Here is a 140236-nt window from a genome sequence, read left to right on the forward strand (position 1 = left end):
GTTTACTGTTGAGCTTCACCTTAAAACAGCTCCAGTTCTCCTCAGTACACCTGGACCGGGTCAGAACCAGAACTCTGCTTTGCACTCCGTTTTGACTGGTGTTGGACTTTGTTTTTAGGGTTGGGTTTGGACTTGGATTTAGACTGGTTTTAAATTGGTTTTTAAACTGGTTTTAAACTGGTTTTGGACTGGTTTTGGACTGGTATTAACTGGTGTTTCCCCGTGCAGGTCCTTCCTGTGTCGAGGAGCGGTCACATGATCACCTTCATGCTTCAGAACGGCGTCGTGGCCACTCTGAGGACGAGCGGCACCGAACCAAAGATCAAGTATTACACCGAGTTCTGTGCCTCGCCGGGTAAAAGGTGAGCTCACCTAATATCAGAACCCATTTTGTGACATCATGGCGAGTGGGGCGTGGCCTCAGTGACAGCTTCACTCTGTCCCTGTGCTGCAGTGAGGTGTCCAGACTGGAGGAGGAGCTGCAGAAGATCACAGACGCTCTGCTAGCCCCGCCTCCTGGCACCTGCTTCCTGTCGATGTTTGTAGACAAATCAGAGCATCAGCTGCTTCACTCCATGGTAACGATCCTGTTAGTAAGACTGAGGAACAGGTTTGGACAGAAATCAAGATGATCAATTGATGGCTTATTAGTTTCAGTCTGAACTATGGACTTCCTGAATATTCACCACCAAACAGCAGAGAGCATGATGGGTAAACTGTGAAGTCCAACCAAAGACAGATTCTTCGTCCTTTCTTTCCTGTGATTGGTCGTCAGGACGGCGGCCACAGCAGCAGGTAACGCCAAAGAAAATAAATATTTACCAATGAAAAATACAGAAAACTCGTTAATCAGCCGTCAGACTGCAGAAAGTAAAAACGACAAAACAGAACGACAAAACAAAACGATAAAACGACAAAACAACAGAACGACAAAACAAAACGACAAAACGACAAAACAGAACGACAGAACGACAAAACAGAACGACAAAACAACAACAAAACAAAACGACAAAACAAAACGACAAAACAGAACGACAAAACGGAACGACAAAACAACAACAAAACAGAACAAAACGACAAAACAAAACGACAAGACAGAACGACAAAACGACAAAACAAAACAGAACGACAAAACAACAACAAAACAGAACAACAAAACGACAAAACAAAACGACAAGACAGAACGACAAAACGACAAAACAAAACGACAAAACAAAACGACAAAACAGAACGACAAAACGGAACGACAAAACAACAAAACAAAACGACAAAACAAAACGACAAAACAGAACGACAAAACGGAACGACAAAACAACAACAAAACAAAACGACAAAACAAAACGACAAGACGACAAAACAGAACGACAAAACAACAACAAAACAGAACGACAAAACAAAACGACAAGACAGAACGACAAAACGACAAAACAAAACAGAACGACAGAACGACAAAACAGAACGACAAAACAGAACGACAGAACGACAAAACGGAACGACAAAACAACAACAAAACAAAACGACAAAACGACAAAACAGAACGACAGAACGACAAAACGGAACGACAAAACAACAACAAAACGACAAGACAAAACGACAAAACAGAACGACAAAACAGAACGACAAAACAACAACAAAACAGAACGACAAAACGACAAAACGACAAGACAGAATGACAAAACGACAAAACAAAACGACAAAACGACAAAACAAAACGACAAAACAACAACAAAACAGAACGACAAAACAAAACGACAAAACAAAACGACAAAACAGAACGACAAAACAGACAACAGAACGACAAAACAAAACGACAAAACAAAACGAAGAACAGAACGACAAAACAACAAAACAGAACGACAGAACAAAACGACAAAACAAAACGACAGAACAGAACAAAAACGACAGAACAGAACGACAAAACAGAACGACAGAACAGAACGACAGAACGACAAAACAAAACGACAAAACAGAACGACAGAACAGAAGAACAAAACGACAAAACAAAACGACAAAACAGAACGACAGAACAAAACGACAAAACAGAACGACAACAACACGACAGAACAAACGACAAAACAAAACGACAAAACAGAACGACAGAACAGAACGACAGAACAACGACAGAACAACAAACGACAGACACGAACAGAACGACAAAACAGAACGACAGAACAGAACGACAAAACAAAACGACAGAAAAACGACAAACAGACAGAACAGAACAACAGAACGACAGAACAAAACGACAGAACAAAACGACAAAACAGAACACAGAACAGAACAACAAAACGACAGAACAGAACGACAAAACAAAACGACAAAACAAAACGACAAAACGACAAAACAGAAACGAACAGAACAACAAAGAACAGAACGACAAAACAAAACGACAAAACAAAACGACAAAACAAAACGACAAAACAGAACGACAGAACGACAAACAAAACGACAAAACAAAACGACAGAACAGAACGACAAAACGACAAAACAGAACGACAGAACAAAACGACAAAACAAAACGACAGAACAGAACAACAAAACGACAGAACAGAACGACAAAACAAAACGACAAAACAAAACGACAGAACAGAACGACAGAACAAAACGACAAAACAAAACGACAAAACAAAACGACAGAACGACAGAACAAAACGACAAAACAAAACGACAAAACAAAACGACAAAACAGAACGACAGAACAAAACGACAAAACAGAACGACAGAACAGAACAACAAAACGACAGAACAGAACGACAAAACAAAACGACAGAACAGAACGACAGAACAAAACGACAAAACAGAACGACAGAACAAAACGACAAAACAAAACGACAGAACAGAACAACAAAACGACAGAACAGAACGACAAAACAAAACGACAGAACAGAACGATAAAACAAAACGACAAAACGACAGAACAAAACGACAAAACGACAGAACAGAACGACAAAACAACAGAATGACAAAACGACAACAAAACGATAAAACAAAACGACAAAACGACAGAACAGAACGACAAAACAACAGAATGACAAAACGACAACAAAACGATAAAACAAAACGACAAAACGACAGAACAGAACGACAAAACGACAGAATGACAGAACGACAAAACAACAAAACAGAATGACAAAACAACAGAACGACAAAACGACAACAAAACGATAAAACAGAACAACAAAACAACAAAATGACAGAACGACAAAACAGAACGACAAAACAACAACAAAATGACAAAACAGAACGACAAAACGACAACAAAACAACGACATAACAAAACGACAAAACAAAACGACAGAAAATAACAAAACGGCAAAACGATAAAACAAAACGACAGAACAAAACGACAAAACGACAACAAAACAACGACAAAACAAAACGACAGAACAGAACGACAAAACGACAAAACAAAACGACAGAACAAAACGACAAAATGAAACGACAGAACAGAATGACAAAACAAAACGGCAAAACGATAAAAAACGACAGAATGACAGAACGACAAAACAAAACGACAAAACAGAACGACAAAGCGACAACAAAACAACGACAAAACAAAATGACAAAACAACAAAACAACGACAAAACGACACGACAAAATGACAAAACGACAAAACAAAATGACAGAATGACAGAACGACAAAACAAAACGACAAAACAGAACGACAAAGCGACAACAAAACAACGACAAAACAACGACAAAACAAAATGACACAACAACAAAACAACGACAAGACAGAATGACAAAACGACAAAACAAAACGACAAAACGACAAAACAAAACAAAACGACAAAACAAAACGACAAAACGACAAAACAAAACGACAAAACGACAAAACAGAACGACAGAACGACAAAACAGAACAACAGAACCACAAAACAGAACGACAAAACAAAACGACAAAACAGAACGACAAAACAACAACAAAACAGAACGACAAAACAAAACGACAGAACAAAACGACAAAACAGAATGACAGAACGACAAAACAAAACGACAAAACAGAACGACAGAACGACAAAACAGAACGACAGAATGACAAAACAGAACGACAGAACGACAAAACAAAACCACAGAACAGAACGACAAAACAAAACGACAAAACAGAACGACAGAACGATAAAACGACAAAACAAAACTACAGAACAGAACAGCAAAACGATAAAATGAAACGACAGAACAAAACGACAAAACGACAGAACAGAACGACAAAACAGAACGACAGAACAGAACGACAGAACAAAACGACAAAACAAAACGACAGAACAGAACGACAGAACAAAACGACAGAACAAAACGACAAAACAAAACGACAAAACAAAACGACAAAACAGAACGACAGAACAAAACGACAAAACAAAACGACAGAACAGAACGACAGAACAAAACGACAGAACAAAACGACAAAACAAAACGACAAAACAGAACGACAGAACAAAACGACAGAACAGAACAACAAAACGACAGAACAGAACGACAGAACAAAACGACAAAACAGAACGACAGAACAGAACAACAAAACGACAAAACAGAACGACAGAACAGAACAACAAAACAGAACGACAGAACAGAACAACAAAACGACAGAACAGAACGACAGAACAGAACAACAAAACGACAGAACAGAACGACAAAACAAAACGACAGAACAGAACGACAGAACAACAGAATGACAAAACGACAACAAAACGATAAAACAAAACGACAGAACAGAACGACAAAATGACAGAATGACAGAACGACAAAACAGAATGACAAAACAGAACGACAAAACGACAACAAAACGATAAAACAGAACGACAAAACAACAACAAAATGACAGAACGACAAAACAACAACAAAATGACAAAACAGAACGACAAAACGACAACAAAACAACGACAAAACAAAACGACAGAAAAGAACAAAACGGCAAAACGATAAAACAAAACGACAGAACAAAACGACAAAACAACGACAAAACAAAACGACAAAACAAAACGACAGAAAAGAACAAAACGGCAAAACGATAAAACAAAACGACAGAACAAAACGACAAAACGACAACAAAACAACGACAAAACAAAACGACAGAACAGAACGACAAAACAAAACAAAACGACAGAACAAAACGACAAAACAAAACGACAGAACAGAATGACAAAACAAAACGGCAAAACGATAAAACAAAACGACAGAATGACAGAACGACAAAACAAAACAACAACAAAACAACGACAAAACAAAACGACAAAACAACAACAAAACAACGACAAAACAGAACAACAAAACAACGACAAAACAGAACGACAACAAAACAACGACAAAACAAAACGACAAAACAGAACGACAAAACAACAACAAAACAACGACAAAACAGAACGACAGAACAACAACAAAACAACGACAAAACAAAACAACAACAAAACAACGACAAAACAGAACGACAAAACGATGGGTCGAATTAAAATAAAACAGTTTACATGTGGAAGTTCATGAATGACAAATCGATACCACAAAACAAATCTGAACTGATCAACTAGTTTCTGTAAATCAGGTTTAATCCTCTTCATCTTCATGTTCTTACAACAAACTTAATTGTTTAGCTTTTCTTTTTTATCTTTTTTTTGTTAAAAAAAGTATATTTAAAGCTGACGAATAGGTGAGATGAGATCACAAACAAAGGTGCAACAATCTTTTCACCTTGACAGAAAACTAATGATGAATAACATTTATAATTTTTAAAGATAAAACTGCGAAGCCATTGCTGGTTCAAGGCTCTCAGATGTGGAATTATTTTCTGTTGCTTGTTTTGTATTGATACAAACGTTGATTCCATGTTTTGGAGGTTTTAAGACATCTGCTCAAACTTCATGTTGTGACGCTATTTTTCATCAACAAAATAATTAAAGAAAAAAATAATCAGCAGGTTCATTGACAAAGAAAAATTACAATAAGTTGCAGCTCTAAACATAAAAACACGAGAAGTGAAAAAGAAGAAAACTTTTGTTATAACATCATATTTTTGCACAAAAACACATTCTGTTACAAGATGAAAATTTGGTTCGTTATTGAAAGATTTTTGTATTCTCAAATGTTAGAAGAGTAATTTGTGATATAAGTTATAAATACTGTGAACGGATCTCATTCACATCTGAAACTGACATCAGCTTTTTCAGATTTGCACTGAAGTAAAAATGTGTTTTTTTGGTGGACTCGTGTCTGAATTTATTTCAGTTCCTGTGTTAAGTGTACTGAAGTATTAAAAATAAAAGTTGATTACAACTATTCATGTTTTCTTTCATCAACCAAAAAAATGTAATAAATACAGTAAAGACGCAGCCAACGCATTTATAAATCCTGCAGCGAAGATCGAAGTCCAAGTAAACTGCAGAAGACCAGAAGCACATGAACGTAGAAGCACATGGAAACACTGCAGCATCGTCCACCCGTGGATTCAAGGTCTGAAAGATGGTTCTGATCCAGAAGTGCATGTTGGGTTAACTGGTGGTTCTGAATGGCCCGTTTGTGTGAATGGTTGTCTGTTTCTGTCTTTCTGTTTTGGACTGGTGACCAGGCAGCTGGGATCGTCTCCTGAATCTTAAAACCAACACATCTGGACCACAGACTGTTTATAAAACAGAAGTTGCAGAAGTGTCTTCAGCTGCAATACCAGCGAGTGCCACTAGAGGTCGGCTCCAAAAAGCCTCCGGCTCCATAGACTCCCATTCAACTTCTCTCATCAAATCCAAAGTGAATAAAATGTGTCTGTAACCCTCCTGCAGCTGTTGCTTTAGAGACGGTGCAGAATAGACAGAAAAGAGGGGAATTATCAAACCTCATCCAGGTTCGATGAGACCGGTTAATCTATCGCTCGTCTGACTGCTGCACAGACAAGAAATATCCACCTGAACTACACTCACAACAACAGGTTTAATTAGGACACAATAGAACAACGATACTACAACAAGTTGACAATTCCACACATCAAAAAGTGTCCAAGCAGGTAATATGAAAATCAAACACCTCTGAGAGCTCAGGAATACATGAAATTGAAAAAAAAGGTATAAAAGAAAGAGTTGAGTTCTCAGATGTCCTACCCCCCCCCCCACCACCACCACCACCACCTCAGTGCACAACAATGTCCAGCGAAATGGACTCCAGGTGAACTGTGATGTCCAGCTGAGATGAAGATTCTCTCAGGTGAAGGTAGACGGTAAGATGGATGAAGATGGGTGGAGATGGGTGAAGATGGGTGGAGATGGGTGAAGATGGATGGAGATGGATGAAGATGGATGAAGATGGGTGAAGATGGATGAAGATGGGTGAAGATGGGTGAAGATGAATGAAGATCGGTGAAGATGGATGGAGATGGGCGGAGATGGGTGAAGATGGGTGAAGATGGATGAAGATGGATGGAGATGGATGGAGATGGGTGAAGATGGATGAAGATGGATGGAGATGGGTGAAGATGGATGAAGATGGATGGAGATGGATGAAGATGGATGAAGATGGATGGAGATGGATGGAGATGGGTGAAGATGGATGAAGATGGATGGAGATGGATGGAGATGGGTGAAGATGGATGAAGATGGATGGAGATGGGTAAAGATGGGTGAAGATGGATGAAGATGGATGGAGATGGGGTGAGTGGTGGCAGGCAGGACGGTGGATGGACGGTACCTCTGGTTCCAACGAAGAAGCTATTAAATCAACCAGCCTCTGCGCATGTGCAGGACAACAGTTCATTACTAATTCAATTTACTCAACTGGACCTGCAACCCGCACGGCTGTAAACATCACACACAATATAACAACTAATCAGTGAACATACACAACTCAAGGTATTCAATTACAATCATTACATCTTCAGGGATGTTGTTTGTTCCCCTTCAGATTTATCCTGACTGGTTTTAGTCAAATACACAACTTACTTCTAAATACCGTCTTCCTGCTAACGAAGCTAACATGCAACAGGACAAGCATTGAACTTCAATAACCTCACCAGAATATCAAATGTTCAAAGTTGTAAGGATCTGTTGGAGAACCTGCAGCTCTTCAATGGCTCGTCGTTCAACATTCAATTTAAAGTTGTTCACTTTTCTTCAGCGGAATCTGATTCATCTTTTCCTGCTCACAACTCCTGCAGACGGAAAAACAAAGATCCTCTATGGAGACATGGATGATCACTTCTATCGATCTCTGTGCACGAAGGAACAAAGATGGTATATTAAGGAAAAGATTGACTCTCCGAGCACTTTTCTGTGTACAGAGGAGAACAGCTGTGACAACCTGTCGACCTTAAGGGGACAATAACATAGTTCAAAAACATAATAATTAAGATCCCAGATTAAATTATTCTGGTTACATGTCCATCAGTTATCGCGGTGTTGTTAGCTAAAGTCACTCCTTCTTCTTAGTTTTCTGGAGGTCCATCTGAAAATAATCCCTCATTCATTAGAAAATAAGATTCAAGAAGACCTGTTTTTGGGGGCGTGTCTGTTTGATTGACAGGTCTGTGGTGCAGTCAGGTTACAGCTATCGGTGGGCGGGACGTAGTATCGTCAGGTTTCCAATCAGATCGGTCAGATCCACCGCTGGCTCCTCCCCCAGCTCGTCCAAATATGGTCACTTCCTGCTTCCAAACCGCTCCGAACTAGCAAAGATGTTGATGGACAGAATCTGAACTGGAGGATTCATAATGCAATATTTCTTTGTTTTGGTTTATGTGCTATTCTTCAATTTACTTTAACCTTATTGTTTTTGGACAAAGACACAATACAGAGTTTTCTGTGTGTCACATCTGCAGTACTGACGCTGAACTGTAAGATGGACTGACGGTGTTTTTATGAATCATCGGCCGAGAAGTTCTTCAGGACGCTGAACTGTGAATAAAACTTGGCAATTTACTTCTCTATTTTACATGTCATCTGTTCTCGAGTGTTTTTCAGGCAGTAAACAAAACTCAAAAGAGTCCAAATCCTGTTTCAGTCTTTTTCTTGTTGTTCAGTTGAAATTGAAATTAGAGTTTTGTGTTCAGATATTTGTTATTTCTGGAATGTTTTCACTTTTTTTTTTATTGAAGTCAGTGGATTTCTTTCTTTGCTCGTCCAATCGTGTCGGTAGTTCCCGGTCAGCTCGCCCCGCCCCCTTCTTCCAAATATGGTCACTTACTGCTCCGTAGTAAAGATGGCGACGACAGAAACACTGAACTGAAGCTCTTTAGAAGGGAAGTTCACCAACAACATCTTCTCCATGATATTTCTTTGTTTTGGTTCATGTGCTATTCTTAAATTGACTTTAACTGTTTTTATTTAAATAACTGTAATAAAGCGTTTACTCTGTTTCCTCATCTAACCTTTTTAATGCAGAAGACTTTGAACAGAATTTGCGTCCTGCTTGATTTTTAGTTTTTCTAAACTAACTCCTATTTTTCTCCATTAAAAACAAACTTAAATCGTCCTAAAAAGCAGTCAGTTTCTCCTGTTTTTATAAATAAATATTCTCTTCAAAAAATAAATCATTTTATTTTTGACGATATCAGAAACGGTGAAAATGAAACTGTTTATAAAACATCGTTGAGCTCCGTAAACAAAACATTTAACATTTTCTGAAATGATTGAACTGATGTTCACTAATGTTGAAATATAATTAAAATATTAAAAATAATTCAATGTTCAAAACAGCATTATTCTGGAAATGATTTTGATAATGACGCCAAATGGTAAATTGTTGTGATTGTTAATTGCTATTAAATGTGTTTTAATCAGTTCCTTTAAGTTTAAACTGAATATTCTCAACCAGTTAATTTAAATTCTTAAAATGTAATATTTATTATTTTATGATTTATTTGATCTCCTGAACATAAACAAAGCAACATTGTGGTTTTTTTCAGATCACTTTCTGTTTCTGGTTAAAACAATGTTTTAGGAAACGTTTCATTTCACTGCGACCTCTGAGATTAACCAACTCCCTCGGTCCAGTCCGGTTCTGGTTCTGGTTCTGGTTCTGGTTCCGGTTCCGGTTCTGACAGAATCAGTCTTTCTGGAGCGTCACCTGGGGATCTCGGGTCGGACGCTGAACTTGTGGAGGATCCCGGAGCGGATCTGCTGCAGGTTCATGCCGTAGATGACGGGGTTGAAAAGGGGCGGGACCACCAGGAACTCGGCCGCCAGCGCGTTCTGCAGCGCCTGCGCGCCGCCGGCGGCGCCGTAGCGGGAGTACATGGAGTCGAACACTATAGAGAAGGTGAAGACGAGCAGCGTGACGAGGTGCGGCAGACACGTCTGGAAGAACTTCCTGCGGTCGGAGCGGGACCGCACGGCGGCCCGGACCAGGTGCACGTAGGACACCAGGATCAGTCCGGTCTGCGACACGTGCGAGAACATGAGCACGAAGCCGTAGATGTTGTTGAGCGTGGTGTCGACGCACGACAGCTTCACCACCTCCCAGTTGGTGCAGAACAACTTGCGGACGTGGCGTCCGCAGAGCGGCAGGCGGGCGGTCAAGGCCACGCCCACCGCCGCCTCCAGCAGCGAGAAGCTCCAGGTGAGCAGCAGCAGCTGAAGCACCTTCTGCTGCGTCATCAGCGCCCGGTAGCGCAGCGGCTGGCAGATGGCCACGTAGCGGTCGTACGCCATGACGGTCAGACCGGTGAACTCGCAGAAGCAGTAGCTGTAGGCGGCGAACATCTGCGTCAGGCAGCCGCCGTACGAGATGACGTGGCGGTCGGCCAGCAGGTCGCGGAGAAGCTTCGGGTAGAAACTGGAGGCGCCGCAGACGCCGTTGAAACACAGGTTGCACAGGAAGACGTAGATGGGAGCGTGCAGCGTCCGGTCCACGCACACGGTGGCGATGAGCGTCAGGTTGACGACGACGGTGAAGGCGTACGACGTCAGCGCGAAGGCGAAGGAGATCTGACGGTGAGTCAGAGACTCGTTCAGGCCGTGAAGCACGAAGACGATCTCCGAGTTGTTCTCCATCCCGTCGGACAGCCGGCGAACACTTCAACTCTTCTTCGTCTTCAGTCAGCGGGACAGAAACAGAAGGAAGCAAAGACGTCGGAAACAAACCTCAAACACAAGCAGCTGATTTCAGGACAAACTTTCATCTCATCAGGGAGAAAAAACAGAAACAGCGAATCTGTTTTTAACCTTTAAAAACCAAATAGATCAGAAACCTCCCGAGAAGAAAAACACAGCGACACAAAGAAAAGAGACTTTTACAGTCAGAAAGCTGCAGAAACAAGAATCAATGGACTGTTTCAGATACACACAATGGATCAGGGAATCAGTGGTAAGCAGCACATCATCATCACATCACAGGATTGAAAGCAGCTCCACAGGACACATGAAGGAGTTTGAGAAAAACAACAACAACAACAACAACAACAACAACGTGGACGGACGTGAACCTGCAGGAGAGATGACATCAGGCTCCGGCAGCTGCAGACAGTCAGCAGCAGCTCTTATACACCTGGAGGGCCACGTGGACAGGTGGGGGGGCCACGTCTGATGACATCACAGAGCAGGCTGAGGCCACGCCCCCTCTACAGGAACATGTCAAACATTACAAAAAAACTAAAATAACAAGGAAACTTCAAGGCCGGAACTGCTCCGAGGTACGAGGAAACTACGAGGAGTCGCCGTGACGACGACAGTATTTAGGTGTTGAAGAAGAAAATGAACAAACAGGACACAATAAAAACACGAGAGACACTGCTGTTGTTCTGCTGAAATAAACAAGACCTTCCCTGAAAGAGACGTTGTCTGGATGGCAGCACATGTTGCTCCAAAACCTGAATATATCATTCAGCATTAATGCTTCCTTCCAGATGTTCAAGCTACCCATGCCATGTGTACTAATGCATCCCTGTACCATCACAGATGCTGGCTTTAGAACTGAGCTGATAACAAGCTGGATGGTCCCTCTCCTGTTGATAAAGTTTGTAGTAGGAGCTGCTCAGAAGACCCTGAACCCTCCCACAGACCCAGAGACAACGTCTGGGACAAAATTACAGCTCGTCCAGAACTTTTTCTTTTAGACGTTCTTCATGTGATGATTCGTCCCGTCTGGTTTCATAGGAAGAGAGAACAGAGTTTCGTCTGCAGGACGATGAAGGTTACGAATTGTTTCCTGATGATATCCACTAATGGAAACACGTATAAAGTGAAAGGTATTGGATCGAGTCCAGAACCCTGTGGAGCTCCAGAACCGACCGGTTTCACTGGGAGAGCTATTGACGAACATAATAACATTTTTATTCGTACGGCGTCAATGATGTCGTTACAGCTGAGAGACGGAGGGACAGACGGACGTTTGTCCACCGTGCCGGACAGAAACCTGGACTTGTTATGAACGATGATAAATGGAAGATGATTCAGCAGAAAACTTGAGTGTTTGTTTACTTGTGATTTCACTCTGAGGAGACGGTCGGACAACATGTTGACGTCCCTCAGTGTCCATGTGGGTCTGAGGGGACGTCCTTACTGTGGACCGGTGAGACTAGCAGGCTGATTGGTCTCTCCGGCCAGCGGCTCGTTAGTCCGTTTCAGAGGGAATGAGAGGAAACTGTGGCTCAATGTGACGACCACAAACCTGTTGATGTGCTCAGGTGACCTTTGACCTCCAGGACCGGGTGATGCAACATCAGCAGCCTCAGTTTGTTTTTTCTGTCTGGCCTCCATCTTTGTTTATTCTTGTTTCATCAAATATAAACAGGGATTATTTTAGATAATAAAACTAACAAAAATGAATGTGACCCTGAATTCATTTTTAGTTCTACAGCCTTCAGCCAGTGTCTCTGTTTGATCACGTCACTAAGAACATTTGGTCTACTTGATTTTCACCTTTTCTATTATTTACAGTCCCGTTTCCAAAAAAGTTGGGACGCTGTGTAAAATATAAATAAAAACAGAATGCAACGAGTTTAAAATCACATCAACTCATATTTAATTTACAATACAGCAAAGACAACATCAAATGTTGAAACTGAGAAATTTTATTGTTTTATGTAAAATATCTGCTCATTGTGAATCTGATGTCAGCAACAGGTCTCTATAAAGTTGTTCCAGGATGATGTTCACCACTGAGCTGCATCAACTCTTCTTTTAACAACACTCTGGAAACGTTGGGGAACTGAGGAGACCAGTTTCTGGAGTTTTGAAAGTGAAATGTGGTCCCATTCTGGCCTGATAGAGGATTTCAGCTGCTCAACAGTTCAGGGTCTCCTTTGTTGTATTGTTCATGTCCTGATGCTCCAGATGTTTTCAATGATTGACAGGTCTGGACTGCAGGAGGCCAGTTTATCAGCGGACTCTTCTACTAGAGAACCATGCTGTTGGAATACGTGCAGAATGTGGTTGGACGTTGTTCTGCTGAAATAAACAAGACCTTCCCTGAAAGAGACGTTGTCTGGATGGCAGCATATGTTGCTCCAAAACCTGAATATCTCATTCAGCATTAATGCTTCCTTCCAGATGTTCAAGCTACCCATGCCATGTGCACTAATGCATCCCTGTACCATCACAGATGCTGGCTTTAGAACTGAGCTGATAACAAGCTGGATGGTCCCTCTCCTCTTTAACCTGGAGGATGCAGCGTCCATGATTTCCAAACAGAATCTCAGATTGTGATCCATCAGACCTCAGGACAGTTGTCCACTTCACCTCAGTCCATCTTCAATGATCTCGGTCCAGAGAAGGCGGCGGTGTTTCTGGATCATGTTTCTATCTGGTTTCTTCTTTGCAGAGTTTTAACATCATTTGTGGACGCAGCGATGAACTGTGTTCACAGACGATGGTTTTCACAAGTGTTCCTGAGCCCATGCAGTGATTTCCACTCCAGAATAGTGTGTTTTTAATGCAGTGCTGCCTGAGGGCCCGAAGATCACCACCATCCAATATTGGTTTCCAGCCTTGTCCCTTGTGTTCAGAGATTTCTCCAGATTCTCTGAATCTTTTAATGATATTATGAACCGTAGACGATGAAATCCACTAATTCTTTGTAGTTTTACGTTGAGGAACATTATTCTTAGATTGTTGAACTATTTTCCAACACAGTCTTTCAGAGTGGTGAACCTCTCCCCATCTTCACTGCTGAGAGACTCTGCCTCTCTGAAATCATCTTTTTATACCCAATCATGTCACTGATCTGTTGCCATGGTAACCTCATTAGTTGTCAGATGTTCTACCAGGTGTTATTTTTGATTTTGATTTACTCAATTTTTCCAATCTTTTGTTGATCCTGTCCCAACTTTTTAGAGACGTGTTGCTGCCATCAAATTCAAAATGAGCAGATATTTTTCATGAAACAATAACATTTCTTAGTTTCAACATATGAGTTTCCATGATTATGTGTTTTTATTTTCATTTTACACAGCGTCACTACTTTTTCAGAAAAAGATTCGTACAAACAAAATCATTTTGCAACTTTGGGTCTCTAGTGATGTAAACTGATCCTGTCAATCAATAAACAGACATCACCTTAGATCCTGTGAGGTGGGATGGGCCTTGAATTCATTGGTTCTAAAAAGGAATAAGAAGCTGCTGGTGTTGCTGCAGCAGTTGGAGGCGGCGGCAGGCTCAACTCCCATTTCCAGACATGCAGGTGAGATCGAGTCTGCGGAAGAGTTCGTTCACAGGTTCCATCGTTGTTTGAAACTCTGCTGACGCGGCGTCTCTTTCTAACATGTAAACTGAAATCTTTTTTTTTGCTGAGCAGACGATTTATTCTCATCGTTGAATTGTTGGATTCCTCTCAGTCATGTTGTAGTTTTAATGTGAAGACCATTTTAACTTTACTTGTTATTTCAGATTATAAATTAGAAAGAAACTGTTTCATCATTTTGGTTCATCACTTCAGCAGAAAACATGTTGAATTCAACATCATTCTCTTTTTCTTATTTCATTCTTCAAGCTTATATGAACGTTGGAAGTTTGAAATACATGTATTTTGTGATAACTGCTTTATTGTACGCTGTGATTGTTGCTGTGAACGTGTTCCTCCTGGTGGTGATCTGTGTGAACCGCAGCTTACATGAACCGATGTACCTGTTCCTGTGCAGCCTGTTAGTGAACGAGCTGTATGGTAGTTCAGGCTTGTTTCCCTTCCTGCTGCTTCAGATCCTGTCGGACGTTCACACCGTTCCTGCTGCGTTCTGCTTCCTGCAGGTTTTCTGTCTCTACACGTATGTAAATGTTGAGTTTTGTAACTTGGCCGTGATGTCGTACGACCGCTACGTCGCCATCTGCTGTCCGCTGCAGTACAACACACGCATGAGCTCCAACAAGGTGTTATGTCTGGTTGTTTGGATCTGGTTGTACAGTTTTGGGAAATTTCTAATAACTTTTTCCTTAAACATTCGTTTCACGCGGTGTGGAAACGTCCTGGACAGCACGCACTGCCGCAACTACCTGCTGGTGAAGTTGGCTTGTGGCGACACCAGAATCAATAACTTTTATGGGCTTTTTGCCATCGTCGTCTCCATCCTCATCCTTCTGATTCCGGTGCTTTTCTCTTACATAAAGATCCTGCAGGTTTGTTTCTCCGGCTCCAGACAGACGAGGCAGAAAGCCGTGAGCACCTGCTCGCCTCACCTGGCCTCGCTCATCAACTTTTCTTTCGGGTGCTTCTTTGAGGTCCTGCAGAGCCGCTTCGATATGAGCCGCCTGCCCAACATGCTGCGCATCCTGCTGTCTCTGTACTTCATCGTCCTGCAGCCGCTTCTCAACCCCATCATGTACGGCGTCCAAATGACCAAAATACGAAACGCATGTAAAGATATGTTCTGGAGGAAAATGTTCTCTGATCACAGACAGCACATGAAATAAAAGAGAGTCGGGAAATGTTTTATTTGTTCTGTGTCGTCTTTTGCTGATTTAAGAAAACACCAACACATTCTTGGAAAATGTTTCAGAAAATGATCTTGTGAAATAAAAAACATAGAAAAGGTTACCTGAGATATTATGAAACAGAATACAACATAGATGAAGGATTATTTTCAGATGGACCTCCAGAAAACTAATAAGAAGGAGTGACTTTAGCTAACAACACCGAGATAACTGATGGACACATTTTATTGACTTTGGATTTGATGAGAGAAGTTGAATGGGAGTCTATGGAGCCGGAGGCTTTTTGGAGCCGACCTCTAGTGGCACTCGCTGGTATTGCAGCTGAAGACACTTCTGCAACTTCTGTTTTATAAACAGTCTGTGGTCCAGACGCATTGGTTTTAAGACTAAAAAGTTTGATTCAGGAGACGATCCCAGCTGCCTGGTCACCAGTCCAAAACAGAAAGACAGAAACAGACAACCATTCACCCAAACGGGCCATTCAGAACCACCAGTTAACCCAACATGCACGTTGTGCGTTGGATGGTGGGAGGAAACCGGAGTACCCGGAGAGAACCCACGCAAGCCGAGGTTGGAACCCGGACCCTTCCTGATGTGCTGCCCCAAACTGAAAGTGAATCAGAGTCTCTTTGGACTGAGGTCGGAGACCCGGAAATGAACCGACACGGATTCAAACACTGTGAGTCTGTAACGGTGCAGCGGTACCGTGATTCTAACCAAAGATCTATAAAGTGAAATTTATTAATGTTCATAAAAACTTGAGTGAAAGTTGCTGCTCAGCTGAAGCTGGTTTGAACCCCTCAGAGACGGCTGATGTCACATCAACGTCTGTGGTCCCTGAGGTCAAAGGTTGTGTCAACATGTTGGTCTCCGAGGCGTCTTCACATCCAGACACAGTTTCGTCCAATTCCCTCTGAAACAAATTAGCGAGCTGTTAACCAGAGAGACCAATCAGCCTGCAGAGCTCGGCGCTAGTCGGCCGGTTCGACTGGACCGCAGAGGGCTGAGCGGGATGACGAACCTCCCCGTACACCTCAGGACGACTCTGAACGATGTCAACATGTTGTCCAGCTATGACCAAACCAGAAGCAAACTTTACACACAGCCTTTCCTCAACTTTCATCATTCTTATTGTAGTTATGAACACTTTATTCTTTAATCTGACAGCGTCTCCTCCAAACAAGCAGAAATCACTTTGGAAAACTTTACATTAAATGTGCACAAATGTCATTTTAAGCCGGGTTCAGACAACATGGATTCAACCAGCTGTTTTCCATCATTGAGCACCGATTACGAACGTCGGGAACATCAAACGCTGCTCGACACGTGTCATTGAAGAACCCACGAAGAAAATCATACAACAAGTGGTTCTGACCCAGAGATCTGATTGGTCAACAGAACATCTGGAACAAATTACCATGACAACACACCCTGCTCATCATTAGAAATATCCCTCCACCTCCTCAATGGGAAAATAGAATTACAATAGAATTTCAAATACTATGTAATATAATGTAGTTTGTACTTGTTATAGTTCTATTAAATGACCCATTTGGTGAACTTCCTGGAGTAGTAAACATTGCGTACATTACATATGAGTCTACTGATTGTTTTCCAGTTGGTAGTGATACCCCATGTGTCGCCATGGAAACGGAGATCACAGTAACATAAAGTTTTATATATTTTGAGAGTGAATTGCTCCACAATATGAGCACATTGAGATGACATGTTTTATCTAGTTGGTAACTTGTTGTATCATCTCAGTATTACGTGGGAGGTTGTGTTTTCAGGTGATTATTGGCGTGTTTGTCTGGGTCGTACTTGTAGAGTTGCCGATTTCCCAACAAACACTCAGACTTTATGCCACTTTCATGGCCTCGTGACACAGTTAGGATTGTGAAGAACATCGGATCCGTTCTCATGAACGTAAAATCCCAAGAAATATTTTTGTGCTGTTAAATACAGAGTAACACCAGTTCGTAAAACTAGTTGTGTGGACTATTAGTAATAATACCAACAGTGGATTTTTGATTCCTTTAATTTGGGTGGTCAGGGACCAGACGGCCTCTGCGGGGGGGGTGATGGGAGGTTTGAGTGACAGCTCCGGGTTGTCGTGGGTCAACTTTAAAAGAAGCCGAGTCGGCTGTCGGCTCGCTGGGATTCACTCCCTGAATCTCTGCATCGCTCACATCGCAGATCTGCATGGAGACCTTATTGTTTGTGCTGTTGATGAATCACTGTGTGAAAGTTAATGTTCGGTGATTTCATCGGCATCCCAGCTCAGATGAGGATGAAGATCAACTCCACGCAGGTTTCATACTTCACTCTGAGCGCCTACTTTGACTCGGGATTCTTCAAATACTTTTACGTTGCAGTTATTATGTGTTTATACGTTGTGATCGTGGTCTCCAACGTGTTCCTCCTGGTGGTGATCTGTGTGAACCGCAGCTTACATGAACCGATGTACCTGTTCCTGTGCAGCCTGTTAGTGAACGAGCTGTATGGTAGTTCAGGCTTGTTTCCCTTCCTGCTGCTTCAGATCCTGTCGGACGTTCACACCGTTCCTGCTGCGTTCTGCTTCCTGCAGATCGTCTGTTTGCACTCGTACGCTTGTGTTGAATTCTCCAGTTTGGCCGTGATGTCGTACGACCGCCACCTCGCCATCTGCTCTCCTCTGCAGTACAACGCCCGGATGACGTCTCGGAAGGTTTCCGTGCTCGTTGCTCTGACGTGGTTTTACCCGGTTATCGTCGCCGCCGTCACGACGGCTCTGAGTTCGTCTCTGCAGCTCTGTGGGAACGTCGTCGATCAGGTGTTCTGTGGGAACTACGCCATTGTTCAGCTGTCCTGCTCCGACACCACCGCTCACAACGTCTACGGACTGTTTACAATCGTTCTCACGTTGTTTGTTCCTGTGATTTTAATCCTTTTTTCCTACGTGAGGATCTTCAAAGTGTGTTTTTCTGGATCCAAACAGACCCGACAGAAAGCCGTCGGTACCTGCACACCTCACCTCGCTTCTCTGCTCAACTTCTCCTTCGGCTGTGCGTTCCAGATCTTTCAGGGCAGGTTGGATGTGAGCAGCGTTCCCAAAGCGCTGCTCATCGTCCTCTCTCTGTATGTTGGGATCCTTCAACCCATTTTAAATCCGATCATGTTCGGAATCCAAATGTCCAAAATACGAAACGCATGTAAAGATTTGTTGTGTAATAAGACGTTCTCTGGTCAGAGAGCTCGTGGAGAGAAACAGCTCAGCAGGTCTTTTATTGGTTCTGTTTCAGTCACAGAATGATGTTCTGAAACAGAGTTCGGGTGAATAATCCGAACACAACATGCGTTTCCACCAGATGTTTTATTTTCTGACATGTAAGCTACTGTAATGAAACGTTTTTATTATAAATGTTCTGTAATATTTCAGAACAACTTCTCCAAGAAAAGTTGGCCTGTTTGACCAAACTGAATGTTTGCTGCCTGAAATCCGACCCACAGCAGTGATTCCTGAACCAGCGCCTCGTCAGGGAAACATCGTGGGTTGGATTGAAATAATAATTTGAACCACGCTGAGTTAAAGTTACTACTTCCTTAAAGTTATTCAGCCTTTTCCTGTCATGGATGGAAACAGCAGGAGGTAACCAAGTCAGCTGTTCTTAACAACACATCCGTGATAGTGAATAACATAGTGAGTAACAATTTTATTAGTAAAGAGCTCAGAAACCTGAGGTTTTTCTTTTTTTCTTTTAGTAATGATTGATATGCAGTTCTGGCACTATATGTAAAATGTTATGTTATACTTAAATGTATAAAGCTAATAAATAATTGATGAGTTGAACCAGTTGATTTGAAAAACAAATGACCATAATGACCATTCTGAACCCTTCAGTGTCGCGCTCTCCAACCTTTTAGCTCTGAGAGCTCCTCATGTTCAGTAATATTTATTCACACAGCTGAGCTCCATCCAAACCGGCCCAATCAACTCCTTTATGTGAAGAATAACAAACTGATACTCAACACACATTTTGTATCAGAGCAGCTTCAATTCAAACAGCATGTGCATGTTTTTTTCTGTATGTATTCCTTTACGTTTTCTATTGAAGGTCAACTCCTGTGAGACCAAACTGGTTTGAAACGTGTCAAATAAGGCGTTTTAATATAAGATTTAACTTGGAAAATCCAGTGTATGTAGTTTATATACCGTGATATATATAGTTTAAAAACCGTGATCTGTACAGTTTATATACTGTGATATATAGTTTATATACCCTGAGATATACAATTTATATAACTTAATATATACAGTCTATGTACTGTGATATATACAGTTTATATAACATGGTATATAAACTAGTTTTGAGCAGAGGTAGATACTTACATTGTTAGAACACGTTTAATAATATCAGCATCATCGACTCCTAATTATCAGGGTTTCTCTGATCTATTCTATATCTATATCTGTATCTATTCTATATCTACATCTGTATCTATATCTATATCTGTATCTATATCTGTATCTATATCTGTATCTATATCTATATCTATATCTATATCTGTATCTATATCTATATCTGTATCTATATCTATAGAGAGCAGGTAGTCAGTTCGACCTTACAGCTGTTAAAATGACTTATTTACATTGAAATAATGGCGACGGTGTAAAACCACCTGAATGTTTCTTTCTAATATGTTGTGCCATTAACACACAACGTCTCAATACACAGAAAGGCACGAATGAACTGTTAGTTTGAAAAGCAGACGAACGTTTGTTAGTTTGTATCATTGTTTTAATCACCACAGACAGAATCAAAAAAGACATAATTGTTTGGTTTACAGACAGAAAATCAATCAAGTACAACTTTGATAGCTGATTAATTATTAATCATTATAATAACCTTCCACAATGAATTTTCTGTTTTATATTTGAATAAGAATAAATAAATAAACACTTCAAGTGTGCAAACATCTGACAGGAAAAGACCCAAAACATCCAAATGCTTCCAGCAGAGTTTACGAAGCAGACTGAAATTATAGTTTCATTAATGTCCTCGATGTCACATAATAAAAAAGCAGCGCAGGTGTTCGGCTGTCTGGAAGATCAACACACTTCAACAAAACCATCGCTCGAGTAAAAAAACACAGTTTCACCGAGTGCAGAAACATCTGAAACAAACTCTTCACATGAACGTGGAGACCTGATTTCAGGTGAAGAACTCACTGCTTCTTCACGTAGAGCCGTTCTGATCTGAAGCTACGCGTCAGCACGCAACAGCTGTTTGCACGCGGCGTGGATTCTGCTCATTTTCAGGCCGTAGAGCGCCGGAGTGAAGAGCGGCTGGCACGTCAGGAAGTACAGCGACAGGACGACGCCCCCCACGCCCGCCATGCTGCTCAGCTTAAAGCGGCTCTGCACGATCTGGAAGCAGCAGCCGAAGGAGAAGTTGAGCAGCGCGGCCAGGTGAGGCGTGCAGGTGCTCACGGCTTTCTGTCGGGTCGGTCGGGATCCCGAAAAACACACGGCGAGGATCTTCACGTAGGTGTAGAGGATGAAGACCGACGGGCCGATGACGGAGACGACGGTGTAGACGAGTCCGTACACGTTGTTGACTCGGGTGTCGGAGCACGCCAGCTTCACCACCGCGTAGTTTCCACAGTAAACTCTGTCGATGACGTTCCCGCACAGCCGCAGAGGAGCGCTCAGCGAGATCAGAACCGCCATGGCGACGAAAGAGAACAGCCAGGTCGCAGCGACGAGCACGCCGACCTTCGTAGAGGTCATCTGGGCGTTGTACTGCAGAGGGTGACAGATGGCGACGTAGCGGTCGTACGACATGACGGACAAGTTCAAAAACTCAACACACACGTAAGAATAAACACAATAAATCTGCAGGAAGCAGAACGCAGCAGGAACGGTGTGAACGTCCGACAGGATCTGAAGCAGCAGGAAGGGAAACAAGCCTGAACTACCATACAGCTCGTTCACTAACAGGCTGCACAGGAACAGGTACATCGGTTCATGTAAGCTGCGGTTCACACAGATCACCACCAGGAGGAACACGTTGGAGACCACGATCACAACGTACAAACACGCAACGACCAGGAAACAAAGGTATCTGAGGAGCCCGGTGTCGACATAGGAACTCAGAACAAAATAAGAAACCTGAGTGGAGTTCATCATCATCATCATCATCATCATCATCATTGCTGTCCTTCGAGTCGAGTTACATCTTCAAACAGAGAAAACAGCAGCTCTCCTCCGTCCTCCTCCATCCTCCACCTCCCTCTGGTCCTCCTTTGAGTTCTGACGGGTTCATATGAAGAAACCCCCCACCCGCCCGACATCAGGCGGCCAATCAGAGAGCCAAATGAAGATGCTTCCACGCTCCTGGGTCAGTGGCCGGAGGACCAGGAAGTGGTGACACAGCTTCTACACAACACACAGTTTGACGTGTCATTATAGGAAAACACAGGTGTTAGCATCACGATGCTACCTGAACTATGACATCATCAGTAGGTGTGTCTTATTCAAATGGAAAAAACAACTTTTCCAGGTCCCCAGGTTATGTTTTCTATTTTTGATCTTTTAACCTTCATTTCCTATTTCATTTTGTTACTCTCCTTGTGTCTCGTTTCAGTTGTCTTCACTTCCTGGTGTCGTCACTTCCTGCCCTAGTGTCTGATTGTCTCCACGTGTCCGGTTGTCCTCCGGCCCTCCTGCAGTCAGCGTTCTCCTGACGTCCACCTGCTCATCATTCAGCAGTCCTTCCTGAAATCGGTGAGTTTTCTACCGACCTGTGTTTGAATTCTTGTCTTTTCTCTCTGTGGTTTCTGTCTGTCCATTTTACACCTGATCCAAGTCCTGAATTTTGCAGGAGAGTTTTTGAGTCCTCCACCTGATTTGTTGCAGAAAAAGCACCAAACCGCCTCGTGTAACTCTGTTGGACTGAAGGAATTAGAACCAGGTCTTTTCTATCCAGGGGACTGTTGGGTTCTCGGTATCCTCCCTGATGAAGCCATTTAACGCTCAGCGGATTAGTGGAGTCGTATACATAAATATAGCTGCATAATGGTGGAAGTTCATGTAGTGTACTAATAATTTCACCAGTGAAGCATATATAACATGAAAAGATCCGGTCTGAACCACAGACTGTTTATAAAAGAGTTCGTAGCTTCAGGTCTGTAAAATGGTTCCGATCCAGAAGTGTCTTCAGCTGCAATACCAGCGAGTGCCACTAGAGGTCGGCTCCAAAAAGCCTCCGGCTCCATAGACTCCCATTCAACTTCTCTCATCAAATCCAAAGTGAATAAAATGTGTCCATCAGTTATCTCGGTATTGTTAGCTAAAGTCACTCCTTCTTCTTAGTTTTCTGGAGGTCCATCTGAAAATAATCCCTCATTCATTAGAAAAGAAGATTCAAGAAGACCTGTTTTTGGGGGCGTGTCTGTTTGATTGACAGGCCTGTGGTGCAGTCAGGTTACAGCTATCGGTGGGCGGGACGTAGTATCATCAGGTTTCTGATCAGATTGGTCAGATCCACCGCTGGCTCCTCCCCCAGCTCGTCCAAATATGGTCACTTCCTGCTCCAAACCGCTCCGAACTATCAAGATGGTGACGGACAGAATCTGAACTGGAGGATTCATAACGTTCACAAACCAACGATGACATCACTGCTGGTTGATGACATCACTGATGGTTGACGATTGGTTTACACACAGAGAACCGTGTGGAACTCCATCACCAACTTTTGTCATCGTTGACGTGAACATTTCTGAATTAAACCAGCTGAGTGCAATAAAACAATAAAATGTGATCGACAGCGTGTGAAAGTGAAGCGGTCTGAAAGTTTTCTGAAAAAAGTGTTTCTGTGCGTTAGGTTGAAATATATTTCATATTTAGTTACTGTGACATTAATTAAAATGGAAATGAAGTATGGGTGACATCATAACGTCCCTGCGGTCCCTCAGCTGGTGATGATGTTGCTCTGAAGGCGTCAGCTGACTGAAGGTTAAAAGAAGCTGCGGAGTGTTTGAGCTCAGAGGAGCGACGGGGAAACAGAACGATGAGCGTCTCCGCTGGATGTTTTTTTCTTCCACTTCATCCAAACCAACCTCGAGCTCACGGCCGGAAACCCAACGTGACGTGTGCGAGCTAGTTGCCGTGGTGATGGCTGTCGCATCACGATGAACTCCACGCAGCTCTCGTATTTCACTCTGTCGGCCTACTTCGACCTCGGCGTGTTCAGATACCTTTGTTTCCTGGTCGTTGCGTGTTTGTACGTCGTGATCGTGGTCTCCAACGTGTTCCTCCTGGTGGTGATCTGTGTGAACCGCAGCTTACATGAACCGATGTACCTGTTCCTGTGCAGCCTGGTAGTGAACGAGCTGTATGGTAGTTCAGGCTTGTTTCCCTTCCTGCTGCTTCAGATCCTGTCGGACGTTCACACCGTTCCTGCTGCGTTCTGCTTCCTGCAGAACTTCGTGTTGTACGGTTACGGAGGCGTTGAATATTTGACGCTGGCCGTCATGGCGTACGACCGCTACGTCGCCATCTGCTGTCCGCTGCGGTACGGCGCGCGGATGACGTCGGGTCACGTGGGCGTGCTGGTGGCGGCGGCGTGGCTCGGCCCCGTGCTGCTCTGCATCGTCATGACGGCGCTCAGTAAGTCGCTGCAGCTCTGCGGGAACGTCATCCAAAAGGTTTACTGCGACAACTACAGCGTCACCAAGCTGGCGTGCTCCGACACCGCCGCCAGCAACGTGTACGGACTCGTCGTGGTCTCGCTCAGCGTGTTCGTCCCTCTGGTTCTGATTCTTTACACCTACGTGAAGATCCTGCAGGTTTGTTTCTCCGGCTCCAGACAGACGAGGCAGAAAGCCGTGAGCACCTGCTCGCCTCACCTGGCCTCGCTCATCAACTTCTCCTGCGGAGGTTTCTTCGAGATCCTTCAGAGCCGCTTCGACATGAGCGACGCGCCCGACGTGCTGCGCGTCTTGCTGTCGTTGTACTGGCTCACCTGTCAGCCGCTCGTCAACCCGCTGCTCTACGGACTCAACGTGTCCAAGATCCGCCTCGTCTGCAGGAGTCTGCTGTTCGCCGGCGGGTCGATCACACGATGAACCGAAGCGTTTTCACCTCAACGCTTTTAAAGAAAATAACATTTTCTATTTATTGAACGCAAAGCTGTTTGTCTGTAAACACATCATTTCCATGGAAACCATTCATACCTGATGAAAACAATTATCTCTACGGTTTCTGTCGGATGTTATTTAAATGTTTTTAATCCTGCAGATCTCCGAATGTTGCAAACTTTCATCGTCATCATACGAACATCCGTCACATCTCAATGACTTCATGCTGTTCTGATCTTTTCTACGATCCTCAGATCGACTTCTGTGGTAAATGTGTTCAAGGAGAATCTGCAGAGTAGATCCTGAAAGGAAAATAATAATTACGTGTTTTGAAACTCGATCATCAGAACTAGTAAAACAAAGTGATTCAAATAAAAAAGTCTGATTATGTTCTGAAATGTAGAACTTTGATATCAGACATGTTTACAGTCAGAAACTGTTTTACAACCTGTTTTTCCCATAAAATTCAAAATGAGCTTCTTTTTTTGTTTTTTCATAAAACAATCGAATGTTGTCTTTGGTCTATTTTCAATTAAATATGTGTTTAATATGAATAATCATTGTCTTCTGTTGTCATTTACATTTTACACCTAAATACTTTTTACTAAAAACTACGTTGTAAATACAAGTTTTAAAAATACAGATTTCTCACTTAGTTGATTGAAAATAAGTTTGACTTTTTATTTGATTCATGAACAGTCTGACTTTTTCTATATTCAAGATAAATCTGCTGTTTTATTTGAGTCCAGATGAATTGATTTAATGAGTCTGTCTTTTGATCTCATCAGTCCGACCTTTGATTCCAGATCAGTCTAATTGTTTTATATGATTTGACATCAGTCTGCTTTTTATTCAATGTAATATAAATTCAACTCAATTGAATTCCATTTTATTTGATAGGTAAGGGAAGTTTATGTGTTGAGAACATTTCAACACATAAATTCAGTGTTTCACGTAAAACAAAAAGCATCAAAACATCTGGCAAAAGAAAAGGACATTTAAAAACATTCACATTAAAGTCCGCACAGCAACTTTACAGCATCTTAGAGAAAACCAACAATTCGACAATTCGACAATATGACAATTTGACAATTTGACAATTCGACAATTCAACAATTCGACATTACGACAATTCGACAATATGACAATTCGACAATACGACAATTCGACAATACGACAATTCTACGATACGACAATACGACAATACGACAATTCGACAATTTGACAATGACAATACGACAATTCGACAATTCGACAATACGACAAAATGACAATTCGACAATTCGACAATACGACAATTCGACAATTCGACAAAACGACAATTCGACAATACGACAATTCGACAATATGACAATTCGACAATTCGACAATACGACAATTCGACAATACGACAATTCTACGATACGACAATACGACAATTCGACAATTTGACAATACGACAATACGACAATTCGACAATTCGACAATACGACAAAATGACAATTCGACAATTCGACAATACGACAATTCGACAATTCGACAAAACGACAATTCGACAATACGACAATTCGACAATATGACAATTCTACGATACAACAATACGACAATTCGACAATTTGACAATACGACAATTCGACAATTCGACAATACGACAAAATGACAATTCGACAATTCGACAATACGACAATTCGACAATTCGACAATACGACAATTCGACAATTCGACAATTCGACAACACGACAATTCGACAATTTGACAATACGAAAATTCGACAATTCGACAATTCGACACAACGACAATTCGACAATACGACAATTCGACAATTCGACAAAACGACAATTCGACAAGTCGACAATACGACAATTCGACAATTCAACAATACGACAATTCGACAATTCGACAATACGACAATTCGACAATACGACAATTCGACAATACGACAATACGACAATTTGACAATACGAAAATTTGACAATTCGACAATACGACAATTCGACAATACGACAATACGACAATTCAACAATACGACAATTCAACAATACGACAATTCGACAAAACGACAATTCGACAATTCGACAATACGACAATTCGACAATACGACAATTCGACAATTTGACAATACGAAAATTCGACAATTCGACAATTCGACACAATGACAATTCGACAGTACGACAATTCGACAATTCGACAATACGACAATTCGACAATACGACAATTCGACAATTCGACAATACGACAATTCGACAATTTGACAATACGAAAATTTGACAATTCGATAATTCGACACAACGACAATTCGACAAGACGACAATACAACAATTCGACAATTCGACAAAACGACAATTCGACAATTCGACAATTTGACAATACGACAATTCGACAATACGACAATTCGACAATTTGACAATACGACAATACGACAATTCGACAATTCGACACAACGACAATTCGACAATACGACAATACGACAATTCGACAATTCGACAATTCGACAAAACGACAATTCGACAATTCGACAATACGACAATTCGACAATACGACAATACGACAATTCGACAATTCGACAATACGACAATTCGACAATTCGACAAAACGACAATTCGACAATTCGACAATTCGACAATACGACAATTCGACAATACGACAATACGACAATTCGACAATTCGACAATTCGACAAAACGACAATTCGACAATTCGACAAAACGACAAAACGACAATTCGACAATTCGACAATACGACAATTCGACAATACGACAATTCGACAATTCGACATTACGACAATTCGACACAATGACAATTCGACAATACGACAATTCGACAATTTGACAAAACGAAAATTCGACAATTCGACACGACAATTCGACAATACGACAATTCGACAATACAACAATACGACAATTCGACAATTCGACAATACGACAATTCGACAATTCGACAACACGACAACTCGACAATTCGACAACACGACAATTCAACAATTCGACAATTCGACAACACGACAATTCGACAATACGACAATTCGACAATACGACAAGTCGACAATTCGACAATACGACAATTCGACAATACGACAATTCGACAATTCGACAATACGACAATTCGACAATTCGACAAAACGACATTTCGACAATTCGACAATACGACAATACGACAATTCGACAATTCGACAATACAACAATTTGACAATACGACAATTCGACAATTCGAAATTACGACAACTCGACAATACGACAATTCGACAATTCGACAATACGACAATTCGACAATTTGACATTACGACAATTCGACAATACGACAATTCGACAATTTGAAAATTCGACAATTCGACAATACGAAAATTCGACAATTCGACAATACGACAATCACGCACAATTGTCACACACGCACAGGCACACACACACACGCACACACACAAACACACTCGCACACACACACTCACACACTCTCGCACACACACAGCCACTCACACACACTCACAGAAACGCACACGCACACACACACACACACACACACACACACACACACACACACACACACACACACACACACTGCAGCTGTTTCTGAATGTCTCACAAAAATATTATTTTTTTCACCAGACACATTCTGGGTAAAATAATTGTGGATATCAACATAAAACACAACCGTAACCTGAGCAACACCGTGAATATATTTGTTTTAAATGTAGAGAACCTGGATTTAAAAGTAAAAAAGTCTTAACTTTGATATGAATGTAAAATAGCATTAAGGGTGTTTAATAAAGTTTACTGTACTGAGTTAATTTTAAACAGTTTCTCTTCTACCTGCTGCTGGAACGTGTGATTAAAGACATTTAAAATAATAATTATTCTGATTGATTTTACTTTTGAAATGACAAAAGATGAAATTGAATTTCCACCAATCACAGCCTGAAGGTCGACATGTGTTTGTATTTTCCTCTCCTCCTGCACAGAGAGAGGGGCGGGGTCGGCAGGAAGAATGGGGCGGGGCCAACATAAAGCTGGGCGGGGCCATCTGTCTGGGCTGCTGAGTGCAGGTCAGATGGTGATCAGAAGTGTGAGGCAGACGGTCACAGTGTTGCTGTCTCTCGGGGATGGCCTGTCTCATGGCTGCCTGGTCCGTCCACAACCCCACCGTCACCAACTCTATCATCATGGTGAGTACAGAGGACACGTAGAGGACATAGTGGACACGCAGTGGACATAGTGGACACGTAGTGGACATAATGGACATAGTGGACATGTAGTGGACATAGTGAATATATTGGACAGGTAGTGGACATAGTGGACACGTAGTGGACACGTAGTGGACATAATGGACATAATGGACATATTGGACACATTGTGGACATAGTGGACATAATGGACATAGTGGACACGTAGTGAACACAATGGACATTGTGGATACGTAGTGGACATAGTTGACATAATGGACACATAGTGGACATGTAGTGGACATAATGGACACAGTGAATATATTGGACACGTAGTGGACATAGTGGACACGTAGTGGACATAATGGACATAGTGGGCACATTGTGGACATAGTGGACATAATGGACATAGTGGACACGTAGTGAACACAGTGAACATAGTGGATACGTAGTGGACATAGTGGACATAATGGACACGTAGTGAACATAGTGGACATGATGGACATAGTGGACATGTAGTGGACATAATGGACATAGTGAATATATTGGACACGTAGTGGACATAGTGTACACGTAGTGGACATAGTGGACATAATGGACATAGTGGAAACGTAGTGGACATATTGGACACGTAGTGAACATCGTTGACATAATGGACATAGTGGACATAATGGACATAGTGAATAAATTGGACACGTAATGGACATAGTGGACATGTAGTGGACATAATGGACATATTGTGGACATAGTGGACATGTAGTGAACATAGTGGATACATAGTGGACATAATGGACATAGTGAATATATTGGACACGTAGTGGACATAGTGAACACGTAGTGGACATAATGGACATATTGGACACATTGTAGACATAGTGGACACATTGTGGACATAATGGACATAGTGGACACATAGTGGACATAGTGGATACGTAGTGGACATAATGGACATAGTGGACCCGTAGTGCACATAGTGAACACGTAGTGGACACATAGTGGACATAGTGGACACGTAGTGGGAGGTCATAGAAAGAAGTAGAGACACAACCATAAGGGACATTGGAGACATATTGGACACATGCAGGGTTAGTAGATGTAGTCAGAGTGGAAAACCACCATGTTGGACACATACCAGGAGACAGACTGGAGACAGTTTGTCCTTCTAATATTTTAATGTTAAACTGGAATCTTCTTAAAAGGAAAACGCTGATAATCAGTTTGACACGACGTCTCTTCCATCAGGACGAATTCGTACGACTGAAGTCGGAGACATATATCGGTTTAATCGATGTTTACATACAGTTTTAATATTTTAATTGACTTTAAATCTCCTATAAAAGTCGTCCCCACCGACCTGCTAAGAAATACAGTCACAAAGAAACTGGATTCAAATCTTTTTAACAATCGATCGATTCTTCTGGAAATTAATCAGCAATAATAGTTTTTTGTAATCTTCAACAAAACTGAAATATTTGCCTTGATGAGGACGGTGTTGCTGGTTATGAAATATTCAGAGTTTGGACTGCTGGTGTGACAAACGAAGACGTGTTCGTGACCAAATGATTAATCGAGAAAATAACGGCCGATAATGATGGTCGGTTGATGACAACGTTCGGTCGGTTGATGACGACGGACGGTCGGTTGATGACAACATTCGGTCGGTTGATGACGACGGACGGTCGGTTGATCGGTTGCTAATGACGGTTGGTCATTGATGATGGTTGGTTGATGATGACGGTCAGTACAACACATGCTGCCGGTTTTTGGTCCGTCAAACTAAACTATGAGAGTGTAACCCATGACGACCTCCAAACGGCTAGTGTTCATAATGTTCGTAGTTTGAATGATGTATGCTAACCTTGGAGCTAGCTGATGCTAATGCTAAAACAGGACGAATGCTAACGTGAGCAGTTGCATATTCTTCTACAGTCTCAACTCTACCTCCAAAGTGTTGATGGCTCGCTGGAGACACAGGAAGTTACCGACAGTCCTGATTAAATAAAAATTAATTCAAACCAGAAATACAAATTAAACAAAACAACATCTAAACAAACAAACAAATGAATAATTTTCCGCTGTTAAAGACAGAAAAACACAAACCGCAGCTTTGTTCACGTTTTTTCAGTCGACGTCATTGTTCTGGACTTCTGTCAGGTTCTGGTTCTGGTCTGTTCTCGTTCGGTTACTTGGTGATGTAAGATCTGGAGGTCAGGGTCATCAGGTGAGCGGTAGGTCGGCCTGTGGGTCGGTGTGGTTCTGCTTACAGTGATGTGCTGAATCACAGCAGCCGGCTGGGCGGGATCCTGGCGCCGGATGTTCTTCGGGTCGGTGACTAAGCCGTCCGACAGATTAGAGCTGCTCAGATTGCGTCCCACGTACACAACAACAACAACACACGGCAGCAGCCGACGATAATCTCACAACAGACGCTGCTCTTCTACTGACTGACCGGACCAGGACCAGGACTGAGGCTACTCTGGACCAGGAACTTGAACTGAACCAGGAACTGGACCAGGAACTGAACCAGGAACTGGACCAGGAACAGGTAAAACCTGCTGCATCTCCAATTTCATTCTCCGCAGTGACTTCCACCTGCTTGTAGACAGAAGAGGGCGTGGCCTCCATTTATGGGTGGCGGCTCCCTTTCACTTTGTAGAACACGGTGGTGTTTGGTCGAGGTTCTTACTGTTCGGCTGTTCTTGATCCTGTTACGGCAGCTGCAGGTTTTAATGAGGGTTTAAATAAAGTTAATAATAACGGAAAACCGGAATCCGGTGCAGGTGCCAGACGTCTTCTTCGCACTGCTGTTTGATGCCACCCGCCTGTCACTCAAAGCAGCCCCGCCCCTTAATTCTGTGGAACTATAAAGCTTAATCCAATATAAATGGTGAGTTCTATAAAAATTCGTACAGTCATCGGTAACTACAGAGACGAAAACTGTTTTTTGTGTTTATTTGTGCTGTAAACGTGTTTATTTTGTGTTGTTTACATATTTACTTGTGCTGTAGACATGTTTATTTGTGCTGTAAATGTGTTTATTTGTGCTGTAAACGTGTTTATTTGTGCTGTAAACATGTTTATCTGCCCTGTGAATGTTTATTTTGTGCTGCAAACGTGTTTATTTGTGCTGTAAACATGTTTATATTGTGCTGTAAACATGTTTATTTGTGCTGTAAACATGTTTATCTGCCCTGTAAATGTTTATTTTGTGCTGCAAACGTGTTTATTTGTGCTGTAAACATGTTTATATTGTGCTGTAAACGTGTTTATTTGTACTGTAAACATGTTTATTTTGTGATGTAAACGTGTTTATTTGTGCTGTAAACATGTTTATTTTGTGATGTAAACGTGTTTATTTGTGCTGTAAACGTGTTTATTTTGTGATGTAAACGTGTTTATTTGTGCTGTAAACATGTTTATGTAAACGTGTTTATTTTGTGATGTAAACGTGTTTATTTGTGCTGTAAACATGTTTATTTGTGCTGTAAACGTGTTTATTTCTGCTGGAAAGTTTTTAACGTGGGGTTCTGATGGAGCCGCTAGTGGACATTTGTGGAACTGCTGGTTTTGGTACTTCTGATGAATCGACACGCCCACTTCACAGCACAACGACATATCTAACCCTAACAACACTTAACGCATCTTAACAAACCCTCAGCACCACCACGAGTTCTGGTTAGAAAAGGTTTGGTTTCTTATTATTGGTAATGGTTCGGTTGGTACAGGTTCGACGTTGAAGGTTCGGCCGGTGAAGGTTCGGTCGGTGAAGGTTCGGCCGGTGAAGGTTCGGCGTTGAAGGTTCGGCCGGTGAAGGTTCGGTCGGTGAAGGTTCGGCCGGTGAAGGTTTGGCCGGTGAAGGTTCGGTCGGTGAAAAGTTTGGTTAGTGAAGGTTTGGTCGGTGAAGGTTCGGTAGGTGAAGGTTCGGTTGGTGAAGGTTCGGCGTTGGAGGTTCGACCGGTGAAGGTTCGGTCGGTGAAAGGTTCGGTTAGTGAAGGTTCGGCCGGTGAAGGTTTGGCCGGTGAAGGTTTGGTCGGTGAAGGTTCGGTACGTGAAGGTTCGGTTGGTGAAGGTTCAGTTGGTGTAGGTTCAGTTGGTGAAGGTTCGGTTTCTTATTGTTAGTGAAGCTTTGGTTGGTGAAGGTTCAGTTGGTGAAGGTTCGGCCGGAGAAGGTTCGGTTGGTGAAGGCTCGGTTGGTGAAGGTTCAGTTGGTGAAGGTTCAGTTGGTGTAGGTTCAGTTGGTGAAGGTTCGGTTGGTGAAGGTTCGGTTGGTGAAGGTTCGGCCGGTGAAGGTTCGGTTGGTGTAGGTTCAGTTGGTGAAGGTTCGGTTTCTTATCGTTAGTGAAGCTTTGGTTGGTGAAGGTTCCGCCGGTGAAGGTTCGGTTTCCTATTGTTAGTGAAGCTTCGTTTGGTGAAGGTTCGGTTTCCTATTGTTAGTGAAGCTTCGTTTGGTGAAGGTTCGGTTGGTGAAGGCTCGGTTGGTGAAGGTTCGGTTGGTGATGGTTCGGTTGGTGAAGGTTCAGTTGGTGATGGTTCGGTTGGTGAAGGTTCGGTTGGTGATGGTTCGGTTGGTGAAGGTTCGGTTGGTGAAGGTTCGGTTGGTGAAGGCTCGGTTGGTGAACGTTCGGTTGGTGATGGTTCGGTTGGTGAAGGTTCGGTTGGTGAAGGCTCGGTTGGTGAAGGTTCGGTTGGTAAAGGTTCGTTTGGTGAAGGTTCGGTTTCTTATTGTTATTGAAGGTTTGGTTAGTGAAGGTTCAATTGGTGAAGGTTCGGTTTCTTATCGTTATCGAAGGTTTGGTTGGTGAAGGTTCGGTTGGTGAAGGTTCGGTTGGTAAAGGTTCGGTTGGTGAAGGTTCGGTTTCTTATCGTTATTGAAGGTTTGGTTAGTGAAGGTTCGGTTGGTAAAGGTTCGGCCGGTGAAGGTTCGGTCGGTGAAGGTTTGGTGGGTCAAGGTTCGGTTCCTGAATTCAGACCTCTATTGATCCACACCAGATTCTCACCTCAGTTTCTGATCCGACCCCCAGAACACCAACGGGCCCCCGGACTTGATGCTGGACCCCCGGACCGTGTGTGTTTGCATGGATGAGGTGGTGAACAGGCATCCGGTGGGTAGCCAGCAGACGCCGCTGCTGCAGGGACACTTGAAGAAGGTGGACAACAACCTGACCGAGGCCCAGAGGTTCTCCTCGTTACCTCGGAGACCGGCCGTCAACATCGAGTTCAAGGACGTCTCGTACTCCATCAGAGAGGGTCCCTGGTGGAGGAAGAAAGGTACTGCAACACACCTGGTCCGACTGATACTTTTTATTATTATATTATATCTGCTGACAGGTTCTGGATCAGAACATTTCTCTGTTGAGTCCAGAGGCTGGTGAGGAAGAGTCCGAATGACGATGTGTTCACAACAGAGTTTCTGTCAGTGTTTGTTCAGAGGATCAGCTGGTTGTTTCTGAGGGCTGTTTGGTTCTGACCCATCAGAGCATCGGAGGTGTTCTCCGGGTTACTGTCGGTCGGCGAACTGCAGTCACCGTAGATAAAAATAGACGAGTTAAAATATCTGCTGCATCTTTTCTGGTCATTGAGCTTCTATTTAAAAGACCTGAAGACCAGCTGCTCGGTCAGCGGCTTCATACATCCGTCATCTTCTCACACTTGGTTTAAAGGGTGAGAGCCACCGCTGGGATGAGTCTGTCTGATCAGGTCTCCGTACATCACAAATCATGTAAACCCATATTTAACTGAAAATAGACCAAAGACAACAAAACTGAGAAATGTTATTGTTTTATGTAAAATATCTTCTCATTGTGAATCTGATGTCAGCAATACGTCTCTATAAAGTTGTTCCAGGATGATGTTCACCATTGAGCTGCATCAACTCTTATTTTAACAAAACTCTGGAAACGTTGGGGAACCGAGGAGACCAGTTTCTGGAGTTTAGAAAGTGAAATGTGGTCCCATTCTGGCCTGATAGAGGATAGCTGCTCAACAGTTCAGGGTCTCCTTTGTTGTATTGTTCATGTCCTGATGCTCCAGATGTTTTCAATGATTGACAGGTCTGGACTGCAGGAGGCCAGTTTATCAGCAGACTCTTCTACTAGAGAACCATGCTGTTGGAATACGTGCAGAATGTGGTTGGACGTTGTTCTGCTGAAATAAACAAGACCTTCCCTGAAAGAGACGTTGTCTGGATGGCAGCATATGTTGCTCCAAAACCTGAATATATCATTCAGCATTAATGCTTCCTTCCAGATGTTCAAGCTACCCATGCCATGTGCACTAATGCATCCCTGTACCATCACAGATGCTGGCTTTAGAACTGAGCTGATAACAAGCTGGATGGTCCCTCTCCTTTTAACCTGGAGGATGCAGCGTCCATGATTTCCAAACAGAATCTCAGATTGTGATCCATCAGACCTCAGGACAGTTGTCCACTTCACCTCAGTCCATCTTCAATGATCTCGGTCCAGAGAAGGCGGCGGTGTTTCTGGATCATGTTTCTATCTGGTTTCTTCTTTGGAGAGTTTTAACAGCATTTGTGGACGCAGCGATGAACTGTGTTCACAGACGATGGTTTTCACAAGTGTTCCTGAGCCCATGCAGTGATGAACTGTGTTCTTTTGTTGATTCTGTCCCACAACATGTGTTGCTGCCATCAAATTCAAAAGAGGCACATATTTTTCTTCAAACAATAACAAATCTCAGTTTCAACATAAGGTTGTCTTTGGTCTATTTTCAATAAAATATGGGTTAACATGATTTGCAAATCATGACATTCAGTTTTTTTTAATATCTATTTATTTGATTTATTTAGTTCTGGTTACTGAAGTGAAAAAACCTCCGACAGTCGAGCAGCAAAACGACGGCATTTAACAGGATGGCAAAAGACGTTAATTTAGTCTTTGGTGTTTCCCTCAGTGAAACGACAAGCAACCGTGTGTGTGTGTGTGTGTGTGTGTGTGTGTGTGTGTGTGTGTGTGTGTGTGTGTGTGTGTGTGTGTGTGTGTGTGTGTGTGTGTGTGTGTGTGTGTGTGTGTGTGTGTGTGGATTATCGACCTGTAATCTGTTCATCTCAGTCAGGGTCTCCTGCTGTAAATAGTTGCAGGTCAGATTAGAAGAAGCCGTGTCGCCTTTCTGCTGATCGAAAATAAACCACAGAAGAAGAAAACGATCAACAAGCTGAACATTTATCTATATATATATATTTATTTATTAAATATATAGAGTTTATCTTCACATCCCACTGATTTGTTTTTATTCGTCTTAACAAACAGCAAACGACAGACTGAAGGAAAGAAAGTCAATGAAACCTCGAGGTTAATATCTGAACATGACAGAAGATTTGATGAGTCAGCGTCTTTCTGAGGGGAAAAAAAGCTGAATGAGGACAGAAAAGCTCGGATCGAGTTTCAGTTCGAAACAAAGACGAAGCGAGAGGAGACACCGAAAAGACACAGAGTCCCGATGTGTCCGCTGATAGTTCACATCTTTAAAGGACATGTTTAAATTACGTCTTTCTCTTTGCTGAATAACAAGAAATCAAATAGTTTGAATCAAGTCAGTTTTTATTCCATTAAGCAAAGCAAAGCTTCATAATCAGAATTATTTTGCTGACTCATCACTAACTTAAGCTAAAACTTTCTAAAAAAAAAATACATTTCCACACGCGTGTTATTTTCGTATGTACGTGCTTTTCTTTCTGAGGCGCTCAGTGGCAGGAAGAAGAAGGAATTAGCTGATTTCTCATTTCTGCTCACGAACTGGTGTCATCATCAAGTTCAGGTCTACACGCAACACTTCATTAACTTTTATCATAATGTGCACAGCAGGACATTCAGACCAGCAGGACATTCAGACCAGCAGGACATTTAGACCAGCAGGACATTTAGACCAGCAGGACATTTAGACCAGCAGGACATTTAGACCAGCAGGACATTCAGACCAGCAGGACATTCAGACCAGCAGGACATTTAGACCAGCAGGACATTTAGACCAGCAGGACATTCAGACCAGCAGGACATTCAGACCAGCAGGACATTTAGACCAGCAGGACATTTAGACCTGCAGGAAATTCAAACCGGCAGGACATTCAGACCAGCAGGACATTCAGACCAGCATGACATTCAGACCAGCAGGACATTCAGACCTGCAGGACATTCAGACCCGCAGGACATTTAGACCAGCAGGACATTCAGACCTGCAGTACATTCAGACCTGCAGTACATTCAGACCTGCAGTACATTCAGACTCGCAGGACATTCAGACCTGCAGGACATTCAGACCCGTGAACAGCAGCGTGAGTTCGGTTCTCCGTTCTCCGTTCTGAGCGATCAGCAGCTGTTATTTTGTCCCGAGCTGCTGTTCGTCGTATTCATCGTTAATTATCGGCTGTTGCTCTTCGACGGATCCGATTTCCTGGAAGCAGCAGTTAAACTCTTTGTTTGTGTTCGGATCATTAACCCAGTTTCACCGAGAACAGTTCACACCTGCTCAGGTGAGATTACCTGCTGCTTCCTCAGGCTGCACGCAAGCCAACGCGCCATTACTGCTTATTCAGCATGTTTCAGACACACGACTCTGTATGTTCTCTGACATCACTGGTTACCCATGATGCTGTTCTCAGGTCAACAGAAGTCTAAATGTGTGAACTGACTTGTCATGTAGGTTGATGAACCAGTGGTTGATCCGGATACATTGAAGGTTGAGTGTGATAAGAAAGAGGTGACTGCAGTCCTTCATCCCTAATCTGAGATCTGAGTCGTTATGAAAGGAGCTCAGCATGTGAGCTGCAGGTCGGCCAGCCTTCTACCTGACAGTCAGCGCTGAGGGCAGAGAACCTGACGGAGAACCTGACGGAGAACCCACAGAAAGTTTTAAAGTATATTCTCTGTCGATCGACTGGATGTTTCATGGGTGCTATAATATTAACCAGATAATATTCACCAGATAATATTAATCAGATAATATTCACCAGATAATATTAATCAGATAATATTCACCAGATAATATTAATCGGATAATATTCACCAGATAATATTAACCAGATAATATTAACCAGATAATATTAACCAGATAATATTAATCAGATAATATTCACCAGATAATATTAACCAGATAATATTAATCAGATAATATTCACCAGATAATACTAACCAGATAATATTAATCAGATAATATTAATCAGATAATATTAACCAGATAATATTAACCAGATAATATTAATCAGATAATATTCACCAGATAATACTAACCAGATAATATTAACCAGATAATATTAACCAGATAATATTAATCAGATAATATTAACCATATTACTAGTTACTCTGTTAAACATCTAATAAGTAATTTGAATGGATTCATCAAAGTAATACAACCTAAAACATTTGGTGGGAAAGAGATTGAATGTAATAAAAGTGATCAATAAAAGAAAACAAGCATAGTATCCGTTCAAGTGTTATGTGTGTTGCTGCAGTGTGTTGCTGCATTGTGTGTTGCTGCAGTGTGTTGCTGCATTGTGTGTTGCTGCAGTGTGTGTTGCTGCAGTGTGTGTTGCTGCATTGTGTGTTGCTGCATTGTGTGTTGCTGCAGTGTGTTGCTGCATTGTGTGTTGCTGCAGTGTGTTGCTGCATTGTGTGTTGCTGCAGTGTGTGTTGCTGCATTGTGTGTTGCTGCATTGTGTGTTGCTGCAGTGTGTGTTGCTGCATTGTGTGTTGCTGCAGTGTGTGTTGCTGCAGTGTGTTGCTGCATTGTGTGTTGCTGCAGTGTGTGTTGCTGCAGTGTGTTGCTGCATGTGTTGCTGCAGTGCGTGTTGCTGCATTGTGTGTTGCTGCAATGTGTGTTGCTGCGGTGTGTGTTGCAGCAGTGTGTGTTGCTGCATGTGTTGCTGCAGTGTGTGTGTTGCTGCATGTGTTGCTGCGGTGGAGGTTACTGTCGGTCAGATCAGACTTAATCCGATTCAGTCAGATTAAATTTGATAATCCCATTAAAGAGCGTTCAGTGTCCATCAGCAGATAAACACTGCAGCGGCTACTGGAGGCCATCTTCATCACTCTCATCTGGTTTCCATGGTAACCACATCTCCATAATTAATGTGTCCAGATTGATTTTAAACATGAATTTTTCAAAGAAGCAGAACACCCTGTCAAACACTGTCTGATCTGAAGGACTGTGACGGGGAACTGGACCTGGGTCAGTCAGAGCTGAATCCAGACCTGCGGACTGAGCGCTCATCGCATTAAGCGTGTTGCACCTGTCCTGGCTCCTGTCACATTTACCTGTTACATCATCTACCATCCAAACACCAGATCAACATTAAAACCTGATCTGAGGCCGGAAGCACAACAGATCCAGCATTTTTATATCCTGTCTGTGCAGGATGAAGCCTGATCAATAATATGTAACATCAGTCAGAATCTAAGCTGATGGACACAAATGTAAGACATGTAAAAGGTTTTTCCAGGTGAAGTCTGGTTTGAATTAAAATCCCACCATTCATAGCGGTCGGTCGGGTTTGTGTGAATCTCAGCAGACTGATGTGAAAGTGGAGCGAAAGAAAAGCCTCCACACTGATGTGAAACCCGAGCCGAGGACTCGAAGACAAAGAAACCCTCTCGGTCCGGCTGGGAACCTGCACACTGATTGTTTCTCTTCTATCTCAGGTTACAAAACTCTGCTCAAAGGGATCTCTGGGAAATTTACCAGCCGGGACCTGGTGGCCATCATGGGGCCTTCAGGAGCCGGGAAGTCCACCCTCATGAATATCCTGGCTGGGTACAGGTGAGTTTCATCTGTCTGCATTAATCTGTGCTTTATTTTTTATTTAAAGATTCAGCAGAGACCTGAAGTCTGAAGCCAGATGGATATTATAGGAGACAGTGTTGACCTGATGGTTGTAGTTCTCAGTCTGACCTGATGGCGGCGGTGTTGTAGTTCTCAGTCTGACCTGATGGCGGCGGTGTTGTAGTTCTCAGTCTGACCTGATGGCGGCGGTGTTGTAGTTCTCAGTCTGACCTGATGGCGGCGGTGTTGTAGTTCTCAGTCTGACCTGATGGCGGCGGTGTTGTAGTTCTCAGTCTGACCTGATGGCGGCGGTGTTGTAGTTCTCAGTCTGACCTGATGGCGGCGGTGTTGTAGTTCTCAGTCTGACCTGATGGCGGCGGTGTTGTAGTTCTCAGTCTGACCTGATGGCGGCGGTGTTGTAGTTCTCAGTCTGACCTGATGGCGGCGGTGTTGTAGTTCTCAGTCTGACCTGATGGGGGCGGTGTTGTAGTTCTCAGCGTGTCCTGATCGGGGCGGTGTTGTAGTGTTCAGTCTGACCTGATGGCGGCGGTGTTGTAGTTCTCAGTCTGACCTGATGGCGGCGGTGTTGTAGTTCTCAGTCTGTCCTGATGGGGGCGGTGTTGTAGTTCTCAGCTTAACCTGATGGGGGCGGTGTTGTAGTTCTCAACATGTCCTGATGGGGGCGGTGTTGTAGTTCTCAGTCTGACCTGATGGGGGCGGTGTTGTAGTTCTCAACGTGTCCTGATGGGGGCAATGTCTCTGTGAACAGGGAGACGGGGATGAAGGGGGAGATCCTGATCAACGGGCAGCCCAGAGACCTGCGCTCCTTCAGGAAGGTTTCCTGCTACATCATGCAGGACGACATGCTGCTGCCTCATCTCACCGTCCAGGAGGTCATGATGGTACCAAAACACCCCGAATCACACCGGATTCTGGTCCCTGCAGTTTGACCCGTTTCAGTGTTGTTAGCGGAACGTTGTTTTCTGTGCAGGTTTCAGCCAACCTGAAGCTGCAGGAGAAGGCGGAGGCTCGCAGAGAGATGGTGAGTCCGGACCCCCGACTACTTCCTGGTCCTTGAATGCACCCTTTAATCAGCAGGTCTGGTTCTGGTCTCTGTGTTCAGGTCCGGGAGATCCTGATGGCTCTGGGTTTGATGGACTGTGCTAAAACCAGGACATCGCACCTTTCTGGCGGTCAGAGGAAGAGACTGGCCATCGCTCTGGAGCTCGTCAATAATCCTCCGGTCATGTTCTTCGATGAACCCACGAGGTCAGAACCACAACATGGTTTAATTGGACCCGTTTTACCCCCCTGATATCGATATTGACCCCTGAAATCTATAAAAGTTAAGACGCTCAGTAAACTGTAAACAAAAACAGAATGGGATGATTTGTAAATCATGTCAACTCACATTTAATATAAAACCAAGACCAAAGACAACATATTAAAGACATTTTATTGTTTTATTAAAAATATATGAACATTTTGAATCTGATGCAGCAGCACGTCTCTAAAAGTTGTTCCATGATCATGTTCACCACTGAACTGCATCACCTCTTCTTTTAACAACACTCTGTAAATGTTGGAGAACTGAGGAGACCGGTTTCTGGAGTTTTGAAAGTTTAATGTTATCCCACGGGCAAATAGTTCAACAATCTAAGAATAATGTTCCTCAACGTAAAACTACAAAGAATTAGTGGATTTCATCGTCTACGGTTCATAATATCATTAAAAGATTCAGAGAATCTGGAGAAATCTCTGAACACAAGGGACAAGGCTGGAAACCAATACAGTGAACCCTCGTTTTTCGCGGGGGTTACGTTCCAAATAGAAACCGTGATAGGTGAAATCCGTGAAGTAGTAACCTTTATTTTTTTTACAATTATTATACAATGAAATACTCCATAATACATTGAAACCAAAGAACAAAACCTTTTTACAAGCCCAAGCATTTGTTTAACAAATAAAAGTACTGTATAAATGTTTTTTTTTTACAAATAACTACTGTACTGTAAAATAATAATTTTAATCATCAATACGAACTGAAGGCTTCAAATTGCTGAGATCAGCACCGCCCCACTGCGACCCGAGTCATTGGATTAGAACGGGAGGAAATGAAAAATGATTATGAAAACAAATACAAAGTACAGTAGGACAAATAGTGACTCGTGTATTTCACTGCTCTTCTGACTGAGCCGCTGCATCCTGACTCCGCTCTGCAGCGGTTCTTTCTTCTAAAGCCGGCGGTGCAGGTGTGGTTTTTCAAGAGAAGAACATAGTTATCGGTAGTTGTTGTCGCTCTTTTTTCTTCTGGGCAAAAAGATTCTTATAAACCGACATGCCACCATCGATTATTTTTAATTTGGCAAGCTGTTTTACGTACGTGTACATATTAAACCGCAACGTTATTGACAAACAGGTAGAGAAGAAGCGGAGAGACTGTTTAGCCAATCAGAATGCAGAACACAATGCACGATGCAAATCCGTGAAGCAGCGAGACCGTGAAAGGTGAACCGCGTTATAGCGAGGGGTCACTGTATTGGATGGTGGTGATCTTCGGGCCCTCAGGCAGCACTGCATTAAAAACCCACTATTCTGGAGTGGAAATCACTGCATGGGCTCAGGAACACTTGTGAAAACCATCGTCTGTGAACACAGTTCATCGCTGCGTCCACAAATGATGTTAAAACTCTCCAAAGAAGAAACCAGATAGAAACATGATCCAGAAACACCGCCGCCTTCTCTGGACCGAGATCATTGAAGATGGACTGAGGTGAAGTGGACAACTGTCCTGAGGTCTGATGGATCACAATCTGAGATTCTGTTTGGAAATCATGGACGCTGCAGCCTCCAGGTTAAAGAAGAGAGGGACCATCCAGCTTCTTATAGCATTAAACTGGCCTCCTGCAGTCCAGACCTGTCAATCATTGAAAACATTTAGCACATTAGGAAATGAAAAATACAACAAAGGAGACCCTGAAATGTTGAGCAGCTGAAATCCTGTATGAGGCAAGAATGGGACCACATTTCACTTTCAAAACTCCAGAAACTGGTCTCCTCAGTTCCCAAACGTTTACAGAGTGTTGTTAAAAGAAGAGGTGGTGAACATGACCCCCTCTGTTGTCTGAGGTGAATATTGGCAGACGTCCAGAGTGTTGTTAAAACTCTTTGTCTCTGCGTCTCAGTGGTCTGGACAGCTCGTCCTGCTTCCAGGTGGTGTCTCTGCTCAAAGCTCTGGCTCAAGGAGGACGGACCGTCATCTGCACCATCCACCAGCCCAGCGCCAAACTCTTCGAACTGTTCGACAAGGTGATCGAACCCAGCAGCTTCTCGACAGACTCACCTGAAATGGCGGTCACACCTGCACCTGCTTTCATTCCACAAACTCTCCAACCCGTGCGTGTGTGTGTGTGTGTGTGTGTGTGTGTGTGTGTGTGTGTGTGTGTGTGTGTGTGTGTGTGTGTGTGTGTGTGTGTGTGTGTGTGTGTGTGTGTGTTGCAGCTGTACGTGCTGAGTCAGGGTCAGTGCATCTACCGAGGGAAGGTGTCCAGTCTGGTTCCCTACCTGAGAGACCTCGGACTCAACTGCCCCACCTACCACAACCCCGCCGACTTCGGTAAGAGTCGCCGGACGTTCTCGTCTGGTTCTCTGTCCTCGTCTGACCCCGACTGTCCTCTGCCGCAGTGATGGAGGTGGCGTCTGGAGAGTACGGAGACCAGATGCTGCGACTGGTGAAGGCGGTCCAGGACAGGAAGTCAGAGAAGGACTACCAGACGGAGCTGAACGGAGACACGAACCTCCACTCGTTCCTGTGGCAGCGCGCAGAGGAGGTAGAAAACAAACGCACCCCATCCATCCATATGTCCATCATCCATCCATACATCCATCATTCATTCATCCATCCATCCATCCATCCATCATCCATCCATCCATCCATCCATCCATCCATCCATCCATCCATCCATCCATCCATCCATCCATCCATCCATCCATCCATCATCCATCCATCCATCCATCATCTATCCATCCATCATGATCCCAGCTGATGAATACTGTCATGTTATTTAACTCTGCTGTACCTGTATTTCCCATCATGCCTCTGTCTTTCTTCCAGGAGAGTTCTTCGTCTGAAGGCTGTCACAGTTTCTCAGCCAGCTGTATGACTCAGTTCTCCATTCTGTTCAGGAGAACCTTCCTCAGCATCCTCCGAGACTCGGTGAGTCCAACATGTGGAGGCTGTGGATGGGTGCTCCCACTGGGATCATTCATGCAACAATTAAGACATCTTTAAGACTAGTTTAAGCTTTAATGATAATTTGCTAGATTTCAGGAAGATATTTTTCTTTTAATTCTCTTGTAAAAACCAGCTGCTACTTAAATTACAGGATAATCACAAGAATTTATCAAAAAGTTTTGTATTTTACACTCAACAAAAATATAAACGCAACGCTTTTCTTTTTGCTCCCATTTTTTTTAAGTAGAAGAACTTCATCTTGGTTCAGCGATATTAGCGTGTAAAATTTTAATAAGAACTGCTCTCATTGGTCGAGCAGGTGCTGACTCACCTGAGGATCTCGTCTCACATCGGGATCGGCGTTCTGATTGGTCTGTTGTACCTGGGTATCGGGAACGAGGCCAAGAAGGTTCTGAGTAACTCCGGATTCCTCTTCTTCTCCATGTTGTTCCTCATGTTCGCTGCTCTGATGCCCACAGTGCTCACATGTGAGTCAGCATATTTAAACATAGACTGTGTGTGGATTCATGTCGACACAGGTGATGCTTATTTGCCTTAGTTTACCTAGTTTTTACTTTAACAGCAGGACATTAAACATGTCAGGACCACAGACTGTTTATAAAAGAGTTCGTAGCTTCAGGTCTGTAAAATGGTTCTGATCCAGAAATGTCTTCAGCTGCAATCCCAGCGAGTGCCACTAGAGGTCGGCTCCAAAAAGCCTCCGGCTCCATAGACTCCCATTCAACTTCTCTCATCAAATCCAAAGTGAATAAAATGTGTCCATCAGTTATCTCGGTGTTGTTAGCTAAAGTCACTCCTTCTTCTTAGTTTTCTGGAGGTCCATCTGAAAATAATCCCTCATTCATTAGAAAAGAAGATTCAAGAAGACCTGTTTTTGGGGGCGTGTCTGTTTGATTGACAGGCCTGTGGTGCAGTCAGGTTACAGCTAGATTACAGATTATGTATTGATGATGCTGAACTGTATCGGTCAGATCTCCGTTTAGATCATGGAAAGGAAACATCAATGATTAGTATTGTTCAGGACGGGATCACTGACCAACCAGGTGGTATCATCAACATAGATGATGTTAGAGAGCTGAGTGTGTGCGTGTGTGTGCGTGTGTGTGCGTGTGTGTGCGTGTGTGTGTGTGTGTGTGCGTGTGTGTGCGTGTGTGTGCGTGTGTGTGCGTGTGTGTGTGTGTGTGTGTGTGTGTGTGTTTCAGTTCCTCTGGAGATGGGAGTGTTTCTGAGGGAACACCTGAACTACTGGTACAGTCTGAAGGCGTACTACCTGGCTAAGACGATGGCTGACGTCCCCTTCCAGGTAACACGACACAGCTGGATGCATCGATTGATCAGAGCATCAACAGCAGGAAATTAATCAGAAACACTTTTAATAATGAAAAGATAGTTCACTGTTCGAGTCTGAAACGTCTGTTGATTCTAAATTTTGAAATTTTTTCTGTCAAACATGAAACTGAATCTGAGTATAATGTGTAGTACTGAGTATAATGTGCAGTACTGAGTATAATGTGTAGTACTGAGTATAATGTGCAGTACTGAGTATCCTGTGTAGTACTGAGTATAATGTGCAGTACTGAGTATCCTGTGTAGTACTGAGTACTTTGTGCTGTGCAGGTGGTCTTCCCGGTAGTGTACTGCAGTATCGTGTACTGGATGACGGCTCAGCCTCCGGACGCCGGGCGCTTCTTCCTCTTCCTGTCTCTGGGGGTGTTGACCTCGCTGGTGGCTCAGAGTCTGGGTCTGCTGATCGGAGCCGCCTCCACCTCGCTGCAGGTCGGTTCTCTCGTCCGCCGCCTCACCTGTGTGAGCTCACAGGTGTGTTGACCGGCCGACGTCACTCAGGTGCGTCTGTCTCCTGCAGGTGGCCACGTTCGTGGGTCCGGTCACGGCGATCCCGGTTCTGCTGTTCTCCGGGTTCTTCGTCAGTTTCGACACCATCCCCTGGTATCTGCAGTGGATGTCCTACATCTCCTACGTCAGGTGGGGGCAGTGCTCCACGACTGCAGGACCGAGCAGAGAGACGAGAGGCGTCCACCCAGCAGGGGGCGCTACAGCTCAGAAGGTCCTCAGCTGAACTGGTTGTGCTGTGTTTCAGGTACGGCTTCGAGGGCGTCATCCTGTCCATCTACGGTCTGGACCGGCAGGATCTTCACTGCGATGAAGACGACACGTGTCACTTCCAGAAGTCGGAGGCCATCCTGAAGGAGCTGGACATGCTGGATGCCAAACTCTACCTGGACTTCATTGTCCTCGCCATCTTCTTCTTCTCTCTGAGGCTCATCGCTTACTTCGTCCTCCGGTACAAGATCAGCTCGGAGAGGTAAACCGGGACCGGGACCGGAACCGGGAGGACGAGTCCCAGAGCGCCCAGCATTTACCTGTAGGCCAAAGGTAGCGTGTAGCCGTGTAGTCTGTCTACATGTGAATCTACTTTGGCTCGCTGTTGTCGAGGAGACAGGATGTAAGCGGACGTCTGAGGCCCGCTGACGTAGATCTGGTTCGGGGACCGGTCCCTCTCAGGTCCTGCAGGAGCCGGAGCTGGTCTCCGGGTTCCTGAAGGTCTCACTGTGCCACAACCTGAAGGACGGCAGGAAAACTCCCAGTTTTTACTCACGTTTCTCCACTCAGCTCATTAAAATGAGACTGATTCAGTTTTTAAAAAGTGTCATCAGGATGACATCATCTCTGTTACTGTAGGACATGTGGACTCAGAGACTGTATCTCAGACGCTCAATAAAAATGTAATTTCCTGAATAATCTTTGTGATTTATGTTTCCACTGCAGCTTCAGCCGAGATTTACATTCAAATCTGCTGATTGTTGTCACCTTGAACTCTAAGTAGAACGACGTCCTTATCAGCCACAGGTTTCAGAAAATAAAACGCTGCTGAGCATACGTGTACTTGACCAATCAGAGACACTCAGCCCTGCAAGCCCCGCCTCCAATTGTTCCTGAATCTGGCGACGCCCCGTTTGGGGACCAATGAGCTGAAACCTGCTGATCAATAACAGATGACGTGAATAATCTCGGTTGGCGATGAGGTTCGAAAATGTTCAGTGCTGAATAAATCAAATAAATCAAATTAAAGTTGACTGTGACATATGAGATAGATTATAATTCAACATATTATAGTTACGGTTCTGCACCCTGAACACCCTGAAGACAAAATCAAATTTTATTTCAGTATTTTTAAATAGTTAAAAAGTTATTCAGCTTTAATTAAATATTAAATCAGCTGCAGGAAGAACTTTATTTTAGTAATTAAATCAAATAATATTCTTATTAAATGAGTATAAACTGCAGCACATTCTGTTCCATACTTGAAGCCGGCGTTGAACCTGTTCATCAGGTGAAATCAGACGAAATCTGCAGCTGGTGACGTTTTGACTTCTGGCCTCATCAGAGAACATTTTCAGGTTCTCTCGAGTCTCGGATGTTTTTCTGAGGTTTGTCTGCTTGTGACAGAGGTTGAATCGACCGCACTAGAATTTAAACATAAACCGCGTTTTACTTCGTCGGTGGGAAGTTTAAGTGGAAGAAAACCTCCATCAGAGGACGATCCACAGAGCAACATGCTGATTAATCAGGAAATCCAATCAAACTCTGTGAGGGAGAACTAACTGCTGGTCGACCACCTGCACTGTGTCTCTGTGACCAGCAGGTGGAGCTGTGGGACATCAGTGTCAACTCTGTTGATTTAAAGTCTGTGCATCTGGAGGCACCTTCTACTTCCTGGAGGCACCTTCTTCTTCCTGGAGGCACATCCTACTTCCTGGAGGCACCTTCTACTTCCTGGAGGCACCTTCTACTTCCTGGAGGCACCTTCTTCTTCCTGGAGGCACCTTCTACTTCCTGGAGGCACCTTCTACTTCCTGGAGGCACCTTCTTCTTCCTGGAGGCACCTTCTACTTCCTGGAGGCACCTTCTACTTCCTGGAGGGACATTCTACTTCCTGGAGGGACATTCTACTTCCTGGAGCCGCCTCCCTGCAAGAAGTGTTGATGTTTGTAAACACAAACTCACACTTTATTCTGGCTTTTAATAGAATTATATTTATTTCTTCAAATTGTATATAAATGTATCCATTTAAGTCAGTTTCTTTCTACTTATATAGTGTTATATTTATCCTTTCATCTTTTCTCTGGTGTAACAGATCTACAACAAAGAATCAGGGCTGCAGTCAGAAAAAAATAACAGAAGGAATTATTTTGAGTTAATGTTGAAACATCAAGTCAAAAAGTCGAGAAGTTAAAATGAATCAGGGTTAATTAAAGTGATGCTGATGAATGAGAACGTTTGCATCATCTGCAGTGTGAACCTCTGAGACTGACCGAGAGGGAGATCGCTCGTTAATGAAGTCCCTCAGGTCAAAGGTCGTGTGAGGCATCCCAGAGGCGTCTTCACGTTCAGACACAGTTTCCACTAATTCCCTCTGAAAGAAATTACAGACGGAGCTGCTGACCGGAGGGACCAATCAGCTGCTGACCGGAGGGACCAATCAGCTGCAGTCCACGGAGGGCCGAGCGGGATAACGACCTCCTCGGGACCGTTGGTCTGGCGGTGAACCGACTGGACGTGAACTGTAAGTCCCTGAAAAATGTCATCATCTCGCTGCCACTCTGAAATCACATCATCGAACAAACAAACTTTTGGAATGAAAAAATTAAAAATCTTCCAGGAAGTTTTAAAAAAGCCTTAAAATGTGTGATTAAAAAAAAAAAAAGTGTCCAAACTGAAAGACATCGAAACGCGGTAGTTTAGTCTCAAGAAGAGACAAGGGTTTTATAGATGACAAGGTTTTGGAAGTCGGTACCAAGAGCCACGACTCTCCATCCCAACAAAGTCAACTTGAGTTCGTTTGTTTGCTCACCGATTGTAGGCGGCCTGTCGATATTCAGGAACGGAGCTCCGAACATAACTTCATTTGTTAAATGGGGACGGTAGCTGGAGAGGTCGACTCGTTTAGTTATACGTGCAGAATGTGGTTGGACGTTGTTCTGCTGAAATAAACAAGACCTTCCCTGAAAGAGACGTTGTCTGGATGGCAGCATATGTTGCTCCAAAACCTGAATATATCATTCAGCATTAATGCTTCCTTCCAGATGTTCAAGCTACCCATGCCATGTGCACTAATGCATCCTGTACCATCACAGATGCTGGCTTTAGAACTGAGCTGATAACAAGCTGGATGGTCCCTCTCCTCTTTAACCTGGAGGATGCAGCGTCCATGATTTCCAAACAGAATCTCAGATTGTGATCCATCAGACCTCAGGACAGTTGTCCACTTCACCTCAGTCCATCTTCAATGATCTCGGTTCAGAGAAGGCGGCGGTGTTTCTGGATCATGTTTCTATCTGGTTTCTTCTTTGGAGAGTTTTAACAGCATTTGTGGACGCAGCGATGAACTGTGTTCACAGACGATGGTTTCCACAAGTGTTCCTGAGCCCATGCAGTGATTTCCACTCCAGAATAGTGTGTTTTTAATGCAGTGCTGCCTGAGGGCCCGAAGATCACCACCATCCAATATTGGTTTCCAGCCTTGTCCCTTGTGTTCAGAGATTTCTTCAGATTCTCTGAATCTTTTAATGATATTATGAACCGTAGACGATGAAATCCACTAATTCTTTGTAGTTTTACGTTGAGGAACATTATTCTGAGATTGTTGAACTATTTTCCAACACAGTCTTTCAGAGTGGTGAACCTCTCCCCATCTTCACTGCTGAGAGACTCTGCCTCTCTGAAATCATCTTTTTATACCCAATCATGTTACTGATCTGTTGCCATGGTAACCTCATTACTGTTGAGATGTTCCACCAGGTGATTTTTGTATCTTTACACAACTGGAAAATTTTACATTTGGTCTATTTTCAATGAAATATGAGTTTACATGATTTACAAATCATCACATTGTGTTTTCATTATAATTTTTAGCATCCCAACTGTTTTTGGTTTTATTTGTTGTCTTCAAGTTTTTACTGAACATCTTGAATTAGTTCTGAACTGTTGGACACGACCTCATATTTGATGGTTTGGGTTGTTAGAACCATTAATGAGACACTGCATTTGTCAATAAAAGGAAGTTGTCCCGCGGGGCGAGGAGGCCGTTCAGAAGTCTGAGGGAGCCTTTAAAGTGAACGATGTCGCTGCAGCCCAGTTAGAAGCGACTGCAGCACCACAGGAGAATAATACTGAACACTGAATACTAATATTATGAATGTGTCTTTAACACGTTCAATGAAGAGGAAACAGTGACTTTATGCTGCTTGTGGGATTTTCTATCTTTTTTCCTGCGTTGATGAAATATGAAAAGATATGTTTGATGTAAACAACTGATTCACTATCAGGCTGAAAGAAATGAAGTGAAACTTTGCTTATTCAATGTTTTTAATGACTTCATCGTTTTAGAGGATGACGATGAATTCAACTTCAACTTTGTCTTATTTCATTCTGGAAGCTTATTTACAACTTGGAGCGTTGCGGTATTTTTATTTCGTTCTAACTGTGATGTTGTACGTTGTGATCGTGGTCTCCAACGTGTTCCTCCTGGTGGTGATCTGTGTGAACCGCAGCTTACATGAACCGATGTACCTGTTCCTGTGCAGCCTGTTAGTGAACGAGCTGTATGGTAGTTCAGGCTTGTTTCCCTTCCTGCTGCTTCAGATCCTGTCGGACGTTCACACCGTTCCTGCTGCGTTCTGCTTCCTGCAGATTTTCTGTTTGTACTCGTACGCTAACGTAGAGTTGTGTAACTTGGCCGTGATGTCGTACGACCGCTACGTCGCCATCTGCTGGCCGCTGCAGTACAACACACGCATGACGTTCAACACGGTGGTCATCTTCATCGTCGTGATCTGGTTGTACTCCTTCGTCAGGTGTGTGATCAACATATGTTTGAGCGTCCGTCTGACTTTGTGTGGAAACGGCATCAACAGTTTGTACTGTCAGAACTTCCTCATCGTCAGGCTGGCGTGTTCCGACACCAAAGTCAACAACATCCACGGACTGTTCGGGGTTTTTCTCTCCATCGTGGTTCCTCTGCTTGCAATCCTGTTCTCTTACACCAAAATCCTGAAGGTGTGTTTCTCTGGCTGCAGCCGGACGAGGCAGAAGGCCGTCAGCACCTGCACGCCTCACCTGGTGTCTCTGTTCAACTTCTCTTTCGGCTGCTGCTTTGAGATCCTGCAGAGTCGGTTCGATTTGAGCGATCTGTCCGCCGTGCTGCGACTCCTTCTGTCACTTTACTTCCTCCTCATTCAGCCTCTTCTGACTCCCGTCATCTACGGGATGCAAATGTCCAAAATCAGGAAAATATATCAGCACATGTTCTGTTATAAAATGTTGAGCTGTTACAAAGATCCTCTGCAGGTTCAGTGATTTACTTTAAATCTAAAATAATATTGTTATTTTTCATTGATTAATGTGTTGAATGGAAATGATTTCAGAATAGAATAGAAATGAGTCCAATGTGATGGAAGGAGTAACGTGGTGATCTGTCGCTGCTCTCCTCGCCTGTCCTCTTTCTTCTGACCGATGTCCTTCAGGATAAATTTGACGGGACTCATTCTGCCTCTTCGTGTTGTGAACCTCCACACTTTCAACCTGATCATCTACAGAATACAAAAATATATTTAAACACTTCTTTTGTGATATAATATTGACTTGAAGATATTGTGAATAATTTAGAATCAAATATTTGCTCGTTTTAGATGTAAATCTATGTAAATGTCATTTTTCCTGACATCTCACCATCACAGAGATACACGAGCCACTCACCAATATTTGTGCCAATATTTTCAAACGTGACTTCTTCCAGCTGACAATTTTGTCTGAGAAAATAAAAATATGCTGTATGATATTGATCTGACCGGCTGAATCCTAAAAGGCCGTTTTGTTTGTAACGATGGAAAACATGAAAGTGATCTGGTACTTTTAAAAGTGGAAAAAAAAGTCCCCAAGAAGAAATGTGAGGAGGTGTTGATCAGGGAATATAATACTTCAATACCACAGTAAAGCACAGAATTCAAAATCAGTATTGAAGTGAATATTCATAGAAAAGTTATTTGGTGACCTATTTTCCATCCCTGTTCTTTGTATTGTGTAATAAATTCAAAATTTAGGGCAAATTTATTGTTGGCAATGTCATAAACTGTCCACCAGAGGACCTATGAGGGTACTTGTGTGTCTTTTTTATACATACAGTGGAGGACCTCTGGTGAGTTTGTCCACTGACTAAGAAATGAACAGTCTATAATTGTAATGGAGGTTTATTTTAACAGAGACAGAATATAAAAAAGAATCCAGAAAATCAAATCATATAAAAGTTATGAATTGATTTGTATTTGATTGTGAAATAAGTATTTGATCTCCGACCAACCAGCAAGAATTCTGTCTCCTACAGACGGTTAGAATCGTCCTCTCGCTTTAAGAAAGGACTCAGAATCTCAACCTCTATAAAAGACACCCGTCTTAACTGGTTACCCGTATAAAAGACACCCGTCTCAACTGGTTACCCGTATAAAAGACACCCGTCTCAACTGGTTACCTGTATAAAAGACACCCGTCTCAACTGGTTACCTGTATAAAAGACACCTGTATAAAAGACACCCGTCTCAACACGTCACCTGTATAAAAGACACCCGTCTCAACTCATTACTTGTATATTGTTTTACTACAAATGTTGATTTCCTTTTTTTATTCCCTTTCACAAGGAACCCTAAAGACCTTTGCTGCAAGTTGAGCTTTGAACTGTTGACGTGACATGAATTATGTATGAGCGGCGCTCCGGTGGGAATCGTTATGCAAAGTATGGAGCAGCAGATATTACCGTGGCGACGCAGCAGTGTGCTGCACAGGCAGACAAATGTTCAACTATGTGGACGCTGTGATTCATTTTTGGCCTTCACACGTTGACATGTGAACGTTGGCGTGAGACTCGGAGGAAGTGATGTTCGTGTTGTTCAGAATAATGAGCTGAGGATAAGAAATGGGAAGCAAATATTTCTCCAACTTTCTGTGCTGTTGTTCTGTGAGCTAAAAGGAGAATGATGGTAAATTCCACTTTATCTTATTTTATTCTCAGCGCTTACATACATGTAGGAAGTTTGAAGTACTTGTATTTCCTGTTGACGGCTGCTTTGTACCTGGTGATCATCGTGGTGAACGCGTCGCTGCTGGTGGTGATCTGTGTGAACCGCAGCTTACATGAACCGATGTACCTGTTCCTGTGCAGCCTGTTAGTGAACGAGCTGTATGGTAGTTCAGGCTTGTTTCCCTTCCTGCTGCTTCAGATCCTGTCGGACGTTCACACCGTTCCTGCTCCGTTTTGCTTCCTGCAGATTTTCTGTTTGTTCACGTACGCTAACGTAGAGTTGTGTAACTTGGCCGTGATGTCGTACGACCGCTACGTCGCCATCTGCTGGCCGCTGCAGTACAACACACATATGACCTTTAAGAAGACGGTTATCTTCATTGGTGTCTTGTGGTTGTATTCCTTCCTGAAATTCTTAATAACTTTCTCCCTGAACGTGCGCCTGCCGCTGTGTGGGAACACCATCAGCTCTCTATACTGTCACAACTACCTGGTGGTGAAGCTGGCGTGTTCCGACACCAAAGTCAACAACATTTTTGGACTCTTCGGGACGGTGCTCACGGTTCTGGTTCCTCTGCTTCCCATTCTGTTCTCTTACACCAAAATCCTGAAGGTGTGTTTCTCTGGCTGCAGCCGGACGAGGCAGAAGGCCGTCAGCACCTGCACGCCTCACCTGGTGTCTCTGTTCAACTTCTCTTTCGGCTGCTGCTTTGAGATCCTGCAGAGTCGGTTCGATTTGAGCGATCTGTCCGCCGTGCTGCGACTCCTTCTGTCACTTTACTTCCTCCTCATTCAGCCTCTTCTGACTCCCGTCATCTACGGGATGCAAATGTCCAAAATACGAAATGGATATAAAAGTGTGTTCAGTTGTAAAACTTTGACTCGTTGCAGAGACGTGACGTAGAAGTGATTGTTTTAAAATAAGTTCTTTGACATGTTTGAGTTCACAATGAAATGTATTTTATTGTGTTATGAAACGATAGATTCTTTATAAACTTCATCATCTACCTTTTCTCCGTCACTGATTACTGTGAACTAACGTGATATTTTCTGGAAAGACTTTTAATAACATAATAACATGGTCAGAGCTGGTTTATTGTATTCATGTGTTAATAATAGAAAGAATTCCTTCGTATCGTTCTGAATATTGAAAGATGAAACTGACTGACAAAATCAAATGAAAAGCTCGATGGTGTTGTGTGTGTGTGTGTGTGTGTCAGTGTGTGCAGTGTTAGACCATGGGTCTAATGAACCTCCCCCCCCCCCCCACACACACACACACACACACACACACACACACATTCTGGTTAAGTGTTTGTGAAACCACTGAGTGCTGCTGATTCTTTTTATGCTGCAAAGCTTCTGTAAAACTCCGTCAGTTGCTCCTGCTAATGTCATCAACCATCAGTGATGTCATCAACCATCAGTGATGTCATCAACCATCAGTGATGTCATCAACCATCAGTGATGTCATCAACCATCAGTGATGTCATCGTTGGTTTGTGAACGTTCCGCTCCCTTCACTAGTTACCAGTAACCCTAACCCACATCCGTTTCCAAACATTGGTACGTGCGTACCGTGCTACGAACAGATCAGGTCCAGTCTACATCCAGGACATGGTCCAACCTTACACCCCACCCCGTTCACTCTGCTCCTCCTGCTCCTGCTCCTGCTCCTCCTCCTCCTCCTCCTCCTCCTCCTCTGTCCTGGCTCCTAAATGGTAGAATGAGCTCCACCGACATCAGGACAGCAGAAACTCTGAACATCTTCCACCACAAACTAAAAACACACCTCCACCTCCTCCTCCTCCTCCTCCTCTTCCTCTCCTCCTCTCCTCCTCCTCCTCCTTTACCTTGAACAGTAGAACTTTAGTATCTTAAAATAGAACTTACTGATAGAACTTTGTAGTTTGGCTTTCTTGAAGAAATTGTATTTTCTTGATTCTTGTTGTTCTGGTTTGAACCCTCATGGTTGAAATGAACTTATTGTAAGTCTTTGGATAAAAGAGTCAGATAAATGAAATGTAATGTGATGTACTGTAACGTTATGAATCCTCCAGTTCAAATTCTGTCCGTCACCATCTTGATAGTTCGGAGTGGTTTGGAGCAGGAAGTGACCATATTAGGTCTCCAATCAGATCAGTCAGATCCAGCGCTGGCTCCTCCCCCAGCTCGTCCAAATATGGTCACTTCCTGCTCCAAACCACTCCAAACTAACAAGATGGTGACGGACAGAATGTGAACTGGAGGATTCATAACGTTCACAAACCAACGATGACATCACTGATGGTTGATGACATCACTGATGGTTGATGGATGATGGTTGACTCTACGTCACAGATCAGAGCAGTGACACACTGACAAGAACATTTAAAAGAAACTGGCAGAATGCCTGTTGAGAATAATATCTGCAAAGTAACAACTACACTGACTGAGATGTTCAGACGGAGAAGTTTGGTCAAATAATCAGAGCAGAGATAAAGACTGAGATTATTTAAAAGACTTTAAACAACAGTTTATCAGATTTACTGCACAAATTTTAGACCTCTATTTGTCTTTTCCGACTTCAAAGTATCAGTTAATTATTTGACTTTTCTGCTTTGTGATAAAACTTGAATAAATATAAACTTTCATGTGTTCCAGATGGCAGACCACTCTATTGATATCACACACTTATACCCAACATGACATGACCAAGTTCAAACCATCATATAGACTTCAAACAATGAATTAAACAATAAAACAAAATTTAATCCATGAAGCTAAAACAACACACAAGGATAAACAGGAGCAGGAGTTAATACTCAAAAAAACATGGAACTGATGCGTTTCCATCTTAATAAACACTCACAACATCTTGAAATCTAAAAATCACTGCGTTTGGCTGTGATTTTGCCAGCGAGCAGCCTCCTGCAGATGAGCCTGACGTTGGTGAGGTTGAGTCCGTACACCAGCGGGTTGAACAGCGGCTGGCAGCAGATGAAGTACACGGACAGCAAGACGCGCAGCATGTGCGGCACGCTGCTCATATCAAACCGGCTCTGCAGGACCTCAAAGAAACATCCGAAGAAGAAGTTGATGAGCGAGGCCAGGTGAGGCGAGCAGGTGCTCACGGCTTTCTGCCTCGTCTGTCTGGAGCCGGAGAAACAAACTCTGAGGATCCTGGTGTACGAGTAGAGGATGAGTCCGGCGAGTCCGACCAGCACGGTGAAGGTGTAGACGAGTCCGTACACGTTGTTGACGGTGGTGTCGGAGCACGCCAGCTTCACCACCGCGTAGTTGTTGCAATACAAACCGTCAATGACGTTCCCACACAGACGCAGAGACGCGTTCGGGGAGATCATGACGACAATGAAGACGACGGGGAGGAACCACGAGAGGGCGACGAGCACCGACACCTTCTGGAGCGTCATGCGGGCGTTGTACTGCAGAGGGTGGCAGATGGCGACGTAGCGGTCGTACGACATCACAGCCAAGTTGTAAAACTCCACGTTAGCGTACATGTAGAGACAAAAAATCTGCAGGAAGCAGAACGCAGCAGGAACGGTGTGAACGTCCGACAGGATCTGAAGCAGCAGGAAGGGAAACAAGCCTGAACTACCATACAGCTCGTTCACTAACAGGCTGCACAGGAACAGGTACATCGGTTCATGTAAGCTGCGGTTCACACAGATCACCACCAGGAGGAACACGTTGGAGACCACGATCACGACGTACAAACACACAACGACCAGGAAACAAAGGTATCTGAGGAGCCCGGTGTCGACATAGGACCCCATGATGAAGAAGGAAACCTGCGTGTAGTTCATCATCATCATCTTCTATTTGATGCAGAGAAACAAGATGTTAATGAAATATTCTCACTGATGACAGACAGATCAAAAACAACGTTTCAAAGACAATGTTTCAAAAACAACGTTTCAAAGACAATGTTTCAAAAACAATGTTTCAAAGACGTTTCAAAAACAACGTTTCAAAAACGTTTCAAAGACGTTTCAAAAACAATGTTTCAAAAACCACGTTTCAAAAACGTTTCAAAGACGTTTCAAAAACAACGTTTCAAAGACGTTTCAAAAACAACGTTTCAAAAACAACGTTTCAAAAACAACGTTTCAAAAACGTTTCAAAGACGTTTCAAAAACAACGTTTCAAAGACGTTTCAAAAACAACGTTTCAAAAACATTTCAAAGACGTTTCAAAAACAACGTTTCAAAAACGTTTCAAAAATAACGTTTCAAAGACGTTTCAAAGACGTTTCAAAAACAACGTTTCAAAAACAATGTTTCAAAAACGTTTCAAAAACAACGTTTCAAAAACAACGTTTCAAAAACAATGTTTCAAAAACAACGTTTCAAAGACGTTTCAAAGACGTTTCAAAAACAACGTTTCAAAAACAACGTTTCAAAGACGTTTCAAAAACAACGTTTCAAAAACAACGTTTCAAAAACAACGTTTCAAAAACGTTTCAAAGACGTTTCAAAAACAATGTTTCAAAAACAGCGTTTCAAAGACGTTTCAAAAACAACGTTTCAAAAACATTTCAAAGACGTTTCAAAAACAACGTTTCAAAAACGTTTCAAAAATAACGTTTCAAAGACGTTTCAAAGACGTTTCAAAAACAACGTTTCAAAAACAATGTTTCAAAAACGTTTCAAAGACAATGTTTCTAAAACGTTTCAAAAACAACGTTTCAAAAACAACGTTTCAAAGACAACGTTTCAAAAACAATGTTTCAAAAACAACGTTTCAAAGACGTTTCAAAAACAATGTTTCAAAAACAACGTTTCAAGGACATTTCAAAAACAATGTTTCAAAAACGTTTCAAAAACAATGTTTCAAAAACAACGTTTCAAAGACGTTTCAAAAACAACGTTTCAGAAACAATGTTTCAAAAACGTTTCAAAGACAATGTTTTAAAAACGTTTCAAAAACAACTTTTCAAAGACAACGTTTCAAAAACAACATTTCAAAAACGTTTCAAAGACGTTTCAAAAACAACGTTTCAAAAACAATGTTTCTAAAACGTTTAAAAAACAACTTTTAAAAGACAACGTTTCAAAAACAATGTTTCAAAAACAACGTTTCAAAGACGTTTCAAAAACAATGTTTCAAAAACAATGTTTCAAAGACGTTTCAAAAACAACGTTTCAAAGACGTTTCAAAAACAACGTTTCAGAAACAATGTTTCAAAAACGTTTCAAAGACAATGTTTTAAAAACGTTTCAAAAACAACTTTTCAAAGACAACGTTTCAAAAACAACGTTTCAAAAACATTTCAAAAACGTTTCAAAGACGTTTCAAAAACGTTTCAAAAACAATGTTTCTAAAACGTTTAAAAAACAACTTTTAAAAGACAACGTTTCAAAAACAATGTTTCAAAAACAACGTTTCAAAGACGTTTCAAAAACAATGTTTCAAAAACAATGTTTCAAAGACGTTTCAAAAACAACGTTTCAAAGACGTTTCAAAAACAATGTTTCAAAAACAACGTTTCAAGGACATTTCAAAAACAATGTTTCAAAAACGTTTCAAAAACAACGTTTCAAAAACAACGTTTCAAAAACAATGTTTCAAAGACGTTTCAAAAACAACGTTTCAGAAACAATGTTTCAAAAACGTTTCAAAGACAATGTTTTAAAAACGTTTCAAAAACAACTTTTCAAAGACAACGTTTCAAAATCAACGTTTCAAAAACCTTTCAAAAACACTTCATAAAATCAACTGACCGTTCTTCTGAAGAGATTCAGTTACAGTAACATACGTGTTCACCTGAAGTCACAGTAACATACATGTGCGTGTGTTCACCTGCAGTCCTGATCCAGTTGGACTGAGTCTGGGATTCTGCCTCCGCTTCATTTATCCTCTCTGACAGCATGACGTCGTCACCAGAGGACAGACAGACGGACAGCCATTCTCCGAGCTCGTCCTGCTCGCTCACCTTTCTACTCCTTCTAGATTTTTTTTTATAGCAGATAATTTTCCCCAAAAACATTTTTGGAATTTGTTTTGCGGTAAAGCTGCAAAACTAAAATACATTTTTACTTTTTATAACTACCTGATCAACATTAAGATATAATATACGGAAAAAAAATTAAATCATGGCCTCGATTTAATATTTCGTGGCCTACATTTAGTATTTTACGGGCTTGATAAAGTAGTTTGAGTCCTTCATTTAATATTTCATGGCCTCTGTTTATTTTTTCGTGGCCTCCATTTATTATTTCTTGGCCTGTTTAGTATTTCGTGATCATATTTCCTTTTAATATTTGCTGGCCTCCGTTTAGTATTTCGTGACCTTGATTTAATATTTTGTGACCTGTTTATTATTTTGTGTTTACAAATAAAATATATGGGTGATGTCACTGCTGGTTGCCGCTTGGTGGTAAACAAAAGTTTTTTTTAATTTGATGTATTCCTCTGATCATTTGGCATCGGTGGGCGTTAACGAACTTGAAGAGGTTAAAAGCAGCAGAGCAGAGTTTCAGCTCAGTCAGGAGGGACTCAGTTCAACTGCAACATGTTTCTGTTGTTTTAAATCCAGAATGCCTTCATCTTCTGCAATGCTTTTCTTGGTGAACTCTTCTTTGGTGTCTGCAGGACGATGAGAAACTTCACACAGGTGTCATATTTCACACTTACTGCTTATTTTGACGTTGGGATTTTTAAATATCTGTGTTTTATTGTTGTCATACTGCTCTATATTCTAATCGTGGTCTCCAACGTGTTCCTCCTGGTGGTGATCTGTGTGAACCGCAGCTTACATGAACCGATGTACCTGTTCCTGTGCAGCCTGTTAGTGAACGAGCTGTATGGTAGTTCAGGCTTGTTTCCCTTCCTGCTGCTTCAGATCCTGTCGGACGTTCACACCGTTCCTGCTGCGTTCTGCTTCCTGCAGATTTTCTGTTTGTACTCGTACGCTATTGTTGAATTTTTAAACTTGTCCGTCATGTCGTATGACCGCTACTTCGCTATTTGTCATCCTCTGCAGTACAACGCATGGATGACCCACGGCAGGATTTCCCTCCTGGTTGCTCTGGTGTGGTTTTATGCTGCTGTCATATGTTTTGTTCCGATATCACTAAGTTTCCATCTGCAGCTGTGCGGGAACATCATTAACAAAGTGTACTGTGATAACTACCCCATCGTCAAACTGTCCTGCTCCGACACCACCGTCAACAACATCTACGGTCTCATCACCACCTCTGTGACCATCTTATGTCCTGTATCTCTGATCCTCTACACCTACATGAGGATCCTCAAAGTGTGTTTTTCTGGATCCAAACAGACCCGACAGAAAGCCGTCCGCACCTGCACACCTCACCTCGCCTCTCTGCTCAACTTCTCTCTTGGCTGCTTTTTTGAAATCTACCAGAGCAGGTTTAATATGAGCGGCGTACCGAACATGTTACGGATATTTTTATCCGTGTACTTTCTGACATGTCAGCCGCTTTTCAACCCTGTGATGTACGGCCTGAAACTGGCAAACATCCGAGCCATCTGCAAAAATCTGATTTTTGCTCAAATGCAAGAGATTATTTTATGAAAAGTTGTCTTTACATTCATAACCAGTGTATTTTGTTATATGATGGAGAATAATCTAACATATACTTTGTTGTGTGCCGTTGACACCGTTTTGCTGCCGTAACAACCGGTTACACCGTCAGCTGTAGAAATGGTCATAACTTACTGTAGATTTTTGAAAGCATTGTGTCAAATTGAGAAATCACTTGTGTTCGTTAGAAGAAGACAAAACAAAATATACATTGTAGTTGTTTGCATGATTTATCTTTGTCTTCAAATAATAAACCGTTCACCAACCGCCTAAGATTTAATGTCTTCTGGGCTTTTCAGGGACTGAAACAGGAGCTGGGATAACAAAGAAGTCTGAATATATGAGCCTTTCTTTAACACCACATCATCTGTTACCTGATATCCTGGACCTGACCGGCGGCTTTCTGAAACCTGTTCAATGATGTGAATAACGGCTCTTCGAATAGATTCACATCTTAAGCCGAGACATGACTAAATACGAAACACGACTTAATACGAAACACAACTTAATATACTGAAACACGATTTAATAGGAAACACGACAAAATACGAAACAAGACTTAAGACTGAAACACGACTAAATACAAAACAACTTAATATGAAACATGACTTAATACGAAACACAACTTAATACTGAAACACGACTAAATACAAAACACGACATAATACGAAACATGACTAAATACAAAACAACTTAATACTGAAACACGACTAAATACAAAACACGACTTAATACGAAACACGACTAAATACGAAACACAACTTAATACTGAAACACGATTTAATAGGAAACACGACAAAATACCAAACAAGACTTGATACTGAAACACGACTAAATACAAAACAACTTAATACTGAAACACGACTAAATACGAAACATGACTTAATACTGAAACACGACTAAATATGAAACACGACTTAAGACTGAAACACGACTTAAGACTGAAACACAAATAAATACAAAACAACTTAATACTGAAACACGACTAAATACGAAACAAGACTTAATACTGAAACACGACTAAATATGAAACACGACTTAAGACTGAAACACGACTAAATACAAAACAACTTAATACTGAAACACGACTAAATACGAAACACGACTTAATACGAAACACAACTTAATACTGAAACACGACTTAATAGGAAACACGACAAAATACGAAACAAGACTTAAGACTGAAACACGACAAAATAAGAAACAAGACTTAAGATTGAAACACGACTTAATACAAAACAACACTGAAACACGACTAAATACGAAACACTGCTTAATACTAAACACGACTAAATCTGAAACATGACTTAATGCTGAAACACAACAAAATATGAAACACGACTAAACACGACTGAAACACGATTTAATACTGAAACACTATTAAATACGAAACACAACCTAATACGAAACACAACTTAATACGAAACACAACTTAATACTGAAACACGACTAAATATAAAACACGACTTAAGACTTAAGACTGAAACACAAATAAATACAAAACAACTTAATACTGAAACACGACTAAATACAAAACATGACTTAATACTGAAACACGACTAAATATGAAACACAACTTAAGACTGAAACACAAATAAATACAAAACAACTTAATACTGAAACACGACTAAATACGAAACGACTTAATACTGAAACACGACTAAATATGAAACACGACTTAAGACTGAAACACGACTAAATACAAAACAACTTAATACTGAAACACGACTAAATTACGAAACACGACTTAATATGAAACACGACTTAATACGAAACACAACTTAATACTGGAACACGATTTAATAGGAAACACGACAAAATACGAAACAAGACTTAAGACTGAAACCCGACAAAATACGAAACAAGACTTAAGATTGAAACACGACTAAATACAAAACAACTTAATACTGAAACACAACTAAATACGAAACACTGCTTAATACTAAACACGACTAAATATGAAACATGACTTAATGCTGAAACACAACTAAATATGAAACACGACTTAATACGAAACACAACTTAATATGAAACACAACTTTATACTGAGACACGATTTAATAGGAAACACGACAAAATACGAAACAAGACTTGAGACTGAAACACGACTTAATATGAAACACAACTTTATACTGAGACACGATTTAATAGGAAACACGACAAAATACGAAACAACTTAATACTCAGACACGACTTAATATGAAACACGGCTTAATACTAAACACGACTTAATATGAAACAAGACTTAAGACTGAAGCACGACTAAATACAAAACAACTTAATACTGAAACACGACTAAATACGAAACACGGCTAAATACAAAACAAGACTTAAGACTGAAGCACGACTGAAACACGACTAAATACAAAACACGGCTTAATACTAAACACGACTAAATACGAAACACGATTTAATAGGAAACATGACTTAATACTAAACACGACTAAATACGAAACATGACTTAATACTGAAACACAACTAAATACGAAACACGACTAAATACGAAACACGGCTTAATACTAAACACGACTAAATACTAAACACGACTAAATACGAAGCACGATTTAATAGGAAACACAATTTAATAGGAAACACGACTTAATATGAAACACAACTTTATACTGAGACACGATTTAATACTGAAACACAACTTAATACGAAACACGACTTAATACTGAGACACAACTAAATACGAAGCACGACTTAATACGAAACATAACTTAATACTGAGACACGATTTAATACTGAAACACAACTAAACACGAAACACGACTAAATACTGAAACACGATTTAATACTGAAACACGACTAAATACAAAACACAACTTAATACTGAGACATGATTTAATACTGAGACACAACTAAATACTGAAACACGATTTAATACTGAAACACTACTAAATACGAAACACGATTTAATACGAAATATGATTTAATACTGAATCACGATTTAATACCGAAACATGATTTAATACTCCCTATTTCATTTTCCCCATTGTTTTTGTGAATATGTTTTTTAGTTGTACATTCGTCTATTTATGTTTTACATGTCTATTTATCTTTTTATTTGTTTGCAAGTTACAACCGGAGTCAAATTCCTTGTACAGTACTTGTAAACATACCTGGCCAATAAAGCTGATTCTGATTCACGAATAAATAGGAAAATATGACATGAATACAGAAACACAACTTAATACTGAAACATGATTAAGTGGTAGACCTCTACTAAATATTAAAACTCGACTAAATACTGAAAGTCTACTAAATATTGAAATAAAGCTAAATACCAAAACATGAATAAATTCAGAAACACGATTTACTATAACACGTGTAAAAAAATACTGAAACACAACTCAGTATTGTAACAGGACTTAAAACCTAATGAGAGAAAGGCTGGATAAAATCGTATTATTGCAACATCCATGTATTTTGCGTGACAGCAAGTAATAGAGTAGAATATTAGAATTCTTTATTCAAGCGTGATATGAAACGTTATTATCCTCTTATTATCTGTTCTCTTGACAAAAGAATAACAACTATAAACCTTCATGGAGACCGAGGCATACAAAAAATAAAGTCTTTAAAAACAAAATAATACTGTAAACATACTTTTTCTTTTCGTTCTTTCCTGACGTGGATGTTTAAAATGAACCAGCAGTATGAATGAGTGATGTCATCCGTGGTGACGCTGCTGCTTCTCCTGAAACCTTTAAAAGAGAAGCGCTGAGTTTCCGTTCAGTCCGGACGAAGTCGGAGACGACGGCAGCTGAATCCTACAAATCACACCGTCACCTCTTTGGTTTTTCTTCCTGTCGTTGACTCTCGAGACAGATTTGTGTTTCGTCGGCTGTGATGATGAATGTCTTCAGTGTTACTACGCTGAGGAATATTCCCGTGTGCTTCTTCGTGTGTGAGCCGCTGGACTTTAAACAAACTGCATTTTTACTTACATATAAAAAAAAGTCGACATCACTGTTTGTGTTCATGTTGTTGGTCTGAAGAAGCATCGTGATGAACGCCACGCAGGTTTCATATTTCACACTCGCTGCCTACTTTGACACCGGGGCTTTAAAATACTTATATTTCAGCGTTATTCTGACTGTGTACGTTGTGATCGTGGTCTCCAACGTGTTCCTCCTGGTGGTGATCTGTGTGAACCGCAGCTTACATGAACCGATGTACCTGTTCCTGTGCAGCCTGTTAGTGAACGAGCTGTATGGTAGTTCAGGCTTGTTTCCCTTCCTGCTGCTTCAGATCCTGTCGGACGTTCACAGCGTTCCTGCTGCGTTCTGCTTGCTGCAGGTTTTCTGCGTTCACTCCTACGGAGCTGTAGAATATTTGAACTTGGCCGTGATGTCGTACGATCGCTACGTCGCCATCTGCTGTCCGCTGCAGTACAACGCCCGGATGACGTCCAGGAGGATGGCGGCGCTGGTCGCTGTGTCGTGGTTGTTTCCCTGCTCGGCGATGCTCGTCTCCTTGTGTCTGACTTCCCGTCTGCAGCTGTGTGGCAGCGTCGTCCACAAAGTGTACTGCGACAGCTTCTCGGTGGTGAAGCTGTCCTGCTCCGACACCACCGCCGTCAACGTTTACGGACTCGTTGCCACGTTCAGCACCATCGTCGGCGCGTTGGTCATCATTCTTTACACGTACGTGAAGATTCTGGCGGTGTGTTTCTCCGGTTGTGAACGGACCCGACAGAAAGCCGTCAGCACCTGCTCGCCTCACCTCGCCTCCATCCTCAACTTCTCCTTCGGGGCGAGCTTTGAAATCCTCCAGAGCCGGTTTGACATGAGCAGCGTGCCCGACGGGGTACGAATCTTCTTATCGTTATATTTCCTCACGTGCCCGCCTCTTCTGAACCCCGTCATGTATGGCATGAAAATGTCCAAAATCCGTGTCGTATTTAAAAGTCTAATATCAAATGTTTAGTATTCATATCAGGTCGCCCTAAGAACTGTCTGTTGTTTTATAATGTGACAAATTCATGACATGAACTTCACTCTTCCACCTGTTTTTTTCCTCCTTGAATTGATGAATGTCCACATTAAAGATGACGAAGCTCCTGTTAGCCGGTCTGTAAAATAACAGCACGTTTTGTTTATTGTCAGAAGGAACAGAACCCATGTTCATTACACCTAAATGTAGGTAAGGAAGACGTGTGGACATTATATTTATCGTCTTATAAATTGTCTGCTATTGATTGAAATGTCTCAATTGTTTTTACATTCGATAATATGAATTCAACATTATTACAGATTAGTGGTGGGAATTGTTCTCTATGGTAATATAAAAGTTGTTTTTTACCAAAATACAGCAGTTGTCATATTTATGAATGTAGTTATTTATGAATTTACTGTTGCTGCTATCCAACCCTTGTATTCTCAAACAGCCACAGTCTCCACGGTAACATTTATTCCATCAAGATTTTTCAAATGTAAACAGTATTTCCAAGTTCAATAAGTCAACCTGTGTCCTGGCAGCGTTTATCCTCCCGGTCACAGGCCATCCTTCCACAGTTCCCATTCAAGCACCTCTTGCAGGTAAAGTTACATTAAAAAAACAAGACATGTAAACATAATATTATAAGTATAATTTCATTTTTACAACTCTCATCGTTGCAGAATAAATAAGCTAGTCCGCAGATCATATTGATAACAGCATGTAGCAACAGCTACACACATGGACTAAAGTGTTGGTACCCTTCCATTAAAGAAAGAAAAACCCACAATGGTCACTGAAATAACTTGAAACTGACAAAAGTCATAATAAATAAAAATTTACTGAAAATTAACTAATGAAAATCAGACACCTGTGATGCTAATTAGAGGACACCTTAGTCTAACATGTCCCTATGGCCAAATTATTTTCAATCTTTTCTAGGGGTACCATCATTTTTAGCCAGGCCATTTTCATTAGTTTGTTTTTTAAAATGTTTCTGTTGAACCACAATTCAAAAGCAATGTCTGATTTTCATTAGTTAACTTTCAGTAAATTTTTATTTATTATGATGTCATACTACAGCATGTCGTCTAAAATATGATTAAAAAAAAGTCATACTATAGTATGTCGTCTAAAATATGATAAAAAAGTCAAACATGTCGTCTATATGATAAAAAAGTCATACTATAGCATGTCGTCTAAAATATGATTAAAAAAAAGTCATACTATAGCATGTCGTCTAAAATATGATAAAAAAGTCATACTATAGCATGTCGTCTAAAATATGATAAAAAAGTCATACTATAGCATGTCGTCTAAAATATGATTAAAAAAAGTCATACTATAGCATGTCGTCTAAAATATGATAAAAAAGTCATACTATAGCATGTCGTCTAAAATATGATAAAAAAGTCATACTATAGCATGTCGTCTAAAATATGATAAAAAAAAAGTCATACTATAGCATGTCGTCTAAAATATGATAAAAAAGTCATACTATAGCATGTCGTCTAAAATATGATGAAAAAAAAGTCATACTATAGCATGTCGTCTAAAATATGAAAAAAAAAAAAGTCATACTATAGCATGTCGTCTAAAATATGATAAAAAAAAAGTCATACTATAGCATGTCGTCTAAAATATGATAAAAAAAGTCATACTATAGCATGTCGTCTAAAATATGATAAAAAAAAAAGTCATACTATAGCATGTCGTCTAAAATATGATAAAAAAGTCATACTATAGCATGTCGTCTAAAATATGATAAAAAAAAGTCATACTATAGCATGTCGTCTAAAATATGATAAAAAAGTCATACTATAGCATGTCATCTAAAATATGATAAAAAAAAGTCATACTATAGCATGTCGTCTAAAATATGATAAAAAAGTCATACTATAGCATGTCGTCTAAAATATGATAAAAAAAGTCACACTATAGCATGTCGTCTAAAATATGATAAAAAAGTCACACTATAGCATGTCATCTAAAATATGATAAAAAAAAGTCAAACTATAGCATGTCGTCTAAAATATGATAAAAAAAGTCAAACATGTTGTCTAAAATATGATAAAAAAAAGTCACACTATAGCATGTCATCTAAAATATGATAAAAAATTCAAACTATAGCATGTCATCTAAAATATGATAAAAAAAAAGTCAAACATGTCGTCTAAAATATAATAAAAAAGTCAAACTATAGCATGTCGTCTAAAATATGATAAAAAAATTCAAACTATAGCATGTCGTCTAAAATATGATAAAAAAAGTCATACTATAGCATGTCGTCTAAAATATGATAAAAAAGTCATACTATAGCATGTCATCTAAAATATGAAAAAAAAGTCATACTATAGCATGTCGTCTAAAATATGATAAAAAAGTCATACTATAGCATGTTGTCTAAAATATGATAAAAAAAAAGTCATACTATAGCATGTCATCTAAAATATGATAAAAAAAAGTCATACTATAGCATGTCGTCTAAAATATGATAAAAAAGTCATACTATAGCATGTTGTCTAAAATATGATAAAAAAGTCATACTATAGCATGTCGTCTAAAATATGATAAAAAAAAGTCATACTATAGCATGTCGTCTAAAATATGATAAAAAAGTCATACTATAGCATGTCGTCTAAAATATGATAAAAAAGTCATACTATAGCATGTCGTCTAAAATGATAAAAAAAATTCAAACTATAGCATGTTGTCTAAAATATGATAAAAAAAAAAGTCAAACTATAGCATGTCATCTAAAATATGATAAAAAAAAGTCACACTACAGTATGTCGTCTATATGATAAAAAAAAAGTCACACGAGAGCTTGTCGTCTAATATATAATAAATAAAAAGTCATACTATAGCATGTTGTCTAAAATATTATAAAAAAAAGTCGTCATTTTTTTCACATTTTGGACGATAGTATTACTTTTATTCATCTTTTGAATCATGAAATGAAAAATACAGCAAAGGAGACCCTGAATTGTTAAGTAACTGAAATCTTCTATCAGGTAAGAATGGGACCACATTTCACTTTCAAAACTCCAGAAACTGGTCTCCTCAGTTCCCCAACGTTTCCAGAGTGTTGTTAAAAGAAGAGTTGATGCAGCTCAGTGGTGAACATCATCCTGGAACAACTTCATAGAGATGTGCTGCTGCATCAGATTCACAATGAGAAGATCTTTTACATAAAACAATAAAATTTCTCAGTTTCAGCATTTGATGTTGTCTTTGGTCTATTTTTAATTAAATATGAGTTTACATTATTTCCAAATGATCATATTCTGTTTTATTTACATTTCACATGACGTCACTACTCTTGGAAACTGGATTTCACTTTATGTTTAACAATGCACAGTTAAAATGATACAAGGGTTCAGTGACATTAAAGAAAATCTTTACATCAGTTTGTAGGCTGCTAAAACTAATAAGATACATGTCTTATGAGAGTTTTACATGCAACACGGATCTTAGACAGTTTCAGGCCGTACATTACAGGGTTGAACAGCGGCGGACACGTAAGAAAGTAAACTGACATGAAAATCCGCAACACATTCAGTACATAGTTAATATTAAACCGGCTCTGTAAGATTTCAAAACAGGCTCCAAAAGAAAAGTTGAGCAGAGAAACGAGGTGAGGTGTGCAGGTACTGACAGCTTTCTGTCGGGTCTGTTTGGATCCAGAAAAACACACTTTAAAGATCCTCATGTAGGTGTAGAGGATTAAAATCAAAGGACCAAATACTGAGAAAGCACTAAGGAGGAGTCCATAAATGTTGATGACTGTGGTGTCATAGCAGGCCAGTTTAACTACAGAATGGAAATCACAGTACACTTTGTTAATGATGTTTCCACACAGCTTCAAAGGAACAATCAAAGGCAGTGTAAAAAAATTCACAAGGATCGGGGATAACCATATTAGAGCAATAAGAAAGGCAACTTTGTTGTAAGTCATGGATTTATTATATTGAAGAGGATAACAGATAGCGAGGTATCTGTCATAAGATATGATGGATAAGTTTAAAAATTCTATACTTCCATAAGAATAAACAAGGAAAATCTGCAGAAAGCAAAAAGGAGCAGGAACGGTGTGAACGTCCGACAGGATCTGAAGCAGCAGGAAGGGAAACAAGCCTGAACTACCATACAGCTCGTTCACTAACAGGCTGCACAGGAACAGGTACATCGGTTCATGTAAGCTGCGGTTCACACAGATCACCACCAGGAGGAACACGTTGGAGACCACGATCACAACATACAAACACATTATAATCATGAAATATAAATATTTCAACACTCCAGTGTCAAAATAGGCACCAAGATTGAAGAATGAAACTTGACTTGAGTTTATCATGAGTCTCCTTTTAGTTCTCAACACAAAGCAACGCCTCCTTTACATTCTGTTGTATATTGAAGTGCTAGTTATAATGCAACTGTTTTAAACGTCTTCTTGATTTGTACAATGTACAGCTGAAACATCAAGCACATATAAACAGAAGTCAACATCATGATATTAAACACATTCATCATCATCATTGATGGAGTATTAACAATCAAACCCTAACAGACCATTTGGTTTTCAAAGTCAATATAATGTTCAGGTTATAAATTAGAAAACAAACACGGTGACGCTAGATATGTTGAGTTTTCACCTGCTGCAGTCAGACTGAGTCCGTCTTCACTGAGCTGAAACTCTGCTTCATTCAAACCTTTAAAGACAGAAGACGCCCACAGCAGCAGAGAGACTTCATTATGAAAGGTCCCACCGGTTGAGACTACCTTCAGCCAAAAACAAACTTCGTAAACTTTTAGCCTTGTACGTTGCATGATTATCATGATGTCACCCTTTGTAATCTTTTTGGTGTGCAGACACCTGACAGACGATGTCTACTTTGGTTTTACAAGCAGTTGATTGTAATTTTCTTTCACTGACAGACCGTATTCCGAATCACATACCATTTCTTTTTAATTTTACTGCTGCTTCCCCTAAAAAGTATGTATGGTTTCATGTAGTGTGTATGGAATTGTGACATACTGCTTCATCATAATAACGTGCTTTGACCTTTGACCTTCCTTGTCATATCCGACTTTTGAAGTAAAAAGGAAAAAGATACGATTTGGAATGCTTCCTTTTAATGCTTCTTCTTTCTTTGGTGGGTGGAGCTTCAGCGCCACCAACTGTCGATGTGACGTATTTTCCGCTGCGCAAAGAATTGCGGGTCAGGACAGCCAGAGTAGCATGCTAGCCTGCAGACTGCAAAATGAGACCGGATGTAGTAGAACCTTCTGGTACTTTTGACGTACGGCGTACAAACTAAATAGTTTGATATGGATATTGGAACGTGGGGATAGTATGAAAACATACAGGCTCTTGAGTTTGACTGAACAAATCCATCCATTGTTTTTAACCTTAGTTTGATTTAACTGTTAAGCGCCCTCTAGTGGCTATAGTAAGCATGATGGGAAGTCTTGTGATGCCGTTATCGAGCTACAAGCTTGGACTTGGAAGGAGGTCCGGGTGGACGGAAGGGCGGACAAAACGTTAGGCTTCAACGCGGCAGTTCGTTAAACGAGAGTCAACATTCCTTGTTTTTCTATCCGCCATTACCGAAGTTCCAGCTGCCATGACCGTTCCACGACCTTCACCGTGCGTTCATTATTCAGACGACGACAGCGAAGGCTTTCGATTCAAACCTGTACGCTGTTCTTTAACCTCGACCAAACAGAGATGGCCAACTGTTGAGAAGGACGAGGCGTTCCAATCCCTCCAACATCAGCACTTTCTCTGTGGCGATCCTTGAGTGGGACTTATAGCTGGACCGTGACCACCAGAGGACGCCACTTCCATTGGCTCGCATCTTCAGCTCTGGACAAAACGCACCCTTAGCCGACGTAAGCCGAACGCAGCCTGATGAAGTAACGTAATTAAAAGGCCTTCCTCCGGCCTCTGACTCCCGCTTCCTTTAGGTGCCTCGCCATGGAGGTTGTTTTAAATCGGCCCTCTTTCCTTCCGCTGCAAGGTTGGAGTATCACAGCACCTTTTGTTTGAGTGTTTCATCCACGTCGTCCTCTCAATGTCATGCCTGTCGGTCTTGGAACAAACAACCTCTAATGGTCGTTCATGTCTGATCTGAACCTGAGTGGTGTTTTGTTGTTGGACTTCGGTGCTAGTCGTGGATTGGCCATAACAAACATCGTGTTTGAACGTAAGGTGGTTCATAAGTGTTCTGGTATCCGAACACGAGGCCAAACACTGACTTTGTGGTTTTATCATTCGATCTGCGGCTGTTAGCTCAGAATGTGCAGTCGAGGGATCTGTTTGTCCGAAACTCCAACCTGGAGAAGAACTTCTCATGGATGCCGGGGAACCTGGAGACATCCAAGAGAACCTCGTTGCCCGAAGTGTTGGGCATTTTTCTGTCGTTGTATTTCCTGACGTGTCCGCCGCTGTTCAACCCTGCGATGTACGGCCTGAAACTGTTTAAGATCCGTGTTGCATGTAAGAGTATGATGAGCGTTGCGTGATTTAGGACTCATTCTGACATGCAGGTGACTGTTGATGTAAATCCATATGAATCATACAAGAGTAATTAAAAAATAAATTATTTCAAATGACTTCGACTGTGTGGCTAATTTTTCAACCTTTGAGAAAAGTTTGTGTTGTTTCCTGTGGCCACCTCACAGAGCGTGTAAACACCACGAGTGAACTCCGGTAACCGTGGCGACAGCAGAGCGTCCTCCCTGTGCTGCAGAGCGTGCTAATTGGCCCGTTAGTGACGCAGGGCCGGAGCCTCCAGGGTGTCCGAGTGTCCGCGCGAACCGGGACTCAGGGACTCTGGAGGTCCGGGACTCTGGAGGTCCGGCCCGGTGTTTGTTATTGATGCTGAGGCAGGGAGGAGCTCTGCTGGGGCTCGTTACCATGACACCAGCAAACATGATGAAAGGACCTGAAACTGTCCCCGTTGTGACCCCCGACACAACAGCTTTAAACTTCTTTAAATGTTTTGTGTCTTTGAAATGACTATTAAAGAATGTCTTACCATAAAGTGCGGCCTGTTCAGGGAGATGTTCTGAAGACAGAAGAAATCAAACATAAAGCGTGTTTAAATCTATATTTCCATTTCTGCATTATGTCTCCGATATTTCGACATCTCAAGAACACTTTGAGGAAGTGACTTCAAATTTGTCTCAAACGTTAACTTGAACAGAACGGTGAACTGATTACATTTTGGGGGTCAAAGGTCACTGTGACTTCAGGTAACCGAGGAAAAGAAGGGTAGACTGTTACCATATTTAACATTTGGTGAGATACTGTATAGTTGAAGCTAATCTTGTGTGTCCACCACAGCTATAAAGTACAATACCACTGGTGGCCAGTAGGGGCTGGCTCCAATCAAGTGTCCACCAGCAGTGATGTCACCCTTTGGTTTAATAATAATAACAATAAACTTTATTTGTAGAGCCCCTTTCATACAAGAAATGCAGCTCAAAGTGCTTCACTGTAAGATAATTACAGATGTAAAGGAACAATTAAAAATATAGAAAAGAAATGAGATGCATAAAAAACATAAAATGCATCAAATTAAATGCAAATAGAGTTAAAATATAAAATAAGCAACATGCATTTTAAAGGCAATGTAGTTCAAGTACCAGAGAGAGCTTCAAGAGTAACTAGTTAAAGGCTAAAGTAAAAAGATATGTTTTGAACATTGGTTTGTGAACGTTATGAATCCTCCAGTTCAGATTCTGTCCGTCACCATCTTTGTTAGCTCGGAGCGGTTTGGAGCAGGAAGTGACCATATTTGGACGAGCTGGGGGAGGAGCCAGAGGTGGATCTGACCGATCTGATCGGAAACCTGACGATACTACGTCCCGCCCACCGATAGCTGTAACCTGACTGGACCACAGGCCTGTCAATCAAACAGACACGCCCCCAAAAACAGGTCTTCTTGAATCTTCTTTTCTAATGAATGAGGGATTATTTTCAGATGGACCTCCAGAAAACTAAGAAGAAGGAGTGACTTTAGCTAACAACACCGAGAGAACTGATGGACACATTTTATTCACTTTGGATTTGATGAGAGAAGTTGAATGGGAGTCTATGGAGCCGGAGGCTTTTTGGAGCCGACCTCTAGTGGCACTCGCTGGTATTGCAGCTGAAGACACTTCTGGATCAGAACCATTTTTCAGACCTACGAACACTTTTATAAACAGTTTGTCTCCCATTGAAAAAACACCAAGTACTCTCCTGAAATACAAAGTCAGTAAATGTTTCCATCAGTGTCATTAGATAAAGTCTTTCTGATCAGGGTTCTGGTTCTTCTGGAAATGATTCATATGGACGGAGGGAGGTATGCTATCAGGCAGGCGCGCCATCAGGTGGACAAGACTGATACTACAGCAGCCTAAGTCAAAATAGAAATAGGGGAGGTGGTTCTTTAAGGCTGGCAGGTTACTGCTGACAGTTCAGAGGTCGGTTCTGTCCCAGCAGGTACGAGGGTTTGACCGTGTAGCGCTGCACATGACCGGGTACAGCCCAGTGGACGAGGCGTGTCCGGCTGTCAGACGGGCAGTTAACAGACCATCATCTGCTCCAGAGGCTCCACTGCATGAAAGATACCAACACCCCAATACCACATGGCTCCCTGGTCCAAGGCAGGCAGCGAGGCTCGGTTCAGTAGATACGAGGATGGATCAGCAAGATCCAAGTCTGCTTATGTTGCGCGTGAAAAGCTTGCACATAATTTTGCATAAAAAAAACAAGCTAAACTTAAGTTATCAACCTGCAAACAAAGATAACAAACACATAATTTAGCAAATCGTTGCTTCATCGCCGTAGACCTTCTGAAACATTTCAGTTTGACACACATAAAACAGCCATGATTCTGTCATGGAAATCACTGCTTGGGCTGAGGAACACTCGGCTGTAAATGACAATAAACGTCCTGTTTTGCGTTCACGTGACTTCCTGGTCGGTACCGAGGGAATCCGCAGAGGTTCGGACTCACAGGAAACTTATTAAAGTGCTGAGTCAGAGGTTCAGCGGGGACAAATGGAGGATCGGCTGCAGACAAAGATGACGAAACTCTCCAGCAGCTGTTCGTGTTGAACTCCTGAGATCGGATCTTCTTGGACTTCTGGGTACCAGTTAAAATACGTCTCGGACCTGCTGATGTTTTCAGTGTTTCTGTGAAGTTTGATTACCGACATGTTTCCCGATGTTGGTTTATTTTTTTCTGCCTTTGCAGATATTTCATTTTAAATCCTGCAGATACAAGATTTCCTCCCTGTTGATTTATTTGCTGTTTTCGGTGCCTTTTTTCATTTCTCTCTTCCAGATTCTCGACTTCGGCTCTTTGTGGAAATGTGCTTATGAATCTGATTTGTTGCTTCTTCCTCTATTGATCTCGGCTGTTGAGCTTTTTCAAAGTTCCGGTGAAGCCGTAGTGACGAACCAACGCGTTAAACGTGTTTTCGGTCAGTGTGTTTTCTGAAGGAAACAGATGTGTGAAACATCGTCTGTTTCAGACGGGCAGACGGAGCTGAGGAGGAATTATCAGGACTCACAATGCGACTTATAACGAGACAGTTTCAGGCCGGTTGTTTCAATGAGACGACAGTACAGCAAATAAATTAAAGGAGGAAGATCTTTTGGGGGATATTTAGCATTTTGAAGATAAAGTAAAAATGTTGAGCATCGGCTGAAGCGTGTTCGGACCTGTCCTCTTTGTGTTGCTGCAGGTGTTACCATGGAAATGCTCACATCTGTCCATCTCCATCGGTTTCAGTCACTTCCTCCGAGTTTCTGTTTTTTCCTCCAGACGACATGAAATTTTTTTACCAAACTGTGTTTCTGTGATAAAAGAGAGCGAATTTACTTTATTTTATTTTTTTAATTAAAAATGATTCCGAAGAACAACAACACGAGTTCATCTTGTAAAATCAGATGCACAAAGGAAGTTTGATTTATCCTCGAAATTTAAAATCAACATGATTCTCCACATTTCAAATTTTTTTCTCAAGAGCAAAACTTTTCTTCAGTTAAATTAGTTGTTCAATTCAGTTCAAATAAATTAAAATTCACATATAAATGAAGAAAATGAATTCTATATGAAACTCTTTGTTGTCTTTGTTTCTCCGTATGTTTATAAATTGTTTCTACGTCTGCTTCTTCTTCAGTTTAATGTTCAGATCACCTCAAAGATGAGAAAAATGTGTTTCCTACTGAATATTAAAATCCTCTCAGAGATGAATTAGATGTAGTTGTTGGGTGGTTTACTTGAATAATTAACAATAATAATCAGCTCCAGTTGTTTGATTTGTTTTGATGTTTATAAGATAATTATTTCAATCCAAAAACGGGAATCTGAAAGAAAAGTAGTTTGTATTTGGCTGGAAGTTGATTTTATTTTGTCTGTTTTCAGGCTGACTTGAAGATAAAAGCGAGATGATGGAGAACGCCTCGTCACACGACCGCTTCATCCTGGACGGCTTCGCCGAGCTCGGCGCTCTCCGTCCTGTCCTCTTCCTCCCGTTCTCCGTCATGTTCTTCGTGTCTCTGTCGGCCAACTCGCTGCTGCTGTACGTGGTCGTCTCCCAGAGGAGCCTCCACTCGCCCATGTGCGTCCTTATCGCCGGCATGGCGTGCGTGGACCTGAGCCTGCCGCTGTTCTTCGTGCCCAACATGCTGCTGAGCTTCCTGTCGGGCTGGCGCGGGATCTCTCTGATTGGCTGCCTGCTCCAGATGTTCGTGGTTCACCTGCTGGGAGCGTTTCAGTCCACGCTGCTGGTCTGGATGGCTCTGGACCGATACTTCGCCATCTGCACGCCGCTCTACTACCATGAGAGCATGGCGCCGCCGGGGTTCCTGACGTTCGTGGTCCCTCTGCTGGTCAGGAACGTGCTGCTGGTCGCCGTGGTGACGGCGCTCGCAGGAAACCTGTCGTTCTGCGTCGGGAACGTGATCGAACACTGTTTCTGTGAGCACATGGCGCTGGTGGAGCTCGCCTGCGGGAGCACCGCCGTCAACAACCTGGCGGGGCTGCTGAGCGTCTTCCTCATCCCGGTCGCCGACTTCGTCTTCATCACGGTCTCGTACGTCGTCATCTTCAGCTCCGTGCTGCGTTCGGGGAAGTCGGGACTCCGAGCGCTTCACACCTGCGTCACCCACATCGTGGTGATGACGGTCAGCCTGACCATCGTACTCGTCACCTTCCTGTCGTATCGGATCAGAAACCGCCTCCCCGCCGCCGCCCGGGTCTTCTTCAGCACCATGTACCTGTTCTTCCCGAGCTGCTTCAACCCGATCATCTACGGCATCAGAACCACCGAGATCCGGCAGCACATCCTGAGGACGCTGACGGGCCGTCGCTCCGTCTGAACGCTGCACAGTTCTTCAGAAAAACACGTTTTGGGCCCTCGCACACCGCCGCCCGTCGGGGGGGCAGCGGGTCGGCCGCGTACGTTGATTTTTCAGCGTGCTAGTTTGTTGACGTTGTGTTGTAAGTGACGGCGGTCATGACATCACTTCCTGTGTCCAACAAGTGCCGCTGTGTGTGGCATCATTCAAGTCTTCAGGCTTTTTCTTGCTCAATTTGAGGCGCATCTCTTCAAGCTGCAACATGAAACATTTAACTTCCTGTTGCCAGTAGGTGGCGCCACGACCGCGACCAACAATTAAAATGTAAACACGTAAAGTTTGGGGAACATCGGAAGATGAACGTCAAAGTTACAGAAACTTAAAGTCACAGCGTGAGACGGAAACAAAATATTTTCTTAACTTATGTAACTTTTCGGAACAAATTCAAAGTCGTCTGATGGATGAGTTCTGTGGGAGGAGCTTGTTCAAATCACAATAAATGAACAGTAAAATCAAATATAGTTTTACCATTCACATTCAAACCTGTTAGAGCTGCATGTAAAGTTTATGTGTACATAAACACATTATATTTTTAAATGTATTTAGTTTTTTATTATTCACTGCTTGTTTGTGAAACCAGATATTGGACCACATTATTGATGTGTAGATGTTTTTCCATGAATATACATGTAAACACATGGAGGGAACAAAACGACTGTAAAAGGTCAATAAAGTACAAATAACGTGAATATTAAAGATAATTCGTTGGTTCAGCATTAAATCAGCATGTTGCTGCTCTGCCTGTTAAAAGATTTTCATTTCCACTCAAATAAAATCTTTTTAAGGATGTGTCATAACCGTTTGATTTAGTGTGTTTTTTTTTTTTTTTTTAAAGAAGTGGGTTATTGTCCAAACTAAATAAACAATAATCATAAATATATGTAACTGTGACATGAAAGGAGAAGAAACTGAACAAATATTCCTGCAAAACACTAAAACAATGTCAGCACAATAGTATTAAAATAAATTCTCCAATTTAAAATACATTTCTTCGTAATGAATCAAACAGTTTGTAGTTTCCAAGGCAACAGAAAGCTGCTCCTGTCTTTCATTTAAAAAACTAAAAGCATCATACAGGCATCTTATAACACCTGATAATTTAAACACTTAATATTATAAAGTGTTTTTGAAGCCTTCAGCAGACTGAAGGAGCATCAACGGCCGTGAACCAGCAGGTGTGTTTGTCCACCACCAGGTGGCAGTATGATGCTTTATATCTCCTCATAAACTCATGTAATAACAGGAGTTCTCAGAAGCATCTATCTTTATCTGTGATTTATCATCGAATATGTTCAGGTTTATTGTTATTCAGTTTCATCTGATTTAAACATAAAAAAAGAATAAATCTGTAAAAGAATAAGGAAATGAATGTGGAAATATAAAGGGGAATGAATACATTTAAAAATGTGGAAATATAAAGACAAATAATAAAGTTTAAAATTGTATTGATTTTGCTCATGTGTCGTTTCTTTTCTTTTCATGTCACTTATATTATATTTAATATTATTATTATAATATTTATATAAATATTATATATAAATATATCATATTTTATATATAAAATTATTTATATATATATTATATATAATATATTTATATATATTATTATATAATAACATATATATTATATATATTTATTATTATTATTATTACTTATTTAGTTTAAACAACGCAAACTGGAACTGCAGCAGAAACACATTAAATGTTTTTCATTTATCACCATGTTTGATGTTAAAGACGTTAAACTTTGGATTGAACTTACTAAAATATTAAATTATATATTATATTATTATATCATAAAATATAATATGTTGTCCGGGGCATCAGCCCCTGGTAGGGTTTCCAAAGGCAAACTGGTCCCAGGTGAGAGCCTAGACAAAGAGCGGCTCACAAAGACCCCGATGAACAGCAGCCCACAGACTGAAGCCACCTCACCTTGATTAGGGAAACTGGGGCACCCTCCCGGAGCCAGAGCCAGACCCAGGAGGGGAGCTCGCCGGCGAGCGTCTGGTGGCCGGGCCTTCGCCGATGGAGCCCGGTCGGGCCCAGCCCAAAGAAACATCATGGAGCAGCCACCCTGTGGACCCACCACCCGCAGGGACAAGCATCGGGGTCGGGTGCAATGCATACCGGGCGGCAGGCAGATCGCCGGCAGCATAGACTAGCTCTAAGGACGTGGAACGTCACCTCGCTAGCGGGGAAAGAGCCGGAGGTGGTGCAGGAGGTGGAGCGGTACCAGCTAGATATAGTTGGGCTCACCTCCACGCACAGAACTGGTTCTGCAACCAAGCTCCTGGAGAACGGCTGGACTCTATCCTTTTCTGGAGTTGCCCAAGGTGAGAGGCGCCAGGCGGGAGGGGATACTCACGAGCCCCCGGCTGAGCGCCGACGTGTTGGAGTTCTCCCCGGAGAACGAGAGGGTCACCTCCATGCGCCTGCAGGTTGCAGGGAGGAAGACTCTGACTATTGTTAGAACCTGTCCGGGAGGTCTTCAACTCTCACCTCCGTAAGAGCTTCTCACGCACCCCGAGGGAGGTTGGGGGCATTGAGTCCGAGCGGACCGTGTTCAAAGTCTCTATTGTGGACGCGGCCGCTAAGAGTTGTGGTCGGAAGGTCATCGGTGCCTGTCGCGGCGGCAACCCGAAAACCTGGTGGTGGACACCGGGGTGAGGGAAGCTGTCAAGCTGAAAAAGGAGGCCTTTCGGGCCTGGTTGGCTCAGGGGTCTCCGGAAGCAGCTGACAGGTACCGGCAGGCCAGAAGGGCTGCAGCTACGGTGGTCGCGGATGCTTAAACTTGGGCATGGGAGGAGTTTGGGGAGGCCATGGAGAAGGACTTTTGGTTGGCCTCAAGGAAGTTCTGGCAAACCATCCGACGACTCAGGAAGTGAAAGCAGGGACTGCCCCAAGCTGTTCTCAGCGGAGGGTGGGGGTGGGGGAGGGGAGGTGGAAAGAGCACCTTGAGGAACTCCTAAACCTGACCAGCATGCCCTCTGGAGAGGAGGCAGCGTCTGAAGGTTTGGGAGGGGTCGCACCCATATCCCTAGCAGAGGCCTCTGCCGGAGGTGGATGAGATCCGCCCTGAGATGCTGAAGGCGCTGGACATTGCTGGGCTGTTTTGGCTGACACGCCTCTTCAATGTCGCACGGGGGTCGGGATCAGTACCGTTGGATTGGCAGACCAGGGTGGTGGTTCTCATTTTCAAAAAGTGGGACCGGAGAGTTGCTCCAACTATCGGGGTATCACACTACTCAGCCTCCCAGGCAAAGCTTATGCCAGGGTCCTGGAAAAAACTCCGACCATTTGTCGAACCTCAGATTCAAGAGGAGCAGTGCGGATTCCGTCCTCGTCGTGGAACAGTGGACCAGATCTTTACCCTCGCAGGACTACTGGAGGGTCCTGGGAGTTTAACCATCCAGTCTACATGTGCTTTGTGGACTTGGAGAAGGCTTTCGACCGGGTCCCCCGGGGTTTTTGTGGGGGGTGCTGCGGGAGTATGGGGTGCCGGACCCGTTGCAAAGGGACATCCGGGCTCTGTACAACTGCAGTAGGAGCTGTGTTTGCATTCTCGGCAAGTCAGACTCGTTTCCGGTGGGCGTGGCCTCTGGTGGGTGTTGGCCTCCGCCAGGGCTGTCCTTTGTCACCGATCCTGTTTGTGACCTTCATGGACAGGATATCTAGGCACAGTCAGGGGGAGGAGCACATCAGGTTCGGGGGTCTCCGGATCACATCTCTGCTGTTTGCAGATGATGTCGTCCTGTTGGCCTCTTCGGACCTCCAGCACTCACTGGGGCGGTTTGCAGCCGAGTGTGAAGCGGCGGGGATGAGGGTTAGTACCTCCAAACCTGAGGCCACGGTTCTCTGCAGGAAACCGGTGGATTGATCCCTCCAGGTGGGGACGGAGCTCCTGCCTCAAGTGAAGGAGTTTAAGTATCTCGGGGTCTTGTTAATGAGTGAGGAGAGGATGGAGGATGGAGCGGGAGATCGACTGCCGGATTGGTGCGGCTGCAGCAGTACAACAGGCGCTGCACCGGACCGTGTTGGTGAAGAAGAACCGGGGCGGAAGGCGAAGCTCTCAGTTTACCGGGCGATCTATGTTCCGACCCTCACCGATGGTTAGAGCTCTGGGTCGTGACCAAAAGAACGAGGTCGTGGCTACAAGCGGCCGAAATGAGTTTCCTCCGTAGGAGGCCGGGCTCAGCCTTAGAGATCGGGGGAGGAGCTCGGACATCAGGAGGGAACTTGGAGTTGAGGCGTTACTCCTTCACCTCGAAAGGAGTCAGCTGAGGTGGTTCAGCATCTGATCAGGATCCTCCTGGACACCTCCTACTGGAGGTTTTCCGGGCACGGCCAACTGGCAGGAGACCTCTGGGAAGACCCAGAACATCTGGAGGATCATATCTCCCGCTGGCCTGGGAACGCCTTGGGATCCTCCAGGATGAGCTTGCGGGGGAGAGGGAAGTCTGGGTCAACTTGCTTGGCCTGCTGCCACCGCGACCCGACCTGGATAAGTGGAAGATGATGGATGGATAATATATTTCATAAAACTCTTGTCATGCCTGTTCAGACGCATATGATCAATTACAACAAAACAGCCACAGTTACAACAAAAAAATTATTTAACAAGTAACTCTGAACATCTATTTGTTTGATGTTTTTTTTTAAGTTTTACCAACCGTAGCTAAAATGTGATGATGTCACAGACACGGAGACAGAAATGTAAAATCTGATCGGCCTTCGACCGACTGACCGACAACATCCTGGATCCTCTTAAGAACATCAACTCACCTGGAAGATTCTCTGTAATGCACATCGAGAGGACGTAGACTTCATCAGAGATAATCTAAAGTTCATAAAAAAACAGAAACGCAGTTTAAAGTGTCCACAGCATCATCAGTGGAACCTGCTGTGGTCCAGAACAGACCGGCTGGCTGCCACGGCTGTTCAATGTTTGTCTAGAAGCCTGAAACTGGGTTCCTAACAGTCCAAAACCGGGTCAAAACCAGGTCAAAACTAGTCCAAAACCAGGTCCAAAATGACACAACTAGAACCCCCCAGCCGTCCCCCTCCATGTCTGTTCAGACTCATAGAATACATGTAGTGAAGAAGCTGATGTTCAGGACCGGTCGACAGTTAGCGGAAATATTTAGTTGCAGTTATTTCTGCACGAGGAGGTCAAAGCAGATGTTCATAGCAAAGGTTCACATACAGCTGGTAGATATCCATCCATCCATTATCTACACCCACTTTATCCTGAACAGGGTCACGGGGGGCGGAGCCTATCCCAGCTCACTTTGGGCAAAGGTGGGGTTCACCTGGACAGATCACCAGTCCATCACAGGACATAGAGACAGACGGAAACAAAGACCGTTTACACTCTCCTTTACACCTCAGGGACATTTGTAGAACCACCAGTTAACCTGAGGTTCATGTTTCTGGATGGTGGGAGGAAGCTGGAGAACCGAGAGAACCCACGCAGGCACACGGAGAACCTGCAGACTCACACAGGAAGGCCCGGATTCAAACCCAGAACCTTTTTGCTGTGAGGCGACAATGCTAACCACTGCACCGCTGTGCAATCATTTAATTTTAAGTCTTGTTTGTTCAGTTGGATTTTCTTTATCGACTTTTAGGACTCGTGTGAAAATCTGATAAAGTTTAAGGTCAGATTAATGTAGAAATGTAGAAAACACTGAAGAGTTCACAAACTTTCACATTTCGAACAGACGGCATCCAAAAACATGACATATTATAAAATACTTAGAGACTAAAGCTGCTGCAGGAGTTAAGAAACAATGTTAGAAAGCTGAGTCGAAGGGGATTAAAACCAAACAAATAGAAGTCTCTCCATGAGGACAGGAAGACGAGCTGATCTGCTGCTTCTGACGTCACGACGAGTGACTGAAGCTTCCAGCGAGTTCATTTAGTCAAAAATCTCATTACAACTGCAGCGCCGAGAGTCTGACGGAGGAGACTGATTAAACACAGCAGATAATTAATCCCACGTTCTTCTAAGAGGAAACGAAGCGCCGCCGTCGTGACCTCGGGGCCAATTAGCTTCAAGGAGACAACAACAAACGGCCGGAGAGATTCCTGAAGCAACGAGCAGCCCGCAAATTAGATTTTAAACCTCGAAGGAAACATGTTGCATCTTCTGATTTCCAGGTTTAATATTGAAGCTGGAGACGATATCCGGCTACAACGTTCATCTGAACGCAGTTTGTATTTTAACAGGAATTTTCACATTTTCATTTTGTGGAACATCAGTAAACAACAGCAACAAATGAGAAAGACAACAACAATAAACAAGAAATATTCATCAAACATGAAGTCTTCTCAGGACTTGGTGTAATAATGAGACAATGTGATATAAAAAGATACAGTTTTCCCACGGGACATTTGGACTTCAGCTATAAGATGACCCGAGAGAAGACCGAGTGTTTCCCGACGAGCAGCCGAAGAACCGGCGAAGAACCGGCAAAGAACTGGCAAAGAACCGGCGAACACTCTGCAGGTCGGAGAGTCCACTTTGTTACTGAAGTGTTTTTAAGGAAATATTTTATGAATTGTTTGGTCATCATCTGAAAAGCGGTTTTAGAACATTTATTCCAAATCTAAACTGAGGTGGACACACGAGTACCTGGCTAGAATTGATTAAAACCATTGAGAATATTTAGTCATGTTTTCAATGGGACGTTTTTTGTTTGTTTCCAGAATGTTCTTCTTAAAAGTTCTGAAAACACTCTGAAAATACTTCGTAACAAGTTTTAAATGGTTTTTAACAAGTCGAATGTCGATATTTCAGAGTCGGATGACGTGCTTTAGAAACGTTATGCTGATGTTTTGTGGAACTTTGAAGGAGAAACTTAACTGGGAAGAAGAAAAAAAACATCCAGCTGAAAACATTTTAAGAACATTGTGGGGTAAGTGCAGAAATGTAAAATTTTATTTTAAGCTCTCGTGTTAATTTTCTTGTGTTGACAGTTTAAACACTAAATGATGACTTAGCTCATAAACATTATTTTACTCTGTTACGAGACTTTTAATTTTAAATTAAAACAACTGCCATTTTATATTCACTGCTGTATTTCTAACAATAACTAGTTTCATTCAGTAATTTGCTCCATTTCTTCTACTTTTCATCCTTTTTTTCACGGCTGAGCTGCTGTAAATGAAACTTGGTCATTTCTGTAAAGATGTTTTGCATTAACAAATTTCCCAGCATGCCTTTAATGTATGTATATATGTATGTGATGATATATATATTTTTAAATAACTAATATTTCATTCGTTGTTATTACATTTTGATTTGCCTTTTTGAAACAGACAAACAGCAGAATATTTAAGTTGGACTACATTTCTCGACAAAAGGTCTGATATTTAATGCACATTTCCAAATCATAAATATTGTCTGGTGTGTTTTCTGCTTGGTGCCACAGCAACATAAAACCAATTGTAGCTGGATGGCTGGAAACCAGCAGAGGTCAGTGACAAGATGTATTTCCTTCATGATTTGCTCATCAGTAAATCAGAATTCTTCATGAAAAACTGTGAGAACTGATTGTCCTGATTTATAGATAACGTCTTCATTATTTGATAAGTGCATAAAAACCTGAATGAGTCGTAGATCGGGAAAGACTTTATTACAGTTTATAATTTGTTGAAATGTAAACTGTGTTTGCACAGTAAACAGAGGCTTGAATAAAACTCATAACTCATGAATACAAATATGATTATAATGAGTTTTTTCACAGCTGTAATGTTGAGCATTTTGAAATATGAATGAAGCTTGAGATACATATAAGATTAATGTCTCCACTGGTGTCTTTAAAACTTAATAACCATCAATTATTAATGGCACAATTTGTCACGTGAATTTTTTGGTGGCAATAAAGCTTTGAGAGATGTGACGTCTATTTAAAGATTGTTATTCAGGGACTAATATTTGAATTATATATATGTACTTCATACTTCTGCTTCAGGTCTATTTCACCGAACTTTATTCCATTTAATGCTCATTAAATTCTCTCGTAAACGGGATTAATGGTTTCAATGGAAAAAAAAACGCTCTAAACTGTAGAAACATAATTTATCTAAAAGACCTGTGTAGGATTCAGGAGAATCTATTGGTGGAAATATAATAAAATATCAATAATTTCCGTGGGTTTTCGTCAAAGGGCATTGCCATGGCGATGTGGCAAAGTTGGATGTTTAGCCGTGACACAGGAATTTGATGTTTAAGGTCAAGGGATGCTCCAAACCAACCGCGGCACCCGGATCAGGCGTGGTTAACTCGGCGGCAGGTTGGAGGTTCAGCAGATCACTGCTTGTTGTAACAGTTGGACTTTTAGCTGAGAAATGTCTGCAATTTGTTTTTAAGTTCCTGAGAACTGAATTTGTTTAATAGTTTTGGTGAATGCACAACTTGTTCCACACGTAAACAACTGGTGGACGCTGGCGTCCGTCCGTCCTGCTGCAGATGTTAAATAACAGCTTCCGTTCTTCTTCGTTTCATTGATCTTGGTCGTTGAACATTTCTGTTTGGCCGCAGTTGAAACCGGCGCCATGTTGGAGTCTTCTCTGGACAGGAACTTCTCCCACAGCACCTTCGTGTTCAGAGGTTTCCCCGAGCTGCAGAAACACCGGCGGCTGCTGGCGCTGCCGTTCTCCGCCTCCTACTTGCTGGTGTTGCTTGGAAACTCCCTGCTGGTGCAGGTGGTGCGCCGGGTGGAGAGCCTGCACAGCCCCATGTACCTCCTCGTCTGCGCGCTCTGCGTCGTCGACATCCTCGTGGTGACGGCCATCGTCCCCAACGTGCTGCTCGGCCTCCTGCTCGACCGGAACGAGATCTCGTTGGCCGGCTGCCTGACTCAGATGTTCTTCGCTCACTTCCTGTCCTCGCTGGAGTCGACGCTGCTGCTGGCGATGGCGTTGGACCGCTACGTGGCCATCTGCAGGCCGCTGCGTTACACGGAAATCATGGACTCCTCCATGCTGGCGAAGGTGCTGCTCTTCACGTCGGTGCGCAGCGTCTCCATCATGGCGACGCTGGTGGGTTTGGCGGGTTCGCTGCGGTTCTGCGGGTCCAACTCCATCCAGCATTGCTACTGCGACCACATGGCGCTGGTCAGCCTGGCGTGTGGCAGCACCGGTCAGAGCAGCGCGGCCGGCCTCGCTGTGATCATCTGCTTCGTCGGCGTGGACATTCCCGTCATCTTCCTCTCCTACACGAAGATCCTGAGCGTCGTCCTGCGAGCGGCAGGCGAAGACCGCAGGAAAGCTTTTCACACCTGCGGCACGCACCTGATCGTCATGATGTGTTTCTACCTGGTGGGCAGCGTGACCTTCCTGTCCCACAACCTGAACATCCCCATCCCGACCGACGTCAACACCTTCATGGGGCTGATGTACATTCTGCTCCCGGCCACGGTCAACCCCATCGTCTACGGCTTACGCACCAAAGAAATTCGTAACGGCTTTCTGAGGATTTTTAAATTCAGAGCAAAGACAATAATCGGCGTGAAAGTTTCTCCAGCTACGTAACGAACGGTCTCATCTTTTACTGCAGATTAACGATCGGTTAGAAATTCTTCGAAGGCTCCTCAGTTGGTGCCCCCCTTCCTTCGGCCCCCCGACCACCATAGCAACCAGTGACTCAGCAGGTACACGGGATCGGGGTCCTTCTTTCCCTGTAGAATATTCATCACTCATTTATAATGTTGTGTCCTTTCTTAGCAGCTGCATTGGCAATCTCAATCATTTAGTTTTTCCATTTTCAGGCTATGAGCTGTTTCAAACTAAATATTTGGATCAACATTAATGTCAAAATAGTGTATTGTGTTTTTTACGGGTTTACATTTCGAAACCTACATCAGCCTTAAAAAAACACGAGCCGAGAAGTCACGACTGTTTCAACAGTTTTGTTCCATTTCCGTCAAAAGGTTCATGAAGCCAGAACACACCGAGGATGCCACAAACGTCCTTTTTAATAAAGATGCACTGGAAAATACAAGCTTCCTTCTGGCCCTGTCAAAATAAAAGGAAACTGGAATAATAGATATTTTGGGGTGTTTTTGATCTTTATCTTGTTAATGTCACATTACAATGAAAAAACATACAACAGTTCATTCAGTGTTTTAGGTACAGGTGTACACACACACACACACACACACACACACACACACACACACACACACACACACACACACACACACACACACACACACGCGGTACTGATAACACATCCATCTGCACAATGACTCTGTTCACCAGTTTTACTTTGAATTTCATAATTAATTTGATAAAATAAAAGTTCATGAATTAAACGTTGTATTTATCGTGTCATGTGTCCTGAAACTGAACATTAATGTTTGATCATTCAGAACAGAACTGGTGATTTTTTTTTTTTTTAGCTTTTTCTTTGTCTGTTAATTATTAACATCCTCTTTACATCCCTGCTGATCATTTAACAAATCATCTATTATATTAGACACAGACACAAGTTCTACTTTATTTCAATGGGAATTGTCCAACAGGTATAAAATCCACCCTTGAAGTTTATTACATGTCACCATCATGTGAGAACGTGTTGAGTGAACACAGTGACTCTCCCTGGTGGTGTGTTTAAGGACACATCAAACACGCGAGAGTTGTCAGTGAAAATGCAACAATAGGGCTCAAACGTGTTGATGTTTTAAACAACTCTTAATTCCTTTGTACCAAATAATACTGCAAATAAATCAGTTAACAGTTTGTTTCAGCATCTGAACAAGACACATTTAGTGTCGTTCTTTTTAAACTGGCTGATAGAATAATGTTTGAAAAGTTTCAGTAGTGCCGATACAACGCCAAGTTTTCGATGCTAACACATCGATCTATCCATTATTTATTCACACTATATCCTGTGAAGACTGACAGGTGGGCGGAGCCTAACCTAGCCCATATCTTCTTCATTTGACTTCAAGGTACAACCTGGACATGTCGCTAGTCCATCCCAGAGTTGCAAAGACAAAATTTGTAATACAATAAAAAAAATGTCGGTAAATAAAATCGTCAAATATTTCATTATCTAAACACAAGCAGCTGGACAAGAGCTCGGTCTAATTAAATAAGGAACTATCTGAACAAAGAATAGATCAATAACAGTGAACTTGATCAGACATTAGACGTCGGTTGTTAGCGTTCGTCAGTTTTGCTACCGACACCTGTCAGTCGTTTATGAAAAAAAAGAAAAGCAGAAACAGCGGGGCTTCAACGAAAGCTCGATTCAATTATTAATCCGGTTTTTTTCATTAATTTATTAACGTTTCTTTGACAAAACATCTACAGTTAAAATTTCCCAAATTGTTTTTAAAGTTCTTGTGTTGTCCAACAATATTCAGTTTATAGTCACAGGACAGAAACCAGGAAGGGCTTTTTTCTTTTTTTTCTCTCAGAAATTCCCAAAGATTAATCGAGTAATAATTCAACTGATTAATTGTTTCAACTCAATAATTACAGTAGATGTCTATCCGATAGTACTGTAACCAAATTCAAGGACCTGTTTCCATTATTATCTACCTCAGTATATCACCACAGCTTAACTCCCACACAAGTGAATCCTGTTGATGGTGCTGCAGCCTCTCTGAGAACGTCATGTTGTTTAAGTTAAGAAAATTCCACCATGCTGCTTTAAATCTTATTTATCAGATAGATCCCAGTTTGTTGATGTCAGATGACTCTTCTCTCCTGTGGAACCGACTCACAGGTCGAGTTTGACTTGTAAAACTCTGAAGGCCGAGTCGTTCTCTTTGATTTTCACAGAAATGAAGTAAAACCAGCAGCAGGACGGAAACCAACGATGATTTGAAAAACGACCAACATCACAAACACTAACATGTTGTAAAATCAGGGCTCATCTTCTGTAAAGGTTGATAATTCGTGACATTAATAAATCATATAAAGTATTGATGGATTTCATGCAAAGGAGGCCAGCGGTTCCTCCCGGCTGACTGGCGGCTCTCTGACAGTTTAATATCTTCTCGGTGGCTCGGGACGTCCCGCTCTTCGCTTCTGCAGCTTCTTCCTACAAACTGACGTCAGGAAACAAAAACCTCCGTCAGCAGACGTCCACGTCGAAGCTCGGGCGGTTCCAGATCAACCAAAGTTGGCAGTGTTGTTGTTTACGAGGACCCTCTGATACGAAAACATCGAAACTAATCTCAACACAACGGTACTCCTGTTCGGTCCCTAAACGGAAACACGAAGAACGAAGAGGCATGCTAGCAGCTGTCGCACGACGAGTCCGAGTTGTGACGAAGGAGCTGCTCCGTCGGAAACCTCAGCTGATGTTCTCGGTGTTTGAACCCCGGCGGGACGCGGAGAGAGGACAAACATGGATGAGCACACGAACACGGTACCGAGTGTTTGAAGGGTGTCCAGACTGTGGTTTGACCTAAAGGTGACCTCCGTGAGCTCCAGACTACAAACAGCAGCGAGGCGACGACAGCGGCGGCGATGACGCTCGTCGCCTTTATCTGTCGTCGAGTTTGGGCGAGTCCACCGGCTCCTCCTCCTCGTCCTTATCGTTCGCCCCGATCAGCCGCTGCCGGGCGAAGTCTTCGAAGATGATGTCATCGTCGCTGAGAGAGGGAGGGTTTGGAGAGTTAATTTTGTAGGTAGGAACTCTGCTTCAACCAAACAACCTCCATTAACATCAGTTTTAAAGGACTAAAATATGAAATGTAATTCGGTCATTTAAATTAAAATGGCAGTGAATGTGTCTTAAAGTCACTCCAGGGAGTTTTTTTGTGATTGTTGCGATCAAAGTTTTGATTTTGTGGTAGATTTTCAGAAAAATGACGATGTAATGTGAGTTTTAAGTGAGTTTTTTGCCTAGAATTGTGGGCAATCAGTAAAATTTGCGAGTTGAGAAAGAAAAATGCAGCACTACCTGATAAAGTAATAAATATGACATCAGGTCTTTGTCCCGCCCCTCCTTTCTTGTGATTGGACAGCTGGCTAAAAATTGCAGCTTTTTATCCAAAGTGGAACCTGTTTTCAACTCTGAGCGACTTGTAAAAAACGGCGAACGTTCGGTGCTCAACAGAAAAAAAGAAAAAAAGGCGAAATACTCCTCACGCTGCTGGACGCTCCCGTTAACAACCGTTTAAAAAAATGAACTGCACTCAGAGAAAAAGCATCAATTATCAGCAGCACTGAAATACAACACCAGCTGGAAATAGTCCTGCTTTATTACTTCATCTCTCTGGATATAATACAACAAAAATAAATGTCTCTAAATCTCGCTCTGTTTCTTAATAAATTCCTCTTTGTTTTCCGAAGCCTGGACTGATAATCAGTAAAATGCAGAGTTGCGGTTTGTCGACTGACAGCGTTCGTTCTCTGCTGACGGCACAATGAGCTTCCAGTTTACAGCCCATTTCCTGCAGCGGGCATTAAGACGCATTAAGGCCGAAGCTCAGGAGACGAGTCCATCACGGCTAATGTTTCAGAGGAAACCCGCTCTGCTGTCAGGGGTATCGACGAGGCCGTAAACCGCAGCACAGCCAATCAGAGCGCGGGGAAGAGGCAGCGGCGAGGTGGTTCGATGAGGAGGGAGGGACAGGAAGACAGACAAGAGGACGGCTGCTTACTGCGTGTCAAACTCGATGAGGTTTGTGTCGATCGGAGCTTCATCTGGAGCTGAGAGAGACGGAGAGGCCGGTTAGACAGCGAACGCATCACGGACAGACAACAACAACAGGCACAAACAATCAGAGAAAAATGACCTGATTACAACCTGCGTTTCTAGGAACAGGACCACATTTCACTTTCAAAACTCCCAACAACTGGTCTCCTCAGTTGCCAAACGTTTACAGAGTTTTGTTAAAAGAATAAGTGATGTAACTGGTGAACATGATCCTGTAACAACTTCATAGAGACGTGTTGCTGACATCAAATTCAACATGGGGATATAATATACAGTGGGTACGGAAAGTATTCAGACCCCTTTAAATGTTTCACTCTTTGTTTCATTGCAGCCATTTGCTAAAATCAAAAAAGTTCATTGTATTTCTCATTAATGTACACTCAGCACCCCATCTTGACAGAAAAAAACAGAAATGTAGAAATTTGTGCAAATTTATTAAAAAAGAAAAACTGAAAAATCACATGGTCATAAGTATTCAGACCCTTTGCTCAGTATTGAGTAGAAGCACCCTTTTGAGCTCGTACAGCCATGAGTCTTCTTGGGAATGATGCAACAAGCTTTTCACACCTGGATTTGGGGATCTTCTGCCATTCTTCCTTGCAGATCCTCTCCAGTTCCATCAGGTTGGATGGTGAACGTTGGTGGACAGACATTTTCAGGTCTCTCCAGAGATGCTCCATTGGGTTTAGGTCAGGGCTCTGGCTGGGCCAGTCAAGAATGGTCACAGAGTTGTTCCGAAGCCACTCCTTTGTTATTTTAGCTGTGTGCTTAGGGTCATTGTCTTGTTGGAAGGTGAACCTTCGGCCCAGTCTGAGGTCCAGAGCACTCTGGAAGAGGTTTTCTTCCAGGATATCTCTGTACTTGGCCGCATTCATCTTTCCTTCAATTGCAACCAGTCGTCCTGTCCCTGCAGCTGAAAAACACCCCCATAGCATGATGCTGCCACCACCATGTTTCACTGTTGGGATTGTATTGGGCAGGTGATGAGCAGTGCCTGGTTTTCTTCACACATACCGCTTAGAATTAACGCCAAAAAGTTCAATCTTGGTGTCATCAGACCAGAGAATCTTATTTCTCATAGTCTGGGAGTCCTTCATGTGTTTTTTGGCAAACTCTATGCGGGCTTTCATAAGTCTTGCACTGAGGAGAGGCTTCCGTCGGGCCACTCTGCCATAAAGCCCCGACTGGTGGAGGGCTGCAGTGATAGTTGACTTTGTGGAACTTTCTCCCATCTCCCTACTGCATCTCTGGAGCTCAGCCACAGTGATCTTTGGGTTCTTCTTTACCTCTCTCACCAAGGCTCTTCTCCCACGATGGCTCAGTTTGGCTGGACGGCCAGGTCTAGGAAGAGTTCTGGTCGTCCCAAACTTCTTCCATTTAAGGATTATGGAGGCCACTGTGCTCTTAGGAACCTTGAGTGCTGCAGAAATGATTTTGTAACCTTGGCCAGATCTGTGCCTTGCCACAACTCTGTCTCTGAGCTCCTTGGACAGTTCCTTCGACCTCATGATTCTCATTTGCTCTGACATGCACTGTGAGCTGTAAGGTCTTATATAGACAGGTGTGTGCCTTTCCTAATCAAGTCCAATCAGTTTAATTAAACACAGCTGGACTCCAATGAAGGAGTAGAACCATCTCAAGGAGGATCAGAAGAAATGGACAGCATGTGAGTTAAATATGAGTGTCACAGCAAAGGGTCTGAATACTTATGACCATGTGATATTTCAGTTTTTCTTTTTTAATAAATTTGCACAAATTTCTACATTTCTGTTTTTTTCTGTCAAGATGGGGTGCTGAGTGTACATTAATGAGAAATACAATGAACTTGTTTTATTTTAGCAAATGGCTGCAATGAAACAAAGAGTGAAACATTTAAAGGGGTCTGAATACTTTCCGTACCCACTGTATATGTCAGTTAAATATGTACAATCTCTGTTACCATGGCAACACATGGGGTATGACTAACAACTGGAAAACAATCAGTGGGCTCTTATGTAACGTATGCAATGTTTACTACTCCAGGAAGTAGTCCGACCCTTAACAACCACCTAGCAACCAAGAGGATTTCTAGTCTCCAACTGAATAAATACAGAACATAGAAACACTAAACTGATCAGCTAGCTCAGTCTGGTTGGAACAAAGATATCTGAGGAACAAAGATATCTGATGAACAAAGATATCTGATGATCAAAGATATCTGATGAACAAAGATATGTAATGAACAAAGATATCAGATGAACAAAGAAAGATATCTGATGAACAAAGATATCTGATGAACAAAGATATCTGAAGAACAAAGATATCTGAAGAACAAAGATATCCATGTTCTCATGTGTTTTTAACATTTTAGCTCCGTGTCATGTGTTCAAACCAAACCGGTCCAGCTAGCCTCCTCTAGGATTGTAAGTGCGTGACTATCCGTGGTGTTACGGTACGGGTGCTCGGAGCGACCAAAAAGGACCAAAAGAGACCCGACTTCACCAAATGGGTCATTTAATAGAACTAGAACAAGTAGAAACTACATTATATTACATATTAGATGAAATTCTATTCTAATTCTATATTTACATTGAGAAGGTTTCTGTGGTGCTTTTATAAAGCTGCATTCTTTCTGTCCAATCAGGCGTGTGAACATAAACTAGAGTGAAGACGTTACATTAGACTGAGAGTTTCCCATTAAGAGAAACAGGAAGTAAACATGTTGTCAACACGACTCACCGTCTCTGTAGATGGATTCTTCCAACGGCTTCGGGTGCATTAACGTGAAGGGCAGCTCCACGGAGACGTCACTGAAAAACAAATCACTGCGGTGTATCACGGCTCGTAAAAGAAACACCCACAATCCCCAGCTTCATTAAATGGTGAGATGTTCGGGTGACCTTTGTGAATCTCAGCGTTGTATCAGTGTTTTCATCAATGACAGACATGAAAGGTTACCTCGCCGCCAGATCTCCGAGGAGCCTGAAATCAAAGAACATTAAACAGCTTCAGTGTCGCGGCGTTCCCGCTCATTTCTGCTGATGTCATCATTAACTGTCACAGCGCCTGCAAGACCTCAGTCATCGTTCAAAGAGCTTCACTTTCATTAGGAGAACGTTTCATAATCATCACTGCAGAGGAGCAACTGGAGCTGCAACACTTCAGAAGTAAAACTATCACATCATTTATGTTTATTTCTAGAAACTGTTTGTCACTTTTTCACTTGAAGGAAATTATAATTTATACATATAAATCATTCTGTTTCAGAATATTTATTCTAGAGATGAAGAAAAGCAACAAATGTCGGATTAAAAGTTGATCTGCAGCGATGATCAGCAGGAACAGAAACATTAATACTAAAACTGAGCTTTAAAGTCCAACTGAAACTTCAATCCTTCTGAATGTTTGTGTAAGAAAATATATTCTGTGATGATTCTGCAGGTTTTCATCTTTTCATAAGATGAAGTATTTTTTTGGTCGTGATTTGAATAACAAAGTAACATGTGAGTGTCGATCATTAGTTCAGAGTGTTCCTGAACGCATCACAGTGCTGCACACGGAGGATCGACAACCTTCATCAGAACGTATTCAGAGTTATTGATCAACATCAATGTTAACGTGACCGCTGGTCATGATGTCACCATGGAAACCTGAAACTGGAGCAGAAACATCAGATTTGATGTCAAACTCTGTAAACGGTCAACAGAGACCGTTGAAATGTTCAGAAAGTCTACGGCCATGAAGCGGCGAGATGTTCTGATGACATCACGTTTCAAGAGGGGCGGAGCTTCACTGTCTGAGACCGAAGAAAGCGTCAGGTTAGGAGACACCAGCTGGGTTTCAGAGTCCGACTGTCAACACCGAGTTCTACTGGGACCTCCTGAGGTTCTGTTCTGGTTTTCTGCTTTGAAATTACTCGTTTCACTTCCTGTCCTCTGTATAATTGTTGGCCCCGCCCCCTGATTAGTTTCACCTGTCCCTCGCTGTCCTTCCCTCCCTGCTGTATTTAGTCATTCTGCTCTTCTTCTTCCCTCTTTGTCACTTTGTTTCAGTTTCCTGTCTGTTGCTGCGTCTGTTGAAACCCAGAGAACACAAACCACCTGAACTGTGGCGCCATGGCAACGGGCTTCTCCAACATGATGAGGCTGGAAACCAATATTGGATGGTGGTGATCTTCGGGCCCTCAGGCAGCACTGCATTCAAAACACACTATTCTGGGGTGGAAATCACTGCATGGGCTCAGGAACACTCGGCTGGAGGCGAGCGAGTTGAAGATTTCTCTGCTCCAGTTTCAGGTCCTCTGTGACATCACAAACGTTCACGTACCTTCGGTCACGCTAACGTGTTGATCAAAAGACTTCATGAAGGTTGTTGCTTCATGAAGGTCGTTGCTTCTTGCTGCTCTGCTTTATTTTCTTTGAGTCTTTAATCTACGAAGTCAGAGAGTAACGTGTGAAGTCCCAACGCGATAAAGGAAGTCACGGATAACGTACGAAAATCGAGGACCAACATCGTCCATCTGTCCCAAAAGTTCACAATAAAGTCCTCGTAAATATAAAGCTGAACGTCAGTTGGACTTTAGAGCTGAAGAGGTTTTGAGGTGAAGACGGAGCACCGACCCGCCTCGCGACACCACCAGCTTCACTTTGACTTTGTAGGACACGATGATGCCGAGGATCTCCCGGTTGGCTCCGTCTCTCAACCTGCTCGGGACAGAAAACACCCCGTCAGATGTGACGTGAGTTGGTCCCACGCTCCCAGCGGGCAGTGAAGGCGTCAACGGACTCACAGCGTGCTGGAGGCCAGGTTGGTGTCCTCGTGCTTCAGCTTCCCGTCCAGCGCCAGGCCGCGCTTCTCTCGGTTGTTGGCCAGGAACGGCGTCAGCGTGAAGACTTTGCAGAAAGTGGAGCTGGGAGCCACGACGTCGCTGAAGACAGGAAAACATTTACAGCAGGAACACAAACCTCATCGTTTTCTTTCTTTCATTTGAAATCCAACTGTTTAAAAATGACAGAACTGCTCCTGAAACATGCTCCAAACTCTTCGTCCTCCGTTTGTTGAAACTCACTCCGACTCTTCGGTGGCGACGGGACATTTGTACTGAGCCGTGTTGAACAGGCAGATGTCGGCATACTGTCGCACTGCGGAAACACGAGTCGGCGTTGAATGACACGAAGCAGCGGCCGCACAAACACAACAGGCGGGAGGAGGCGGAGCTCCGGAGTACCTGAGATCTTCATCTTCTTCACCGTCTTGTTGGTGTTGTTGGTGACGTGGACGTTGACGCTGATGGGTTCTCCATGGTAATAAATCTGAGACGGAGACAGAGAACCTTACAGACATCCAGAGGTCACATGACCAGGAGGTTAAGACACGCACTGTAAAATGGTTCTGATCCAGAAGTGTCTTCAGCTGCAATACCAGCGAGTGCCACTAGAGGTCGGCTCCAAAAAGCCTCCGGCTCCATAGACTCCCATTCAACTTCTCTCATCAAATCCAAAGTGAATCAAATGTGTCCATCAGTTATCTCGGTGTTGAAGAAGGAAACTTCTGCATCGGAACCATTTTTCAGACCTGAAGCTACGAACTCTTAAAAACAGTCTTTGGTTGAAACTGAACACAAACAGAAATCCTCCATCTTGTTTTTTAAATGTTGAATCCAACTTTGTTGAGAAAAGTCTCACAGGAGTGAAGTTTGCTGTCAGTTACTGTGTTCAGGTGTGTGTGTGTGTGTGTGTGTGTGTGTGTGTGTGTGTGTGTGTGTGTGTGTGTGTGTGTGTGTGTGTGTGTGTGTGTGTGTGTGTGTGTTACCTCCTTGTCCAGAGAGGCCTCCAGGTGCAGAGGTTTGTCCGACATCAGGAACTGTCTGGTGGTCTCTGCGGTCGGCTGAGGACCTGGTTTCTCCGGAGCGTACTGGACCTTCCTGATGACGAGCCGCACCGAATTCCTGCAACAACAACAACAACAACAGCAACAACAGTAATTCACTGTTCAACACTCGTACACCCCCTGCTGAGCTCTCTGCAGGGTGTGTGCGAGTGTACAGGAGGTGTTGGCGTCGCTCTGGATCGGTCTGCGGTTGTTGAGCTGCGTCTCTGCAGGAAGCTGTTAATGCACCGCTGGTTGAACCTGCATTCATAATTCATCTGTTCATTCTGCAGCCGACTCACTTTTACCTTTTGTGGATCTTTTCTTCAACGTTTTCTGCACAGAAAGCTTTCACCTCAAAGTCGACTCCGCAGGCCTGCAGACACACGACAGCAGGACGTGACGTCCACGTCTCGCGGTACATTTCATCTGAGAGCGTTTGTTACCGATGCGGTCGAGGAAGCGAACGTTTGTCTACCTTGCCGGTGTCTTCGGGTCCCGGCTGCAGGGTGACGGAGCACGGCAGGTTCAGAGGAATCTGAAAACACAGGAAGGAAACGTTCAGACAAACTGCTGAGTCCTCCGGTCGGTCGCAGGACTCTAAAACAAGAAATAATGAGCCATGAAGAAGTTCTGGTTAAAACCGTGACGGATGGATCCGCCGCCGGCCTCGGTACCTCGAAGGTGAACGGGTGGGCGTGCTCTCCCAGTTTTTTAATGAGGCGTTCCTGAAGACGAGTCAGACTCTTCTTCTCTTCGGGCAGCGGAGGAAACGCCTGCACGTTGGCCACGAACAGGTCCTTCCGAAACGTCAACCCGAGGACGTCCAGATCCTCGCGGCCGTAACGGAACGCACACGTCAGCGTCACGAACACTGAGGAGCAGAAAACAGGACGCCATCTTTAAATCCAGATCTTTATTAGGTTTGATGGGAAGAAGCGAGACTCCGGGACGCTTCCCTGAGGGACGCCTGATTTTTACAACAAATGTTGCAGTGACGTTTTAACAAAACCATCCGTTAGATGGCGGCTGAAATTCCTGAGATTAATCTGAGTTGTTCTGAGATGATTAATGAGGTACGAGAGCTAAAAAAAAATACATTTCTATGTGACTGAATGTCAGATTTACTTCTTTTTCAATGTTTGCTTTGGCAACTTAATTCCTAGATAACTTTCTTCAGACACCAAAACAGCGAGCAGTTTTTTCGTATTTTGAAAGGATACTGCACGAAAACATTGATCTCTAGATAAAAAAATGTAACAGTCAATAAAACAACTATCTGTCATTATTTTTGTTGTTGTTGATATTGTTGTTTAGTTCTGGCTTTTTTATGATTTATTTCCATGAAGCTGAACAGGTGTCTCACCTTTCCTCTCCTTCAGGTACTCCGGGTCGATCAGAACGACACCGTCTGCAAGAAGAAAGAAAACGAAGTCAACGCAGCCAGAAACCAACGAAACTGAACTAAACTCAGCCTGAAGATCTGCAGATCTGAAGATATGAAGACGTGAAGATCTGAAGATATGAAGATCTGAAGATCTGCAGTGACGTCCTGCAGCGATGAAGATGAACGTGGAAAGATGTTCCTGAATTGGAGAACGTGATCTCACCGACGGGCTCGACGAGGTCCACGTGGTCCACGAAGTCTCTCTTCCCCAGATAGACGGTGAGCTGAGGAGGAAACACATGAATTCATGTTCATAACAAATGTTGCAGCAGAAATGACTTCATCGCCACAAGTAGGACGTTGAATACACACGTTTCTTTGAAAACAAAGATTGACATTTTGACAGATTTGAACACTTCCTGTTTCATGTTGGTATTTAAACTTCTGAGGATCCAACGTCGAATTGAAAAAGAAAACTACCAGATATTTTTATTAATTATCAAACAAGATCAGCTCTGATAAACTTTAGCTGCATTCGTTTGATACGGAGTTTAGTTTTGGTTCATTAACAACTTGTTTCCATGGAAACGGACTGGAGACGCCGGCGTCCACACAGCTGAGCGCTCTTAAATTTGAGTGCAGATTTGTTTGTTTGCTTCCTGTCTTGTAGATTTTCACATTAGTTCACGCTAACACTTTTCTTCAGAGGCAGATGTTGAGCAGGCCAAACACGAAGAGGAAGAGGAGGAGGAGGAGGACTCACCTTTCCATTGGGACTGGCTTTCTTGAACACTCTGAAACAGACAGAAGCAGGTCAGATCCATTTTAAAGCTCTAAAGTTCCTGGAACTAAAACTTTCAGCAACTTTTGGTGGAAACAAGACTTCACTTCAAGTTTCAGAAGTTTTTCACTCTAAAACCTACAAACAGGAAACAACAAATCACATGCTGACAGTCATCATCTTCATCATCATCATCATCATCTGCAGCTTCCTCCCTGGATCTCTAATGCTGCCTGACATGAGTAGCCCCGCCCTCCTCTGTGTGTTAATGTTGTCATAAATTAGCTGCCTCGGCTCCATTAGCTTTCAGCTTCCTCCTGAACGGACGCCATTGTTACCGGAACCGCCGGGGCTCCCGGGAGCTCGCTCTCTGCTCGCCATCATCTCTGCAATTAGTCCAATTAAAGTTTGAACACGCAGCAGCTCTGCAATCTCAGATCACAAATCAAACCGAGCTGCTGGAAACAAAACGGCAGATTAACGAGGTTTTATTTGATTTATTTTTAATGCACATGGAGAAACAAGACCTCCCCTGGACAGAAACAGCTTTTATCCACACCGATGTTCTCCTTCCACACATCTAAAATTCCACGTTTTTTACATGGACTTCTGTTGGCACGAGCAGTTGGCTGTGAGCTGCTCCGTTCATCGGATCGATCCGCTCTGACACAACAACGATCAATACCTGACTGATGTGTCAGCGACTGAAGACTCCCCGGATACCGAGACTGCAGCACAGAGACTCCCACCGACACCTGAACGCCTCACCAGAGCCGACACCTTCAGAACAGACACCTGAACGCCTCACCAGAACCGACACCTTCAGAACAGACACCTGAACGCCTCACCAGAACCGACACCTTCAGAACAGGCACCTTCAGAACAGACACCTGAACGCCTCACCAGAGCCGACACCATTAGAACAGACACCTGAACGCCTCACCAGAACCGACACTTTCAGAACAGACACCTGAACGCCTCACCAGAACCGACAACATCAGAACAGACACCTGAACGCCTCACCAGAGCCGACACCATTAGAACAGACACCTGAACGCCTCACCAGAACCGACACCTTCAGAACAGACACCTTCAGAACAGACACCTGAACACCTCACCAGAACCGACACTTTCAGAACAGACACCTGAACGCCTCACCAGAACCGACAACATCAGAACAGACACCTGAACGCCTCACCAGAGCCGACACCATCAGAACAGACACCTGAACGCCTCATCAGAGCCGACACCATCAGAACAGACACCTGAACGCCTCATCAGAGCCGACACCATCAGAACAGACACCTGAACGCCTCATCAGAGCCGACACCATATCTGGATAAAAAAAACAAAAAACGTGTCTTTGGGCCTGAAATGTTTTTCTCTGGCAAACTGCCACATTCAGGTTTAAAATCGCTCCACTTAGTTTGATGTTCAGAGTCCGACGTTCATCAGAGCTGCTGATCTCACGTCCTGCTGACAGCTTCACTACAGCAGCTTTAAATCAGGTTTATAGGAGACGTAGAGACATTCAGAAAACAAACGGCAGGCGATAAAAGCCCAAATCTGTTCTTGGCTGGTTTTCCATTCCTGTTATAATTTATTTTCCTGTACTGTATGTTTATATCGTATATACGGATTGTTTCATAGAATATATTTCATTTTGTCAATTTATTTTTTTAATGACAATTATGGAGTACCAAACCTGCCAAAATCAAAAACAAGCAATTCAAAATAAATGTACATTAATTAATTCATCAAATGGTACTTTGATATTTTTATTTGTTTCTGTATTATTATATATTTTACAGGCAGTAAATCAAAGTGTGTCATGGAGTCAACTTTAAAACAGAAATATAAATTTAGGTACATTTGATCAATTCATTAACATTTTTTTAAAATCATTTTTTGGTGAATTTATTGAAACATAAATTGTTGTTGTTTTTGTTCCTCCATACATTTAAATAGATACATAAATAGATAAACTGTGAGCATGTTAGTATGCTGATGTTGGCCTCCCAGAGATGCTCACAGACTTTCAGACTCCTCTCTGATGATTTTACGCTTTTATTATGAAAAGAGATGACAGGAAGCGGAGGGAGAAAAGATCTGTCCTGTGACGGATGTCCAAATCTTTCATCCCTCTTCATCCTTAAAATGAAACAGCTGCGCTCATTAACAGTGAATCAGGAAGCAGAGTTCTTTGTGTTCGCGGGTAAAAGTGAAGCTTTTACTTTTTATATACCAGTTGATGTGTGAAATGAGGAAAGACAAAAATTGTACATAAAGAAACAGCCGCTTCACCTCAGGAAAACAATAATTAGAAATGAATCACAGAGGAAATAAAGAACTAATCAGAAACCAAACGACAGCTGCTGTAATGATGTTGGGAATCATAAAATAAATCTAATAAAGTTGAAGCATTAAAGGAGCTGGTAGCTGGAGATGAGGCTGGATGTGTTTGTAGAGGAGCTGCTCTGTATGTCTGACTGATCCCTCTAACTCATTAATATTCTCCTGACACAACACACTCAGATCATTGAGCCCGAACACAGACACACACACACACACACACACACACACACACACACACACACACACACACACACACACACACACACACACACAGAAACATACAGAAACACAGCAGAAATAGAACTGTACAGGGGTCTAAGATTGCCTCGATATACAGCGCACAGAGTTTACTACATCTCTGTGTTTCACTGCATCTCCGTGTTTCACTGCATCTCTGCGTTTCACGTCATCTCAGTGTTTCACTGCATCTCCGCGTTTCACTGCATCTCCGCGTTTCACTGCATCTCCGCGTTCCACTGCATCTCCGTGTTTCACTGCATCTCCGTGTTCCACTGCATCTCCGCGTTTCACTGCATCTCCGCGTTCCACTGCATCTCCGTGTTTCACTGCATCTCCGTGTTCCACTGCATCTCCGCGTTTCACTGCATCTCCGCGTTCCACTGCATCTCCGTGTTTCACTGCATCTCCGTGTTCCACTGCATCTCCGTGTTTCACTGCATCTCCGCGTTCCACTGCATCTCCGCGTTTCACTGCATCTCCGCGTTTCACTGCATCTCCGTGTTTCACTGCATCTCCGTGTTTCACTGCATCCCAATAAGAACCAAATCCTTCATGTGGAGTCTAACGGTTCTAAAATGATTCAGGACCAGAACAGAACTGGTTCTGTGTCGGTGGACAAAAGGTTCTGGGATCTAAATGCCGTCTGACAGCCGGACTGTTGGATTTCCTTTGAACATATTTGAACATTAGTTGCATACTAAACATAATTTCCTGAAGACGTGAAAAATAAAACCTCAGATTTCAGTCTGAGATCCTCTGAGAGTGAAGAGAAAACAGAATAAATTCAGAGCATGAATTATTCATTCTGTTGTTTCCTCCTCTCAGAACGTCTTCGAGGCCTCGTGGCTTCGTTCAGCTTTATCCAGAGGAAACCTGGAGGTCTGATCCTGGACTCACAGACCTGAGACGGTCCGAGAGGAAGAGGACGGTCCGAGAGGAAGAGGACGTTCCGAGAGGAAGGGGACGGTCCGATAGGAAGAGGACGGTCCGAGAGAAAGAGGACGGTCCGAGAGGAAGAGGACAGTCCAGGAGGAAGAGGACAGTCTGAGAGGAAGAGGACGTTCCGAGAGGAAGGGGACGGTCCGAGAGGAAGAGGAAGGGACGGTCCGAGAGGAAGAGGACGGTCCAGGAGGAAGAGAACGGCCCAGGAGGAAGAGGACGGTCTGAGAGGAAGAGGACGTTCCGAGAGGAAGAGGAAGGGACGGTCCGAGAGGAAGAGGACGGTCCAGGAGGAAGAGAACGGTCCAGGAGGAAGAGGACGGTCTGAGAGGAAGAGGACGTTCTGAGAGGAAGAAGACGGTCCGAGAGGAAGAGGAAGGGGACAGTCCGAGAGGAAGAGGACGGTCCAGGAGGAAGAGGACGTTCCGGACGCTCAGAGACACACGACACTGAAACGTTTTATAAACCTGCTGATTTAATTCGTTTTCTTATGATTCATTGTTAGTGCAGCAGCTCAGCCTCTTATTGTGAAGCGCCCTCTAGTGGCTGCAAAGAGGAAGTCATGTGACAGCAGGAAGTCGGGCGGTCCGATTTGATTGTAAAATTAATATTTTAGTTTTTTGGTCAAAACATAATATTTGACGACATCGTCTTTAGTTTTATAGACTAAAGGATTAATCAGATCAATAATCAGGAGTTCTAACATCTGAATATCACAGCTGTTTTATTTTGACTGATTCTGACTTTAATAAACTAAAGAATAAAGAATCAAGACGCTTTAAAAAATGAACTTGTCAGTTCAACACCGGTTTTTTTTTTCATTTTCTGATGGAGGAGCTGAAAGCCGATTAATAAAAGATAAATAAAATATTTGTTATGCTTCTTCTGCAGCACATTTCATATTTAATTAATTATTGTACCTTTTTACTCTCTGTGTGTCCGAATCAAGAAAAATCATTTTTCAGATAAAAACTTTTCTGGTATCAGATCAGAAAAATCTGAGGACTCCAGAAAATCAGCAGATGAACTGATTATCAAAACAACGAGGAGACTTTATAAAATATGAATCTGAACAGAAAATAAAATAAATGTTTCCAGTTTGACTTTATGACGCTGGTGTTTGAATTTGATCTCATCTTCATCAACAACATCGATGTGAATTAAATTATCTAAAAATAATAATGTATATTATAATATCATCTGACAACAACAACACGTCACACAATGCAGGAAGCCAGCGAAGCGCTTCCTCAAACTCTCACAAGTAATCGGATTACTTTTCGAGAGAGTAACTGATTACATTTTTCACCCCCCTTCTCCCGCCACGCTTCCTGTCAGTCATGACTGTCAAAATAAAAGTCAGAGATGCACAAAAGTAACGTTCAAAAACAAAAAGAGTCATGTCGCAGAGACGTCACACGGCTGGAGGTTCTGACACGGTGTTATGTAATGTTACCCCACACACACACACACACACACACACACACACACACACACACACACACACACACACACACACACACACACACACACACACACACACACACACACACACACACACACACACACACACACACACACACACACACACACACACACACACACACACACACACACACACACACACACACACACACACACACAGACAGACACACACACACACACACACACACACACACACACACACACACACACACACACACACACACACAGACACACACACACACACACACAGACACACACACACACACACACACACACACACACACACAGACACACACACACACACACACACACACACACACACACACAGACACAGACACACTTCCTCTAAACGGTTCTGTGAGGAACCGACATGAACGAACCACGAACACATTTATCAGGGTGTTACTGCCCCCCCCCCCCCCCCCCACACACACACACAGTCAATCTTACCTGGTTCCTTTATCTCCCATCCTGACGATGCCGACGAGCCGACAGCAGCCAGACGGAGAGATGATGATGAAGATGAAAGAGGAGGAGGAGGATGGAGGGATGCCGTCACCGTGGAAACTGAGGGGAGGATGTGTCTCTCTCTCTCTCTCTCTCTCTCTCTCTCTGTATCTCTCTCTCTCAGGAGGCCGTCGTCATGCCGTCAGATTCTCCTCAGCGGGAGGAAAAACCTCCGTCTGAGCTGCGAGCGTACGACGGAGCGACTGAGCCCAGCACTCTGCTCCTCCTCTTCCTCCTCCTCTTTAACTCTCCCTCCCCCTCGCTGCCTGCCGATGTCTCTCCCTCCTGTCAGACTCATTAGCAGTGAGATGTGTTAAAACATGAGACACCCGGAGGACACGTTGTCTTTGTGTCCAGCTGGACTCTGACCTCCGCCGTCCACCCGTCTGTCCTTCAGGAGACAAACAAACTCTGAACTGCTCAAATTCTAACGACTCGTGTTCAGAGAAACATCTGTGAAATATCACGGCAATAAAACGGATTTTTAAAATTCATTTCTGATCATTATTATTATTATAATTGTAAATATAATAATAATAATAATAATAATAATAATATAAATAATGAAGCTCTCAGCTGTTTATCTGTAACGATGCTCTGGTGCCAAACTTTTTTGTTCGAGACTTGAGTCGTTTAGTTTTGACACGTTTGAATCTGCAGCTCCTTGTTGTGGTGTTCCTCAGAGCTGCATGTTTGGTCCTCTAATGTTTACATCGGATTCGCTTCCATGAGGTCAAATTATGAACAAATATAAAGCGGCAATCCAACCCAGTTTCACAGCAAAGCGTGTAATAGACACGCCCGTCCACTACACGACAGCCCCTAGTGGTCCTGAGACAGCCCCTAGTGGTCCTCAGAGGTACTACAGATGGAGTCTATGGAGACAGCCCCTAGTGGTCCTCAGAGGTACTACTACAGATGGAGTCTATGGAGACAGTCCCCAGTTATTATGTTTTATATACAGTCAATGATTTTGCACGATGACATTCAGCTGTACGTTTCCTGTGGAACGTTCTTCCTGACGATGTTCGATCTGCGGTTTCTGTTCACGCTTATAACAAACAGTCGTTTAGTCAAACTAACCTCTACGTCGCCCCCTGCTGTCTGGTTTTAGTACCTGTTGTTTTTTATGTTTTATTTGTTTGTTTTACAACATCTTTCTCTACTGTTGGAATGAATGTGAATGTCCGTTTGTTTGCAGATGAAACTCTGATGTCTGTTTTCTACTGAAACATTATAAACTCCACATGAAGCTCCTGCAAGCAGTTCTCACAACATCTGACACTGTTCTGGAGAACCTTCATCATCATCATCACCATCACCACCATCATCATCATCACCGTCATTATCATCATCACCACCATCATCACCGTCATCATCATCACCACCATCATCATCATCACCGTCATTATCATCATCACCATCACCACCATCATCATCCTCACCACCATCATCATCATCACCGTCATTATCATCACCGTCATCATCATCATCACCACCACCATCATCATCACCATCCTCACCACCATCATCATCATCATCACCACCATCACGATCATCCTCATCATCACCATCCTCACCATCATCATCATCATCACCACTATCACCATCCTCATCATCATCACCATCCTCATCATCATCATCATCACCACCATCCTCATCATCATCACCATCCTCATCATCATCATCATCATCATCATCATCACCATCCATCATCATCATCATCAGGCCTGACAGGAACCTCCAGCAGCTGATGGTCCAGACTCAGAACCTCTTCATGTGTGTTGTTGGTTCTGGTCTGTGAAGTTCTCCCGGTGGTTCGTCAGTCTCCGGTTCCGGCTCGGTGATCCGTGTCTGCAGGTCAGAGGTCGGTCGGTTCGGAGGCAGCAGCTGCTTCTCGTTTCCTCATTAATGACCTCAGTGTGAAGCCGCCTGCAGCGCCGAAGCTTCTCGTCATCGCCACCTCGTATTTAAAAAATCTGACAGTTTGACGTGAAGCCTCGGAGCAGTGAGGACGACAGGATGAAGGACATTAGAAGGAGTTTATTAGAGACTGGGACAGTTACAGCAGAGTGTAAACATTAGAAACATTAACAACACTTTTCATCCTCCGCTGACACAAAACACACCGTTAGAGGAGCAGAGAGGAGGAGGAGGAGGAGGAGGAGGAGCTCGAACACAGAAAACCACCTGAAGTTACCCGACCGGGGGTTCGAGGCTCGGAGACGTTCGAGGCTCGGAGATGTTGGAGTCGAGGGAAACAAAGATAAATACGTCCACCAGGGGGCGCTGATGGTTTTACGGTGTAAAATGTGACACTCAGTTTATATCGAGGTCTTGATCATGAAAAATATATTAAAACATTTTTTAAAACCCGAATCGAATGTTAATTCGACTAAAAACATCGTAAATCTGTCGATCGGCTGTTTGTCTCCGTATATATTTCAACGTTTCTTCAGATAAACTCCCTTTTAAAATCCCCAGAAGCAACGAGCGACACAAATTCACCAAATAAATAAGATGAGAATCAAAAAACAAAAACAAACAAACAGTTGGTTTTCTTGCAATAAAACAAAGCTCTCAGATCTCAGAGTATAAAACTCACTGAATGTCATCAAGTCACCAATCAAACAGCAAATCATCAGAAATATTCAGAGAATCAGAGCGAAGAAAACATGTTTACAAAAAGATCAAGAAAACAACAAATTAGCTTTTTTATTTCTAAAGTAAGCGCTCATCTACGGATATCAGGGAGTCCTGGATTCCTCGGACCCGGTTGGACCAGAACCAGGACCCAGTTCAGAATCAGTTCACTTTGGTGACATCAGAGCAGAAAGTTCACCATCGCAGCTCATTCACTGCGTGTCGCCATCAAATGTAATAAAAAACAAAACAACAACCAGCCAGATGTTTGTGGATAAAAATCACACCAACATCTGGGAAATATTTTCATTTCTATCATCGTCATGTTTCTGTCGTTAAAGGTTTTCAGGGCTGAAACATGAAGCTGCAGTTCCTCGAATGTCCACTAGAGGCTCCAGCAGAGAGTCAGTCTCCAAAGATCAGAAATAAACACATCAGACTTTACGATTAGTTCATTTATAGGAGTAGAGGAATGCTTTTATTAAACATATGAGATTAGTAATAATTGTGTTTATTAGGTCCAGACTTTTGTTTTGGTTCATGAGCAACTCCACCCAGCAGGGGGCGCTGCAGCACAGAGAGTTTAAATGAATAAACATGACAGGTTTATCTATAGAAAGTGTTTCAGTCTGTTTAAACTGGCGCCGCTTCGACCCGTTCGGACATCTGGGTTTGATATAAAGAGAGAATCTGATCCCTGATATTCTAGTATTTAAAGGCCTCATTTAACCCTTCCGACGGCCTCCTGCGGTGACCATTCAGAACCATTCAGAATCATTCAGAACCATTCAGAACCAATCAGAATCATTCAGAACCATTCAGAACCAATCAGAATCATTCAGAATCATTCAGAACCATTCAGAACCAATCAGAATCATTCAGAACCAATCAGAATCATTCAGAACTCTCTCTGAGCTGGCAGCAATTCTCTTTGAAGCTGCTGACCTCCCTCTTCAAAGCCAAAAGGCCAAACAGAGGATTAATGGAGACGCCTTTTAAATGTAAATCCAGCGTTGAGAGCTCGAAGCGGTCCGACAGGACCAGAAGAAGACTGACCCAAACACAACCGAGTCAAACGTCTGATCTACACGGCTGGATTTCATCCTTCGAACAGTTCAGAGCGAAACACTGAAGTCCAGGTTTCCTCAAGTGTTCACCGAGCAGGGACCATCAGTGATGTCATCGACCATCAGTGATGTCAGTGACCATATTTGGACAAGCTGGGGGAGGAGCCAGCGGTGGATCTGACCGATCTGATTGGAAACCTGACGATACTACGTCCCGCCCACCGATCGCTGTAACCTGACTGCACCACAGGCCTGTCAATCAAACAGACACGCCCCCAAAAACAGGTCTTCTTGAATCTTCTTTTCTAATGAATGAGGGATTATTTTCAGATGGACCTCCAGAAAACTAAGAAGAAGGAGTGACTTTAGCTAACAACACCGAGATAACTGATGGACACATTTTATTCACTTTGGATTTGATGAGAGAAGTTGAATGGGAGTCTATGGAGCCGGAGGCTTTTTGGAGCCGACCTCTAGTGGCACTCGCTGGGATTGCAGCTGAAGACACTTCTGCAGCTCTCCGTCCACTTTAACATCCAGTCTGTGGTGTTTAGGAAGATGACGTAATAAAACACGTTACTTATTGAAACATCAGCTGAGTGATGACAAAGGTTGAAGGAACTTTTAGTTCTTTAGAAAGTTTCCAGACTTTAGTCCCCAAAAAAGTTTCAGGACTCTGTCGTTTTTCTGTAATTTAAAACAAATTTAAAAAACAAAAAGACAATCTGTGAGTGAGTTGAGAAATGAACACGTGGGCTGATATGATTTATGTATATAAATCTTAACCTTTTATGCAGTTTTTTTAAAGCTTTGTATCTGATTTAAGTCGACCACGTCTGTGTCGTGATGCTGTTTTTAATAAAATACGTGTCAAACTCGGATGTTTGTTTGCAGGTTTCCTTTCTTTTCTCTTTTACATTTAAAAGCTTAAAAAAACATTTCTTTTGTTAACGTTTCTATTAAAGCAGAAATTTCACGTCCCTTTTATTCCCGTCAATAAATAGCTTAAAAAAAAGGACGCGTGTTCCTTCAGCAGCTCTCAGATCAGTTCCCTTTATGAACCCGAAGTGTGTTGTGCAGGTGTTGCCGTGACAACGTGACCTCGTCGTGGACCTCGTCAGATGTCGCTCCAGAGGACGGCCCGCCTGCTCTTGTCCACGCTGACGACGTATTCCCCGGACAGAGACCAGGACACGGCGCTGATGGACAAACTGAGAGGGGACAGAGACACGTTTAGTTCTGCGCGGTCCCTCCAGGGGGCGTCGTGGGGCCCCGAGTCTTCTGTTCAACCTCAGAGATCTACAGAAACACTCAAACAGTGAAACATGATTTATTCTGCAGTCCGTCAGTCGATCGCTGACGACACAGAGCTGCTTTAGTCATATTTGATTTATGCTTTTCATTTATACTTTATGTTTTATTAATGATTTTTATTTATAGTTTGTTTTGTTTATTTTTATATTTTCTGTAATTTTTCATTTATATTTTGTTTAAAATTCATATTCTGTCATTCATGTTTATTTCAAAATTTGATGTGTGGTTTTAGTCACGTTTTTTATTTTATGTTCTATTAATGTTTACTTTTTATATTTTATGATATATTTGATGTAGAGTTCTGATCTTTTAATTTCATTAAAATAAAATTCAGAAATATTTAGTAAACATTATTCAAAGTAAAAACAAAGTAAATATTCTTATTTAACTCCTGGAGTTCATCTGGAAATTTTATTATCCCATTAAACCAAACAAAGACATTAAAATACACTTTTAATTGAAAGTTATGATCTGGCGTCCCTCAGGGAAACGTCGCGCAGCCTTTCATCTTTCTATCGAACCTTACAGTGAACTGAATGTTTTTGTTGATCCAGTGATCTTCAGGCTGTTACCTGTGTTTGTCTGGTAGGCGGGTCTCCAGGTTGCCGGTGGAGACGTTCCAGATGTAAACGGCGCCGTCCGCTGATCCGGCAGCGAGGTAGCAGCCGTCCGGACTGCAGAGAGAGAACGTCTGGTCAGAACATGTGGAGGATTTTATAGAAACTCTGCGTTACAAACGGAGAGTTGATGGGTTTTAAAATGAAATAACTCCTAAATTGCCGTATTTTCAGGTTAACACACATCCTGACTGTTGTGACATTAAAACAGGAGATCAGAAGGTTCCTGTAAGCGTGAACGTCCTCCAGAGACCATCTGCCAGCTGCTCATCACAGGTTCTGTGTGGAACCAGCAGGGAACCGACTGAAACACATTTATATATTCAGTGTTTCACTCAGAGAGCTGAACACACACAAAGCTTCCCGGTCCTGCTGTCGTCATGGAAACTGCAGAAAATGAACCACACAGTATCTTGTCCCCCCCCCCTCTCTATTTTTATCTCGCTCAGTGTTTTGATTGGACGTGTCAGCGGGAGCTCTGCCAACATTGTTATTTCACCCAGAGGAGTCGCTGAGACGACAGCAGTCCTACGGGCTCAAGTCAGCGTGGTCAGCCTCGGTTACTGTCTGGTTCTGACTCTTTGTAGTCAGTTACTAACAGGATAGTCCAAAACAGGCCTAAAACAGGCCTAAAACAGGTCTAAAACAGGCCTAAAACAGGCCTAAAACAGGCCAAAAACAGGTCTAAAACGGGCCTAAAACAGGCCTAAAACAGGTCTAAACAGGTCTAAAACAGGTCTAAAACGGGTCTAAAACAGGTCTAAAACGGGCCTAAAACGGGCCTAAAACAGGTCTAAAACAGGCCTAAAACAGGTCTTAAACGGGCCTAAAACAGGCCTAAAACCGGCCAAAAACAGGTCTAAAACGGGCCTAAAACGGGCCTAAAACAGGTCTAAAACAGGCCTAAAACAGGTCTAAAACGGGTCCTAAAAAGGTCTAAAACAGGTCTCCAAAACAGGCCAAAAGGCTTAAAACAGGCCTAAAACAGGCCTAAAACAGGGTCTAAAACAGGCCAAAAAAACGGGCCTAAAACAGGCCTAAAACAGGTCTAAACAGGTCTAAAACAGGTCTAAAACGGGTCTAAAACAGGTCTAAAACGGGCCTAAAACGGGCCTAAAACAGGTCTAAAACAGGCCTAAAACAGGTCTTAAACGGGCCTAAAACAGGCCTAAAACCGGCCAAAAACAGGTCTAAAACGGGCCTAAAACGGGCCTAAAACAGGTCTAAAACAGGCCTAAAACAGGTCTAAAACAGGTCTAAAACAGGTCTAAAACGGGCCTAAAACAGGTCTAAAACAGGCCTAAAACAGGTCTAAAACGGGTCTAAAACAGGTCTAAAACGGGCCTAAAACAGGCCAAAAACAGGTCTAAAACGGGTCTAAAACGGGCCTAAAACGGGCCTCAAACAGGTCTAAAACGGGCCTAAAACAGGTCTAAAACGGGCCTAAAACGGGCCTAAAACAGGTCTAAAACAGGCCTAGAACAGGTCTAAAACAGGTCTAAAACGGGTCTAAAACAGGTCTAAAACAGGCCTAAAACAGGTCTAAAACGGGCCAAAACAGGTCTAAAACGGGTCTAAAACGGGCCTAAAACAGATCTAAAACAGGCCTAAAACAGGTCTAAAACAGGTCTAAAACAGGCCTAAAACAGGTCTAAAACAGGCCTAAAACAGGTCTAAAACGGGTCTAAAACAGGTCTAAAACGGGTCTAAAACAGGTCTAAAACGGGCCTAAAACAGGCCTAAAACTGGCCAAAAACGGGTCTAAAACGGGCCTAAAACGGGTCTAAAACAGGCCTAAAACGGGCCTAAAACGGGTCTAAAACAGGTCTAAAACAGGCCTAAAACGGGCCTAAAACAGGTCTAAAACAGGCCTAAAACGGGTCTAAAACAGGTCTAAAACAGGCCTAAAACGGGCCTAAAACAGGTCTAAAACAGGCCTAAAACAGGTCTAAAACGGGCCTAAAACAGGTCTAAAACCGGTCTAAAACGGGTCTAAAACAGGTCTTAAACGGGCCTAAAACGGGCCTAAAACCGGCCAAAAACAGGTCTAAAACGGGCCTAAAACAGGTCTAAAACAGGCCTAAAACAGGTCTAAAACGGGCCTAAAACAGGTCTAAAACAGGCCTAAAACAGGTCTAAAACGGGTCTAAAACAGGTCTAAAACGGGTCTAAAACAGGTCTAAAACGGGCCTAAAACAGGCCTAAAACCGGCCAAAAACAGTTCTAAAACGGGCCTAAAACGGGTCTAAAACAGGTCTAAAACGGGCCTAAAACAGGCCTCAAACAGGTCTAAAACGGGCCTAAAACAGGTCTAAAACGGGCCTAAAACGGGCCTAAAACAGGTCTAAAACAGGTCTAAAACGGGTCTAAAACAGGTCTAAAACAGGCCTAAAACAGGTCTAAAACAGGCCTAAAACAGGTCTAAAACGGGCCAAAACAGGTCTAAAACGGGTCTAAAACAGGTCTTAAACGGGCCTAAAACAGGCCTAAAACCGGCCAAAAACAGGTCTAAAACGGGCCTAAAACAGGCCTAAAACAGGTCTAAAACGGGCCTAAAACACGTCTAAAACAGGTCTAAAACGGGCCTAAAACAGGTCTAAAACAGGCCTAAAACAGGTCTAAAACGGGTCTAAAACAGGTTTAAAACGGGTCTAAAACAGGTCTAAAACGGGCCTAAAACAGGCCTAAAACCGGCCAAAAACAGTTCTAAAACGGGTCTAAAACGGGTCTAAAACGGGCCTAAAACAGGCCTCAAACAGGTCTAAAACGGGCCTAAAACAGGTCTAAAACGGGCCTAAAACGGGCCTAAAACAGGTCTAAAACAGGCCTAGAACAGGTCTAAAACAGGTCTAAAACGGGTCTAAAACAGGTCTAAAACAGGCCTAAAACAGGCCTAAAACAGGTCTAAAACGGGCCAAAACAGGTCTAAAACGGGTCTAAAACGGGCCTAAAACATCTAAAACAGGCCTAAAACAGGTCTAAAACAGGTCTAAAACAGGCCTAAAACAGGTCTAAAACAGGTCTAAAACGGGTCTAAAACAGGCCTAAAACTGGCCAAAAACAGGTCTAAAACGGGCCTAAAACGGGTCTAAAACAGGCCTAAAACGGGCCTAAAACGGGTCTAAAACAGGTCTAAAACAGGTCTAAAACAGGCCTAAAACGGGCCTAAAACAGGTCTAAAACAGGCCTAAAACAGGCCTAAAACGGGTCTAAAACGGGTCTAAAACAGGTCTAAAACAGGTCTAAAACGGGTCTAAAACGGGTCTAAAACGGGTCTAAAACAGGCCTAAAACGGGTCTAAAACAGGCCTAAAACAGGCCTAAAACGGGTCTAAAACGGGTCTAAAACGGGTCTAAAACAGGTCTAAAACAGGTCTAAAACAGGCCTAAAACGGGTCTAAAACAGGCCTAAAAAACGTACTGTTGTTCAGTCGACACATTTTATGGAATGAATACTAAATAATCAATAATGAAATAAGTGTTTACTTTAGAAGATATCATTGATGTTCAGACTCACCTGATCACAGCTTTGGTGCTGTCGCTGCCACATTTAAACCCGTCAGCTCTGAGACAAACACAATCAATACATCTGTCAATCAACACATCCATCAATCAATACATCTGTCAATCAATACATCCATCAATCAATACACCTGTCAATCAATACATCCATTAATCAATACATCCGTCAATCAATATATCCATCAATCAACCAATCGATACATCCGTCAATCAATATATCCATCAATCAACCAATCGATACATCGATCAACCAATCAATACATTGATTAATCAATACGTCGATCAATAACAAACAGTCTATCCGTTCTACCTGAAGCACATGCGGTCGTTGCTCCACCTCCTCAGGTCAACCAGCTGGAGGCAGTCGTCACGGCAACAGCTGAGCAGCTGGCGGTGGTCCGAGCTGAGGTCCAGCGAGGTGACTTTCCCCCGAGCAGGAAGTTCCTGAACGCAGCTCACCGCTCTGAACACCAGGAGACCACCTGATCAACTTTATTGACCCGACACATTCCATTGTTTAGGTTCGGTTCTTACTTTATTTTAAATTCCTGATGTGTTTTTCTCAGTGGATAAAAAAAAAAAAAAATCTTTTCTGTTTTAACTTAAACGTTTTTTTTTTAAACATTTGATGGTAAAATGAAACATCCAAAACTTTCAGGAGTGTGCCGACCAATCAGAGAACAGGATGATCATGATGTCACTCACTAACAGATATTTAAACTCTGAGTTTGATCTAAAGTCAATCTGTTTGATTTACTTTGTACTGTTTGGAGGACAGAGCTGTCAATCATCTGGTGGTTCAGACTCTGCGTCCTGTGAGCTGAGCTGCTGCTAGGTAACAAGGAGATGGGGAGTCGCCGTGGAAACAAATGAGAAGCTTCATAGGCTCTAGATTACAGCCAGAGGAGATTCTACTGAGTGACAGGAAGGAAGTGAAGTGGTGAAAGAGTGAAGAAGTGAGGCTGTGATGTGGTGAAGGAGGGACACGGTTTGCTTAGAAGGTAAATGAAGTGGTAAATGAAGTGAAGGTAAATGAAGTGATGAATGAAGTGAAGGTAAATGAAGTGATGAATGAAGTGAAGGTAAATGAAGTGAAGGTAAATGAAGTGATGAATGAAGTGAAGGGAAATGAGGTGATGAATGAAGTGATGAATGAAGTGAAGGGAAATGAAGTGGAGGTAAATTAAGTGATGAATGAAGTGATGAATGAAGTGAACGTAAATGAAGTGATGAATGAAGTGAAGGTAAATGAAGTGATGAATGAAGTGATGAATGAAATGAAGGTAAATGAAGTGATGAATGAAGTGAAGGTAAATGAAGTGATGAATGAAGTGAAGGTAAATGAAGTGGTAAATGAAGTGAAGGTAAATGAAGTGAAGGTAAATGAAGTGATGAATGAAGTGAAGGGAAATGAAGTGATGAATGAAGTGAAGGTAAATGAAGTGAAGGTAAATGAAGTGATGAATGAAATGAAGGTAAATGAAGTGATGAATGAAGTGAAGGTAAATGAAGTGATGAATGAAGTGAAGGTAAATGAAGTGGTAAATGAAGTGAAGGTAAATGAAGTGATGAATGAATTGAACGTAAATGAAGTGATGTGAAGGTTCACCTGGAGTCCCAGACCCTGATCTTGCAGTCGTAGTGTCCGCTGATGATGCAGTTCTCTGAACAGACCAGGTCACTGACGTACGACGCCACTTCAGCTAACTGCACACCTGCAGGGACAGAGTCTGCTTTAAATACACGCTCCACGTTAACCAACGCCTGCTCAGCCAATCAGCAGCAAGTATGGACTGTGACTCACAGGCAGCTCTGTGCAGGTCCCACAGTCGCACGGTTCGGTCCGCACTTCCTGTCACCACCTGGTGGAGGAAACTGCTGAACCTCGCTGCTGTTACCTTCCTCCTGTGACCTGTGAGAGTCACCTGAGAGACAGACAGACAGACAGAGAGACAGACAGACAGACAGAGAGAGAGACAGGGGGACAGACGGACAGAGAGACAGACAGAGACAGACAGACAGACGGACGGACAGATTTAATATCATTTAACTGAAGATATTTAGCTGCTGGTGTCAGTGGGTTGACGTGGTTACCTTGGGAACGGAGTCATCTAGCCGCCACAACAATGCCGACTTATCGTACGACGCTGCGAGGATCCTCGAACCCTGAAAGCCGAACGTCGCCGTACAAAAAGTAAAACATTACACTGTAAAACATTCATCTGTCAAACACACTTCAACACATCGTACCGTAACACATCGTACCGTAACACATCGCACCGTAAAACATCGTACCGTAAAACATCGCACCGTAAAACATCGCACCGTAAAACATCGTACCGTAACACATCGTACCGTAAAACATCGCACCGTAAAACATCGCACCGTAAAACATCGTACCGTAAAACATCGCACCGTAAAACATCGCACCGTAAAACATCGCACCGTAAAACATCGTACCGTAAAACATCGTACCGTAAAACATCGCACCGTAAAACATCGCACCGTAAAACATCGCACCGTAAAACATCGTACCGTAACACATCGCACCGTAAAACATCGTACCGTAAAACATCGTACCGTAACACATCGCACCGTAACACATCGTACCGTAACACATCGTACCGTAAAACATCGCAGTGTTACTTTAACCTGTGTATTTTAGGTTTCTACTCACCATGGGGTCGAACTCGATGCAGGTGATGCCCTCCGTGCTGCCGTCCAGAGTCGCTCTGTGAGTCAGCGAGCCTGATGACATCATCAGTGAGGTCACAACACATCAACAAACAACATTGAACGATAGAGATGCCGATCTGAGGTCGTTTACCTGCTCGGACTTCCCACAGTTTGATGACTCGGTCGGTTCCTCCGGTTGCCAGCAGGTCGGAGCTGGAGCTGAACCGCACCGCGTTAATGCCCTGCTCGTGGGCCTCCTGGGGGTGGGGAGGGGGAGGTGGGTTTAAGTCCTGCAGTGTCTCTGTGGTTAAACGCTGGATGATTTAACTGTGTGTGTGTTACCAGGACTTGCAGAGCCCTAGCAGGGACTCTGGCCGAGACACAGATCCTGACAGGAAGAACCAGATTCTCCTCCAGACTGCACACCGAGTGGCCCCGCCTCTTCCTGCTGACATCATACACACATTCATCCATTCACTCTCTGGAACGTCTCCACAAACAAACGTTCTCCGGCTGCGAGACGTTGTCCAGAGAACCCGCCCGGAGACTCACTCGAACAGCTCCTTGAAGGAGGAGAAGATCCGCGGTGACGTCACCGACGCTGACCGGAACAGCCGAGCACGCCGCCGCTCTGTCGACGCGTCCTCGTTCTCCTTCTTCGGAGACGTCGACCTGGAGGTTGGAGCGCTGGAGCTACAACAAACAGCTTCTTCATCATCATCATCACCAGCATCATCATCATCATCATCAGCATCATCATAATCACATCATCATCATCATCAGCATCATCACCAGCATCATCATCATCATCATCATCATCATCACATCATCATCATCATCAGCATCATCAGCATCATCATCATCATCATCATCATCACCAGCATCATCATCACATCATCAGCATCATCATCATCATCATCACATCATCATCATCATCATCATCATCATCATCATCATCATCATCATCACCAGCATCATCATCACATCATCATCATCATCAGCAGCATCATCGTCATCTTTAAAGGAGGTAATTAAGAGTGCGATGACATCATCAGAATCTCACCTGTCTAAAGTGACCTTTGACCTGGCAGCAGTCTGCAGCTCCTTCTGCAGGTTCGCTGCTCGAGCTCTGAAAAAAACATTAACATCACAAACTGTGAAACATTTACCTGCTTCAGGGTCCTGAACAGGTGTGTGTGTGTGAGGGACAGGTGTGTGTGAGTGTGTGTGTGTGTGTGTGTGTGTGTGTGTGTGTGTGTGTGTGTGTGTGTGTGTGTGTGTGTGTGTGTGTGTGTGTGTGTTGTGTGTGTGTGTGTGTGTGTGTGTGTGTGTGTGACAGGTGTGTGTGTGAGGGACAGTGTGTGTGTGTGTGTGTGTGTGTGTGTGTGTGTGTGTGTGTGTGTGTGTGTGTGTGTGTGTGTGTGTGTGTGTGTGTGTGTGAGGGACAGGTGTGTGTGAGGGACAGGTGTGTGTGTGTGTGTGTGTGTGTGTGTGGGACAGGTGTGTGTGTGTGTGTGTGTGTGTGTGTGTGTGTGTGTGTGTGTGTGTGTGTGTGTGTGTGTGTGTGTGTGTGTGTGTGTGTGTGTGTGTGTGTGTGTGTGTGAGAGGGACAGGTGTGAGGTGTGTTCAGGTACCTGGAGCGCCGCTCGTTGCGGGTGTTCATGCGGGCGGCGGCCTGCTGCTTCAGGTGTATCATGTCCTCCAGCAGGTGTCCCTCTCTCAACTTCTCCTCGCGGAGTCTCGTCTCCGCCCGTCTCCGCCGCTCCAGCAGGACGTCGTACTCGTTCTTCAGCGCCCCGTTCTGCTCCTGCCGCTGCTCCACCTGCTTCTGCAGCTCCTGACGGGAATCCAACGCACCCGCCAGCCGCTGCTCGTCCTCCGTCAGTCTGAGGAGACGACAGTTCAAACGGTCTCAGAGACGAACCTCCGACAAACACTTCAGCTTTTATCGAAAATCATAACCAGAATATCAGGAGTGAAAAAAAAAATGTATATCTTAAAACAATTTGGGAAAATGTCTGAAACATTTTTGGGTAAAAATCTAAATATGAGTTTCACATTAATCTGATTTTTTTCTCAAATAGTTTTTCAGAGAATTCTGACTGATTAATACCGAATATTTCTAGGAAATAAATAATAATGTCCTCGGACGTGTCCTCAGACGCGTCCTGAGACGTGTCCTGAGACGTGTCCTCGTCGCTCAGCGTCTCCCAGCTGAGCGGACCGGTTCTAGTTCTGGTTCTAGTTCAGGTGTGTCTCTCACCTGGAATGCTGCTTGTCCAAAACACATTCTTTGATCTTAATCTGCTGCTGCAGCTCCACCACCTGATAGGCCAGCTGGAACGACACACAGAGGGGGGCGGGGCCTGAATGTCAAGTGGTCATGTGATTGTGACTGACAGTTTATCTACAGATTTAATGTTCCTGTTTCGAGGTTCCACCACAGAAACACGGAACAGAGAACCGTCCTCTCAGAGAACCTGTCCTGCCGTGGCTCCGCCCCTCACTGCTCTGCTGCTGAGTCAGCGCCACCTGCAGGTCAACAGGAGAACAGCGGCGTGTCCTCACCTCTCCGGTCCTCGTCTTCAGCTGCTCGTTCTGCTGCAGCAGAGACGAGAGCGACCTGCTGCCGTCGGCGGAGGGACGTCTGGACACACAAAACAAACACACCTCAGCATTCTCACACACCCAAACGCCTCCAGGTCAGAGGTCAGAGGTCAGCTGGTGGAGCTCAGGTGAGCTCAGGTGAGTCACCTGGCGGAGCAGCTCAGCAGTCCTTTGGTCAGACTGGTCTTCTCCAGCAGTCGAGTGTCTGAGAACAGAAACGGGAGTCAGAGGAACCAGAACCAGTCTGGATTTCAAAATAAAGTCTTAAATAAAATAAAGAATTAACTGTTAACAACTATGACGTATAAAAATGTGCAGACTTTATTCTGAAAGAACACAAACGCAAATAAAAAATCATTGAATTCAATTAAAAACTGACTAGAGATCTTTGATCTAAATCAAGATGCTAACGTTAGCTTCAAGGTCAAAGTCCCACCAAACTCCATTCAAAATCTGACAGATTCAAATCTTAATCCTCATGTTACATTTCTAATTTAATTTAGTGTCTTTCTGGATTTATTGGCTTTATTTCATAGAAACGTAAATTATTTAGACATGATCTTTGAGTAGGCCGACATTACTCCACCAAACTCCACTCAAAATTTGACCTATTAAAGAGTCACACTTTATTCTTTGTCTTTGGGGTAAAACTGGTTTGAATTTTGAGCAGGAAAATGATTTGCGTGATGTCTGAGATGTTAAACCATCATCCGTCCCACATGAGTCACTCTTCAGAGGAAGTGGAGCAAAGTGTGGTTCAGCTTTCTGACAACTTCCTGCTAAAGAATGTCAACAACATGAAGGAAGTCGCTGTTCACCGATCGTCAGATTTCAAACACTTACTTCATGTGAGGAGTTACCAGCCAGACTCCATTAAAAAAACACGTCATTTTCCTGTAGGTGCTGTGATTTCAGGCTCACAGTTTACAGCAAACTGTTAATTTAAACTTGTAGATTTTAAAATGGAGTTTGGCTCACCACCATCTGAAACATACTTTACAGTCTCTACCGCAATAACACTTTGAATTGCGGTGATTTCAGGTGTGACACCAGGCGACGTTGCTCTGAACCAAACTCTCCGTTTTTCAGATTTTATTTTGAGTTTTGGATCATTTAAAAAAAATCGGACTTCACAGGAATCTTAACAATAAACTTCTGTTTTGTTTTTAGATTGATGTATTTATTGCATATGAAGAAGGGCAGGATTTCTCCCAACCAAACCTCCCTCAGAAAACCTTTGATTGTTTTTGGAGTTTTTATTTCAGGGATGAAAACATTAAACTGAGAAGTTGAATGGTTTGGTTGAACTGTGTTTATTTTGTGTGTGCATTTCTAGTAGGACGGATTTCTCTGAACCAAACTCCATTGAAAAGATATTAGTTTGTGCTGGTTGAGATTCATATCTGAATACTAGAACAAGTTTTAGTTATGACATAAAGATGTTGAAATAAGCAGATTTTCAAACGGAGTCTGGTTGATATAATGTATGTGGTATTTGGTTGTGACTTGTTGAACGAGTCTTGACTTGACATTTTCTCATTCTTTCTTTGGTTTTGAATGGAGAGTTTGACATCATTGTGATCACGGTCAGAAAGCGGAGGTTTAGTCAGCGGAGTTCGGCTCCTTCAATCCATCAGGAGTCCAGACTGAACGCGTGTTTGCATGCTAGCTTGGTTTGTGCACGTGTTTCTAACGACAACAAAAAGTCCGGATTTCAATGCACCAAACTCCATTCAAAAAATGTCCTATTATTGTTTCTGTTCGTGATTCAAGAGACCAGTGAAACGACGCCCAGCCTTTTGTTTGGTAAACTCTTAAATTGACAGATCTTTGAATGGAGTTTGGCTCGGCGTTGACTTGTGGCTTCAAAAGGGAAAAACTTGCACTCGGTCGTCGTACAGACGCGGATCAGGTCCTGGAACATCACGTGCTGGCTCACGTCTCGGTGCTTCAGCTGACGGACGATGTGTCCCTTCCAGGTCTCCGCCGACCTGCCGCCGCCTCCCGGGGCCAGGAGCCGGCCGCTCCGCTGCGACACTCCGGCTGGATCCGTCATGACTCTGCGGGCGTCGGCTTCATGCTGCTCCCCGCTGACAGACGCTCACAGACCGGCCTGATGTCACAGAGAGCTCCGTGCCGGAGCTCCGGTTCTTCCGGCCGCCGCCATCACGCCTGTTTGTGAAGTTGGTTTCTTCTTCTGTGGTGTTTGTCTGTTTTGCCGTTTAAAAAAAAAAAAAACTTTTTTGTTTTCACGTTCGTCACTGACGGTGGGCGGGGCTGACGCAGCCAGCTGCCGGGGCTCTCCGCCAATCACAGCCCGCTCTGAGCTCTCCCTCCTATGAGTCGAGGAGCAAAAACCAGCACACCGTGCAGGACACGCCCCCAAAGGCTCACCTGAAGACGTCAACATTTATTCTGGAAGAAAAAGCACTTTTAGGCTTTTAGTGATTTTTTTTTTTTAAATTGACAGCTTCATCAAAAATCGGCCATTTTCTGAACGGACTTTGGTTCAGAGTATATTTTTCAGCCTCACAGCAGCTCAGTCAAACCAAACTTTTACTTTTGATTTAAAAATGTTTTGGAGGCAGATAGTTTTCAGAAAAGTCCATTAACTTTTAAAGACTTTTAAATTGCATCTGAAACATAAAGGAACATTTATTCTTTTCTATAAATAATCATTGGCAGCTTCCGAGGTTCTGATTTCATGTTTAATTATTTATAAAAGACATTTTTACAAGAAAATAAATATAAAATTCAATAAGAATATAAACAAGAAATCGGAGACTCATTGAACATTTATTAAGACACATAAAACTACAGTTTCTGTACAAACAGTGAAGGTGATTTAAAATTCAAATAAAACACGTTGCTGTCATAAAAACAAACATAAGGTGCATCGAGTTTAACACTGATGTTTTAATATCTGCTGGATGAAGCTTCAGTTTCTGTTTCAGACAGAAGTTTGTCCTCTTTCAGCCTCCGTACGGCGACCTGCTTCACATCCGGTTCAGTTTGTTCTGGGTCATCTGGACCAGCAGCTCCGAGTACCTCTCCAGCAGCGACATCGTCCCGTCGTCCTCCGGCTGACCAGAGGGGGCGCCGCCGCTGCGTCCGCCCGCCCCACCGAGCACCGCCCCCCCCAGCACCGCCTGCAGCTCAGACTGAACGACACCAAACGCCTCCTGCAGGACGGACGACATCTGGAGACGGCGTCCAGAACCGCCGAGCTGCATCAGAGACGCAAAACGGGTTTAACGACACCGGCGGAGAAAACGTACGAGAAAAAAGACATTCTGACAATAGAAGCAAAATATAAACATCTTCCATAACGTCAGAAAACTGAGAAAAGTTCACAAAATTACAGAAAGTAGAAAATTAGAAGTTTTAAAAAAGAGAAAAAGTATCAGAAGGCCAAAAAAGTAAAAAAATAAATTTAAAAAAAGCCACATTATGAGAGTAACATTAAAATGTGAGAAAGAAAAATTCACAACATAAAGTAAAAAACTATCATAATGTCACGTCACCAGAAAATGTTTGATACTGCAAAAATATATATGAAAAAAAAACCCATCAAAGAAGTATTTTCAAAAAAATTCAAAAATTAATTTTATCTAATTAAAAACAGTTAAAGTCATATTTTAGGGGGAAAATATAAACATTTCATAATATATAATATATTAATACATAAAGTGGAAATCCTAAATGAAAAAGTTGTAAAGTTCTTTTAAAAGTAAAAATATTTTGATGAAGAATATGAAGAGAAAAGTTCAGTTATACTTTGAGCAGAAAAACAGTTTCTGACGTGAACAGAAACAGGAAGTCGGTATCGAACCTGCTGGTAGAAACGCACGGCTCGCCTCGCCGTCTGTCTCAGCTCGTTGGCGACCTGCTGACACTCCTGCAGACTAACCGACTCTTCATCCTCATCCTCACCTCCACCTGAACCTGCAGAATAATAACTGTTCTTACAGTCTATCCTGAGGGGGGCGCTACAGCAACGATCTGTCCAATGTGACCAGGAGTCCGAACACCTGACGGTGTCACAGGAACTGTACAGGAAGTTACCTGTCTGGGGGGGGTGGAGTCTTTCTGATAGAGGGGAGGAGCAAGAGGTGGGCGGGGCGGTGACGAAGGAATCAGCTCCAGAAGACACGTCTGATACCAAAACCAGAAAAAGAAAAATGACGAAGGGATCAGAGCAGAAGTCGGAAAATCAAACGAATATTTCTGGGAAAAAAACAAAAATATTTTTGAAAAGTGAAATTTCTCAAAATATTGTGAGAAAAAGTATAAAAGATTTTAGGGAAAAAGTCCAAATGTATAAAAAAGAAAAAAAAAGTTAGCTATAATATTTAAAGACATTAAAAAAAAAAAAAAAAAAAAAAATCTTCATATTTTTAAATACTTTTGAGAAAATATCTGAAATATTAATCAAAGAAATTTGTTTAATTTTTTTTTAACATTTTAAAAGTTGGAGAAAGTTTTAGGAGAAAAACAAGTGCGACATGAAAAAGTTCAAAGATATATTCTAATATATTCTTAGAGTATAAACATGATATCAGAGGTTCTCGGGGACGACGGCCGCCGTTACCTGGATCCGTCCTCGACCGTCCTCGACTGTCCGCTGACGTAGTGGCGGAGCAGGTGCTGACCTCAGACGTGGTGGGCGGGGTCGAGGGGGCGGGGCTCTGGATGAGTGTTTGGTTTTCATTGCTTGGCGTCTCTTCGACGCTGCCGACGCTCAACCTGCCGACTCCGCCCTGTGACGTCACCTGAGAGGGCGTGGCCAACACCTGCTGGCTGACAAGATGAAATAAAATGCAAATCAGGTGAAATTGATTGATTGATTTAATTACGACAATTTTCTCAACTGTCGATTTAGGTTTTTTTTTACAGACTATTACAACTTCCTGAAAGTATAACGACTTAATACATTAAATATTATATATATATATATATATATATATATATATATATATATATATATATATATGTGTGTGTGTTTTGTTTGCGGCCCATCGTGGGACCAGGTGTTACCTGCTGATCCGGTCCAGATGGGCTTCGGCTTCGGTGCTGTGCAGTTCCAGACCAGCGGACAGCGGGGGGGTGGCTGCAGACGTGGGGTCTGAGGAGGGGCAGAGGTCCTCCTTGTTCTCCACCTGGGTGGAGGTGGAGGTGAGGGTGGGGGTGTCCAGGCTCAGTTTGGCCCTGGAGCTGGCTGTGGTTCCCAGGTATCCCAGCCGAGACGTCCCCTGCTGGACTGAAGACACTGCACTGCTGTTGTGGGCCGTCACAGTGTTGGAGGTGACATCTGATTGGTTAAAGAAGAAGAATGATGTCAGAGCTGAAGAGGGGCGGGACTTCAAAGAGATTCAAGGAGAAAATTAAGTTTTGAAAAAGTTCCCACAGCGACACGAGGTGACCTCTGACCAGATGGGATTCTGTTTCAGGACGATGACATTACATAACAATAGTTCGAGAGTAATCCCACCTAAACAGACCAGAATATTCAAAACAACCTCAGTGACCTTTAACCTCGAGAAGAGAAACACCTAAACACCCGGTGTGTGTACGACAACCCACGCAGACACACCTCCCAGCAACTTCCTGCACTGGACGAAACACATGGTGTGTAGTCGGCGTGGTGGGCGACGCCACGGCTGATGGGAAATTGAACAGGAAGCTCGTCTGGGTTGGTCTGAGTGGTGGCGCCTCACTGTGGTCGCACACATACACACACACACTGCTGTTGTTGTTGCACCGGCGGTGGTCCAGCAGGAGTTTAGAGGAGCAGGTGGGCGGCGTCCCTCAGGGAAGCATCATGGAGCCTCTGAGGAACTCTGGTTCAACTGGTCTGACTGTGTGTGTGTGTGTGTGTGTGTGTGTGTGTGTGTGTGTGTGTGTGTGTGTGTGTGTGTGTGTGTGTGTGTGTGTGTGTGTGAGACAGACAGCTGGAGGGATGCTGTCAGCTGTTTCTGTAATTATGAACGTTTTGTATTTAAGATGTCTCAGAGGAACCAAAAAAACAAATCAAACATGTAACACTTTCGTTTCTGAGGGACTTTTAACAGGAGGCGCTTCACGTGAGTCAAACCAGTTTCAGGTTTATCTTATCAACACTGACTTCCTGTTTGGAGGTTACATTTATTTCTGCGAGTCATTTAAAAAGCAGCCGATAAAAAAACAAGAAACTGCCGACTCACCGCCGTCACAGCTCCCGTTTCCTCTCTGAGTCGACATGGAGACGACGTCGCTGCTCGACTCCGACATCACCTGAAGACAAACAGACTTACACTCAGGCGTGTTTAGTGTGTTTCAGGCGTGTTTAGTGTGTTTCAGGCGTGTTCAGTGTGTTTCAGGTGTGTTTAGTGTGTTTCAGGTGTGTTTCAGGTGTGTTTAGTGTGTTTCAGGCGTGTTTATTGTGCTTCAGGCGTGTTTATTGTGTTTCAGGTGTGTTTGTGTTTCAGGTGTGTTTAGTGTGTTTCAGGTGTGTTTCAGGCGTGTTTATTGTGTTTCAGGCGTGTTTATTGTGTTTCAGGTGTGTTTAGTGTGTTTCAGGTGTGTTTATTGTGTTTCAGGTGTGTTTAGTGTGTTTCAGGTGTGTTTAGTGTGTTTCAGGCGTGTTTATTGTGTTTCAGGTGTGTTTAGTGTGTTTCAGGTGTGTTTAGTGTGTTTCAGGCGTGTTTATTGTGTTTCAGGTGTGTTTATTGTGTTTCAGGTGTGTTTAGTGTGTTTCAGGTGTGTTTATTGTGTTTCAGGTGTGTTTATTGTGTTTCAGGTGTGTTTCAGGCGTGTTTAGTGTGTTTCAGGTGTGTTTAGTGTGTTTCAGGTGTGTTTATTGTGTTTCAGGTGTGTTTAGTGTGTTTCAGGTGTGTTTATTGTGTTTCAGGCGTGTTTATTGTGTTTCAGGTGTGTTTATTGTGTTTCAGGTGTGTTTGTGATTCAGGCGTGTTTATTGTGTTTCAGGTGTGTTTGTGTTTCAGGCGTGTTTATTGTGTTTCAGGTGTGTTTATTGTGTTTCAGGCGTGTTTATTGTGTTTCAGGTGTGTTTGTGTTTCAGGTGTGTTTAGTGTGTTTCAGGTGTGTTTATTGTGTTTCAGGTGTGTTTGTGTTTCAGGTGTGTTTAGTGTGTTTCAGGCGTGTTTATTGTGTTTCAGGTGTGTTTGTGTTTCAGGTGTGTTTAGTGTGTTTCAGGCGTGTTTATTGTGTTTCAGGTGTGTTTGTGTTTCAGGCGTGTTCATTGTGTTTCAGGTGTGTTTATTGTGTTTCAGGTGTGTTTGTGTTTCAGGCGTGTTTATTGTGTTTCAGGTGTGTTTGTGTTTCAGGCGTGTTTATTGTGTTTCAGGTGTGTTTGTGTTTCAGGTGTGTTTAGTGTGTTTCAGGTGTGTTTGTGTTTCAGGTGTGTTTAGTGTGTTTCAGGTGTGTTTAGTGTGTTTCAGGTGTGTTTATTGTGTTTCAGGTGTGTTTAGTGTGTTTCAGGTGTGTTTATTGTGTTTCAGGCGTGTTTATTGTGTTTCAGGTGTGTTTATTGTGTTTCAGGCGTGTTTATTGTGTTTCAGGCGTGTTTATTGTGTTTCAGGTGTGTTTATTGTGTTTCAGGCGTGTTTATTGTGTTTCAGGTGTGTTTGTGTTTCAGGTGTGTTTAGTGTGTTTCAGGTGTGTTTAGTGTGTTTCAGGTGTGTTTATTGTGTTTCAGGTGTGTTTCAGGCGTGTTTAGTGTGTTTCAGGTGTGTTTAGTGTGTTTCAGGTGTGTTTAGTGTGTTTCAGGCGTGTTTATTGTGTTTCAGGTGTGTTTATTGTGTTTCAGGCGTGTTTATTGTGTTTCAGGTGTGTTTAGTGTGTTTCAGGTGTGTTTGTGTTTCAGGCGTGTTTATTGTGTTTCAGGCGTGTTTGTGTTTCAGGCGTGTTTATTGTGTTTCAGGTGTGTTTATTGTGTTTCAGGCGTGTTTATTGTGTTTCAGGTGTGTTTGTGTTTCAGGTGTGTTTAGTGTGTTTCAGGTGTGTTTAGTGTGTTTCAGGTGTGTTTATTGTGTTTCAGGCGTGTTTAGTGTGTTTCAGGCGTGTTTATTGTGTTTCAGGTGTGTTTGTGTTTCAGGTGTGTTTAGTGTGTTTCAGGTGTGTTTCAGGCGTGTTTATTGTGTTTCAGGCGTGTTTATTGTGTTTCAGGTGTGTTTAGTGTGTTTCAGGTGTGTTTATTGTGTTTCAGGTGTGTTTAGTGTGTTTCAGGTGTGTTTAGTGTGTTTCAGGCGTGTTTATTGTGTTTCAGGCGTGTTTATTGTGTTTCAGGTGTGTTTATTGTGTTTCAGGTGTGTTTATTGTGTTTCAGGTGTGTTTAGTGTGTTTCAGGTGTGTTTAGTGTGTTTCAGGTGTGTTTATTGTGTTTCAGGCGTGTTTATTGTGTTTCAGGTGTGTTTAGTGTGTTTCAGGCGTGTTTATTGTGTTTCAGGCGTGTTTATTGTGTTTCAGGTGTGTTTAGTGTGTTTCAGGTGTGTTTAGTGTGTTTCAGGTGTGTTTAGTGTGTTTCAGGTGTGTTTAGTGTGTTTCAGGCGTGTTTATTGTGTTTCAGGCGTGTTTAGTGTGTTTCAGGTGTGTTTATTGTGTTTGTGTTTATTGTGTTTCAGGTGTGTTTAGTGTGTTTCAGGTGTGTTTATTGTGTTTCAGGTGTGTTTAGTGTGTTTCAGGTGTGTTTAGTGTGTTTCAGGCGTGTTTATTGTGTTTCAGTGTGCGTGTTTATTGTGTTTCAGGTGTGTTTAGTGTGTTTCAGTTTATTGTGTTTGTTTATTGTGTTTCAGGTGTGTTTAGTGTGTTTCAGGTGTGTTTGTGTTTCAGGTGTGTTTAGTGTGTTTCAGGTGTGTTTATTGTGTTTCAGGTGTGTTTAGTGTGTTTCAGGTGTGTTTATTGTGTTTCAGGTGTGTTTATTGTGTTTCAGGTGTGTTTATTGTGTTTCAGGTGTGTTTATTGTGTTTCAGGTGTGTTTGTGTACCGATGTGTTGCTTATGTTGCTCTCCTCAGAGATCCTGGTCGGGATGGAGGCAGGAGGCGGAGCTCTGTTCAGACACGCCCTACAACAGCAGAAATCATCCATTATTGCCATGACAACTACCACCAGACTCACTCAGTCACCTGCGGTCATAATGGGGACCCATACAGTTGCCTTGAGGTCACAGCTTCATTCCTGTCCCTCACAGCTGCCGAGGATTGTGGGTAAGTGGACCTGATTCTGTCCTGGAAGCGGGACAGGAAGCGGGTGGAGATGCTGAGTCGGGGATTCAGGAAGTGTTTCTCCTCTGGAGGCTGCAAAGTCCTCAGGTCTGTGTCGAACTTCTCTGGAAGGTCAAAGGTCAGACAGCAGTCAGAGCCAGGAGACGGCAGAGTTACGATTGAAGATGAAGAGCGATGAAGAGCGCCCCACCGTCGGTCCCACTGCAGGACAGAGTGTCGAAGTGGTTCCTCAGAGAGATGCGGTCCTCGTCGTCCTCCAGACCCAAACTACCCGAAGAACTGCCCTGACTCAGAGAGTCTGTGTCTGAGGATGAGGAGGAATATATTAATAGGTAATAGAAAATGAAAAGAATGAAATAATCATTTGCAGAAGCATTAATAATGATTCATGTTGTGTAACTTTTATTTTCATTGTGTTCATTTTGATAATTTCAACCTGTAAATCAGCCTCATACTCATAAATAAAATCTATTAATATTATTGTTGTTATTATTAAGAGGAATGTAAGGAGCACCTTAAAACACGTTGTATCCAAACTGTGATACAAATTATCAAATGATTAATTTAAGAATTAAATTCAAGAAGAACTTTTCTTGAATTTGTTTTCCAAGAATAACAAATCTGGGAATTTTGACAAAAACAAAACTCAGTAAATTTCATTTTAGGAGGATCCTGACAGAAAATGTTTCAACCCTGAATTTAAAGGACTCAACTACTTCAGGATCTTCAGAATTGAGACGTTGAAACAGTTGTTCTGTGACTGATGTTTTGTTTCTGACCTGCGTCATGCTGCTGCTCCAGACTTCCTGCCGACCCGTCGGAGCAGGCGGAGTCTGGACTCAGCTGGGTGCTCCACACAGGCTCCGCCCCCTGACCCTTGACCTCCAGCTGGGTGAGAGCCAGCTGAGGTTCTGTCACTCCCTCCACATCAAACTCCCTGAAAAACAAACCGTCAGAGAGGAGCTGAGACCTCTGAGCTCTGCACACAGAGGACTTTTATTTTGAAGGGCAGGAAGGTGAGCCTCACCTGTCGGAGGTGCTGCAGGTGATGTTGGGGTAAAGGATGAAGGTGCTCTGGTCCTCACCTGCCGTCTGCCGCACCTGAACGTCACACTCAGTCAGACTAGATCCATGTTAAACTGATGGAAGTGTTCTGAACACTAACCTCTTCCTCCTCCTCTTCCTCCTCGTCTCCCAGGACATTTTCCAGACTCTGAGGGTGGAAGTCCTCCTCTTCCTCTCCCTCCTCCCCTTCGTCCTCCTCTTCCCTCTTGGTGGGACTGGGGGAGAAGCTGGAGCAGATGGTCAGTGGGTTCAGCTGCTCCGTCCACCGGCTCCGCACCTGACGAGGCTCAGCGTCTGATTGGACGGCTGAAGAGGCCCCGCCCTCACCCTGCTTAAACAGGAAGAAAATCAATCCACAAACTCATCGATCAGTCATGGAGTGAAATAAAGAGCACGGAGGACCGACCAGCTTTCTGAACCACATGGGCAGTTTTCCGTTGGTCTGAAGCAGTTGAGCGTCTGAAACAACAACAACAACAACAAGATTAAAACACAAACTATCTGCTGCCAAAACAACTAAATGTTGAGTCTTCAGCATCACTGCTTCTTTAAATGGAGGTAAAGTCAATGAGGTAACCTTTGACTCGACCCCAGACCTCCTCCTCACCAGGAGCCGAGTCTAGTCGGGCTGGAGTCCCGTGGTCGACCTCCTCCTCCTCCTCCTCCATCATCTGAGGCAGCTGAGAGGAGGGAGCGGTGATGAAGGTCTCCCTCCTGAAACGACACCATGAAGCTCAGACAGACACGACATCAGCTGCCCACTCGGCATTTCAGCACCTCACCCACCTGATGTTCAGCTGTTTGCTGGGTTCAGGTGCTGCAGGTGCTCTGAGGCTCCGCCTCTTCCTCATGGTGCCGGTCATCTGGGAGTCCAACCGCCACACAAACACACAACTACACACAAGATACACAAAGTCAACCAAGAGAGCAGAGTTCACCCGTGTCCTGACTTCTGACATCACCAACGCTCACCTGTCAGTGAAGCTCACCTGTCAGTGAAGCTCACCTGTCAGTGAAGCTCACCTGTCAGTGAAGCTCACCTGTCAGTGAAGCTCACCTGTCAGTGAAGCTCACCTGTCAGTGAAGCTCACCTGTCAGTGAAGCTCACCTGTCAGTGAAGCTCACCTGTCTCCGGACACAGAGATGAGGTGTCTGCAGTCCTGACTGAACCTCATACAGGTGACGATCTCTGAGGAAACAAACGCAGCAGGTAAATGATGAAGTGATTTACTTTGTGAGGTTCTGAGGAGGAACTCTCAACTCCACCGTGTTGGATTTACTCACCTGAATGTCCGAACAGGGTGGCGACACACTCCCCGGACTCGTAGTCGAAGATGGTGATGTTTTTATCGGAGCAGCTGGTGGCGAAGAACGACCCCGATGGATCCATCTGAACCTGCGGAGCATCATCACGGCGTGAAGATTCATCTCGGCTGCTTCACGTGACAGACTGATCATCAATAAGCTCCTCCCTCCTTACCTTCAGCAGAGCTCCTTCATCACTGGACGAGCCTTTCAAACACTTCTTCAGCTTCCCCGTCTCCACGTTGTACACCCTGAAACACACTCTCCTCAGCTCAGACGGAAACATTCACACTTTCTGCTTATTGTGAATCGTGAACTGGGTTTAAAACACATTTCGTAGTTCTGACTTCAGACTGAATATTTGATCTACCTGACGTTTCGGTCCTGACAGGCGACGGCGACGTGAGTCCTGGACAGGTCCAGGTCCATGTCGTACAGAGTCGTCTTCTCCACCACGTGGTGACTCCTGGAGAACGACAGACCTTCTGCCGTCTGCACACAAACACAACAAAAGAACCTTTAAGTTACAAAACTGAAACATTAAACAACCACAAAGACACACAAGGACAAATAACCTCACAGCTTTACTCGTCTCATCATCTGTCCCCAGCTGGACTCTGACAACAATTAAACTATTTAAAAAATCAACGTGTAAATTAGAGGTTTTGCTGAACTCAACAGTTTTCAGGTGAAACGTCTGCAGGTGAGTCTGACCTGCTCAGCTGTCAGGAAGTAGATGCTCTTGTCGGCTCCACAGCTCACCATTCGAACCTCCGGGCTCTCACCTGCAACACAGGTGAACTCTGTTTGACTCCGCCTCCAAATGCGGACATTCACGACCGAAGCCAACGTTGTCCGAACACCTACCTGTGAACTTCACAGCCGTGATGGAGGCCGAGTGGTCGTTCAGAGTTTGTTCCAGACTGTAGTTCTTCTCCAGGTTGAAGACGTGGAGGAGTCGATCCCTGCTGGCCGACGCCAACAGCTTCACACCTGAGACGACAGGTGACAGCTGTCAATCAGGAGTCACACCTGAGCCCACGTCATCACCTGTCTCCTGGTCTTACCTGTGGACGTGGGGGAGAACTCCAGACACAACACTTCCGAGTCGTGAGCTTCGATCTTCACCAGCTGGTCCAGAAACTGCAGACCGAAGATCCTGCAGCGGAAACACCGACATGTCGTCACACGCCTCACACACACACCTCACACGCCTCTCACACACCCCTCACACGCCCCTCACACGCCTCTCACGCCTCTCACACGCCTCTCACACACCCCTCACACGCCCCTCACACGCCTCTCACGCCTCTCACACGCCTCTCACACACCCCTCACGCCTCTCACACGCCCCTCACGCCTCTCACACGCCCCTCACGCCTCTCACACGCCTCTCACACACCCCTCACACGCCTCTCACACGCCTCTCACACGCCTCTCACACGCCTCTCACACACCCCTCACACGCCTCTCACACGCCTCACACACACCCCTCACACACCCCTCTCACACGCCTCTCACACGCCTCACACACCCCTCTCACACGCCCGTCACACGCCCGTCACACGCCTCTCACACGCCTCACACACCCCTCTCACACGCCCGTCACACGCCCGTCACACGCCTCTCACACGCCCCTCACGCCTCTCACACACCCCTCACACGCCTCTCACACGCCTCTCACACACTCCTCACACGCCCGTCACACGCCCCTCACACGCCCCTCACACGCCCGTCACACGCCCCTTACACGCCTCTCACACGCCCGTCACACGCCTCTCACACGCCTCACACACACCTCTCACACGCCTCTCACACGCCTGTCACACGCCCGTCACACGCCTCTCACACGCCCCTCACACGCCTCTCACACGCCCGTCTTACACGCCTCTCACACGCCCGTCACACGCCTCTCACACGCCTCACACACACCTCTCACACGCCTCTCACACGCCTCTCACACGCCTCTCACACGCCTCTCACACGCCTCTCACACGCCTCTCACACGCCTCTCACACGCCCGTCACACGTCCGTGTTCAGGTCTCACCGCAGGTTTCCACAGCGGTCCCCGGCCGCCAGGTGCTGTCCATCAGGACTGATACTCAGGACTCTGATTCCCGCCTTCCCATCAGCCCCTGCTGCCTCCCCCCGCTCCCCCTCCGCCTGCAGGTGCTGCGTGTTCTCCTCCACATACAAGATCCTCAGCAGGTCCTGAGAACACACCAGGTCATTAATGAGGACTCCTCCAAACACGTTTACATACGAGTGCCTCCCCACCCCGAGTACTCCCGCCGAGTAGTACTCCCGAGTACTCCCGGTGAGTAGTACTCCCGAGTACTACCCCCGAGTACTCCCGGTGAGCTGGTGGTCTTACGTTGCTGTAGAGGTTTGTGTGTCCGGCGGGGGGGTCGGTGTTCCACAGTCTGATGGTGTTGTCAGAGGAACAGGTGAGGAAGGAGGACGGAGGAAGACACGCCTGAGACGAGTCCCTCACCTCCGGATACACCTGAATAAAACCGCACGCAAAATATACCGCGTCCTGAAGTTTTAGTACTTCTAAATATACTGTGTTCCAAAGTTTTATGACTTCAAATGATATTAATATTTCTGTCTTTCTCGTAATACAAGAAGTATTAATGGTAGGAATGAAAGTATTTTCACAAATGGTAGAAGTATACCTTGTACAATTAAAAGTATTTTGGTGGCACAGAGTATTTCTGTAGTATTTTCGGACTTTCTAGTGATATTTAAAGTATTTCTGGAAGTACTTCTTCCAAAGTACATCCAACAATGTTGGTGACATTTCTAGTAGTATTGTCACTTTTGGTCATACTTGAGTAGTTCTGGATATATTTGAGGTATTTTTGGGACTCCAAGCAGTATATTTATCAGTACATGTAAGAGTACATGTATGAGTATGAGTGTGTACTTGTGGACCGCTGACCTGGACGCTCCACACACAGCTGCTGTGGTACAGAGCCGAGTGCAGCTTCCCCACGTTCCTCACGTCCTTCACGTCCCACACGTACACACTGTGGTCGTTGTACACACAGCTCAGCTGGTGGGCCACGGGGTCAAAGGTCACAGCCAACGTGTCGGGGTACTGAGCACCTGGACTGGCAGGTAACAGACTGCTGTGGAAACAGTTTTATCAAGTATTTATTCTGCAATATCTGCAGTATTTCTCCCGCGTGTTTGCAGTACTTGTACCCGTGCGTTGCGCCCTGCGTCAGGTCCACCCCGAGGCGGTGTGGGCGGAGCATGGTGCTGATGTACTGCAGGTTGGATGGACTGAACACTCTGATGACGCCGTCAGCGCAACCACAGAAGATGAAGTCCTGACTGACGGCCAGACAGCCGGCTGACGTCGTCTGTCAACAACAACAACAACAACAAGGTACATAACAGTAGTTACAAACGCACAGTGCGGTTTTCATATGCGTGTCCAGGTGCGTCCCGTCCCGCCCCTCCCCTCCCCTCCCCGGCCCCGCCCCCGCCCCGCTCACCGTGAGGTTGACCCAGGCCTCCAGCTCTCGCCTGCCGTTGAACAGACACAGCAGACCGGAGGTGGTGATGCAGTAGGTGCTGGACGCCATGAGGCCCCGCCCACACGCCACCCCACTGAACACACTGTTCTTATGGTCGCCTAGTAACCCTGACCGACCAATCAGGGGTACCGTGCTGTTCACCTGGATACAGGTAGAAAACAGAGAAAGTAAAAACAAAGACAAAGCTGTTACCCAGGCGACGTGACGAAGCGCTGTGATTGGCCGATCAGAAAGCAGGCTGTCACCCGTCGCTCTTTGGAGGCGTCCAGGTACCAGAACTTGACGTGTCGGTTTCCGGCGGTGACGAAGTAGCTGTTGTCCTCAGAGAACGAGACGGAGGACACTCTGCTGGACACTTTGTTAGAGGCGATGATGGAACCTTTCTGCTCAGAGACACGGAGGACAGAGGAGGGGACACAATGTCTTCTTTAAGGTTTCAAAACCACTAAGACACACAAAACAACACAAAGACACTTTTCATGACTTTTCTTTGAGAATTTATTTCAGTTCTTTGTAAAACGTTCCAGACAGACGGTCTCTTGTTGCATGTTGATGAGCCGTCATACTACAACCAACAGCGCCCTCCAGTGGTTCCAGCAGCCTACTGCTCTGCTGGTTGATGTGTGCGTGTGTTCTCACCCTCCAGTCCCACACACTGACGGTCATGTCGTGCTGGTATCCCACGGAGACGATGTAGGAGCTGTTGGTGGAGAACGCCACGCAGGAGACTCCGTATTTATGAGTCTGGACTTCAGCCACCTGAGCTCCGCCCACCTGAGCTCCGCCCACCTCCCACACCCGCACGCACGGCATGTGACCGCTCTGAAACACACACAGAATCACACAGCTGCGGGATAACGTGTTCTGTTTGACGTCGAACAGTTCCGTGAAAAAAAGATGTTTAGAAGATGTTGTGCTCGTAAGTCAACAAACAAACAAACAAACACTCGCAGAAAAACTCGGACTTTAACGGAGTCAAAGGTTTAACGACCTTTGATAAAGTCAAGGACTGTGTTTAGGACTGTGTTTAGGACTGTGTTTAGGACTAGGTTTAGGACTGTGTTTAGGACTAAGTTTAGGACTGTGTTTAGGACTGTGTTTAGGACTAGGTTTAGGACTGTGTTGAGGACTAAGTTTAGGACTGTGTTTAGGACTGTGTTTAGGACTGTGTTTAGGACTGTGTTTAGGACTAGGTTTAGGACTGGGTTTAGGACTGGGTTTAGGACTGGGTTTAGGGACTACTTTCAAACTAGTTTAAAAACGGGTTCTTGGCGAATCTCCATGATATTCCAGGACTCGGCCCATAAACCGTTCAAACCACTTGACTTTCCATGTCTGGAATAGTTTTTATAATTCCAGGATATGTAAATAAAGTCCAGGACCGATGTGAACAGTTCACAACAGAACCAGTAAAGAGACCAACAGCAGTTTGTTGTGAGTTCACTGATCGTCACATAAAGCGTTAACACGCCTGTTTACACTGAAGATGTTTGGTTGTGACTTGCGAAGATAAAACCGGGTCGCAACAGTCGTGTTGATTTTCAGTACAACTGAGGAAGAGGAGCACGAATGGACCTTCATGTTTACGTATCGCCACGGTTACGTCTGTGTTGCCTGTTGTGTGTTTTCAACCTTTAACTGCTCCATCGCTTCATGTTTCAGGACAGAGATACAAAAGCAAACTTCTCTGATCTGGTTCTGGTTCTCCCGCCTCGGGGCGGAGGGGGAGGGGGGAGGGGTACCTCTCCGGTGACCAGGTGTTTCCCATCATGAGAGAAGGCCAGAGCGCTGAATGGCTTCCTGAAACACAGAGACCAGAACACTCAGCTCAGATCTCACGTTGCAGCAGGTGTTTGAGCGTTCAGGTGAGATCTACCTGGATGTGTTGATGATGTGACTCTGCTTGTTCTTCTTCGGGTGCAGAAGCACGACGACGCACCTGAAACACAGACGCAGTCAGGTGAGGAGAACCGGGCCTTCACTCGGGGGTCATGGACTTCCTCAGAGTTGGTAGCCACACCTCCACTAATTTATTCTATTTATCATAATTGAGTGACAGCTGCTACAAACTACTACTATTTTTATCCGTTACACACAGGTGAGTCAAAGGAGGCGGGGCTTACCCTGCAGGGTAGGCGATGAGCCCAGAGTTGGGGTCAGAGGTCAACCCGCTGCTGCTGGCCGTGCTGATACCCAGAACTTTCTCCAGACTCACCTGGAACAACACACACACCAAACTCCATACAAAAATCTCACAATTTAACAGCGTCACACTCTGCAGATGTTTTTTTTTAACAGTTAACGACTGATTTTAAAGTCTGACTAAAATCTCATGATTAAACCAGCCATTATTTTAATATGAATATTTCCAGTGTCACAAACACAAAGTGAAAACTAATTTAAACATGTAAGACGCCAATAGTCAAGATGTTTAATCCAAAGAAACGGTATCCACTGTGATGCAAATTAAAAACCAAAAATTTACAGCTATAATTTTTGTATATTTGAAGTGAAGTTTGCTTTAAATCTTTCATTAGTGCAGCAGAAATGCATGAAGTGATATTTAAGATTATTTAAAATAAGACTTTTATTTGACCTGATGGTGTGTGAAAGATAAGAATCACATAATAAAGAGATGAAACCTCTAACGGAGTTCTGTACTGCCTCTTAAATCAAGAGAAAATCACCTGTAATAATCTGGAGGTCAACAGAAACACAACCTGGGCTCTCAGGTGTAATACTTTTATATTTGGTCTGCTGCTTCTCACTTTTACTACATTATCTGAATAAACTTTGACTTTGTGGGGGGACAGGTTTCTTTGTGACACCGGTGGCCTTTTGTTCGCTAATCATAAGCTTGTTGCTGTGAAAGGTTAAAATAAGTTAAAAGTGTATGTTAAGTCGTCTTTCCTTCAGTGAGCAGTTCACACACTTTGTCCTGAAACTCGTCTAAAAACTTCACTTCAGTAAAAACTCCCAGAAACACGGAGCGAGCTAACGGGACGGCGAGGCTAACAGTTAGCTCCGTTACCCGGCTGCTGGAGGTCTTCTGTCGGCTCTGTCGGCTCCTCCTGCCCGCCGGCTGCTTCCTCTTCGCGGTGTGGACTGAACTGCAGTCCGCTCCCTCTGCCATGATAACTTAATAAACTTATTAGATACAAAAAAAAAAGAAAAGACGCAGAAACAAACCGAGCAGTGACACCGGGTAGTCACCGTCTAAACACCGCTGTGTTGGTCCATAAAAGCCCGCTGATGTGTGCCCCAGGTGCGGGCGGTCTGTCACAACTCCCCGCTGCCGATGATAATGACGGAGAACCGGGTTAGCTTCATGCTAACTGCCGCTAACGAAACCTGACACTTCTCTGCGCGGCGGGACTCCGGTTCAAACTGGGCTCCGCCCTCTACCCTGACAACCAACCAATGAGCAGCTGACGTTCCGCCCCCTCCCCCAGATCAACAAATGGGACAGCCGAGCAGACAAAACCCCGCCCAACTGCTTGCAAATAAACCAATCAATGTCCAGATAGTTTTTAAAGTTCAATAATATATTTATATAATTTTATATATGCGTAATTGTTTTGTTACTTTAGGTGTTTTTGATGTCACAGATATCTTCTGTTAAATATGGTGTTGCTCATGATGTCAAACTTTTTTTTTGTATCCCAATAATATGAAAAACAAAATAAGCAGAAGCTACGTGCTAACGCTCTCTGGCACTGTTTACATTTCGTGATTAATAAAAGTCATTCATACTTTAACACAGAACAAAGAGTATCACAGACTCGTCTACGTAAGGTGAGGAAAAGACGAACGGCAGAGAGAAAATCACTTTTATTATAAAATTATTCACTCAGAAAACTAAAGCTTCTTATTTTTTTTAAATATGTATTTTTTTTTAAAGAGATTCCAGTAAAGTTTTAAGACCGTCACAAAGTACGTGTTAAACAGACAAACATTCAGTGTTAGCGTTTCTCATTCAGCCTGAAGAAGAGGTTCCCGACCCTGAGGTCAAAGGTCAACCTGCTGCGTTGACATGTAAAAGCTATGGCGAGGCTTCAGGCTAACATTGCTTCACTTTAAAAAGCCTGAGAGCCACGGGACTCAACCGAAAATCGGCTTGATTCTAGCGCGTTATCTCCCAACTGTGTTGGTCTCAGTGGCGCCCCCTAACGACGCGAACAGGTTCACACAGTGCTTCGGTTCAATGACTTATAAAGTAGCAGAGAAATAAAAGTACAGTGAAACTTAAAGTGATCCAGACCAACTAACGCGATCCAGACGAACTAACGCGATCCAGCCGAACTAACGCGATCCCGCTACGACACCAAAAGGCCAAAATATTTCAAGTTAAAAGTGTGATCCCAAAGACAGAAAACATCCTTTCACAATTAAAAGAAAAACACCGTTTTTTGGTGGTACTTTGACCAAAACAAATCAAATAAACAGGCTTAAAGGTTTCAGTATCAACAGTTTAGTGCAATCAGTTATAAAAAAGACAACTTAAAACCAAACAGGTGAAACTGCTGAAGTGTCTCCTGTCTGTCTGGGGTCCCTCTTGGACATCACATCACACATTTAAAGGAACAGTCCCACAGGAGACGTGAAGCTGTTCTGTTAACTGCAGCACACAAACACACCAGCAGGGGAGGATTTGTTCTTGGAGCAGGAAGTGAGCATATTTGGACGAGCTGGGGGAGGAGCCAACGGTGGATCTGACCGATCTGATTGGAAACCTGACGATACTACGTCCCGCCCACCGATAGCTGTAACCTGACTGCACCACAGGCCTGTCAATCAAACAGACACGCCCCCAAAAACAGGTCTTCTTGAATCTTCTTTTCTAATGAATGAGGGATTATTTTCAGATGGACCTCCAGAAAACTAAGAAGAAGGAGTGACTTTAGCTAACAACACCGAGATAACTGATGGACACATTTTATTCACTTTGGATTTGATGAGAGAAGTTGAATGGGAGTCTATGGAGCCGGAGGCTTTTTGGAGCCGACCTCTAGTGGCACTCGCTGGTATTGCAGCTGAAGACACTTCTGAGTCAAACACTTTTATAAACCATCTGTGATGCTGCTACTTCCTGTCTGTGCTGCCCCCTGGTGTCTTGAGTTTTTGTTTTAACTTTAATTTAAATCAGTATATTTAAAAAAATATAGCAGCTGTTTACTCACAGATAAATCATTTCCTGTTAAAAAAAGAAGTCTGAGATTTGAAACCAAGTGATTGACAGGAAACGATCTGACGTCATCATTACTGATTAACACTACAAAGGTGAATCTCCTTCCACGGTGATAAACTGTCCGTTTGATTGGTGCTGCTCTGAAGATGATGGAGATGATGAAGATGATGAGTGAAGGTTTGGTTCGGAGGCACATCCGGTGTTTATATTCTGTTTGTTTTTGTTTTTTGGATATGTGAGTGTTGCATCGTGGGACGTCAGTGTTTATTCACTTCATTTCACAGACTGAACACTGCAGCTTGTAAACAGACCGTCAGCACAACAGCTGACTGTTGTTGTTCTCAGGCAGCGATGAAGAACGATGATGAGCGATGAAGAGCGTCAGAGTCGACCCTCCTCACCTGAAGCCTCGTTTCTCTTTGGTGGATGTTCAGGCAGACGAGTTGATGAAGATGAGGTGCTGATGAAGATGAGGAGCTGAAAAGGTTAAAGGTCGAGCTGCAGTGTGAAGGTCGGTTAAGGTCACTTCTGTGATTCTTCACGTTTACTGTCACTAGAAAAGTTACAAAGTAGAATCACTCTGCGGAGGTTCCCTTGACGACGGGTCGCTATGGAGGCACTTGGTCCTGCAGAGGAGAGGAATATAGTCGTGTATTTCAAAAATGCAGAGTCTCTGAGTCGGACCAGTACCGGGACCGGGTCTACCTGCTGGGTTCAGGACCGGAACACGTGGACGGCCCGGATGACGTACTGCCGGCAGACGGGACACTCGCTCATCCTCTTGCCACACTTGGTGCAGGTGATCATGTGACCGCACTCCAGCAGCACGCAGTCGATGGGAGAGTCCATGCAGATCTTACACAGGTTCTCCTCCGCACCGCCGGACTCTAGGGGGCGATAGAGTCATCGTCACGGCAACATAAACGGTGACATCATTGATAAACATCAGCTGCTTCTGTTTTTAGAGCTTTTGTCTGATCTCGAGATCACGTGATCACGTGATCATGTCTCAGTTCAGGAAACAGAACCTCACCTGCAGTGTTCACAGTGTTGGAGGCTGAAACACAAAACACACTGTTAGTTTATACTGGAAGAACATCTGACATCATCATCTGTGT

At 43.3% G+C, this 140236-nt stretch overlaps 18 protein-coding genes across 27 annotated transcripts in view; 10 read left to right on the forward strand and 8 right to left on the reverse strand.

Moving 5' to 3' along the window:
- Positions 1-10032: 10032 nt before the first annotated feature.
- Positions 10033-10962, reverse strand: LOC138636980 (olfactory receptor 2C3-like). The gene has a single exon (XM_069725387.1). The coding sequence runs from the start codon at positions 10960-10962 to the stop codon at positions 10033-10035; it is 930 nt and encodes a 309-aa protein (XP_069581488.1).
- Positions 10963-14850: 3888 nt separating this feature from the next.
- LOC138636959 (olfactory receptor 8U3-like) lies at positions 14851-15810 on the forward strand. Its single transcript, XM_069725355.1, has 2 exons — positions 14851-15516; positions 15619-15810. The coding sequence occupies exons 1-2, from the start codon at positions 14851-14853 to the stop codon at positions 15808-15810; spliced, it is 858 nt and encodes a 285-aa protein (XP_069581456.1).
- Positions 15811-18115: 2305 nt separating this feature from the next.
- On the forward strand, positions 18116-19123 carry LOC138636960 (olfactory receptor 11A1-like). Its single transcript, XM_069725356.1, has one exon. The coding sequence runs from the start codon at positions 18116-18118 to the stop codon at positions 19121-19123; it is 1008 nt and encodes a 335-aa protein (XP_069581457.1).
- Positions 19124-21073: 1950 nt separating this feature from the next.
- On the reverse strand, positions 21074-22009 carry LOC138636961 (olfactory receptor 11A1-like). The gene has a single exon (XM_069725358.1). It carries the CDS (start codon positions 22007-22009, stop codon positions 21074-21076), a length of 936 nt encoding a protein of 311 aa, XP_069581459.1.
- Positions 22010-23800: 1791 nt separating this feature from the next.
- On the forward strand, positions 23801-24947 carry LOC138636967 (olfactory receptor 4B13-like). The gene has a single exon (XM_069725364.1). It carries the CDS (start codon positions 24004-24006, stop codon positions 24937-24939), a length of 936 nt encoding a protein of 311 aa, XP_069581465.1. The 5' UTR covers positions 23801-24003; the 3' UTR covers positions 24940-24947.
- Positions 24948-34112: 9165 nt separating this feature from the next.
- On the forward strand, positions 34113-46813 carry abcg1 (ATP-binding cassette, sub-family G (WHITE), member 1). Of its 4 annotated transcripts, none has more exons than XM_069725366.1 (14): positions 34113-34350; positions 39735-39852; positions 40625-40757; positions 40847-40897; positions 40979-41124; positions 43041-43164; positions 43357-43471; positions 43540-43709; positions 43925-44071; positions 44409-44577; positions 45313-45413; positions 45728-45886; positions 45975-46093; positions 46209-46813. In XM_069725366.1, the coding sequence occupies exons 1-14, from the start codon at positions 34128-34130 to the stop codon at positions 46435-46437; spliced, it is 2004 nt and encodes a 667-aa protein (XP_069581467.1). In that variant the 5' UTR covers positions 34113-34127; the 3' UTR covers positions 46438-46813. The 4 variants fall into 4 exon arrangements, with proteins under 4 accessions (XP_069581467.1, XP_069581468.1, XP_069581469.1 ...); XM_069725367.1 differs by having other exon boundaries at positions 43540-43685; positions 43970-44071; XM_069725368.1 differs by having other exon boundaries at positions 43540-43676; positions 43970-44071.
- A 1652-nt stretch (positions 46814-48465) lies between these two features.
- LOC138636962 (olfactory receptor 11A1-like) lies at positions 48466-51487 on the forward strand. The gene is made up of 2 exons (XM_069725359.1): positions 48466-48489; positions 50519-51487. Exons 1-2 carry the CDS (start codon positions 48466-48468, stop codon positions 51485-51487), a joined length of 993 nt encoding a protein of 330 aa, XP_069581460.1.
- A 1667-nt stretch (positions 51488-53154) lies between these two features.
- On the forward strand, positions 53155-54105 carry LOC138636963 (olfactory receptor 11A1-like). Its single transcript, XM_069725360.1, has 2 exons — positions 53155-53814; positions 53917-54105. The coding sequence occupies exons 1-2, from the start codon at positions 53155-53157 to the stop codon at positions 54103-54105; spliced, it is 849 nt and encodes a 282-aa protein (XP_069581461.1).
- Positions 54106-55873: 1768 nt separating this feature from the next.
- Positions 55874-57052, reverse strand: LOC138636969 (olfactory receptor 11A1-like). Its single transcript, XM_069725365.1, has one exon. The coding sequence runs from the start codon at positions 57017-57019 to the stop codon at positions 56066-56068; it is 954 nt and encodes a 317-aa protein (XP_069581466.1). The 5' UTR covers positions 57020-57052; the 3' UTR covers positions 55874-56065.
- Positions 57053-59802: 2750 nt separating this feature from the next.
- LOC138636964 (olfactory receptor 10J5-like) lies at positions 59803-60744 on the forward strand. Its single transcript, XM_069725361.1, has one exon. The coding sequence runs from the start codon at positions 59803-59805 to the stop codon at positions 60742-60744; it is 942 nt and encodes a 313-aa protein (XP_069581462.1).
- A 3993-nt stretch (positions 60745-64737) lies between these two features.
- On the forward strand, positions 64738-65685 carry LOC138636965 (olfactory receptor 52D1-like). Its single transcript, XM_069725362.1, is given in 1 exon segment — positions 64738-65685. A coding segment is annotated over 1 exon segment (948 nt).
- Positions 65686-69121: 3436 nt separating this feature from the next.
- Positions 69122-70051, reverse strand: LOC138636966 (olfactory receptor 11A1-like). Its single transcript, XM_069725363.1, has 2 exons — positions 69388-70051; positions 69122-69300 (listed from the first exon to the last, which is right to left on the reverse strand). The coding sequence occupies exons 1-2, from the start codon at positions 70049-70051 to the stop codon at positions 69122-69124; spliced, it is 843 nt and encodes a 280-aa protein (XP_069581464.1).
- Positions 70052-76144: 6093 nt separating this feature from the next.
- On the forward strand, positions 76145-77077 carry LOC138636972 (olfactory receptor 52L1). The gene has a single exon (XM_069725371.1). It carries the CDS (start codon positions 76145-76147, stop codon positions 77075-77077), a length of 933 nt encoding a protein of 310 aa, XP_069581472.1.
- An 8601-nt stretch (positions 77078-85678) lies between these two features.
- LOC138636982 (olfactory receptor 52L1-like) lies at positions 85679-86722 on the forward strand. Its single transcript, XM_069725389.1, has one exon. The coding sequence runs from the start codon at positions 85679-85681 to the stop codon at positions 86654-86656; it is 978 nt and encodes a 325-aa protein (XP_069581490.1). The 3' UTR covers positions 86657-86722.
- A 359-nt stretch (positions 86723-87081) lies between these two features.
- arrb1 (arrestin, beta 1) lies at positions 87082-104548 on the reverse strand. Its single transcript, XM_069725388.1, has 16 exons — positions 104288-104548; positions 98801-98831; positions 98261-98321; positions 98017-98061; positions 97328-97524; positions 97129-97188; positions 96959-97026; positions 96594-96729; positions 96010-96094; positions 95851-95923; positions 95572-95709; positions 95402-95485; positions 93741-93764; positions 93522-93592; positions 90748-90796; positions 87082-89733 (listed from the first exon to the last, which is right to left on the reverse strand). Exons 1-16 carry the CDS (start codon positions 104305-104307, stop codon positions 89625-89627), a joined length of 1251 nt encoding a protein of 416 aa, XP_069581489.1. The 5' UTR covers positions 104308-104548; the 3' UTR covers positions 87082-89624.
- Positions 104549-106372: 1824 nt separating this feature from the next.
- LOC138636976 (protein Atg16l2-like) lies at positions 106373-121018 on the reverse strand. 2 transcript variants are annotated; one of them, XM_069725382.1, is made up of 17 exons: positions 120689-121018; positions 118937-118994; positions 118751-118829; positions 118446-118519; positions 117817-118068; positions 117246-117311; positions 116735-116875; positions 116525-116627; positions 116334-116439; positions 116184-116254; positions 115601-115672; positions 115311-115431; positions 115116-115221; positions 113817-113969; positions 113502-113549; positions 109941-110042; positions 106373-109265 (listed from the first exon to the last, which is right to left on the reverse strand). In XM_069725382.1, the coding sequence occupies exons 1-17, from the start codon at positions 120843-120845 to the stop codon at positions 109172-109174; spliced, it is 1803 nt and encodes a 600-aa protein (XP_069581483.1). In that variant the 5' UTR covers positions 120846-121018; the 3' UTR covers positions 106373-109171. The 2 variants fall into 2 exon arrangements, with proteins under 2 accessions (XP_069581483.1, XP_069581482.1); XM_069725381.1 differs by having other exon boundaries at positions 116525-116630; positions 120689-121017.
- A 529-nt stretch (positions 121019-121547) lies between these two features.
- wdr62 (WD repeat domain 62) lies at positions 121548-137286 on the reverse strand. Of its 6 annotated transcripts, none has more exons than XM_069725380.1 (33): positions 136962-137286; positions 136054-136145; positions 135807-135869; positions 135673-135730; positions 134570-134752; positions 134176-134313; positions 133889-134071; positions 133593-133753; positions 133327-133516; positions 132757-132888; positions 132430-132593; positions 131449-131540; positions 131249-131374; positions 131096-131166; positions 130752-130873; positions 130557-130632; positions 130361-130472; positions 130202-130265; positions 129863-129970; positions 129684-129790; positions 129483-129535; positions 129177-129404; positions 129039-129112; positions 128791-128948; positions 128202-128315; positions 127944-128115; positions 127773-127851; positions 124993-125062; positions 123827-124100; positions 123381-123589; positions 122855-122944; positions 122622-122734; positions 121548-122016 (listed from the first exon to the last, which is right to left on the reverse strand). In XM_069725380.1, the coding sequence occupies exons 1-33, from the start codon at positions 137061-137063 to the stop codon at positions 121786-121788; spliced, it is 4209 nt and encodes a 1402-aa protein (XP_069581481.1). In that variant the 5' UTR covers positions 137064-137286; the 3' UTR covers positions 121548-121785. The 6 variants fall into 6 exon arrangements, with proteins under 6 accessions (XP_069581481.1, XP_069581478.1, XP_069581480.1 ...); XM_069725377.1 differs by having other exon boundaries at positions 129177-129407; positions 129654-129790; XM_069725379.1 differs by having other exon boundaries at positions 133587-133753.
- Positions 137287-137745: 459 nt separating this feature from the next.
- rffl (ring finger and FYVE-like domain containing E3 ubiquitin protein ligase) overlaps positions 137746-140236 on the reverse strand; it is an 8228-nt gene continuing 5737 nt past the window's right edge. Inside the window, exons 6-8 of the mRNA XM_069725385.1 lie at positions 140152-140175; positions 139824-140005; positions 137746-139744 (exon numbers count right to left, since the gene is read on the reverse strand). Of these exons, the coding sequence (XP_069581486.1) occupies positions 139833-140005; positions 140152-140175 (197 nt within the window). The 3' untranslated portion in view covers positions 137746-139744; positions 139824-139832. The remainder of the gene's footprint in view (positions 139745-139823; positions 140006-140151; positions 140176-140236) is intronic.

Source organism: Brachyistius frenatus, unplaced genomic scaffold, assembly GCF_029030835.1.
Source record: "Brachyistius frenatus isolate BFR_SWC_R1_liver_20210118 unplaced genomic scaffold, ASM2903083v1 Contig_420, whole genome shotgun sequence".
NCBI lineage: Eukaryota > Metazoa > Chordata > Actinopteri > Embiotocidae > Brachyistius > Brachyistius frenatus.

What these genes read in the sequence shown, in the direction of transcription:
- LOC138636980 (XM_069725387.1), bottom strand. Translation starts at nt 10,962, where the DNA reads ATGGAGAACAACTCGGAGATCGTCTTCGTGCTTCACGGCCTGAACGAG.
- LOC138636959 (XM_069725355.1), top strand. Translation starts at nt 14,851, where the DNA reads ATGTTGAATTCAACATCATTCTCTTTTTCTTATTTCATTCTTCAAGCT. An exon ending in CTTACATAAAGATCCTGCAG is followed by an intron (nt 15,517 to 15,618) that starts GTTTGTTTCTCC and finishes TGCTTCTTTGAG; the next exon opens with GTCCTGCAGAGCCGCTTCGA.
- LOC138636960 (XM_069725356.1), top strand. Translation starts at nt 18,116, where the DNA reads ATGAGGATGAAGATCAACTCCACGCAGGTTTCATACTTCACTCTGAGC.
- LOC138636961 (XM_069725358.1), bottom strand. Translation starts at nt 22,009, where the DNA reads ATGATGATGATGATGAACTCCACTCAGGTTTCTTATTTTGTTCTGAGT.
- LOC138636967 (XM_069725364.1), top strand. Translation starts at nt 24,004, where the DNA reads ATGAACTCCACGCAGCTCTCGTATTTCACTCTGTCGGCCTACTTCGAC.
- abcg1 (XM_069725366.1), top strand. Translation starts at nt 34,128, where the DNA reads ATGCTGGACCCCCGGACCGTGTGTGTTTGCATGGATGAGGTGGTGAAC. An exon ending in TCTTCGAACTGTTCGACAAG is followed by an intron (nt 43,165 to 43,356) that starts GTGATCGAACCC and finishes TGTGTGTTGCAG; the next exon opens with CTGTACGTGCTGAGTCAGGG. An exon ending in AAAACAAACGCACCCCATCC is followed by an intron (nt 43,710 to 43,924) that starts ATCCATATGTCC and finishes ATGTTATTTAAC; the next exon opens with TCTGCTGTACCTGTATTTCC.
- LOC138636962 (XM_069725359.1), top strand. Translation starts at nt 48,466, where the DNA reads ATGAAGTCCCTCAGGTCAAAGGTC. An exon ending in AGTCCCTCAGGTCAAAGGTC is followed by an intron (nt 48,490 to 50,518) that starts GTGTGAGGCATC and finishes TCATCGTTTTAG; the next exon opens with AGGATGACGATGAATTCAAC.
- LOC138636963 (XM_069725360.1), top strand. Translation starts at nt 53,155, where the DNA reads ATGATGGTAAATTCCACTTTATCTTATTTTATTCTCAGCGCTTACATA. An exon ending in CTTACACCAAAATCCTGAAG is followed by an intron (nt 53,815 to 53,916) that starts GTGTGTTTCTCT and finishes TGCTGCTTTGAG; the next exon opens with ATCCTGCAGAGTCGGTTCGA.
- LOC138636969 (XM_069725365.1), bottom strand. Translation starts at nt 57,019, where the DNA reads ATGATGATGATGAACTACACGCAGGTTTCCTTCTTCATCATGGGGTCC.
- LOC138636964 (XM_069725361.1), top strand. Translation starts at nt 59,803, where the DNA reads ATGAGAAACTTCACACAGGTGTCATATTTCACACTTACTGCTTATTTT.
- LOC138636966 (XM_069725363.1), bottom strand. Translation starts at nt 70,051, where the DNA reads ATGATAAACTCAAGTCAAGTTTCATTCTTCAATCTTGGTGCCTATTTT. An exon ending in CATGAGGATCTTTAAAGTGT is followed by an intron (nt 69,301 to 69,387) that starts GTTTTTCTGGAT and finishes TTTCTTTTGGAG; the next exon opens with CCTGTTTTGAAATCTTACAG.
- LOC138636972 (XM_069725371.1), top strand. Translation starts at nt 76,145, where the DNA reads ATGATGGAGAACGCCTCGTCACACGACCGCTTCATCCTGGACGGCTTC.
- LOC138636982 (XM_069725389.1), top strand. Translation starts at nt 85,679, where the DNA reads ATGTTGGAGTCTTCTCTGGACAGGAACTTCTCCCACAGCACCTTCGTG.
- arrb1 (XM_069725388.1), bottom strand. Translation starts at nt 104,307, where the DNA reads ATGGGAGATAAAGGAACCAG. An exon ending in AGGCCTCTCTGGACAAGGAG is followed by an intron (nt 96,095 to 96,593) that starts GTAACACACACA and finishes TCTCCGTCTCAG; the next exon opens with ATTTATTACCATGGAGAACC. An exon ending in GAAGAAGATGAAGATCTCAG is followed by an intron (nt 95,924 to 96,009) that starts GTACTCCGGAGC and finishes GTGTTTCCGCAG; the next exon opens with TGCGACAGTATGCCGACATC.
- LOC138636976 (XM_069725381.1), bottom strand. Translation starts at nt 120,845, where the DNA reads ATGACGGATCCAGCCGGAGTGTCGCAGCGGAGCGGCCGGCTCCTGGCC. An exon ending in TCAAAGGTCACTTTAGACAG is followed by an intron (nt 116,876 to 117,245) that starts GTGAGATTCTGA and finishes TGTTTGTTGTAG; the next exon opens with CTCCAGCGCTCCAACCTCCA. An exon ending in CGCCTACCAGACAAACACAG is followed by an intron (nt 109,266 to 109,940) that starts GTAACAGCCTGA and finishes GTCCCCTCTCAG; the next exon opens with TTTGTCCATCAGCGCCGTGT.
- wdr62 (XM_069725375.1), bottom strand. Translation starts at nt 137,063, where the DNA reads ATGGCAGAGGGAGCGGACTGCAGTTCAGTCCACACCGCGAAGAGGAAG. An exon ending in GACCGCTGTGGAAACCTGCG is followed by an intron (nt 131,541 to 132,429) that starts GTGAGACCTGAA and finishes TTTCCGCTGCAG; the next exon opens with GATCTTCGGTCTGCAGTTTC. An exon ending in AATGAAGCTGTGACCTCAAG is followed by an intron (nt 127,852 to 127,943) that starts GCAACTGTATGG and finishes CTGCTGTTGTAG; the next exon opens with GGCGTGTCTGAACAGAGCTC.